The sequence below is a fragment of the Loxodonta africana genome, chromosome 19 (assembly GCF_030014295.1).
Source record: "Loxodonta africana isolate mLoxAfr1 chromosome 19, mLoxAfr1.hap2, whole genome shotgun sequence".
Taxonomy (NCBI): Eukaryota; Metazoa; Chordata; class Mammalia; order Proboscidea; family Elephantidae; genus Loxodonta; species Loxodonta africana.
In genome coordinates, this window is record NC_087360.1 from 75,850,177 (window position 1) to 75,994,355 (window position 144,179).

The window sequence follows — 144,179 nt, forward strand, 5'->3', positions numbered from 1 at the left end:
GGTTTCTTGCAGAAGTGTACTGTAGTTTTCTCTGTATAAGTCTTTTACATCTCTGGTAAGATTTATTCCTAAGTATTTTATCTTCTTGGGGGCTACTGTAAATGGCATTGATTTGGTGATTTCCTCTTAGATGTTCTTTTTGTTGGTGTAGAGGAATCCAACTGATTTTTGTGTGTTTATCTTGTATCCCGATACTCTGCTGAACTCTTCAATTAGTTTCAGTAGTTTTCTGGAGGATTCCTTAGGGATTTCTGTGTGTAAGATCATGTCATTGGCAAATTGAGATACTTTTACTTCCTCCTTGCCAATCTGGATGCACTTTATTTCTTTATCTAGCCTAATTGCTCTGGCTAGGACCTCCAACAAAATGCCGAATAAGAGCAGTGATAAAGGGCATCCTTGTCTGGTTCCCGATCTCAATGGGAATGTTTTCAGGCTCTCTCTATTTAGGGTGATGTTGGCTGTTGGCCTTGTATAAATGCCCTTTATTATGTTGAGGAGTTTTCCTTCTATTCCTATTTTGATGAGGGTTTTTATCATGAATGGGTGTTGAACTTTGTCAAATGCCTTTTCCGCATCAATTGATAAAATCATGTGATTCCTGTCTTTTGTTTTGTTTATGTGATGGATTATACTAATTGTTTTTCTAATGTTGAACCATCCCTGCATACCTAGTAGGAATCCCACTTGGTCATGGTGAATTTTTTTTTAATATGTTGTTGAATTCTATTGGCTAGAATTTTGTTGAGGATTTTTGCATCTACGTTCATGAAGGATATAGGTCTATAATTTTCTTTTCTAGTGGTGTCTTTACCTGGTTTTGGTATCAGGGATATGGTGGCTTCATAGAATGAGTTTGGTAGTATTCCATCCTTTTCTATGCTGTGAAATACCTTTAGTAGTAGTGCTGTTAACTCTTCTCTGAAAGTTTGGTAGAACTCTGCAGTGAAGCCATCCAGACCAGGGCTTTTTTTCTTGGGAGTTTTTTGATTACCTTTTCAATCTCTTCTTTTGTTATGGGTTTATTTAATTGTTCTGCCTCTGTTTGTGTTAGTTTAGGTAGGTAGTGTGTTTCTAGGAATTTATCCATTTCTTCTAGGTTTTCAAACTTGTTAGGGTACAATTTTTCATAGTAACCTGATATGATTCTTTTATTTTCAGTTGGATCTGTTGTAATATCACCCATCTCATTTCTTATTTGGGTTATTTCCTTCCACTCCTGTTTTTCTTTTGTCGGTTTGGCCAGTGGTTTATCAATTTTGTTGATTTTTTTCAAAAAAACAGCTGGTCTTATTAATTATTTCAATTGTTTTTCTGTTTTCTATTTCATTTAGTTCAACTCTAATTTTTATTACTTGTTTTCTTCTGGTGCCTGAGGGTTTCTTTTGTTGCTCTCTTTCTATTTGTTCAAGTTGTAGGGATAATTACTTGATTTTTGGCCCTTTTTTCTTTTTGTATGTGTGCAATTATTGATATAAATTGGCCTCTGAGCACCACTTTTGCTGTGTCCCAAAGATTCTGATAGGAAGTGTTTTCATTCTCATTGGATTCTCTGAATTTCTTTATTCTATCCTTAATGTCTTCTATAATCCAGCCTTTTTTGAGTAGGGTATTGTTCAGTTTCCAAGTGTTTGATTTCTTTTTCCTGCTTTTCCTGTTCTTGATTTCCACTTTTATGGCCTTATTTTACGGTCAGAGAAGATGTTTTGTAATATTTCAATGTTTTGGATTCTGCTAAGGCTTACTTTATGACCTAATATGTGGTCTATTCTAGAGAATGTTCCACGTGCACTAGAGAAGAAAGTATACTTGGTTGCTGATGTGCGGAGTGTTCTGTATATGTCTATGAGCTCAAGTTGGTTGATTGTGGCATTTGGATCTTCGTGTCTTTATTGAGCTTCTTTCTGGATGTCCTGTCCTTCACCGAAAGTGGTGTGTTGAAGTCTCCTACTATTATTGTGGAGCTGTCTATCTCACTTTTCAATGCTGATAGAGTTCGTTTTATGTATCTTGCAGCCCTGTCATTGGGTGCGTAAATATTTAATATGGTTATATCTTCTTGGTGTGTTGTCCCTTTAATCATTATATAGTGTCCTTCTTTATCCTTTCTGATGGATTTAAGTTTATAGTCTATTTTGTCAGAAATTAATATTGCCACTCCTGTTCTTTTTTGATTGTTGTTTGCTTGATATATTTTTTTCCATCCTTCGAGTTTTAGTTTGTTTTTGTCTCTAAGTCTAAGGTGTGTCTCTTGTAGGCAGCCTATAAACGGATCTGGTTTTTTAATCCATTCTGCCACTCTCTGTCTCTTTATTGGTGCATTTGGTCCATTTACCTTCAGGGTAATTATGGATAGGTATGAAGTTAGTGCTATCATTTTGATGTCTTTTTTTGTGTGTTGTTGACAGTTTCTTTTTCCCTCTTAATTTTATGTGCTGAGTAGATTATCTTTATATATTGTCCTTTCCTCATATTTGTTGTTGTTGATTTTGTTTCTGCTGAGTCTGTATTTCATTTTGATGAGTAGGATAGTTTGTCTCCTTTGTGGTTACCTTATTATTTACCCCTATTTTTCTAAATTTAAACCTAACTTTTATTTCTTTGTATCGCCATATCTTCCTCTCCATATGGAAGGTGTATGATTACATTTCTTAGTCCCTCTTTATTATTTTAATGTTGTCTTCTTTTATATAATAACTTCGCTGTTACCCTGTTTTGAGCTTTTTTTATATAATCTTGCTTTGTTTTTTGGATTTCCCTGTCTGGGTTGACTTCTGGTTCCTCTGCCCAGTGTTCTAGTCTTGGATTGATACCTGATATTATTGATTTTCTAACCAAAGAACTCCTTTTAGTATTTCTTGTAGTTTTGGTTTGGTTTTTATGAATTCCCTCAACTTGTGTTTGTCTGGAAATGTCTTAATTTCACCTTCATATTTAAGAGACAGCTTTGCTGGATATATGATTCTTGGCAGGTAATTTTTTTCCTTCAGTTTTTTAAATATGTCATCCCATTGCCTTCTTGCCTGCATGGTTTCTGCCCAGTAGTCCGAGCTTATTCTTGTTGACTCTCCTTTGTAGGTGACTTTTCTTTTATCCCTTGCTGCTCTTATAATTCTCTCTTTATCTCTGGTTTTGGCAAGTTTGATTATAATACATCTTGGTGACTTTCTTTTAACATCTACCTTATGCGGAATTTGATGAGGATCTTGGATAGATGTCTTCTCATCTTTCACGATATCAGGGAAGTTTTCTGCCAACAAATCTTCAGCAATTCTCTCTATATTTTCTGTTTTCCCTCCTTGTTCTGGTACTCCAATCACTTGAGGGTTATTTCTCTTGATAGAGTCCCACATGATTCTTAAGGTTTCTTCATTTTTTTTTAATTCTTTTATCTGATTTTTCTTCAAATATATTAGTGCCAAGTGATTTGTCTTCAAGTTCAGAAATTCTGGCTTCTACTTGCTCAATTCTGCTCCTCTGACTTTGTATCAAGCTGTCTAATTCTGTAATTTTATTGTTAATCTTCTGAATTTCTGATTGCTGTCTTTGGATTTTTCCAGCTTATTAAACTTTTCTTTATGTTTCTGAATGATCTTTCTGATTTCTCCAATTGCTTTATCTGTGTGTTCCTTAGCTTGTTCTGCATATTGCCTCATTTTCTTCCCGATGTCTTGAAGGGTTCTGTATATTAAACTTTTGTGTTCTGGTTCTGGTAATTCCAGGAATGCACTTTCCTCTAGAAGATCCCTGGATTCTTTGTTTTCAGAGTCTGTTGAGGTGATCATGGTCTATTTTTCTTTATGTGACTTGATATTGACTGTCGTGTCCAAGCCATCTACAAGTTATTGTATTAGTTTATGCTTGCTTACTGTGTCATAGCTTCTTGCTTTGTTTCGTTTTGGTATACCCCTATGGGTTGCTTGAGTGAGCTAGCTTGATTATTTTCACCTTTGGAGCTCTGACATCCTGTCCCCAGCTGGCTAAAGCTGTTATCAGGTATATCAGCCTAGGAGTCCATTCAGTTTTCTTGTATGAATTCAGCTCAGGTTTCCAGATAGCTGATATCAAGTGTGTGGTACAGGCTCTGTCCTACAGTCTTAGAGGGCCAGGGGTGATTGGTGTATATACCGGTATCTGATTGCAGCAGGGGGTCGCACTCTGAACAAGGCAGGGGGCTGAGAACCAAACCCGGAGTATCTCTGAGGAAAGTGCGTCCCTGTTCCCTAGAGCATGCAGGTGGGTAGGCTCTGCAGACAGGCCATGGGCACCCTAAGTTTTTGGTTGTAAGGACTGGGAGGTACCAGCTATCTTTGGACCCCTGTCATGGGTGGCTGGGTGACCTGAGTGGAGCTACCAGTCCTTAGGTCCCTGATGTGGGTAGGTGAGGACCTTGTTTAATAGACAAAGCAATGTCAAACATCAAACACCCACCTCTCCACCGCACAGCTGAAATGGTTGGAGTCTGCCAACAAGGGCCTATTCTCCCAAAATAGGCCTACACAGGTCCATGCAGAAGGGAAAGGTGCTCAAAGTCACGGACGGTTTATGCCTGGACAGAAGCCACTTCTGTCCTGAGCTTCCCTGGTTAGTGGAGCTAGCAAATTATCTTTTCCCCCAATTTCAAATTTTTTCCTTTCCCAGGGCCGGGAGGATGGCTCTAGGTCCTCAACAGGGCCTATCTCAGGCCCAGGGAATTCAGCTGCTAAAGCTGGCTTGGGGGTGGGGGGCACAGTAAAATATACGCAATTACTTAGCTTTTGCCAAGAGCGCCATTCTTTTCAGGTTCTGGAGGTGTGAGTAGGCTGTGTGGCTGGCTGCTTCTCCCTGAGGAAACTGCGGCCAAATGCTAGTACCAGCCCACCACCACGGCCCTGGGAATCCTACCTGAGGGCTCTCCACGATTCGGGTCCAGTAACTCCTCTCGCTTCTGAATGTTCTCTTCCCGCCCCTGCCCCTCAATTCATTTTCTAAGCTTGCCTTTGAAGCTCAGGGCTCCCAGCTTGTCACAAATATACTCGTTTCACTTGTTTTTTCGGGTCTTTGTTGTAAAGAGGGCTTGCCGGAAGCAGCTGTCTATTCTGCCATCTTGGCTCCACCCTCACTGAAATATTATTAGTTTTATTAAATCTCAACCACTGAATACAAATCTATGTTTATATCCTGTGTGATAAAATGGGAAGTACACAGAAAATAGTTGTGCTGCACGCCGATGTATGATGCCTGTCTCGAGGAAAAAGTGTTGTATAATTTTTTGGGTTGCAAGCTGAACCAACCACTTTTTCCTAGACAAATATTGTTACTTGAAAAATTTACTGACAAACAAACTATGGTGATTGCCTACACAGTGATTAAAACTGCATATTTGGCAGACCTTTTCTTGAAAACAAAGTCAGCCTGTCACTTGTATCAGTCACCTCGAGTTCAACAGCTTCCTAATCCTTAAAGACGTTTTTGGTGAGATGGTTGGTGACCCAAAAACAAATGTAACTTAAAAAATGTATAACGAAATGCATCAATATTGAGGAGATCCACAACTCAGTGAGTTGTGAACATACTTTCCAAAAGCCCAATGCATGATATTACAAAATCATTCACGGGTAAAAAGCAGAGCTTTGAACTGGTTCTTCCCAGTTCCGTCATGGCCTAGGAAGTGACACTGGAACAGACCTGAATAGTTACAATTTGGGTGAACCAGAATGATAACTGGAATGGGAAAGATTACGGATCAAAGCCCTGCTAGAAACTTAACCTCTCTTTTAGAAAACAAGGGCAGTGTATATATTGCATAGCAACCAAATCTCTTGCCCGTTGGATTTTGAGCAGAATCAGAAACTGCAGTGCCTTGCTTGAAGATGGAGTCCAACTGTGCCACTTTGAATGTGTGTCACTTTCCAGTCCTGCCAGTAATCCAATCTCATGCATCAGGCTTCTGAAAGGGCTCCCTACACCTCTTCTGCATCTTCCATTCCAGAAGACCTGTAATTTTTCCCATTCCAGTTATCACTCCGGCTCACCCAAATTGTCACAATTTAGGTCTGTTCTAGTTTCACTTCGTTGAACATGACTGAACTAGTTCAAACTGGTTCGAATCTCTGGTAAAAAGAACCATTCAAAGACAAAGCTAGACCAACGCGTGTTAGTATAACTGAATATGAGAAGATCATTAACGTGGTTTCCTATTTCACAGTGTAGGTGATGTTTATGTTAGCACCACCTGTACGGTTTTGGTGTAGTATCCAATAAGAATATCCACAGTTCTCTGAAAAGTCTATTGAAATACTGCTCCCTTTTCTTACATACCTCTGTGAAGGCCAAATTCCTTCATGTATTTCAACAAAAGCAACATTGTTTAATTTCAACAGATTAAATACAGAAGCAGATATAAACATTCAGCTAACTTCTATTAAGCAGACATTAAAGAAAATTTCAAACATGTAAAACATTGGCACTCTTCTCACTATTGTTTTCCTGGCTTGGAAATACAGTTATTTTCATAAAATATGTTATTTATGTTAACATATAATGAATCTGTTATTGTTATTTTTAAATTAATTAACAGATTTTTTTTAATTCTCAGTTTAAATAGCCAATACAGAAAATATTGGTAGATACAGGCCACATAAGCAAGTGTTCTTTTGGGTCCTCAATGATTATTGAGTGTAAACGGTCCTGAGATAAAAAGTTTGAGAGCCTCAGCCCTGACTATTCCTTGCTATCTCTCCAGTCTAATCTCCTAACACTCTTCTTCCCCATTCTTCAAACCTTTTGGTGTTCCTGGAGCTGCCAAACAGGCTATCCCTGCTGCTGTTTTTGTGCAGAGCTGCTACCCCCAGATTGCCAGGCTTATTACCTCCTCTCATGTGAGACGCTGCGTAAACATCTCCTCATCAAAAAGACTTTCCCTAACCATCTCTTTTAAAATAGGTCTTCCTACTTAATGACTCTTTTTCTTTGCCCAGTTTCATTTTTCTTCATATACTAATCACTACCAGCCATTTTACTGTATTGAGTTTCAACACTTTAGACTCCAAGCACTGCCTCTTCCCTCCGGTCCTCATTCTAGCTGTAACTCACCCACCACCTGCATGCTAGGCAGCTACCGAAGATGGCTCTCACTAGCCCTCATCTCCTGATAGTCACAGTTTCAGCTGAACATTTGCTTCTGTAGCCAAAGTGGTCGGACGCCACTTGCAAGCTTTAGTTAAGAAAGACTGTGACTTCCATTTTGTTAGCTTCCCACTTTTGCCTTCTTGGCTTGCATGATTGGATGAAACAAGCCGCCACATAGGAGAGGCCCACTGGCTAGGAACTGAGGGCAGCCCCGAACCAACAGAGAGAAAGAGACTGAGGTCTTCATCACAGTAGCCTATGAGCAACCGAGCGGTGCCTGTCCACTGAGTGAGCTTGGAAGAGGATCTTTCTCCAGTCAAACCTTCAGATAAGACACAGATCCTGGGTCAGCACCTTGGTTTCAGCCTTGTGAGAGACCATGAAGCAGTTCGGCAGTGCCCAGATTCCTGATCCACAAACTGTTAGGGATAATTTGTTGGGCAGCAGCAAAAGAAAACTAATGTATCTGGTTTCATACAACCAACGTCTTCCTCTCCACAAACTGTGCCACTTTCCTTACCCCACACAATTTTTTTAATGAAGGAGATTGTCTTCTACTGTGAATTAACTTAATCCTTAGACTTCGTAACACAGCATTTCCTGCAGCAAGGAAGACAAGAAAGTGGCTACCCTTTTTGAGATGGATGAAAGAAAAGTATCTCTAGCAGTGAAACCAAAATATCAATTTTTTCGTTGTTGTTAGTAAGTCATTTTTCTATATTTTGAAACTTATTTTTACATGTAGCACCATGCACGTGACTTCCAATTATGTGGAAGTATGTTATTGTTGTTGTTAAGTGCCTTTGAGTCGGTGCCAACTCGTACCAACCTTATGTACAACAGAACGGTCTTGCATGATCCTCACAATCGTAGCTATGTTTGAGCCCATTGTTGCAGCCACTGTGTCAACCCATCTTGTTGAGGGTCTTCCTCTTTTTCGCTGACCCTTCACTTTACCAAGCCCTTTATATATCATCTCATAGTTTAGTGGTCGAAGGAGTCATCAAGTTTCTTTTGCCTCTAAATATTCTACCTAAACTGCTTTCCCTATTCATATCCCCCATAAGAAGAATTATTGTTTTTGAGTGTCAATTATATTCAAGGGACTATTTAGATCATTTATTCATGTTTTCTTATCTAATCTTTAAATAATACTGTAATATTATTTTCCACATTCCACAGTCAAGAAAGATGAGATTCAGAATGATTAAGCCAACCTAATCAAAGTATTAGATAAAATTGAGGTTGTCTACTATCTATGTTTCTGTACTTTCCCTGGTGCCAAAGAGAATTTCCAAATCCTGCTCAGTCCCGGAGATCCAGTGGAACCAGATCAACTAGAGATAGAGCTCACAATAAGAGCGGCGCTATTTACTTCTTTGTAATCTCCAGCCTGTGTAATCAAGTTCTGGATTCATGAACTATGTTCCTTAAATATCTATGGAGTGAAGTTTGACTACACAGAAAGTTCAAGGAAACTGGGAACTAGCTTGTGAAATCAACAAGGTGCTCTTTATTTTTGTTTTGAAGATTTGGCATGAAAATCAAGACAAAAATAAAGGCTACCTTGTTGATTTCACACGTGAGTTCGCAGTTTCCTTGAACTTTCTTGGAACGGAACTCCACAGATTATATTGCAGAAACTTGCTGTTTATAGGAACTAGATCAAATAAATCATCGACAAATACTAATGGCCACTTACGACGCGTAGGGTGCTGCGATTCTGTTGTACTTCAGCATTTTGTGAACTTTAAATGATGTTTTTTGATAATAAACAATGTATTATGAAAATCTTATCACCTAGTTTTTAACAAAGGAGCCCTTTGGCACAATGGTTAAGCTCTTGGCTGCTAACCGAAAGTTTGACTGTTCAAACCCACCCAGCAACTCTGTGGGAGAAAGACGTAGAACTCTGTTCCCATAAAGATTACATCCAGGAAAAGCTTATGAAGCAGTTCTCTTCTGTCACATGGACTCACCCATGAGTCAGAATCAATTCAACAGCATCTAAGAACAACAATGCTAGTTTTTAGCACGATGGCCTTGTTTTCAAAAAAATATTTAATCTATTTTCAGTATAATTTGCTTCATTAATGTTATGACACTAGGTCCTAAAAGATAGTAATAGAGCTAGTCAGTCACTGATTTCAGCCATTGGGTAAGATCAAAATTTTCAGTTTGTTTTTAACCTTTACTTTCAATAGGCTTCAGGTCTGGATCAAATATTTTGGGTTCCAGTCTTTTTGATAAATTATGGATATTTGCCGAAAACATTAATGATTATTTTTGAGACCAAATTCTGTAAAATAACACAAATATACAAGAGCTCCAAAACACTCTTACAAAGATTTAAACTCAAGAGCATTCTAAGTGTATACCCCAAATTGCCAACTCACAGTCTCGTAAACTGGGAATTGGAATAGATTCCTAAGTTTATAGCTATTCCCAGTTGTAAAAACCTACATGATGTTTTGAGGAGTTGTCCACAGAACTAGAACTGGGTGGTTTTGGAGCTCAATATCTAAAAAGGAGTCTCTTTCCTTAAATGTTCAGCATCAAAGGGTCAATGTTAGGAAAAATAATTTACTAAAAACTTAAAATAATTTTATGGAATAAAAATACCAAATAATGTAATTTGAATGTTTCTCATTATTACCTGTTATGAGGATTTTGTTGTATTGATATGTGGTGACTTAATTCCACCTGGTAGAAACTAAGCAATATTTTGATTATATTGTTACACATTTCCATCTGCTTTTATAGTTTATTTTACTTGTTATGTTTCTCATTGAAACCAAATATCAGGTCTAAGAGTAAGTGAGAAAAAGAACTAGCTTTCCATTTTAATTATCTTTAATTAACAGTAATTTATGGTGGTGTATAAATTTTTGTCACCAAAGCAGTGTTAATATTACTAAATTTAGAAATTGTTTTGTAATCTTCTTATAAAGCAGTAACTGACTACCATTTTTTATGAGAACAATGCACACCTTCTACATTTGTTTGTCAATTACGCACACACGCCCCCCACCCTCCCACCGCAAGGTATTTTTTTAAGTGCACTACACTAATTTTTTTTTTTTTTTAACAGAGCCCTAAAAAAAATTGGCATAGCGGCAGTTATGAAAACACCTTGCAGAGGGATGGTGCAGTTTGCAAAAGAACATAGCGGGTGCACGTTATTTACGTAAAATATGGTATATGCTATCCTTTTTCCCCAAATAAAGGTGTATAACTCCTGCTGAAAATCCATCTTTAAATATTTGCCTCCATAATCAAACACTATGAGAGCAAATTTGGTTCTTTGCCAGTTTAAAGGTTCCTTCATTCACATGCCAAGCCATTCAGAGTAAGTTCTTTAAGAATTAATTTTCTTATGTTATCTAGACTCTACATGACTTTTCATATTTAAAAAAAAAAACTCTTTTTTCATTTCATTAATATAGAGTTAATGTAATAGATGGATGAGCAAGATCTTAAAGATGATAAGTTTTAAGGTGATACGGACATAAAGACTGGAAGGATTATTCTCAAAATTCACATACAATATTCAACTTCTCTACCTTCAAACTTTCCCTTTGAGAAACAAAGCCAAAGATAATAAATACTGAAGATGGTAACAGATTCTGTTTATCCTATTTCACTTAAATGCATTCTAATTTATGAAAAAAGGAAGAGAGTAGAGACTTTTCATGTCTTTCATCTTAAGTAGGGCAGCCTTTCTAGTTTTCCTAATTGCACTAAAGAACTAAAGATAAATGCTCACAAAATCAGCATGACTGATTTGCTTTTTTCGCACAGAGGGGGCTTATTTAGTGTCTAGAAGCAATTTGCCTGTTATAGAGTAGTAATGCCATTTCTTCAAATGAGTTCTTTAATGAGCCTTTGTTTGACAACTGAATAGTGCTTTTTACTTTTTCTCCAAGATCTTCCAGTATCCCTTGTGCGAACTGATAAGAACAACATGCATACCCGGAGAAATTTCAATGTGGCCCAACCTAAGTTAAAAAAAAAGGATTCATTTGGAAGGTTACTCTTGAAAGAGCTTTTCGAATATTCAGAGAACAATCAGATAATTTGTTTTGAAGAATATGACTTTGTCTATAGAGTGAGCTGTTTATTTGACTCTTGCAATTTCACTCAATGTTCCTAAAACCTATGAAAACAATAGTTTTTCTTTTTTTCCAGCTAAGTTACTATAGATTCCTTATTCATTTAACTATGCTTTACGTCTTTTTACTTTTAGGTAACTGCACATTTGTTCATACAGCTGACTTAAAGAGATATTAGTATTCAAATGTCCATAAAGAAAAGTATTCTTATATCAGGGAACATGTGTCTGATTCCATTAGGGTTTGGGGAAGGTGCAGTATGAAGTAGATGCTATCAGAGTAAAATGCTTCATTGAAGAATTGCTCCTGGCAGTTTTCAGTAAAATCAATTCAGGAAACAATGCTTCATTCCAATGTCTGAAGTGCAGAAGAAATCTGGCTTCATTTATTTATATTAAGCAGTCATTATTCAGTGTTGGACTTAATTGAGCTATTGTTTCCTTCATTAAATATGCCTCTTGAACTTTTCAGTTTTGAAAAATACTGATCTTCCCACCACAGTAAAAGTGAGAAGAAGAAATCAAGTATCATTTTTCGGAAACGCAAGATGTGCGTACTGCTATTTTACACTGAAGGGAATCAGGAGAAAATATTAAATAATTTATATCTACATAACTCTTTGGAGTCATTCCCAAGCTTCTCCTTATTACAAACATAGTACATTTATTATAGATTCTTGACTCTTGAGAGTACAAGCGTGAAATGGCTTTATTACTTTACTCGTCACTCTCACCCCCGCCCCATGTTTGGGTGGAATGTCCCTTGGCAGTGTCTTAGGCCATATATTCTTTGGATCGTGTTTATTTGTTTGTTCTTCAGCTACTAGAGCAAGTATTTTGGTTGAGGGCATAAGTTGAAGATAAAGTTATTTTTTCTTGTTTCTACTGACTCGTTAGGGTAGCATTATCCTAAAACCGAAACCAAACCCACTGCTGTCGAGTCAATTCTGGCTCATAGTGGCCCCATAGAGTTTCCAAGGCTGTAAATCTCAATGGGAGCAGGTTCTCCCAGGAGCCACTGGTGATTTTGAACTGCCGACCTTTCAGTTAGCAGTCCATTGCTTTAACCACTATATTATCCTACAACCCTTAAAACCCTTTTCATTTCTTTCTTCACTTTTTACCCCCAGCCTCCATGCCCCAGTCAACTCTTAGAAAATTCTACCATACTACCCCACCAAAAAAAATAATTTAAAGGAATATTGGACAATATACAAAATGTCAAGAAGCTAGGAAATCAAAAAATCAAAAGTTAAAAAGATAGTTGTAGAACTCATTTGTCTCTTTGTTATTGTTGTCATAACAGCACCTTCAAAATTCTCAGCTAGTATTATTATAGAAAGAGTCCTATCTTTCTTTATAGTGCATTTCAGTGCCTATATTCAAACTGTAGGCCCCTTTCCTAAGTAAATAAATAAATGATTTAAGCAACTATAAAGCCAACACAACTGTATCACTCAGGGATTCTTGATGAAATAAAGGAAACAAACCTTGGCTCATATAAGTAGGAAAGGTATTTATTGAAAAGCTATCTAACCCTGGCACCAGATCCTCCCTCTCCACATGTCATGGAATCACAGAGAAGTAACCTAGACTCAGCCAATTGGATGTGCCTGCTCAGGACTTTGAATCTTTCACAGATGTCATAGTCACAAGGACAGTTGAAGCTATCGATGGCAATCATGGTGGCCTCAAGAATCCCGTAACACTGTTGAGAAAACAGTGGTGGGAGATCTAATGGCTGCATCCTAAAGTTTCCCTTAGTTCCTGAGCCTGATTAGCTAATCTTATATTAATCTGTACATTATACTAGTAACTTTAAATAAGTTGCTTTTGTATTTAAATATCAGAATTTCATTTACGTTCCCCACAATCAAGGTCCCTGACTGATAGAACGCTGCTTGTGTCCAGTTTCAGAAGGTCGTTGGACATCTTGATTCATGTCGAAGTCAGGCACAAACAGTTTCATTTGCTTGTTGCTTTGAAATACATTTTGGCAAGGTTCTGTGGCTCTAAAACCTGCTATGAAATGCTGAGATTCTTTCAGGAACCTGTAATAATTCCAGCTGAGTCTCTTTGAGAACGCCAACATCCATTAGATCAATAGATATCGGTATGCCCATCTATAAACTACTTCATTCTTAAGAGTTTTACAAATGCATTTCCTTTTGTCAATGACAGTACAGCCATCAAATGAATAGTCTTTTGCCGGCATAAAAAGTTTTCTTCTGCTTTCATAAACCCTTAATTCTACCATGTACTAAACTAGAATTAGAGACAAATGCTTATTGTTTAGAACTTTAAAAATAAGAGTGCTTTTTGGACTATATCCAGCAGCACTCAGAGGAATTATGATTCTATTTCTCAAAAATTTAGGTGGGATGATAGAAACCCTCTAATATTCCAAATACTTAATAGCATAGGACTCAGAAACACAATCCCATACCACTGAAATTGCCTCTCCTGTAACACTGGCAAAAGTTCAGGTTAAACATCGGCATTGTAGAGTCCTGAGGGTATCCATGTTGTTTAAGAACATTACGTGTGTTTTTGTTTTTAAAGTTCAGCATATTCCAGGGACATGAGAAGCAGTCTATACAGCAGTAAGTCCATGAGATGTGAAATAGGAAGACCTGTGTTTGAGACCCAACTCTGCCACTCTGCAGCTACATCACTGTGTTATCCCTATTTCCTTCCACATCTATTTCATCCACCAACCACGCCCATCTCAGATATGGATGTGAGGTTCAATGACAATGCAGATAAAAACACTTTGCAATCTCTACTACACTATTCAAATATTTATTATTGTTGTACTCTGGAGATGGTAAGCATAGAAAGGTTGAATCTATAGCACAATATCCCATATGGTAATAGAAGAGATGTCTTACCCATATCATCCTCTTTCCGTTCCCTCAACTACTTTTTCTCTTGTATTTGTCCTTTCAATGTAAGAGACCAATAAAATAATGGTGAGGTGAAATAGGAAAAATGGGCATAAACTAGTGCCAGTTGAGAAGATTAGGCTGGAATTGAGAAAGCCATATATTATATCTTTTGGCACCAGTTCCAATATAGTTACTGAGACATAAGCAACATGAGTACGTAGTACAGTTTTTCATCTCCTAGATGTATCTCCTCATCCTTCAGCTACAGTGTCCTGATTAAACTGTCTCATTTCAATCATAATAAAAAATCAAAACCTCCACTCTTAAGTGCTTTATAGCATTCATCTTAGTGAAAATGTTTGCATCTGATTAAATTAACTCAAGAGACAAGGCATCTCAGAAGATATTTTCTTTCTTTCTTTCTTTTTCTTTTTTTTCTTAGGGGCTTATTTAACCAAACCGACTTCTCACTATGTAAGGATTGTGAGGAAAAGGCTATTTTTTCAGTGAGAAAAAAAGTGACTTCCTATCCTGTGGACTACGCACCTACATGTTTAAAAGGGTCCACCACAACTCTTTTAACAAAGACTTCCTGAAATCAGCTACATTGGACCAACTTTTCAATTCAGGATTCATTCCAGTACGCCTTCCCTCCAGGCCATCCCTCAAAATGCTGGACTTTCTTATTGGCTTGTCCACTTGTGACGGCAGAGGGAAAGGTGGAAGGGTGAGGCTTGAAGGACTTCAGTGATTAAACATTAAAAACAACCAGGCTCTTTATTACCAAAAGATATCTGAAAAATGTATAACTATATATGCATTGCCGCCGAGTCAATTCTGACTCACAACGACCCTGTAAGACAGGAAACCCTCATAGGGTTCCCAAGGCTATAAATCTTTAGGAAAGCACGCTGCCACATCTCCCATGCAGTGGCTGATGGGCTTGAACTGCCAACCTTCGGGTTAGCAGACGAGCGCTTAACCACTGCACCACGAAGACTCTTTGGGGAGATCATAAACAAGACAAATACAGGATAAAAAGCTATCCCAAATCACTCTGAGTCAGCCAAGGAAATGTCTAATGCCAGCAACGAGGTTCTCCTGAGACAATGGCCTTGAGACTGCTATAATATACCAATGAATGAACATTCGAGGTCCCCAAGTTTCTTCTGTATAACATGACCAAAGTGGCATTAGGGTGAAAACATGAGATGTGTAATGTAAAACCCAGCTTGGCAAAACTGAAATGTCAGTAAGGAAACTACTTTTGAAAACTACTACTTTCTGATGCACCCTCTAAGTTGATAAAAGGCTCACCAAAATGCACAGGTACAAGGTGTGTACTGGGATTTCAGTTTCTCTTACTATTCTACTTGGACTCCATGGGGCATCTTAGATCTGTTGCATGAAGTAGTTCATGAATTTTGATAAATATCATCAATTATTTCTTCAGACATTGTGTTTGATCTTTCTCTCCTCTTCTGCAACTCTAACCACAGCATTTAAATTTTCTCATTTATGTCATTTAAATGTGATCTCTTTTATATTTTCTTCTTTTTTTTCAGACCTACGTCCCAGTTCATTTATGTCCCAATTTTAAGTTATACATTTTTCAATTTTTAAAGCAGAATATAACTGTTTTAAAATTATCCATCATTTATTTTCTATTTTGGGGAGGAAATGAATTCTTTTAAAGTCTATGTCTTTAGTATCCAGGGCACTTGTGAGTCTGTTTCTACTGTCTGGGTTTTCTGTTGTGTCATTTATGAAGTCCTATCTTCTCTTTTGCCTGATTCTTTTTCATGTCTGACTTTGTATTTGTAAAATTACTGTAGAAATTACTCGAGGCTTAGGATGTTGCCTTCCTCCAGACAAATAGTATGCTGTTTATACCAGGTGCATGGGTGAATTCACAGTCTAAAACCATTTAAATTTAATGGCAAAGATTTTGATGATCTGAGGCTCAGCTGTAATTCCTGCAAATGTTTGGTTATTTCTGGTGAGCCATTACTTCTAAGATGGAGTTTTTCAGGTTCCAACTAAAAGACAGAGGTATCCACCAAAGCCAGGGCTTTTGGTGGGAACTGGACTCCAAAGTCTAGTTACACTAGCTCTGTGAGAGTGTTGCCAAAACTAAGCCTTTCCATGAATTGCTCCAGGATTATAAATACCCCAGGGAGAAAGCAGCCCGAATGCCAGCCTTGCCTATCTAGGTTTCTTTCTTTCCTTGGATGCTGGATTAGTATTTCTTCACAAACCTTCTGATGCCTTTTTAAGGGTTAGAAGGGTTTTTTGTTGTTATCGTTGCTTTGTTTTTATTGTTTAATTCAGCTTTTAAGGTTGTCCCCAGTGAATAATTTTCTAAATTACCTAGTCTTTGTTACTTACAGATATTATGACTTATAATTATTATCTGTAATATTGTTACTAACAAATTTTATTAATATTATGATCCACACTACTCTAATTCATGCTTTAATCATATTACCAAGCCAGCTCCCTTACTAGCTTTCAAGTTTCTTACTCTGGTATCACCTTGTATAAAATCTGTCTCTACACTGCCACCAGAGTAATATTTCTAACACAAAAACCCAAAAACATCCCTTCTGTGTTTTAAATTCTTCAGTGATTTTGCTGGAGTAAAATAAACCTCATTTTAATCCTTACTCTAACAAGAGTGGCATGAATTGGGGCAAGTTACTTAACTTCTCAGCTCCATTTGGCTAATCTCTAAAATGAGCATAATATTAATAAAGCTGTTTTGAAAATTAAATAAGTAAAATATTTAATATAGAGAATCCTAATGAGATACATAGCATTTAATATAGCATTGCAATAGTTCAGTAGATAATATTTTTTGCTTTTTATGTGTGAACTACTTCTGAAGTACAAATACTCCATAATTTCCATTGTCTGCATTGCTTTTCTTGTATTTTTCCATTCTTTAATTTGGAGAGAAACCAGAGGAAGAATAGATTAGTGGGTTTTTCAATCATCTTCCAAAGTGGTTGAAAAGCCAAACACTCTTGTAGCTCAAGCAAATTATTTACAGGCCTAGTTGTTAAGAGCTTGGCTGCTAACCAAAAGGTCAACAGTTCAAATCCACCAGCCACTGTTTGGAAACCATATGGAGCAGTTCTACTCTGTCCTATAGGGTCCCTATGAGTCAGAATCTACTCGATGGCAATGGGGTTTAACAATGATTAATTTGTATGATTACAGGTAGAAAGTGGGGTCTTATAAAACTTAGTGGAATTATGCTGGATTTTTCCTAATGGGAGGCTATATCGTTGTTAAATGGGAGTAAATAATAAAATATAAGGTATTCAACAAAGAAGTAGTGGCCGCAATAACACAGAGCAAGAATGCAAGTGCAAATCAAGAAAAAATTTCTGAGACATCTGTCATGGAAGAAACATGCACGAAAGCAAAAGACAAAAACAAAGGAGAATGCAAATTGTATACAATTAAGATTTAAACTCAGTGCTTAATTGAATTATAATTGTTTTAGAAAGGGATAAAATTGCCCTCCAAGTTTTGATAATTTTCTATCACCCTAGAGAAAAATAAAATGTGATTTCCAAAGTAGCAGGAAGGACAACTCTCCTTCCAGAATACATAAATAAAATAACAATGGAGAGAATCACCTGACTACCAATTGTATGTTATTTAATTAAATTGTATTATAGATGCATACATTTTCTATTAAACTATGATAATATTTGCAACCCAAAAAGGAAATATTAAAACTGTGTCTGAGATAATGTCATCTATTAGAAGTTCCTAAAAGGCACAACTTCCTAGCATGTCTGAATCATTAGCATCATCCTAAACCTTTTCTTCAGCCTTCAGGTGTGTGTTACTCCTTCCCCTTATGATCCTTCAAATCAGTCAGCCTTCATCATCCCTGCCAGAGAAGGTATATTTAGGATCTAAATAAGCACAAGATAAGAAAGTAGGGTAGAGGATATAAAAAACATCCTACTTAAAGGTCATCTTTAAAATAAACTTAATTCCGCCATATTGAAACTGATGAATAGTTGATTTTTAAATTTGGCATCACGGCCTAAACAGTTCTAACTTAATTTTCCAGAAAGTGACTAATTCGAATCCGTTGGCTAGCCTAGAGGGGGGGATTTAGTCACCTGGTGTGAGTGCCACACTGAGTGAGATGGTTATGCACCTTCCTTAGCTAATGAGTTTACCTTCAAATTAGGAATACTCAAATTGAACAACCACAGAAAAGAAGTATAAAATTAGTAAATTGCAGCCCAAAGAAATATTACAAACTACCGAAATACTCTGTTTCATCAAACCTAATACCCCATCAGTTATAAGATATGCAGTTGTTTTATATATCACCCACAATTTTTTTCTAAATGCTGGCAATTTATTTGTGATACACCATTGATTCCAAGATGCAATCTAATTTCCAAGATGTTAACATGTGAAAAAAAATGTGCATTTTTTTGAAAATTAAAATGGAACATTATTTTATCTATTGGCTTTTACTTTGGAGTCTTGGAGCAAGTGGAAGTTTTGGTCTTAATCCTAGAATTTTTTTATATCTTCGAAATCTATGCAAGCAGAAATTCACTTTAGAAATACAGACACGGAATCCTGAAGAAAGGCTGGATTTCACAGCAAAGTTGTATCCTGGAGACCAGAAGTCAAAAAAGGAAAAGAAAAGAAAAGAAAAAAAGCTCTGCCCTTAGGGAGTTTATGTGTATGTGTGTAACTTTACTTATTCTCAATAACCTATTTAATTCTGCCAGTGAAATTTTCTCTCCTCTGCGCTCCCATGGAAACTGTAAGGCGCGTAAATTGCGTTGATTTCTCTTAGGACTGTTTTTCCTGCTGCATTTCCTTCTACCCACCGTACACTCCATGGAGCGCAGTTTCCGGTCAGCATTTGAAAGTACTGAACCATCAATCTTCTCAAAATGAAAATAAAAGAATATTTACAATAAAAGGTTAGAAAGCGCAAAGCCACACTTTTTTTTTTTTGTAGAAATCATAACAGAGGAACCATCTTTTCTAGTTCATGAAGTTCCAGTAATGACACATGTCAGTATTTAGAAGCCATCATTCCACTGATTGCCGCCACTGAAATCTGTGCTCTAGCAAACATATATTTATTGAGTATCCACTATTTTCAGACACATCCACGACTCTTTTGGTGCTGTGAGGAAGGACAAAAATACCCTACTAAAAGGCTACAGGGAAACCCTGGTAGGGTAGTGGTTAAAGTGATACGGCTGCTAACCAAAAGGTCGGCAGTTCAAATCCACCAGGTGCTCACTGGAAACTGCATGGGGCAGTTCAACTCTGTCCTACAGGGTCGCTGTGAGTCGGAATGGACTCGACGGCAATGGGAAAACGCTACAGGGACAGCGGTCTCCTTGGGACCTCAGCAATTCCCTTACTACAGAGCAGTTTCGAAGGAAAGAAAACGGTGCCTGCCATTCTTAGAAATGAGCTAAAACAGAGCTGTTTGTTTGTTTGTTCGTTTGTTTTGTAGTGAGCTGCAGATCCAGAATTTCTAAAAGAGGGTTGTGTTTTGGACAGGATCTGGGAAGGTCTCTTGAATCTACGTCTTCGTGGTTCTTTACGCGAGACTGAAAAACTCTTAGTTGTTTTTAATCAACAAATTAGAAGACGATGATGTAACTCATGGAGCTCATGGCTTGGTGGATGACGAGGCGATCCCCTCAAACCACACCTTGGTGCTCACTGATAAAAGGACCACAGATATATCCCCAAACTCTCGTCACAGATGCATTGTTGTTGTTCGTTGTCTTCCGGTAGATTCCAACTGATGGTCACCCCATGTGTAAACTGCTCGACGAATGAGTGAAACTGCTCCGTAGAATTTTCTTGAGTGTATTCTTAACGTAAGCAGATAGCTAACTCTTTTCTTCTGTGGTACTGCTGGGTGCTTTCCGATCGCCAATCTTTTGGCTAACAGAGAGTGCAAACCATTTTGTCACCTAAGTGCCTTATGACAAATATAGCAAAGTAGGTTTGGTTTACACGGAATCCCTAGGGTACAATGTGCTTCTGTGAAGCTGTGTATATCCAAATAAATTCAGATAAAATGTAGCAGTGTAACTCCCATGCGGAAGATGCATTCTTCAAGAAAAATCTTCTCTAACAGATTTTAAAACCCAAATTATTAAATACAAGAATTTATTTCTAAATCTCCAGTTCTTCTTATTCATTTTTTACTTTAAAGTGGCTTTTTACTACCCAAGGGTCTGTATTTTCTTTCTTTACTTTCAATTTGAATTTAATCAACGTAAGTCTGTAGGGCTACACAAAAGTAATTTGAACATGAATGACAACATTACATGTACGGACACATATGTTATTACTAGTTGAAATTAATAATGATAAATTTTACATCACACTGATTTTTCACTTCTTCACATCAGGAATAGCATCATAGATCATGACCCTATTATTGCTACCAGGGATAGACCACAAAAAATGTGGAATAAAATAGAACAAACTGCATGTGGGAGGTTGTAAGGAAGAAGCTGCTCGTATATTAAATGTTTATGAAGGGCTTTTGACACTGCCCAGTTTTATCTGGCTACAAGTAAAAATGGCGGTCCTCATTCCAAGTACACCCACAGTGATACATTCACTAGCTGTAGCCCATTTCCTAATATGTTTTTACATTGCCTAGCACAGAAACTAATTCCTGGGTTTAAAAAATACAAATATAATTGTTTTCCTCAAAATTATAGAAGTTCTTGATTTCTGACTTTAGTTTTTCAAATCCATTTTTTTGAATCCTTGATAGGTAACCCAAAGAAGCTCGATTTATGCATTCCTTCGTAGGTAAGCTTCCTATACAACTGAATTCTTTTAGGATTTTTTTTAATGTGAAGGTGTATGTGTATACGTGACTCTTTCAGTGATTTTGCCTGAAATGTTGTGAATCCATCTTTCTGCATATACAGGTCTTCAGATAAAAGGCAAAATGTTCTATTCGATTTTTGATAATTACTTTTATTCACATTTTCCGATCTGCTTTAGGAATACTGTGTTGCTGCTGTTGTTGTTTTGCTGGTTCTCTGTTCTGACCTCCATATCTGGTTTCTCCCTCACTGATTCTTCACTATTTATAATTTTTTTTTTTTTTTGCCTTCCTGAAGAGCTCCTCCTGTTTGTCATTCATACCACTGTCTACTGTTATAAGTATCAGTTTTGCTTCTTATTATAGAAAATGCTCTTTTCAATCCTGTTATTGAATTTTTAAATGTAATTATTTTAACCTTTTTTAATCACACTCAACGGTAACACCTAAAAGTGCAGGTTGTTATGAAGTGAAATCTCCTCCCTTCTCTTAAATCTGATTTTCATTCGCCGGGGTAAACCCTGCTAACATGTCACTGCATATAAGGAATTCTGTGCCTATATGGCATGACTGTCTGTGCAAAATGTGTGTATGTGTCTTTAAAAATTTCTCTTCATAGACTTGGGGCTGCAGTAAAGCAGCTTTCTCTATTTTCCTATTCCCAAACTCAATTTAGTTCTAGAGCAATAAGCTAGCAGTGGCTTCTTGATCTTGTGTCTGCTTATTTTACTGCAAGACAAGTTTGTGCTGCTCTTTTAAAATCACCCTCTAATACAGAAACTAAGCATTACAACCAGCCCACAATGGTAAGAACACAAATCGTGTTAATTTAGCAGCAGTGTCCTTGAAATGGGTAAATTCCCAGTATAAAAGGAACTCTTTGTCCCAGTCAATGTACATTTTAGATTTCAATTAATGCATTATCAAAATATTCAGAATAAGGACAAAAGGAAAACATTCATGAAGTGTTAAGTGCCAATAGACAAGGAACGTCTACTAATTTTCTATTATTTTTAAATTTACCGTTCTACCATTTCCAAGACTCAAAACTAGCAGAACAGAGCAAAACAGACTTTTAAGTCCAGTCCAAATGTTCAAATGATGAAACGTTTTGTAAGGACATAGCTAAGGTGATACTGACTTAAGGATGGGTTACTTGAGCAGAAATCCAGAGAGCTGATGAGAGAGCTAAAGATTAGCCCGAGGTTAAAAGTGTATGAAGGGGGGGCAGAGCCAAGATGGCGGACTAGGCAGACGCTACCTCGGATCCCTCTTACAACAAAGACACGGAAAAACAAGTGAATCGATCACATACATAACAATCTACGAACCCTGAACAACAAACACAGATTTAGAGACGGAGAACAAACTAATACGGGGAAGCAGCGATTGTTTCCAGAGCCTGGAGCCAGCGTACCAGTCAGGTACGGCACAAGCACAGACAGCTGCTCCACCCCCCTGAACTAACCTCGGGAGGGGGACCAGTCAGTTCCACGGGCGGCGTGGGACGCAGCCGGTAGGAGAAGTCCCCGGGAGGCAGTGACTGGTCTTGGAGCAGAAAGAGCAGCGTCCGAGCCGGGGAACCGTCCCACAGGGATTTGGACTGGACGCAGGTACGGCATAAACACGGAGAGTTGCTCCACCCCCCTGAACTAACCCCGGGAAGGGGACCAGCCAGGTCGTGCAGGTGGCGTGGGACACAGCCGGTAGGAGAAGTCCCTGGGAGGCAGCGACTGGCATTGGAGAGGGGAGAACAGCGTCTCAGCCGGGACACTAGGTCACGGCACAAGCACGGGGACCTGCTCCACCCATCTGAACTAACCCCGGGAGGAGGCCCAACTGGTTCTCGGAGGCGGCACGGCCACGCGGCTGGAGGGACGAGAAGTCCCCGGGAGGCAGCGACTGATTTTGGAGTCGAGAGTGCACCGTCCCAGTAGGGGAGCCTTGACGCTGGGCGTGGGGCTGGAAGCGGAGGATCTGACCGTGACTCCAGCGGGCCAGACCCCCCGGGGGCAATCTCCACACAGCCAGCACACATAGGTGACGCGCCCGCGGGAGTCTCAGATATAATAGTCATTCCAAGCAAGACAAGCAACTCTGGCTATATTCTGAGGTGCTACTCTCCTATCTCTCTGTTCCCTCCCCCACCCTCCCCAGGCGGCTTCATTAACATCTGAATAGCCTGAGCCAGAGGGAGAACTCTGATAGGGATCTGACTGCATTTTTTTTTTTAGCGGATTTTCTGGAAAAACTAGTTTCCCAGTGATGGCTCGGAGACAACAATCCATATCAAACCACTTAAAGAAGCAGACCGTGACAGCTTCTCCAACCCCCCAAACAAAAGAATCAAAATCTTTCCCAAATGAAGATACAATCTTGGAATTATCAGATACAGAATATAAAAAACTAATTTACAGAATGCTTAAAGATATCACAAATGAAATTAGGATAACTGCAGAAAAAGCCAAGGAACACACTGATAAAACTGTTGAAGAACTCAAAAAGATTATTCAAGAACATAGTGGAAAAATTAATAAGTTGCAAGAATCCATAGAGAGACAACGTGTAGAAATCCAAAAGATTAACAATAAAATAACAGAATTAGACAACGCAATAGGAAGTCAGAGGAGCAGACTCGAGCAATTAGAATGCAGACTGGGACATCTGGAGGACCAGGGAATCAACACCAACATAGCTGAAAAAAAATCAGATAAAAGAATTTAAAAAAATGAAGAAACCCTAAGAATTATGTGGGACTCTATCAAGAAGGATAACCTGCGGGTGATTGGAGTCCCAGAACAGGGAGGGGGGACAGAAAACACAGAGAAAATAGTTGAAGAACTCCTGACAGAAAACTTCCCTGACATCATGAAAGACGAAAGAATATCTATCCAAGATGCTCATAGAACCCCATTTAAGATTGATACAAAAAGAAAAACACCAAGACATATTATCATCAAACTCACCAAAACCAAAGATAAACAGAAAATTTTAAAAGCAGCCAGGGAGAAAAGAAAGGTTTCCTCCAAGGGAGAATCAGTAAGAATATGTTCTGACTTCTCAGCAGAAACCATGCAGGCAAGAAGGGAATGGGACCACATATACAGAACACTGAAGGAGAAAAACTGCCAGCCAAGGATCATATATCCAGCAAAACTCTCTCTGAAATATGAAGGCAAAATTAAGATATTTACAGACAAACACAAGTTTAGAGAATTTGCAAAAACCAAACCAAAGCTACAAGAAATACTAAAGGATATTGTTTGGTCAGAGAACCAATAATATCAGATATCAGCACAACACAAGGTCACAAAACAGAACGTCCTGATATCAACTCAAATAGGGAAATCACAAAAACAAATTAAGATTAATTAAAAAAAAAAAATACACATAACAGGGAATCCTGGAAGTCAATAGGTCAAAGATCACAATAATCAAAAAGAGGGACTAAATACAGGAGGCATTGAACTGCCATATGGAGAGTGATACAAGGCGATATAGAACAATACAAGTTAGGTTTTTACTTAGAAAAATAGGGGTAAATAATAAGGTAACCACAAAAAGGTATAACAACTCTATAACTCAAGATAAAAACCAAGAAAAACGTAACGACTCAACTAACATAAAGTCAAGCACTATGAAAATGAGGATCTCACAATTTACTAAGAAAAACGCCTCAGCACAAAAAAGTATGTGGAAAAATGAAATGGTCAACAACACACATAAAAAGGCATCAAAATGACAGCACTAAAAACTTATTTATCTATAATTACCCTGAATGTAAATGGACTAAATGCACCAATAAAGAGACAGAGAGTCACAGACTGGATAAAGAAACACGATCCATCTATATGCTGCCTACAAGAGACACACCTTAGACTTAGAGACACAAACAAACTAAAACTCAAAGGATGGAAAAAAGTATATCAAGCAAACAATAAGCAAAAAAGAAGAGGAGTAGCAATATTAATTTCTGACAAAATAGACTTTAGACTTAAATCCACCACAAAGGATAAAGAAGGACACTATATAATGATAAAAGGGACAATTGATCAGGAAGACATAACCATATTAAATATTCATGCACCCAATGACAGGGCTGCAAGATACATAAATCAAATTTTAACAGAATTGAAAAGTGAGATAGATACCTCCACAATTATAGCAGGAGACTTCAACACACCACTTTCGGAGAAGGACAGGACATCCAGTAAGAAGCTCAACAGAGACACGGAAGATCTAATTACAACAATCAACCAACTTGACCTCATTGACTTATACAGAACTCTCCACCCAACTGCTGCAAAATATACTTTTTTTTCTAGTGCACATGGAACATTCTCTAGAATAGACCACATATTAGGTCATAAAACAAACCTTTGCAGAGTCCAAAACATCGAAATATTACAAAGCATCTTCTCAGACCACAAGGCAATAAAACTAGAGATCAATAACAGAAAAACTAGGGAAAAGAAATCAAATACTTGGAAAATGAACAACACCCTTCTGAAAAAAGACTGGGTTATAGAAGACATCAAGGAGGGAATAAGGAAATTCATAGAAAGCAACGAGAATGAAAATACTTCCTATCAAAACCTCTGGGACACAGCAAAAGCAGTGCTCAGAGGTCAAGTTATATCAATAAATGCACACATACAAAAAGAAGAAAGAGCCAAAATCAGAGAACTGTCCCTACAACTTGAACAAATAGAAAGTGAGCAACAAAAGAATCCATCAGGCACCAGAAGAAAACAAATAATAAAAATTAGAGCTGAACTAAATGAATTAGAGAACAGAAAAACAATTGAAAGAATTAACAAAGCCAAAAGCTGGTTCTTTGAAAAAATTAACAAAATTGATAAACCATTGGCTAGATGGACTAAAGAAATACAGGAAAGGAAACAAATAACCCGAATAAGAAATGAGAAGGACCACATCACAACAGAACCAAATGAAATTAAAAGAATCATTTCAGATTATTATGAAAAATTGTACTCTAACAAATTTGAAAACCTAGAAGAAATGGATGAATTTCTGGAAAAACACTACCTGCCTAAACTAACACATTCAGAAGTAGAACAACTAAATAGACCCATAACAAAAAAAGAGATTGAAACGGTAATCAAAAAACTCCCAACAAAAAAAAGCCCTGGCCCGGACGGCTTCACTGCAGAGTTCTACCAAACTTTCAGAGAAGAGTTAACACCACGACTACTAAAGGTATTCCAAAGCATAGAAAATGACGGAATACTACCCAACTCATTCTATGAAGCCACCATCTCCCTGATACCAAAACCAGGTAAAGACATTACAAAAAAAGAAAATTATAGACCTATATCCCTCATGAACATTGATGCAAAAATCCTCAACAAAATTCTACCCATTGGAATCCAACAACACATCAAAAAAATAATTCACCCTGATCAAGTGGGATTTATACCAGGTATGCAAGGCTGGTTTAATATCAGAAAAACCATTAATGTAATCCATCACATAAATAAAACAAAAGACAAAAACCACATGATCTTATCAATTGATGCAGAAAAGGCATTTGACAAAGTCCAACACCCATTCATGATAAAAACTCTTACCAAAATAGCAATTGAAGGAAAATTCCTCAACATAATAAAGGGCATCTATGCAAAGCCAACAGCCAATATCACTCTAAATGGAGAGAACCTGAAAGCATTTCCCTTGAGAACGGGAACCAGACAAGGATGACCTTTATCACCGCTCTTATTCAACATCGTGTTGGAAGTCTTAGCCAGGGCAATTAGGCTAGACAAAGAAATAAAAGGTATCCGGATTGGCAAGGAAGAAGTAAAGTTATCACTATTTGCAGATGACATAATTATATACACAGAAAACCCTAAGGAATCCTCCAGAAAACTACTGAAACTAATAGCAGAGTTTGGCAGAGTCTCAGGTTATAAAATAAACATACAAAAATCACTTGGATTCCTCTACATCAACAAAAAGAACACCGAAGAGGAAATAACCAAATCAATACCATTCACAGTAGCCCCCAAGAAGATAAGATACTTAGGAATAAATCTTACCAAGGATGGAAAAGACCTATACAAAGAAAACTACAAAGCTCTACTACAAGAAATTCAAAAGGACATACTTAAGTGGAAAAACATACCCTGCTCATGGATAGGAAGACTTAACATAGTAAAAATGTCTACTCTACCAAAAGCCATCTATACATACAATGCACTTCCGATCCAAATTCCAATGTCATATTTTAACGGGATAGAGAAACAAATCACCAATTTCATATGGAAGGGAAAGAAGCCCCGGATAAGCAAAGCACTACTGAAAAAGAAGAAGAAAGTGGGAGGCCTCACCTTACCTGACTTCAGAACCTATTATACAGCCACAGTAGTCAAAACAGCCTGGTATTGGTACAACAACAGACACATAGACCAATGGAACAGAATTGAGAACCCAGACATAGATCCATCCACGTATGAGCAGCTGATATTTGACAAAGGACCAGTGTCAATTAACTGGGGAAAAGATAGCCTTTTTAACAAATGGTGCTGGCATAACTGGATATCCATTTGCAAAACAATGAAACAGGACCCATACCTCACACCATGCACAAAAACTAACTCCAAGTGGATCAAAGACCTAAACATAAAGACTAAAACGATAAAGATCATGGAAGAAAAAATTGGGACAACCCTAGGAGCCCTAATACAAGGTATAAACAGAATACAAAACATTACCGAAAATGATGAAGAGAAACCCGATAACTGGGAGCTCCTAAAAATCAAACACCTATGCTCATCTAAAGACTTCACCAAAAGAGTAAAAAGACCACCTACAGACTGGGAAAGAATTTTCAGCTATGACATCTCCGACCAGCGCCTGATCTCTAAAATCTACATGATTCTGTGAAAACTCAACCACAAAAAGACAAACAACCCAATCAAGAAGTGGGCAAAGGATATGAACACACATTTCTCTAAAGAAGATATTCAGGCAGCCAACAGATACATGAGAAAATGCTCTCGATCATTAGCCATTAGAGAAATGCAAATTAAAACTACGACGAGATTCCATCTCACACCAGCAAGGCTGGCATTAATCCAAAAAACACAAAATAATAAATGTTGGAGAGGCTGCGGAGAGATTGGAACTCTCATACACTGCTGGTGGGAATGTAAAATGGTACAACCACTTTGGAAATCTATCTGGCGTTATCTTAAACAGTTAGAAATAGAACTACCATACAACCCAGAAATCCCACTCCTAGGAATATACCCTAGAGATACAAGAGCCTTCATACAAACAGATACATGCACACCCATGTTTCTTGCAGCTCTGTTTACAATAGCAAAAAGTTGGAAGCAACCAAGGTGTCCATCAACGGATGAATGGGTAAATAAATTGTGGTATATTCACACAATGGAATACTACGCATCGATAAAGAACAGTGACGAATCTCTGAAACATTTCATAACATGGAGGAACCTGGAAGGCATTATGCTGAGCGAAATTAGTCAGAGGCAAAAGGACAAATATTGTATAAGACCACTATTATAAGATCTTGAGAAATAGTAAACCTGAGAAGAGCACATACTTTTGTGGTTACGAGGGGGGGAGGGAGGGAGGGTGGGAGAGGGTTTTTTATTGATTAATCAGTAGACAAGAACTGCTTTAGGTGAAGGGAAAGACAACACTCAATACATGGAAGGTCAGCTCAGTTGGACTGGACCAAAAGCAGTTTCCGGGATAAAATGAATGCTTCAAAGGTCAGCGGAGCAAGTGGGGGGGTCTGGGGAACATGGTTTGCAGGGACTTCTAAGTCAATTGGCAAAATAATTCTATTATGAAATCATTCTGCATCCCACTTTGAAATGTGGCGTCTGGGGTCTTAAATGCTAACAAGCGGCCATCTAAGATGCAGCAATTGGTCGCAACCCACCTGGAGCAAAGGAAAATGAAGAACACCAAGGCCACATGACAACTAAGAGCCCAAGAGACAGAAAGGGCCACATGAACCAGAGACCTACATCATCCTGAGACCAGAAGAACTAGTTGGTGCCCGGCCACAATCGATGACTGCCCTGACAGGGAGCACAGCAGAGGACCCCTGAGGGAGCAGGAGATCAGTGGGATACAGACCCCAAATTCTCATAAAAAGACCAAGCTTAATGGTCTGACTGAGACTGGAGGAATCCTGGCGGCCATGCTCCCCAGACCTTCAGTTGACACAGGACAGGAACCATCCCCGAAGACAACTCATCAGAAATGAAAGGGACTGGTCAGCGGGTGGGAGAGAGACGCTGATGAAGAGTGAGCTAATTATATCAGGTGGACACTTGAGATTGTGTTGGCAACTCTTGTCTGGAGGGGGGATGGGAGGATAGAGAGAGAGGGAAGCCGGCAAAATTGTCAAGAAAGGAGAGACTGAAAGGGCTGACTCAAGAGGGGGAGAGCAAGTGGGAGTAGGGAGTGAGATGTATGTAAACTTATATGTGACAGACTGATTGGATTTGTAAATGTTCACTTGAAGCTTAATAAAAGTTATTAAAAAAAAAAAAAAAAAGTGTATGAAGACCAAGTCTGTCCTGGAAGAAATACAGCCAGAGTGGTCCTTGGAAGCGAGGATGGCAAGACTTCGTCTCACATACTTTGGACATGTTATCAAGAGGGACCAGTCTTTGGAGAAGAACATCATGCTTGGTAAAGTAGAGGGTGAGCAAAAAAGAGGAAGACCCTCAACAAGATGATTGACACAGTGGCTGCAACAATGGATTCAAACATAACAATTGCGAGGATGGCTCAGGACCAGGCAGTGTTTCATTCTGTTGTACACAGGGTCGCTGTGATTTGGAATCAACTGGATGGCACCTAACAACAACAACAAGAATGCTTCCCTAGGGTGTCAAACCAGGTAGAGAGAAAGTGGGAGGGTTCTAACAACAGGCAGGTATACAGCTGCAAAAAAGACAAGTTACTAACAACAGCGTTCAGGGGTTTTAACACAGGGAACTTGGTAACCGAGGGGAGGCCAGGAACTAAGAGACCAGAGCAAAAGAATTAGAAAGCCTCCATTAAAAGCAGGATTCTGGCCTCTTTTAGAGAGTAATCGATCTGGGATCAAGGTTATTTCAGACTGAGGTGTAGACTAACTTGGCATTTAGAGGAATGTATAGATGCCACCAGCCAGGAAAGCAATAAACATCCTCATCGTCCAACTTCTAACCAACTTTACTCAATTTAAAACCGAAATGATGCATTTTCAAATTCTTGCATTTAAGTACTGTTTAGTGGTTCATTCCCAGAAAGTTAATTTTTTGAGGTATTAAGTTTTATTTTGCTTTCTGAATTCTTCTCATACATGCATACTGTATGCATTTCAATCTGGTAGCCTGGCTTTTTAAATTTCTGAAGTCAGAGGTTTTGGCAGCGATAAAAGCAAAAACAACACCATGAAGGCTGTCTTTCATAAAAACCTAAATAAAGAGAGTGTGATGAAAGACTTGGGTTAAAGGGGGCAGAGAGAGTATCTTTGAAGCAGAGATGCAAGTTTCCACCAAGGGGAAAAAAAAAGAAGACCTTCAGTTTATGGATTAGGGTCTGGAATACTACTTCAAGACAGAGCCTGATAGGTATTCAGGCATCGTAAAGACGCTTCTCTGTCCACCCATGGAAGCAGGAACTTCTGTGTGATCCAGAAACACAGCCGCCAGAGTTCAAGGGGCTACTGCAGCTTGGACAGTAAAGCTCAACCTGTAGCGACCACGGCCTATCCTGGAAACTAAAGGGCTTTCCCATCTGTTAGGGACTAGATAAATTTCCCAGACTTGTGGGACTTTAAAAGAGGGGGAAAGGGCACCAATGGCAACTACAAGGACTGAAAAGTTGGGCTGAGAGTTACACACATTACACTTGTTCTTATGATAATATCTGAATACAGTGAAGATTCTTTCTCCAAATTACTTTGAAAGTCATATGAATTGAGTTCTCATTATTTTAAGTAGTTGTCTTTACCATAAATATTAGAATATTTAACATTCCAAACTGCCAGTCTTTTTCACCAGTTTTATCTTAAAACCAAAGATAATTTTAATATGAATAATATCAAGGCCATACAGAAAAAAAAAATCAAAATTTTAAATAAGAAAACAATATCTTCCTCTTATTGGGTTCTAATTTTTTATTGGAATATTCTGAAAATCCATTGATGTTATTCTTTTTATAACAGTAAATTTGTTTATTAAAATAGTGAAAAAGAAAAAGCATTTAGAATTTATATTTTCCATTTTTGCTGTTAGTTTTTGTTAGTTTTTGATTCATGAAAATCTTCCTGTGTCATGACATAGCTTTCTGTTGTGGAAAACCTTCTCCATCACTGCGTAAAGATTTTGTATTACTCATTGTTGTATCATTCTCAATAGATTTAATCTACTAAAAAGGTCCCTTGGAATGTACTCTATCAAGTATTATATCTGATTAGGAAGGATTTTGTATCCTAGGCAAGGCAATAAGCATTTTAACTTTTACTTTTAACTTAGACATTAGGAGTGTGACCAAGAAGCAATACTTTAAGGATTGTTTAGCGGTTGCTATGACATTCATTTTATCCAAGTAGGTCCGCGGGTAAAAGCAGGTATACAGTCATATTGAAGATAGGCTTTCTAGTTAGAATTGGAAAACTACTTCCATGGAAAACAACAACAGCAACAACAAAAACTTCGTCCATTAAAAATTATCTTTTTCCTATGAATAATTTAACATATATATCTATAAAGCTATGTGTTACATTCCTGAGTTACATTGAACTTGACAAAAACAGTACTTCATGTGCTGTTAAATTTTATATCATTTCTATTATAAAACAATACTTACCTTTTTCATATCTGGTGTCATTGAGAATAACTAACAATTTCAAAAAAGATATGTAGGGTATTGCCCAAATAAAACCTAAACCGTTGCCATCACTTCCGACTCACAGCAACTTCATAGACAGGGTAGGACTGCCCCATGGGGTTTCCAAAGGCTGTAATCTTCATGGAAGCAGACCACCACATCTTTCTTGGATTGAGTGGTTGGGTTCCAACCACTGATCATCTGGCTAGCAGCTGAATTCTTAGCCATTGTGCCAACAGGGTTCCTATTGCCCAAATATCACCTCTTAATTTGTCTAGTTTTATCTGTGAATATAGTATTGTATGAAAATTTAAATGTTTATAAATCGTATTTTGATTTCCTCCATTTCTTATTCATATAGCACGTGTCCTGAACTGTGTCATCTCTTTTGAACCCTTGTTATTAATAATGTCATTGAAATAGTGTATTCCCATTTTAATGAAAAATTAACCCTTGTTGCTGCTGTTGTTAGGTGCCTTCGAATTGACTCTGACTTATAGCGATCTTATTCATAATAGAACAAAACATTGGCCAGTCCTGCACCATCATCACACTTGTTGCTATGTTTGAGCCCATGGTGGTAGCCACTGTGCCAATCCATCTCGTTAAGGGTCTCCCTCTTTTAATTTGACCTTCTGCTTTACCAAGTATGATGTGCTTCTCCAGGGATTGGTCCTCCTGATGATGACTCCAAAGTAGGCAAGATGAAGTCTTACCGTCCTTGCTTCTAAGGAGCATTGTGGCTGTACTTTCCCCAAGACTGATTAGTTCCTTCTTCTGGCAGTCCATAATATATTCAATATTGTTCACCAACACCATAAGTTGAATGCCTCAATTCTTCTTCAGTCTTCCTTTTTCATTGTACAGCTTTCACATGCATACAAGTGACTGAGAATACCATGGATTGGGTCAGGTGCACCTTAGTCCTCAAAGTAATAGCTTTGCTTTTTAAGATTTTAAAGAGGTCTTTTCCAGCAGATTTGCCCAATGTAATACATCCTTTGTTTCCATGGGCATTGTTCGTTGATTCAAATAGAATGAAATCCTTGACAACTTCAATTTTCACCACTTATCATGATACTGCTTATGGGCCCAGTTGTGAGGATTTTCACTTAATACATGTTCTTGTCAGAGCCATGGTGGCAAAATGGTTAAGAGCTTGGCTGCTAACCAAAAGGTCAGTAGTTTGAATCTACCAGCCACTCTTTGGAACTCTGTGGCACAGTTTCACTTTGTCCTGTATGAGTTGGAATCGACTCAGTAGCAAGAGGTTTTGTTTTTTTAATATGTTCTTGTCATTCATTTTTTGTGCATATAGCTTTTTTTTTTCAAATTAAAACATCAGAGTCTTTTTTCCTTCAGTGTCAAATTATAATGGTTTACAATGAAAATATTTCTGTGAAATATTATTTCAATGGTAAAAAATATTAATTGTATTGTTATACAATAACTTACCTAATCACCCAGTGTTTGAGATTTAGAGTTTTCTTTACTAATATTAATGATGCTTGTGCCAATGTTTTATCATAAGATTATCTAGTGTGTCAAGATAAGACATGAGTTAATATTAAGACATTTTATGTAATCAGTAAATCAATAACAGTGAGTGCTGGTTATTCTCACATCTCTTAGCTATTGATTTTAAGAACTGTAATCAGAACTCAGCTAGTTGTTTTTCAAGAGGTTTTTAAATGATTTGCATTCCCTCATCCATCCATCCATTGCCGTCTAGTCGATTCCGACTCACAGCGACCCTACAGGACAGGGTAGAGCTGCCCCGTAGAGTTTCCAAGGAGCACTTAGTGGATTCGAACTGCCAGCCTTTGGGTTAGCAGCCATAGCACTTCACCACTACACCACCAGGGTTTCCTGATTTGCATTATTATTAAATAATTTGCATAGTAAAGTTATAATGCCCATTCAGTAGGATCAGTAGATGAGATTGAAAAGATCAAAGCCATATAACAAAGGGAAAGAAAAAGGAAGCTCAGGATCAACTGAAGAATAAAAACCCTGGCAGTTTCTTGCCTAACCAATACCTGCTTATCCTTGGATATGGTGAATGGTTTTGTTTTCCAGATTATAAGCGTACCCTTTCTTCCTTGTTGCTTTCTTGTCTCTTTCCCCTTCCTCTTGCTTGCAAAGTAGAAGTGATAACTTCAGCTGCAACAGTTGCCTTGAGGCCAGGGAGCTCACAGAGGCCTCAGTGCTTACATCCTTGAGTTGCTGAACCGGTGCCAGCAACTATCTCCAGATTTCTTGTTTCATGAGAAAAAAATAAATGCTTCATTTGTTCAAACCACCATTCAGTTGGGTTTGTGGTTACTTGCAATTCTAAACAATCTTTAATCAATACAGAATCATTTTATAATTTATAAGTATCTATAATTCATGAATAATACACAATTATTAATGAATATGCACTCAGAAAAACAAAATCTAGGTAAATAAGGTTACTAAAACCAGACATTAAAAATAGGTTATATTACCTGGAAGATAAGCCAAAAAGAGAAATACAATGGACATACTATATACCAAAGTAGTTAAGCTAAATGAGGTCATGCTACATATTTCAAGATGGATAACACTTTAAGATAACATGTTTCAATACATGCAACTTGAAGAATGCTATATTTAGTATGACCCCATCCATACAAAGTTCAGAAATTTTAAACTATTTAATATAACACAGATGCATAAATACATGGTAAATACATGGGAATAAGCACTGAATTCTCTATTGTTGTTGTCTCAATAATATTGACAGGTCTCAATGATACCCCAATAACATTGAAGAAAATGTGGCATGTAATTAAGATTTAATAAAGATAAAAACAGGATAGCAAGAAATTTACATGTTTTTCTCTATTTTTGATGTACGGCTAAAATACTTCACAATTTTAAAGGGAAAAAAGAAAACAGCACAACACGCTACACAACACAACACAGGGGCTAAGAGTGCGACTCTGTAGTCAGGGTGCCTAAATTGGAATCTACACTGTATTATCTTTAAGGACATTATTCATGCCTGAATCTCCACATCTAAGAAATAAAGTGAGGACTACATGAATTAATACATGTGGGGCTCTCAAAAGAGTTCCTGGTACATAATGTGCTTGATACAGATTAACTTTAGTTATTTATTGTGTTTATTTAAAAGCAAAATAAATATGGCTCTAAGTCTGTTCCCATTGTGTTGATGAGAAATTACATCTAAGCTATGACATTGAAGAACCCTCCCCATCACACGGTTTGAAGAGGAATCCAGTGGCTTATATGATGTGCATAAAATGGCATAGAGTTCTGCTTCCTGTCCATGATGGTCACCATAATTACTAGTATTCCTTTTGCTCTGCAAAGTGTTGGCTATACGCTCTGCCATCTGTTGGGATATAATATATGAGCTAAGGAATGCTTCTTTGTTCAATTTTCTTCAGCAACTATTTTTAACTATAGACCCAATCACAAAGAGCTCACTGCTGCTCTCAAGGTCTGAGTGATAATTCTTCCCACAGTCATTCCTCAGTCATCTTCTTCCAAGACCACCCACAAGGGAGACGTATGTCTCTGCCACCCCTTCCCCAGTCTTACAGAAAGTCGCCTTCACTCTTCTCTTAGCTCAGACCACTTATGCCTTCTCTTTCAGTCAATTCCAACTCTTAAGACAGAGCAGAACTGCCCCATAGCATTTCCAAAGCTGTTATCTTTATGGGAGCAGACCGCCACATCATTCTCCCTCAGAACCACTGGTGGTTTCCAAACACTGACCTTCTGGTTAGCAGCCAACCGTTTAACCACTGCACCACCAGGGCTCCATCATTAGCCATCAAACCAAAGAAATCCACACACATCGCCATTGAATCAATTCCGACTCAGAACGACCCTATACTAAAAAAAAAAAAAAAACCATTGCCACATTGCCATGGAGTCAATTCCAACTCATCGTAACCCCCATAGAACAGTATAGAACTGCCCCATAGGACAGCATAGAACTTCTGACATTTTGTTTAGCAGCCAAGCTCTTAACCATTGCACTTTGACGGTTCCAGGAGAAATATAGGGAGCATATCTTCTTCTCACCCTTTTTTAAACATTTATATTCCCATGAGGAAGCTGAGGCCACCTTACTACTTACGACTCATGTCAAGTGGTGGGCATAATACTAGGCAGTTCCACTAATGCTCACTGCATCTCTGGTGCCAGGCTCAGTAGATGACGTATATAAAGAAACCCATTGCTGTCAAGTCAATTCTGACGCTTAGTGACCCTGTAGGACAGAGTAGAACTGCCCCATAGGGTTTCCAAGAAGCAGCCAGTGGATTCAGGACAGCTACGTGTAGGAATTGACTCAATGGCAACGGGTTTGGTTTTTTGGTTTATATGAAGAAATTACATTAGAAAAAAAAGTGCAACCAGAATGTTCCTTAGAAGTGAAGATGGTGGGACTTCAACTAGTTTACTTGGGACACCTCATCAGGAAAGACCAGGAGCTGGAAAATGTCATTATGTTTGGCAAAATAGAAGGCCAACAAAAATGAGGGGAAACAATGACATGGATTGGCACAAAGCTGCAGCAATGAACTCAAACACACCAATGATCACGAAGATGGCACAGGACCAGGCAACATTTTGTTATATTTTACACAAGATCACCATGAGTCAGAGGTGACTGTGTGGCAGCTAACAACAGCAACAATATAAAGAATGAATGCTGAATTTTAATATTCTAAATGACCAATATTTCCTGATGAAGGTGTATGTTGTTTAACAGTTTAACTGTTCTTAAGACCCCTTTTGTTCTTTCAATATATTTTCAAATTCTTCTGCTTTTGTTTTTGCCAGAAATGTATGCTTGAACAGTTATTATCTGTACAGTCTCTCGGGCCAGAGATTTGTTTTTCCCTCAGAAACTTCTTTCCTCTCTTTGCCAACTCTTACCTTGTCAGTCCTTTGTGATGTGTACTCTTTAGGAATACCTGCCTCACCAGAAAGAGAACCTGAATGAAATTCTGTCTGAGCTTGACCACAAATCAATTCCTTTCATCCCATTCTTGCTAACTTGAATATTGATCTTGTGTCGAAATGATACTCAGGACGTGTTCATTAATATTTAATTGTTATCTTGTATGTCTTCAAGCGTAGAGACATATGTTCTAGCCTCATGCTTCACTAATTCAAGCGTTCTTTTTGGCAGTCACTTGGCCAAATGTCAAACAACCTATCCAAGGAAATATATCAGCCCTTTTTTCAGACACTTTAAAGACAGATCCAGCTCAACCAAATCATTAGTATATTGCTTGTCACTTAGGACATTATCCAAACTAAAAAGGGTACCTGGGAGCAGTACATATCCTAAGGTAGCAGTGATAGAATGCATTGTGTTATCTTAAAAATTCCACATGAATGATCATTCACTGAATAAAAACTTGAGACATGGAGCAGATTATAAATATAACCAACCGGCATGTAAGGTTCATGTTTGATAAGCTACTGACACCCAGATGCTAATGAATTTGTTTCTAAATACAATTCTCCAATATAAGGAACCAGGGATCCCTGGAGAAATTGTTGATTTGGGAGCTAGAGCAGGGAATATAGAAAAAATGTAAAATGTATCTGTAACATCTTGTGGTGTCAAAAAAGGGGGGGAGGCAATTAAAAAAGAAGAAAACAAAGGATGTGGGCTGTAAAGATGGTTGTTGTTAGGTACTGTCGAGTTGGTTCTGACTCATAGTGATCCTATGTACAACAGAACAAAACACAGCTGGTCCTGCGCCATCCTCACAATTGTTGTCATGCTTGAGCCCATCATTGCAGCCACTTTGTCAATCCATCTCCTTGAAGGTCTTCCTCTTTTTTGCTGACCCTCCACTTTTCCAAGCACAATGTCCTTCTCCAGGGACTGGTCTCTCCTGATAACATGTCCAAAGTCTGTGAGATGTATTCTCACCATCCTTGCTTCTAAGGAGCATTCTATCAGTACTTTTTCCAGAACAAATTTTTCATTCTTCTGGCAGTCCATGGTATATCCAATATTCTTCACCAACACCATAATTCAAAGGTACAGGAGCCAACCTCCCAATAGCCAAAACTGGAACAATTTGAGCAATAAAAGAAATGCAATAATACTGGATTTTAACCCAAAGAATAGAATTATCTGTGAGTTTATACTAATAAAATAAAACATTAAATAAATGGTAAAAGATTAGCCTTGCTTGTAGAATAATTCTAATAAATTAGAAAAATATGGGAAATGGAAAATTCTCCACTGCAACACACCATAATATTTTCTGTAGGCAAGAACTAATGATGAATGCCACAAGACTGCTGGACAAAATTTTAAGGAAAAATAGGATATCAGCATAACCTCAAATATGACCTACAGATTTTTTTTTAATTATTTTGGTGACTTTAATACACACATATATATAAACACACAGTTTTTGGTTATTCTCCCTCTAGGAGGAAATTAATTCCCCTATCCTTGAGTGTGGGTTGGATTTACTGGCATGCTTCTAGCAGAGTATGGAAAGGGAAAAATGATAACTTAACATTGGAGATTCGGGGCAGACATCACTTAATCAGGAGGTTAACATTACTAGGAGGAAGTTATGCTCACATAATGCATCGCCTGAAATAATGCAATGAAAACTGCACATCACCTCTGTGGTATTCTCTCCAAAATAGAGAAATAAAATTTAATGATGAGAAAACATCAGACAAACCCCAACTGGAGGACAGCCCATGAAATAACCTGACTAATACACTTCAGAATTATCAAGGTCATTATACAGCCACGCTAAGAGCAGTGCGGGTCCTATTTTCAAAGCCTACAAATGGCAGAAGTTCTTATTTAAGTATTAGAGAAACTCACGGGGGGAAGAATGATTATTCCAAATAATAAGGAAGATCCTTTATTATAGTTCATCCCAAACATTAGAGTTTTTCAGATCTTCCAAAGATCTTGTCAAAGAAGTAATCATTGGCACTAAGAGAGATCCCACTGAAACCTTGCAAAGCACAAGGGTAGTATATGAAGAGGCATGAACACCAAAACTTCTCTCAGACATGAATCAAAAACAGGATTCAGTCAACAAGAACAGGCAGGTCAACTGTGATCTACAAACCTCATACCTCAACAACAAACTTAAAAAAAAAAGGTCCTAATAAATCTCTCCTCTTTCCAAGGAAAGTGAGCGCTTACTTAAAAAAATCCAAGGGGAGGAGGCAGATTGAAGAGCAGATTTATGAAAATGCTTTATTATAAAATAAGAAAATTAAACAAACTTGACAAAGACCACACAGTAAGTGGGAGGAGTTGAACCAAAGGAGGTCTAAATCCCAGGTGTAAGTGTATACCCACCCTGCTAAAAATACCACGGGATTTCTCAAGTTTGGAAGGCAAGAATTCCTCTTAATTCACGATTAACTGTGAATTGGGGTTGCTTGATTTTGTCAAAATGGTGTTTCATATTCAATTATATTCTTACCTTAATAGTTGATTTCCCCATCATTTTGTCCCATTAGGATAATTCACAGTCTAAAGAAAAACATATTTACAAAAGAGAATAATATCTTTATAAATTTGAATACTTGTTAAAAATGACAGTATCCCAACGTGTTTTTGTAAGTGGAGGGGGTTTATGATTGTCTTATCAGTTTTCCATCATCTGAAAATTTAATGAGTCCCTGAATTCAGTCTAAACAAGATTAGGATAATTGCTCATTGCTTTTAGTATGGAAAATTTCATTTTGTGACTTTTCTCTGAAATGTTACCTGCTTTAAAAAAAAAAAGAAAAAATTTCTTTTTTTTTTTGGCATAATTAATTATTGTATGAATTTATGTGGTTTAGACTCTGTTTATCCATAGGTCACAGTTTCAGAGAGTACACAGCTAAAAGCATATGGCCTAGAAATCACTTTCAGGTCCACAAGGATTTGTTTCGATTTTTGAAGAAGGAAAAGGGGCATTTTATCTGATCCTCTCTGCAAAGTATCTTTTATTTAGAAACTCGTGGTTATTTGAAAATTTCAATAAATACTCAATTTGTAGAAAATTAGGTAACTGATTCCCTTAATTGAAGGTTGTTCTGATATGAAAAATTGATGATGTTTATCATGGGAAAACCACCCTCAGAGGGGTGAAACCAAAAATACATTCTAGTATTTTCTAGGTGAAGACAATTTCGAAAACAAGAAATCTTATCTTTCTGATTCAGAGGTATTTTCCTAAATAATTTGCTTTGAATCCTACATTGCTCATTGTTTCAGAAAATGATTTCCATCTTTGTCAAAATAGAGCTAAGAAATGAACATTCATTAAATATCTGCTTATGAACAAAGAATATCCATTTCAAAAATAAACAAAAATTTGCAGAAAGCAAAACTAAGTGAAAGAATACTAAAGCTTTTTTATGTTTTAGGTACTTTTCTAAAGACTTTTCTTATATTTATCCCCTTTATTTAGTATAACACCACTGAAAACTCAGAGCATATATAACCATTCTTGTAGATCCATGATGCAGAGGCAAATTAATTTGTCTAAAATTCATACAGACTGATGATGAAACACAATTGATCTTTCTGTCTATTCATGAATAAATTACATCTTTACTAATAGTCTCAAGGATGTCCAAACTGGTTCCTGGTTAGCTTTATTTTTGCCATACAGAATATTAAATTTCTGAAATTGTATTGATTTCAGTGAGACAAAGCAAGACTTCTTAAAAATTCTACCTAGTTTAGTTCTAAATTAATTTAATCTTCTGTTAAGAATTCCATCCCCCCTTTCAGGATGTAGATAGAATTTAACATACAATTAGCTGTTACAATATTCTGGACTTATCCCTACAGTTTTTCTCTAAATAATTGATTATTCACGTAAGAAATTTCTTCCTTCCCACCATTGTTTCCCACTGAAGAGTGTTGTCTTCACATGTCAACATGAACTCATCTCCCTCAATGACCATAAAAATGACCATAAATATGACATTATACCCCACCCCCGAAGGAAATATTCTTTTTTCTCGGTCAAATTGTACCTAAAACGCAATGCAAATTTTCAGTTATTAATAATAGTTGATATATTCTTCACATTTCTTTTGACCTTTAATTTGTGCTTCAGCCCTTTGGAAGTCTGGAACAGAAATTTGGTTGTTTTGGCTCACGCACTAAAGTTCCATTAACAGGAGGCACGCCTCAGAATGGCTTTGGAAAGAGCTCTGTGAAAGCTAACTTTTCAGCTGAGAGAACTCTCCCTGGGGACATCACAGAGACACCGAAACTTTAATAGCATTTTGTTTTCCTCAACACATCCCCAAGTTTTAACGTGCCTGAATTTAATGTGCTAGAAAAAAAAAACCATATGTTGCCTTATCTAAAATCTCTTCTTGTGTCTGGAAAATCTACTGCAAAAATGCTAGTTACTTAATATATTTATATACAAAGAGAAAAAGACTGAAATAACGAAACAAAGGATGCAAGCACGGTTTCGTATTCAAAAGCAGAAGGCCATTGTTCCCTGAGGGCAGCAAATATCTCCTGAGTATCTGGGGACATCTGTCCTATCTCCCTGTCGAGGTTTGCCTCTGCGAATAAAATCCTACCATCCTATCTAGTCTGTTCAAAGAGGAATATAATGTCACTCAAGTTTTCTTATCTTAAACACTAATGCATTGTCACAATCTTATAACCCATTTATTAAAATGAGTCACTCAAGGAAAAAGGGAATTAAATCATTCGTAATCTAAAAGTCTAGTAACAATTTTCCGAGATGATCAGTAATAACAGGGGTTTCTTCCCACGAGGGTTTTAATAGATTTTTCTCTACCAAACCAACTCATCACATTAATAAAGTAAATTATACACTCTCTGGAAGTTTCTATAATACAGGTTTAAAAAAAAAGTTAAATTTCAAAAGTGTTCTCTTCAGTGTTGCCAAACTTTAAGTCACTCTCCAAGATGGGGTGTTATCCAAACACCCATATAAATCAGCACACATAATTAACAGCTTTGCTTTGCTATGCATTAAACATTAGAGAAGTCATACTCAGACTTTGAGAAAAAAATATTATTTTTGTATTTTACCCATTTTGCTGAAAAAATTTACTTAACCTGTCTGCAGTGAGCTCTACTAATTGAATTCCAACTGTGTGACATGCACCCTGTCAGACACTTTTAAAGAACAGAAAACGTAGTAGTGCACATTCCTCCTCTCAAATAACTCACAATCCTTTGTTAGTTCAATATAAAACAGATTTGATGTACCGTATTATGAGAACCATACAACGTTTTCATGCAAAATAGCATGAGCATATATGAGCTCTTCCTTCCTCTGTTTTCAATTTAAGTAACAATAATGCCATACACATCCAATGTAGTATTATGTAGCAATAAAAATGGAAAAAAAACTATTGACTATCTGCAACAGCATGGATGAATCTCAAAGCCATTACGTTGAGTGATAAAAGCCAGTTACAAAAAGATCACATAATCTACTATTCCATTTGTACAAAGTTCAAGAAGAGACAAAACTAATCACTCGCGACAGAAAACAGAATACAGGTTACCTTGTTGGTGTGAGGCACAGTTAATGACTGGAAAGCAACACAGTGGAATACGGTATGGGGTCTACAGTTCCCAGTGTTCTATACTTGTACTCTATCCTACACTCATGCTTTGTAAACTAAGTAAAAATTGTGACTTAATTATTCTTATCCACTTGCATGGCAGTCCTGTCATCCTCTTGTGCCCTTACATGGGTGAGTTCATGCTCACCTCCCATCTCTCCTCAGAGGTACCTGTCTTTCCTCAGACTTCAGGCTAGTTAGTTGCCCTGAGACACAAGCTCTCTGATGGTTTCAAGAAAAATTATGATATCGTAGATCTTTTGCCTTTTTCTTCTTATAGGGTAAAGAGACAGTTTCCAAGTCTCTACATCTTAGACTGAAGTCAGAAGTCCTGAGAAAATGTGGTGAGCAGTCACATTACCCAATTTTACTCTTCTAAATTCACACAGATACTTCCACACAGGAAACCATACAACAGTGTTCTTTATTGTTCATTCCTTTAGGGCCCACTTGGCTGACCTTAAGGCAGAGTCTTTGGTTAGATCACGAGAGTTTCTGAATGTCTAAACAGTCCCCTAAGAGTAGAAGACTCTTCCTTCACTGATAAACAGTTTGCCCTTTTTGCAAACTTGTACTTGCCTTCCTCATTGAGGTTTTACCAAACAGTATGTGTGCCCCTTGCTCTGGGTGCTGTTTCTAAGAGTTTCTTTCAATGGACCAGGAAGCCGCTTTTGCCCTGGCTAGGAGATAATCATAAGATTAAGACCACACAGTGTGTTTGGAGGGCTCCATTTTTGGTCGTAGAGACAGTGAAGCAACTGCTAACATAAGCCGTGGATTCCTTCTGGATTCCGCCCCCCCAGCCCCGCCCCATTTCTTAGTATCCTTCTAATTTACCGTTTCCACTTTATGAGTGAGTTTTTCTGTATGGCACGCTTTCTACCTGAATGTCTCTCTGATATCAACCAAGGCATAATCAGTGTTCCTGGCCTGAGAATTCTCTGATGTCCTTGGTAATGGGAGTGGTTTCAGCCAACACTCAGTAACAATCTAGAAATTCTCTCTTAAATGATATATGACAAACAAATTTTGACCCCAGACTGCAAGAGGAAGTCACTAAGTAGCCCTATTTGGTTTCTGCAAACTCCTCCAATCTGCGTGTGCAGTGGTGGTACACACACAGGAAGCACAGCAAGAAGGCTCCTTAGAAGGGAGAATGGTGAGACTTCGTTCGTCTGGTGTACTTTGGACATGTCATCAGGAGGGATCAGTTCGTGGAAAAGGACATCATGCTTGGTAAGGTAGAAGGTCAGGGAGGGAGACCTTCAACAAGTGGACTGACACAGTGAGTGCTCCAACGGGCTCAGATACAGCAACGATGGCGCAGGACTGGGCAGTGTTTCATTCTGTTGTTCTTGGCGTCACTACAAGTTGTGACCAATTCCACAGCACTTAATGATAACGGCTCACGTTTTAAACATTGCTACCTATTTTGTTGTTTTGTTCCTTCTGCTCCTCCACATACAACTAAGTTAAATACATAGCTTTTCTAGCTTTTCTATTCCTAACCTATTTGATTTCATCGTCATTCTCTCCTAAGTATACGGTATTGTCTGTTAATAATCCATGATAATAAACGCTCTTAGCATCTGGACTCTACCTAATTCAACTAGCCATTTATTGAAAAAATTGCTTAACCTATGTAGGAAATTTTATAATAATGCCCTAGAAAACTGTGGTTTTCTGATTTGATCTATTTTTTCATTCTTTCTTTTTATTTCTTTGGTAAACGACTATTCAAATTTTAGCATCCATTGGGTTAACAGCTCTAATCAGCCTTGCATTTTCTACTTCTCTTTTTAAATTTACTTAATGGAGTTGAACTCTTTTTGGTACGTTTGATTATTTAACTAGAGGTGTTCTGCCTATAGGTGGAAAAGGTCAAATACTAAATTTGAGTACTTAAAGAGAGGAGTAATTGAGGTCATTATATCAGGAAGGGACTTAATGGTTGTTGATGACACAGTGTTTACATGACTGATGTTGACTTCTTACTTCCAGGTTTATTCACTCTGCAGTACTGCCACAGGAGAGTTCCAGAGCTGAGTGTTATGCAGGTGGAAGGAAAACTTGGAATTCTGATGAGTTTTAAGCTCTTCATTTAAATATCTATTATAAGCCCTGTGTATTTGCTCCCATAGTAGTAATTAACTTAGTTTTATGCTGAATTCAAATCTTTTTTCTTTAATCAAATCATACCCTTTTTATGGTTGTATGATGAAGATAAACTACGTATGCTGACATTGTAATTTTACAAGTAGACTGTGTTATTTTAAAACTTTTCAGTGTAGCATAAAAGGCAATAATGTATGTCTTACAGAGAAGCAGCCAATAAACCTGCCTTAAGCATAAACATGAGGAAAAGACTTGTGTGCTACTTGTTCCAGGGTATTAGCTGCTGGATGCTGGTGAAGATCATTGGAGTTTATTTTCTTCATGTGACAGTTACATTAACTGGATTTTCTCTTAGGGAAGATAGGGCACAACCAAGGTATAGAAAGATGATTTTTTAAGTTCACATAGGAGTTTTTTTAACTACCTGTATTTCCTCTGATTTTGAAATAAAGCATATAAGCATATGGTTAAGCATCTGAAATATAAAAGCAAGTTACCACCGAAAATTAAACCTAACACAAGCCCATGAATTTTATGAGTTCAACTTGTGTTTAGATCATATGATTTTATTGCTGGAAGTGAACATAGAATTTATTTAGCTAACCCCTTAATTTTAAAGACATAGAAAGAGGACCTAAAGTGCTATGTGAGCAAAATCACATTCAGAGGAAACCATTTTCTGGAGAGTAAAGAGCATGGGATCCCTGCGCGGCTGTCTTAGTCATCTGGTGCTGCTATGATAGAAATACCACAAGTGGATGGCTTTAACAAAGAGAAATTTATTTCCTCACAGCCTAGTAGGCTACAAGTCCAAATTCAGGGTGTCATCTCCAGGAGAAGCCTTTCTCTCTCTGTTGGCTCTGGAGAGGGTCCTTGTCCTCAATCTTCCCCTGGTCGAGGAGCTTCTCAGGCACAGGGATCCTGGACCCAAAGGACGCACTCTGCTCTAGGTGCTGCTTTCTTGGTGGTATGAGGTTCCCCTCTTTGCTAGCTTCCCTTTCCTTTTATCTCTTGAGAAATAAAAGGGGCTGCAGGCCACACCTCAGGGAAACTCCCTTTTCCTTGGGTCAGTGAGGTGACCTGACTAAGGGTGATATTACAATCCCACCCTAATCCTCTCAACATAAAATTATAATCACAAAATGGAAGACAATCGCACATGGCCTAACCAAGTCGATACACACATTTTGAGGGGGACATAATTCAGTCCATGATGATGTTGCAAATAGCTAACACACTTGGGTGCTAACTGAAAGGTTGGAGGTTTAAATCCACCCGGAGTGTCTTGGAAGAAAAGCTTGGAGATCTCCTTCTGAAATAGGAGCCACTGAAAACCCTATGGAGCACAGTTCTACTCTGATACACCTGGGGTTGCCATGAGTCAGAATCAACTTGATGGCACCTGGTTACAGCGCATGGGGTTTCCAGCCCAAGTTCCATCATATAACGTTGGGCCGTGCTGAGGAAGACACAATCTCTCGGAGCGAAGTTTCTGCATTTGTAAAAGAAATGTAAAAGTAAATATGATTATGAAGATAAAATGAGTGGCAGACCCTCTGTAAATACTCAAATGCAAAGACATTTCATGTATTTGTTGCTGTCATTAGCTGCCAAGGAGTCAGACCCAACTCATTGCCACCCCACGTACATCAGAAGGAAATGTTGCCCAGCCCTGTGCCATCCCCATGACCGGTGAGAGATCACACCATTGTGATCCATAGGGTCTTCGCTGGCTGATTTTTGGAAGTAGATCACCAGTCCTTCCTTCTAAGTCCATCTTAGTCTGGAAGTGCCACTGAAACCAGGTCAGCATCACGGTACCAGACAACCCTCCATGGCGAATAGGTGGCGGCTATGCGTGAGGTACACTGACCAGGAATGAAACCTGGACCTCCCATGCAGAAGGTGAAATTTCCACCGCTGAAGAACCACTGCCCTACGTATTTTAAGTATAAATTCATTTGATTTCCACACCAGTCCTATGAGGTAGGTAGTACTTTTTTTTCCCCTTTTACAAATGAGGAACTGATGTATAGAAAAAAAAAATTTGCCCACGGTAATATAGCTGGTAGAAAAGAGAGCCATGGTTCTAACCGGGTTAACTGGTTTCAAAGCCTATGCCCTTAACCACGATGTTGTTGTTGTTTGTTGTGGTGGAGTTGGCTGGAACTCACGATGACCCCATGTAACACAGAACTAACCATTGCCCGGCCCTGTGCCATCTTCCGGCTCATTGGTATGCTTGAGTCTATGGTTGTGCCGCTCTGTGTCGGAGTGCCTCCCCACCCAAGGGGCTCATCTTCCGGCACTATATCAACAACGTTCTGTTGTGATCTATATGGTTCTCACCAGCTGATTTTAAGAAGTAGATTGTCAGGCCTTTCTTCTGAGGCTGTCTGAGGCTGGAAACTCCTTTGAAACCTGTCTACCATAGGTGACACTGCTGGTGTTTGAAATACAGGTGGCAGTGGCATAGCTTCCAGCATCACAGCAACACAAAGCCTCCACAACACCACAAACCGAGAGATGGGTGGTGGCTAACCATTATACTCCATGGGGAATGGGGATGGGTGGCTAAGAGCCAGAACTTTGGAGTTCAAATGCTACCACATTCTTGCTTTTAACCTTGAACAAGTTATTTAAGGCATTTGGACTCTCAGCTTCTACTGTAAAACACCAACCTCAGAGGGCTGTTGTCCTAAGAAATGAGGCAGTGGCTAACAAAATGCTGACCAGAGAATTGGACACCAGTAGTCCCTCAACCAACGGCAGAAGTCAATTTTCCTCCTCTGCTGAGGAAAGCTGGAAGTGTCTTGGAAGAAGGGTATCGTGATCTACTTCCAAAAAAATCAGCCATCGAAAACACTATGCAATACAGTTGTACCCTGACACCCACGTGGTAGCTGTCATTCTGAATAGACTCAATGGCAACTGACGTGTGTTCCCAGATGATTTATCTGACTTAGACAGAGGATGCATTTCAGGAAAAAAAAAAAAAAAATATATATATATATATATATTGAAATGGCAGAGGCTGTGACTTCAACTTTATAATATATTTTAGAGTCTAACACATGGACTTTGCAAGAAGAAAATGAATAATTTTTTTCTGTTTCATTGTTTTAGTAACTCTAATGTTGATGTAAATCTTGCTGCTTGGTTTGTTTTAAAAGCAGGAAGAAATTGGCCCTTTAAAACCCATGTAGTAAAATAGGACTCACTCACCCAGAAGCAGTGATGAAGAATGAGTGCGATGGGAATAGCTATCAGGAAATGCAATGATAGTACATTTATCCATTTTAAAGGTAATTCAGATCTACTTGACACAATGAGGAGGGAACTGAAAATAAGTAGAGGCTTAGAAATTCCATCAGTAAGATAAATGATTTAAGCAAAGATCAATTAAGAAGCACATAGAGTGCTTACTGCTCAGAACAAGTGTCTAGGAATCGGCTAATAGAATGTTGTTGTTGTTGTCAGGTGCCGTCGAATAGGTTCCGACTCACAGTGACCCTATGCACAACAGAACGAGACACTGCCCGGTCCTGCGCCATCCTTACAATTGTTGTTATGCTTGAGCTCATTGTTGCAGCCACTGTGTCAGTCCACCTCGTTGAGGGTCTTCCTCTTTTCCACTGACCCTGTACTCTGCCAAGCATGATGTCCTTCTCCAGGGACTGATCCCTCCTGACAACATGTCCAAAGTATGTAAGATGCAGTCTCGCCTTGCTTCTAAGGAGCATTCTGGTTGTCCTTCTTCTAAGACAGATTTGTTCGTCCTTTTGGCAGTCCATGGTATATTCAATATTCTTCACCAAGCTAATAGAATAAAGCTATGAAAATCACCAGGAAAAGCCAAAAAGTTAGCAAAGATTGCAAGCCAATGTTTAAGAAAGCTGAATAGTTATGCTGATGATGAAGTATCTAATTGAATTATGGAATTTTTTTTTTAACATTTTTTCTCACTTTTTGTGTCTTTTAATATGGGTTAGAAGAGAGACATTCTCCTGGGAAAAGGATGAGTGGATCTTTGGACTGGCTGATGGAAAGGAGAGGCGTACATATGCAGTTTGAAGAAATAGTTTGAAATACTATTTAGAAATATAAAACACAGGGTGTAAAGTTATACAAAACATTGTGGATAGTTGGGAAAGCGTAAACACATCGGTGAGTGCTCTCCCTGCCATCAGTAAGGCAGGCATTGTTCTTTCATATGTCACCTGTGTGGGTACCTAATCACCTTGGAGGAATGTATACAGTGTGACAGCAAAGTGCTCTGGAAAAATTATAATGTCCTCAAACTCCAAACCACTTTTATTTTTTCCTTTATTAATTTCAGCAAGATTTGAATTACTTATACCCATTATTTCAGGGCACATTATAAGCATTGGTATGAGAAAGTCCGCTATCTTATTTTACGAAAGTATTTATTACCTTTTATCACCATACCCCAATCCCATACCCACACAACACCCATTGTACAGTGCTTAACAAATGTTTTTATTTATATGTGTTCTTCCAAAATGTGTATTCTTGTTCTGTGAATTTATACACTGTATCTTTATCAAGGAAACCCTGGTGGTGTAGTGGTTAAGTGCTACGGCTGCTAACCAAAGGGTTGGCAGTTCGAATCCACCAAGCACTCCTTGGAAACTCTATGAGGCAGTTCTACTCTGTCCTATAGGGTCGCCATGAGTCGGAATCAACTCGTGGCACTGGGTTTGGTTTTTTTCTTTTTGGTTTACCATTATCAAGACACAGAACATTTTATCACCCTAAAAAGTTAAATCATGCCGTTTGCAAGTTAACCTCTCCCCAAAATCAACTACTGTTGATTAAAATTAATTAAAATAGTTAGATAGTTGGTTTTGGTGACATTTTGTACTCCAATAGCAACACACGAGAGTTATACCACAGCCAACACTGGTATTATAGTTCTTTTAATTTTAGGTGTTCCAGGCAGTATGAAGTGGTATTTCATTGTCTCAACTTTAGAACATATGGAATGCATTTATAATAACTGTTTCAGTGTATTTGTTTGTTCGTTTTAGCATGTGCCCTGGTGGCACAGTGGTTAAGAGCTATGGCTGCTAACCAAAAGGCCCACCGTTCAAATCCGCAAGCCACTCCTTGGAAACCCTACGGGGCAGTTCTATTCTGTCCTACAGGGTCACTGTGAGTGAGAATCAACTGGACAGCAACAGGTTTGGTTTGGGGTTTGACACCAGTTCTAAGTCAACTGATTAATCTTATATGAATTTTGTTTTTCTGCTTTATTTATGTCTGATGATCTTCAAATGGATACCAATTGTTGTTGGCTATTTTTGTATTCCTATAAATGTTCTTGAGCTATTTTCTGAAATGCAGTTTAAGTTACTTGAAACCCACTTAATCCTCTTGGGTATTGCTTTTATGATCTCTTACGTGGGTCTGGAGAAGTGTTGAGTCTAGGGTAAATTATTTCTCACCATTTTTTTTTTTTTATTAGACAAGACTTTGCTGAGTACTCTGCTCAATGACCCATAAATTACGAGTTTCTCGGTCTAGCTGAGAGAACAGGCACTACTCCCCACCGTGTGTGAGCGGCAGGTGCTATTCCCTCCAGTTGTTTCAGAGGGATCTTTTGCCCAGCCATAGGCGGTTCCATGCGTGCTGTCACACTTCCAGCAGACATCTGGGGTTCTCTCCTTGGGCAACTTTCCCTTTGAATAGTGTTTGAACTTGGTATTTTTTTTTTTCTTGCCTTAAAGTAACTAAAAAATAAATAATAATTAAAGAAAACAAAAAACCTGTTGCCGTGGAGTAGATTCCAATTCATAGTGACCCTTAGAGTAGAACTGCCTCGTAGAGTTCCTAGGAATGACTGGTGAACTCGAACTGCTGATCTTTTGGTTAGCAGCCCAACATCTAACTGCTGCATCACCCGGGCTCCAAGTACAAATTAAAGTGACTACAGGGTAGCAATGAACTATCTGTTTTATAATTTTAAAAGGCACTCTAGAAAACTCTCCCTACTCTGTCTGTTCATGATCCTTAGCCCTCTTCCTCTCTGTAACACTGCTTCTTCCCCAAAACGGTGAGTCTCTATCTGCACTACTCTCTGTAGATCTAGGTTTGTCTTTTATGTTTTGTTATTTTTTGCTTTTTTCACATTAGTTTAAAAGAGCCAGTCACCTTCTTCCCTCTCACTTTCAGCACACAGAAAAGGTGGATTTCAAGGAAGGGAGGTGGTAAATAAGAACATGCTCATTCATCATTGCATCATGAGTGAAAAGTCAGGAAAACTGATTTAAATGACAAGAAATATTCACACCTGCTACTCTAATATTACCATTGGATAAAATTCTTATTGCTCAAGGACAATGAAGAACACAAAAAGACATATGGTAAAAATGAGCCCAAGAGACAGAAAGGGCCACATAAAGCACAGACTCCATCAACCTGAGACCAGAAGAACTAGATGGTGCCCGGCTACTGCGATCACTGCCCTGACAGGGAACACAACAGAGCATCCATGATGGATAGGAGAACAGTGGGATACAGATCTCAGATTCTCACAAAAAGACCAGGCTTAATGGTCTGACTGAGACTAGAGCTTCCCTGGAGGTCATGGTCCCCAGACCCTTTGTTAGCCTAAGACTGGAATCATTCCCAAAGCCAACTGTCCAGACAGGGATTGGACTGACCTGTAAGATAGATAATGATACTGGTGAGGAGTGAGCTTCTTGGCTCACGTAGACACAAGACTAGTGGGCAACTCCTGTCTGGAGGCGAGATTAGAAGGAAGAGGGGAACAGGAGCTGGTGGACTGGACCTGGAGAATACAGGATGGAGAAGAGGAATGTGCTGTCTCCTTAGGAGGAGAACAGCTAGGAGTCCATCGCAAGGTGTGTGTAACTTTTTGTATCAGAGACTGACTTGATTCATAAACTTTCACTTAAAGCACAATAAATAAGTAAATATTTTTTTTTTAATTCTTATTGCTTATGGAACAATATCCAAACCCAGCTACACATGTCAAATATTCCTTCCATTCTGATTTCTTTTAATTTGTTTTTCTAATTTTCTGTTTAACTAAAGTTCAATATCTAAAGACACCCTTATTTTTAAACAAATTATGCAGTATGCTCTAAGATGCTTTGATAATTTCAAGAATTACTGTTGTCATATTAAAAGGAAATGCTCTTTTAATGTGCTCAGAGGAAAAATTTTCTACAATGTAGGTTAACAAAGGTGCAGGAAATCTATCTTACATAGAAATGATAGCATTTGAAGTTCCTTTTATATTCATAGAAAGCTGAAATGTTATTTTCTTTATTTGAAGATCAATCCCTAATTGTAAGATTATTTCTGATTTGAATGTATATTAACTGGTGGAAAACACTATGAAATTTGGGAATCTTAAATAATATTTCTCCAAATGTCTGTTTCAAATTCCTGTAAGAAGTGATTTTTATATACCTTCCTAGTTACAGTTGTTCCATGCAAAAATAGTGTCTACTTCAAAGTTCTTACAGCCACTTGGATTTATTTAGTGCCTTTTCTCTAAAGAACTCGAGTAGCTTTCCTCTTGCAGATTTACCTCAAAAAATGCCTTACTAATAATTGGGTACAATGCGATATATTCTACGGTGTTTTTCTTTTTATATACTATTTAGAGGTTTGAACTTTTCATCCTGCAAAAAAATCTGCCTGGCTGCCTCTTTGGTTATAAATCGGGTCCCTTCAGATGGTGTTGCTGTGACGAGGCCTTGAGGCTACTCATAGTCACATTACTTACCAAATTGCACTCCAGCGTCCTGACAGAACGAAACGCTGGAAAGTGTGCCATAATTTACCATCAAAAGATAACTCCAGCAATAAACCCTATTTTGTGGTAAGAGAGGAGAGAATACCAGGGCAAACTAAATAAACATCATCACAACACAGCACTTAAGATGACATTTTTACCACAAAGTATAAAAATGACTTTGCAGAAAGTTGATAGGAACTTATAGCCAAACTTTCTACCAGGGGCATAAAACCATCTTGATGTCCTAAAAAGCTGTTGCAGCTCACATGAAAGTTGTTTTTTGAGGAAAAATGTAATTCTGTTGTAAGACGGATGTAAATACGTTGAATTCAAACACCTTTTACAGAATAAGCAAGCCATAATCTATGTAATAAAATTGATTAATCTGCAGTGAATTAAATCATTCATTCATGTACTCACAGAACAATCGTATTAAAGTCCTTGTAGCACCATGATTTAGATGATTGAATGGGCAGGTTTAATAGAATAATATTCAAATGTAATTTAGGCATATGGGAGTAAAGATAAGTAAGAAAAATAAATATCCAACACAAATTCATCAGCTAAAACAAAGGATGAAGACAATTTTTTGTAGAATAATTCCCCTGATTAAAAGAAATATATATATATATATATATATATATGCTGGGAAAAAAATTAAATACATTTCAATGTATCACTAAGCTTAAAAGATAGTGAAGAAATGGCAGAGGACTAAAATGAAATGAAAACAGGAACTGGAGACCAAAGCCAGTGTGTCAAATCCAGTTTTCACTCTGAAGATTCTTGCAAAATTTTGTGAGAATTTGAACCTCCCCTTGAGTTTGCATGGATGGAAAAAATAGAAGTCTAACATGTAATGGGGAGTCTAATATGATATATATGATAAATGTCACCCCAGAGGGCTGTGAAATCACATGGTGACACAAATGATTGAACCTTCAGCTGCTAACTGAGAGGCTGAAAGTTCGAATCCACCCAGAGGTGCAAAAAAGGTCTCGTGATCTACTTCTGAAAAACCAGTCATGGAGAACCCAGTGGAGAACAGTTCTACTCTGACACACACACGGGACACCGTTGAATCAGACTACCCCACAGCAACGGGTTTGGTGTTGCTTTTAAAGGGCTATACTTGCTGTGAAAGAAGGGGTGAGAAATAAGCCCATGCTGCAGAAGGAACAGCCAAAATACTTACCTATTATAACCTCAGAGCTGGGAAGAAACAAAGGAAAATCACCCATGAGAATTTATAACCACAAGGTGCACATCGCATGGAAGTTTTTCTAAATTTGTTCTAGCTGTGTGTTCAGGAATAAAACCTCAAGCAGCAAATGCAATTTAAGGTTTGCTTAGGTTTGTAGTACTCGCTGAGGATTGACAGAAGAAGTACAATCAACTCTGGAAAAGCGCAGCGTTAACGCAGGAGTCAAACTTTCCCATACACAGCGCTTCAAAAAAAATGAGCAGTTTATAGTGAAAATTCACGATAGAAATAAAACATCACACATGAGAACCAGAAAACAATACATGACAGAAGGCCACTGTCGTAGTCATCTAGTGCTGCTATAACAGAAATACCACAAGTACAGTAGGCTAAAAGTCCAAATTCAGGGTGTCAGCTCCAGGGAAAGGCTTTCACTCTCTGTTGGCTCTGGAGGAAGATTCCTTATCCTCAAAATTACCCTGGTCAAACAGCTTCTCAGCCACAGGGACCCTGGGTCTAAAGGACGCGCTCTGCTCCCAGTGCTGCTTTCTTGGTGGTATGAGGTCCCCAACTCTTGGCTTGCTTCCCTTTCCTTTTATCTCCGTGCTGGCCCCATGCCAGGGAAACTCCCTTTACACTGGATCAGGGAGGTGGCCTGAGTGAGGGTGTTACAATCCCACCTTAATCCTCTCAACATAAAATTACAATCACAAAATGGAGCACAACCACACAATACTGGGAATCATGGCCTAACCAAGTTGACACATATTTTTGGGGGGACACAATTCAATCTGTGACATTCCAACCTTTGACCCCCCCAAAATCACATCTTTGTAACATGCAAAACATATTCACCCCATCATATCATAGCAAAAGTCTTAACTCCAAGTTTAAAATCCAAATATTCTTCTTTATCTGTGAAATCTAGAATATAAGTTATCTCCTTCCAAGGGCACAATGGCAGACCAGGCACAAGCTAGTCATTTCCATTACAAATGGGAGAAACTGGGAGGAAAAAAAGGCATAACAGGCACCAAGCAAGTCAGCAGAACACATTACATTAGCCCTCAAAGCTTTGAAAATAATCCCCTGTTCTCTGAGACAATTTACACAATAACCATGCCCTCCAGACTTTAGGTGTTGGCCACACTCTTCAGATTCTGAGTGGAGGCCCCTTAGCCCTGGGCTTCAACTCCGCCTTCCAGGACCACTGGGACAGCAACTCTGCTCCCTCAGCTTTAGACGCACAATTCTCCTCAACCATCTGAGTGGCAATTCCACCCTTAGAAACACCAGAGGCCACGACTCCACCCTTTGAAACCCCTGAGGTCATGGCCATACCTTTTGGAGACCGAGACAGTTCAGCTTCTTGTGTTCCTTGTCTCTTCAGCTTCTGTTTCCTGGTTTCTTAGCCTCTCGGCTCCTCTGGCCTCACACCTGCATCTGCTCTGCTGGGGCAAGTGTCCCAAAGCTCAGTAGCTCCACCAATAAGTGCCCAGAGGCACCCCCACTCTGCCAGGAAGACCTCCTGCACACAGGCACTCAGCTCTCTGGCTCCGTGGGTTGGCAAGCCTAGCTCCACCGATCAGTGCCTGGAGGCACCCAACTCCGCCAGGAAGAGTGAAAATCCACAATAGAAATAAAATGCCACATGTGAGAACAAGAAAACAATACATGACAGAAGACCCCCTCAAAGAATGTATATATTAGAATTAGTGTACTATATTACATGTCTAAAGAAATGAAAGAAACTAGGAATAAGAGCTTATAAAAAACAACAAAACAGATTTGGGGAAGAACAATTGGATTTTTCTAAATAAAAAGACTTGAAATTGAATACTTAAAACACTAATTAAACAATAAATTGTTGTTGTTAGGTGATGTCATGAGTCAGTTCAGACTCATAGCGACCCTATGTACAATAGAACGAAACACTGCCTGGATCTGTGCTACCCTCACAATCATTGCTGTGTTTGAGCGCATTCTTGCAGCCACTGTGTCAATACATCTCATTAAGGGTCTTCCTCTTTTTTGCTGACCCTCTACTTTACCAAGTATGATGTCCTTTTCCAGGTACTCGTCCGTCCTGATAACATGTCAAAAGTACTTGAGACGAAGTCTTGCTATCCTCACTTTCAAGGAGCATTCTACCTGTACTTCTTCCTAGACATATTTGTCCCTTCTTCTGCCAGTCCATGGTATATTCAGTATTCTTCACCAACACCATAATTCAAAGGCATCAATCCTTCAGTCTTCCTTATTCATTGCATGGTTTTTGCATGCATATAAGGCAATACAAAATACTGTGGCTTCGGTCAGGTGCACCTTAGTCCTCAAAGTGAAACCTTTGCTTTTGAACACTTAAAAGAAGTCTTTTACAGAAGATTTGCCCAATACAATATGTCCTTTGATTTCATGGCCACTGCTTCTGTGGTCATTGATTGTGGATCCAAGTAAAATGAAATCCTTGACAACTTCAATGTTTTCTCCATTTATCATGATGCTGCTTATTGGTACAATTGTGAGGGTTTTTGTCTTAAAAAATTAGATGGAGTTTAATTATTGAACTGGAATATAGATTTAAAGAAACAATTTATGGTAATAGTTTAAAACTCCAATTAAAATTTAAGAAATGTAGAATTTATTGTCCAGTCATGATGGTGTTAGCTGGTTCTAGATACCCTCTCCTTCCACTATAGACGGCACAATTGTTACTTATGCTCTACCCCCTCCTCTGTATCTTGTAAGGGAAAGAACTCAACTGGGGTAGTGCTAGCTGTTAACGTGAGAGGGGGCATTTCTGCAGGCTCAGAAGTTTCAAAGAAATCTGAGAAACACAACTGAGGGAGGGAAAGAGATTAACATGATTCCTAGGACACAGTCCTAAGTTTTCCCAAGTATAGCCCTGACTCTGACATAAGGAGCCTGCCTCATTAGGGTATCCACATATCTTGGAAGTTTAACTACTCTGACTGTTAAACCATGAGCCATGAGTTTGGTCTTCAGTTTTTCCTATTACTCTACTGAGTGAGAGGAGAGTTTCTTTGTAAGTTGCCAAGGTGTCCTTAAAATTCAATGCATAACCATCACCAAGGGATGCTAAAGATGTAAAAAGAAGACAGATGAGAATCAACCTTGATCCCTGAAATATAGACACATATAGATGTTGAAGGGAGAGGGCATTCTAAGGAAGGAGCTGCAAAGAGTCTGACAAAGAGTGAGGATTACAATAGAAGGCAATGGTCCAAAAGATGGTAGGATTCTGGAAGCCAAGTAGAAAATGGTTTAAAGGAAGAAGAAGTGATCAACTGCATGAAATACTATTGATGGCTCTGGTAATAGGTGAACTGAGAAATGATTTTTGAATTATCAATGTACAGGTCAGTGGCAAGCTTGACAACGGATCCATAGGCATGAAAACCTGCCTGGAGAGTGTTCAATGGAGAATGGCTGAAGAAAAAATCGAGACTGGATATTCAACACTTTCAATTCTGCTTGAAAAGAAGAAGAAAGACATGGAGCAGCAACTGCAAGAGAAGGTGGGTAAGAGGGTGAGTTGTTTGTCAGTTTTTAAGAGTGGAAAAATATCAGTACATTTGTGTGATCATAGGAATGACCCATTAGAGAGGGAAAGATGATTATTCAAGAGAAAGAGACAATTACAGAAAAGGCTTGTGTAGGAGAGAAGAGATGGAATCTAGTGTACAAGTGGAGTAGTTAGTCTTGGATAAAAAAGAACCTTCTCATCCATTTTAATAGAAGGGAAGGCAGAGTATGTGCACAGAGACGCGGGTATTTCGGTCAATTTTTTCTTGGAACGTGTGAACTTTTTTTTTCTTCTGGCTGTTTCCGTTTTCAAATTGAAATAAAACACATTCATCAGCTAAGGATGAGGACAATTGGGAGTTTGATGAGAAAATAGAAGAAGAGAAATAATGACCTCAAAGAGAAATCTGAGTTGGGAAATATAGTAGGATTGCTGAGCAGAAATTTGGACATATTTGAAAATTATGTTTATCAATTTAAGAGACTGATTGGTATGATTATGTTTTTCTCTAATCACTTGCAGCTGCTTAGGAGCTGGTATAGAGCATGTGCAGTTGGAGCTAAACCAGAAGGAGTTTTCAGCAAGTACAGTGAACTGAGAAACGGGCTAGGGAGTTGAGGATATATGGAAGGCAATAATTATGATAGGGCAAGAAAATAAACTGAATAATAAGTGAAATAAGAGTTTGAGGTTTTTTTTTTTTTTTTTTTGTAGTGTGAAGTGAAGATTTGGTAGGGTTAATCTATGGGAGATATAGGTGGGGCCTTAAAAATGCTGGGGTTAAGATTGGTCAGGTCGTGAGATCAAAACTAAGAGATGATTTCAGAGAATGGAAAGTCGACATTAATACAGAGTGAAGTCCCTGACTTATGACAAGGTTTCATTCCAACGACTCACTGTAAGTTGGTTCTGACATAGGGCAAATACTTCTTGATTTTATTGTTTTCGTTATTGTTGCCTTTTATTATCAATATCTTTATAAACCTGATCTTTGAACATCTGCAAGTTAACAACTGAGAATGATAACATCAACAAATTACACACTGCAACACTGTATGTAGTACATACTACTAACGATAAGATGTAAAAATAAATTAAAAAGACGGTGATAAGTGCAGTTCATTGTAACTCAAATACTTAAGTCAGGGGCTACTTGTATTTACTGCAGTCACTAGTAATGGAAATGGTCAGTAGTGTGCTGAAAAATGTTTAGCAATTGGGTCTCTGAAAAGAGATAAGTGTGTGCATATGTACATAAGTTTATTGTAAGTTTACTACTAATCACACAATGTATAATCTTTTTTATTATAAATTCCTAAGAGCTAATTAATTCACATAGAATGTTTTTGTTGACTTTCACCAAACTCTTGTATCTGCAGCCAAACTGCAGTGGCAATTGACAGACAAGAAAATATAGTTCTGACATAAATGTTGGTTATTATTTTGTCTACATTGATGCACAAAATGGAAACAAAATAACAAAGATGTATGTTGGAACTTTGCTCATCAGTCAGTGATCTAAATAGCTTCTTTGCTGAATCAGACAAGTTTTCAAATACTGGAAGAATATTTTCCCTCTTTTTTTTTGGTGCTACTCACTCTATTAACTGTTACAGACACAACACCCTTTTAATTTAAGCTGCATTCTTAGCATTTGCTCTATCACTTAATTTATGTCTTTACAATCAGCAAAATAACAAACCAAACCTGGATTTGGGGCACTTGCCAGTTTCCATCATGTGAAATTTCAAGCTATCAGTGTGATGTCAGAGAGCTCAGGACTGGGAAGAAATGGGCAGTAGGACGTCTTTATCTAGTATTTCTACCATGTAGGCACAGTAGCTGTAAACCACCTCAAAAGCATAGATAATGGCAAAATGTAGAAAAATCATTAAGGCAATTCATTTTTTGTTACATTTGAATAGCTACTACATTTGCATGGATATATTATTTAATTGTAAGTTTAATTAATTCAAATTTTTTAAATTGCTCTTCTAACAATCAGCTTGCAAAGTTTCTGAAAATTTAACAATTGACTTTTACAAGCTGGTCCTAGCAAACTCCAGCACACCAATGGCTTGACTAGGGTATGCCTTGGAGTGAGTGGATCCCTGAGGTATGGGTGAGGGTGCTAATTGGAAGGGACATGGCCAAGAAAATGATACTTGAGAAATTCTAACCAATAGTTTGGAAATACTTGAATCAAAGAAGAGCCAAGAGTTACACAGGCTCATAGCATGAGTTTCAAAAAAGCTGATGAGGGAGGCAATTAAGAAGCAAGGAGAAACACCAGTCCGGAAGTAGCAATGAGGGGCAAGGATAATACCCACCTCCTCATACTCAATTCATTCTCAATTGTGTTTAAGGTAAGAGAGAAAAAGACCCATCACCTTTAAGATTTCAGGGGAAATGGTCATCCCAGGGGACAACCAGTTTTCAATTAGAGCAAAAAAGTGTAAGGAACATTTGAAGAAAAGGCTTAAGATACAAGGAATTTGAGTAATTATTCACCATGAGTTCCCAAGAGCCCAAGGAAGGATTTGAGAGTTCAAGGTTATGTGGGAGATTTGATCATAACCACATAGGCATGAAGCTGTGGGTCCAGTGGGATACAGGGAGTGTCTGGAGCTTTTTATAGTATTTAATTTAAATAAGCATGGATGGCAGACTAAAATTAGTCCAAGTGGTCTCTCAGGTAGATGAAAATGATGAGTTCTAATTATAGTCTCTTTCTTCAGACTTGTGAGCCCATCAAACGGGCCAAGTAGTTTTATACCTCAGGGCCTTTGCACACGCTGCCCTGTCTGCTGAGAAGGATCTTACCGTATTCTTCACATTCACAGTCCCAGATAGATTGTTCTTCATCACTCATCTAGTGTAGCTTTCTTGCCATTATTCTCTGACTAAGCCTAATGTTTGATTTCTCCAAATTGATAGCCATAAGCTATAATTACCGGTTTTTATGTTTACCTGTTTTTTGTCTCTCCCAGCAGAAAATAAGCACCAGGATTTTAGAAAACTACACCTTTGATTTGTTACCTTACTGCCAGCATTTCACATATTCCATCCATGACACATAAGAGAGGTTCAAATATATTCGTGTGGTAAATTAATAAATGAAAAGTTGGCCAAGTTTTTGGCTTTTTGACTGGGTAAGTTAGCCATGACCAGTGTTACAGGGCAAGTATGCTATGAGAGGAACCCTGGTGGTGCAAGGGTTAACGCTGTGAGAAAAAGATAGCTATGCATGGGTCCATTAAGTTTTTTGTGCCGGTCTTCAACTCGACCTCAAAAGGGTAACATCTAGATTGGGAATAAGGATCTAGAATTCAAGAGACAAATCTAAAAGTAAATCCAGATATTGGGATCATCAGCCAGTTCAATAGATGAGGAAATAACAGAATATTCAGATAAAGAAAAGAAAAAAATACCTAAGAAAGAAGTGACTGATAATAGTCCAATGGAAGTACAAGAAGACTGAAAACTACCCATTGGATTTGATAACTTAGCAGTTGTTAGTGACTCTGAAAAGTGAGTAGTTTATTGACATTGTAGGAACAGGAGCCTGATTTTAGAGAGTTGTGCAATAAATGGAAGGTCAGAAAATAAAAAGGGTAAATAGAACTACTGTTTCAAGATGATTGATTTTGTGGTGAATAAGAAAATCAAGGTAGCAAGCAGAAAGGCACTCAAGGACGAAAAAGGTGTGTATTTTCTTTGTCGGTTTGTTTATAGGTGCAATAGATTTGTACGTGTTTGTCAGCTAAGGGAAAGACTCACTGGAAAGGAAAACATTGAAGATATAAAGGAAATAGGAGACAATTGAAGGATTATTTACGTACAACCTTCAGAACAGAGTCGAATGAATATTTATGAATATATGCATGTCTGTAAGACAGTGTATTCAATATTAGGTAGGAGGCAAAGACAGCTCATGTTTATTGGTTGTTCAGAGTAGAACTGCCCCATAGGGTTTCCAAAGAGTGGCTGGTTGATTTTGAATTGCCTATCTTTTGATTAGCAGCCATAACTCTTAACCATTGTGCCACCAATATTCCAACCTAATCATGCAACCCCTTTAAAAGAGATTCCAGGTCTTTTCTGCTAGGAAATATTCAGGGAGAGATTGAAAAGGTGAAAGAGTCTGCTGCTGGTTTTGAAGAATCAAATGGCCATGTTTTGAGAGGGTCTGTGAGAGGGACACAGAGCAAGGACCTGAGGACAAGCCTAGGAGCTGAGAGTTACCCCTACTTGACAGTCAGTGAAAGAATGAGGACCTCACTCATGTATCCATAAGGAAATGAATTCTGTCCACAATGTGAACGAGCTTGGAAGAAGATTCTTCTCCAGTCAAGCCCCCAGTTGAGAATGCAGCCCAGGCAACACCTCAATTTCAGCCTTTTAGACCCTAAGCCAGATTTCTCACCTACACGAACTGTGAGATAAAAATGGGTGCTATTTTAAGCTACTAAGTTTCTGGTAATTTGTTACATGGTAATTGAAAACTAATACAAGCAGTAACTGGTAAATAGTGGAAAACTATGAGCCGGAGCTGTTCTAGAAGCCAAATGATTAAATTATACAAAAAAGAGAAGAATAATGGAGTGTGTCCAATGTTGCAGGTACATGCAGTACTATGAGACTTGAATATACTAAGGGGGAAAATTCTGGAATTTTAGTACAATCCAAGAAAAGGTTTGTGGAAGATGCATAAAGGTGACACTCATGAGAGACAAAAGTCTCAATAGTTAACAAAGATAATGTTGCTGTTAGCTGCCATTTGGCTGGCCCCCAACTCATGGTGACCCCATGCACAATGGCAAGAAGTGCTGCCCTGTCCTGCGCCATCCTCATAATTGGTTGAGGATCAGACCATTATGATTCATAGGGTTTTCACTGGCTGATTTTTGGAAGTAGATTTCTAGGCCTTTCTTCCTAGTTCATCTTAGCTTGGAAGCTCCCCTGAAACCTGTTCAGCAACATAGCAACATGCAAGCCTCCATTAACGGATGTGGTGGTGGCCACACGTGACATGCGTTGGCCAGGTATTGAACCCAGGTCTCCCCTATGGAAGGCAAGAACTCTACCACTGAACAACCAATGCCATTATCAAAGTCGGTGAATGAATAAAAGGAATGTCTTCCAAACTGAAGAGTATGGTATCTGTGTACGCACACATATTCTGTGAACATTTCTGACCAACTGTAAATTTGCTACTTTGGGCTGACTGCTTGTCTTCCAAAGGATTCTATGATCTTTGATTCCATCTACAATTATGAATAATTAAAAAGGCACTCTTGCCCTAGCAGCATTTCCTAATGCAAAAAGAGAGGCATCTGATCCAGAAAGCTTCCACAAAAAAAAAAAAATTCAATATTGTTTTTAATGCTTTGTGTTTTATAAATTCTCCCTAGCACATGTGTCCCCTAACACTCCTTTAAATTCTTCTACCCTTATCGATTCTAATTATTCTATGTAGATTGGACAAATAACATGCTATATTCAATTAACAAAACATTTAGCCAGTTTCACCAAAAAAAAAAAAACTCCACAAGCATAAGGTGAAACAGACCCATCACAATGAGAAACAATCAACTGCATCAACGTAGCGGCGGAAATGTGTCATTGTGTAGGTACTTACTTGGCTGATGCTAATACAACGTTTCTGAAACAAGAATAATTGTCACGCTTGGAGAAAAATGCCGAGTAAAGATAATAATTCCTTTACGACTCCTTCGTCGCTTTCTTTTGTAGATTGGTAAAAGTGTAGAGATATTGACTTTACCCTCTAATAATCATCCCTTAGAGAGTATTACAGAATGTCATTGCAGCTACAGAAAAAAAGCCAGAACAGGTTTAATGCTCTCTACACCCATTTGTGTAGCGCTAGTGGTGGGTGGGTTAGTGGTAACAATTTCTGATAATGTGCCTACATTTATAGAGCAGTCGTTTGAGTTTTTCAGCCTTGCTGCAATAGTTTTCTAGTTACGAGAAGGCCATGCCGATGAGTTTTGGAATGGATTTGCGTTAAAGTGAATCTATGCTGGAAGAGCACACGGCGTATCCACAGGAGTCTGGTGTTTAATCGAAAGGGGGAAGAAAATGGTCTCTCAGTGCTGAGAACTGTTTCTCACATCAAATTGCGTTCCCGAGAAAATAATGAAAGTCATTTTGGGGAATCTATTCCTGTGAATCAGTAAGGCACATGGTTTATCTTCTAATCATAAAAGACGTAAACAATGCTCTGAGATGAGCTTCCAGGCCATGAAGAGAAGACACAGCAGTCAGGCGTTTATGCTAAAGACAATATGCCCATCCTCTCACGCTCTATCGTAAAGGAAGTCTGGGCTAATAGCACAATAAATAGGTTTCAGTAGAGGTTATACAACATAAACTCTTCTTCGTCTTTTTTTTTTTTTTTTTTTGAGTGATTCTCATCTCGCCTTGGGAGAAGACAATACACTTTTTGTGTTGAGGGAAGGTGCTGGCATGTGTTAACTTGGAGTGAGTTGGGGGGAAATAGAAACCATTTACTTATTTTGCTTAAATCCTAAGACTAGTACTATAAATTTTCATAATATATAAGGTGATATAAGAATATTTTTTGGCTTTATATGCAGTAATGTAAATGACATTTAAAAGATTTAGAGAAAAAATTTTCGTTGCCATAAAAGAAACATTTATAGGCACTTGTATTAGCCAGAGTTCCACCAGAGAAATAGAAGAGCAGAATAGCTCTCTGTCTCTGTCTCTCTGTCTCTCTCATGTACAGAGAGAGACCCAAACCTGTTGCTGTCAAGCTGATTCTGACTCATAGCAACCCTATAGGACAGAGTAGAACTGCCCCATAGGGTTTTCAAGGAGCTGCTGGTGGATTCAAACTGCCGATCTTTTGGTTAGCAGCCAAGCTCTTAACCACTGCACCACCAGGGCTCTGATGCGCTAATAAATACCTAAAATCAACAATGCTAACCTTAAACAAAATAAATGTGTTTTTACTCTCACATCAAGCCCAAGAAAGTACCTAAAAGGGTGCAAACAATCTTTCTTTGTGGCGCTCTCGTCTACAAGAGATATTTTCCCCCAAAATTTTTTTTTGAGTAGGTTTTAGTGATCAAAGATAGCTGCTCTATTTTCCACTGTCACATCAACATTCCAGAAAGCAAGAAAGAGAGAAAAAAGGAAGGAAAGGCTGTATTGCTTCCTTTTAAAGCACATTTCAAAAGTTCATAGTTCAATTCCATTCATATCTGATTGGCCATAATTTGGTCACATGACTATAAAAAACTAGCTCCAAAAAAAGCTAGGAAATATAGTCCTTAGCTGTGCCATCTCAAAAAACCTATAATTTTGAATTTTGTCCCTCCAAAAGAAATGTGGGAGCCCTAACTGCTGTACCTATAAATATGACCCTGTTTGTAAGTAGGGGTTTTCTCTTATTATGTTAATGAGGTGATACCACAGTAGGGTGGGTCCTAAACCTAGTCACTCAAAAGTGTCTTAAAAAGAACAGAACAGACACATACACAAGGGGAAGACAGATGGCAAGAAATTCAAAGAAATTCCTGGGGCTACCAACAAGGAAAGACCCTCCACTAGAGCCAGTGCCCTGATTTGAACTTGTAGGCTCTAAAATGGTGAGACATTAAATCCTTGTTCTTTAAGGCCTACCACTTGTGGTATTTTTTTGTTATAGCAGCACTAGATAACTAAGACAAGAGGCAAATGGGTATTAAAACAGCAGTTTGTATCACCTATATATGGTACATTCGTAATAAAAACTTTTAACGTCCCAAAAGAAAAACGGGCAGATATAAGAAGAAAATTCTAAAAAGAAGAAAGAACAGTCATCAAAAAAACATTTAAAAATTAAATCTATCTATTAATATAAGAAATGCAAATGGAAGCAGCATTCAAGAAATCAAACAATGTATTGCATTGGGCAAATCTTCTGCAAAAAAACTTCTTTCAAGTATTCAAAAGCAAAGGTGTCACTTTGAGGACTAAGGTGCGACTGACCCAAGCCATGGTATTTTCAATCACCTCATATGCATGTGAAAGCTGGACAGTGAATGAGGAAGACCAAAGAAGAATTGACGCCTTTGAATGATGGTGTTGGTGAAGAACATTGAATATACCATGGACTGCCAGAAGAATGAACAAGTCTGTCTTGGAAGAAGTACAACCAAAATGACTTTTTTGAAGCTAGGATGATGAGACTTCATCTCACATACTTAGGATATGTTATCAGGAGGGACCAGTCCCTAGAGAAGAGCATCATACTTGATAAAGCAGAGGGTCAGTGAAAAAGAGAAAGACCTTCAACAAGATGGATTGACACAATGGCTGCAACAGCGGGCTCAAACATAACAATGATTGTGAGGATGGCACGGGACTGGGCAGTGTTTCATTCTGTTGTACACAAGATCACTATGGGTTGGGACCAACTCAATGGCACCCAACAACAAGAAACGCAAGTTGTACAGTAACCATATACATCTATCAAATTATAAATATTCTAAAAAAAATTATAACTTCTACTATCATCGTGATTTCAGTAAACATCATGATTCACCATAAACGGTTGGTGTAAGTGTAAACTGGAATGAATCATAGAAAATCTCAAGGATTTTAAAATACACAGTCCTTTTTGTGAAGCAATTCCATTTCTGAAAACCTGTCTTAAGGCAACAATGACAAATGAGATCAAAGATTTTCATAAGCAAATGCTTAGTGCAATTGCACTTATAATCTTAAAAATATGAACATCTAAATGTCCAGCAAAGGAGAAATAATAATTATAAAAGAGCCACATACTGGAATAGTAATCAGCTGTTAAAAACCATGTTTATGCAAAGGAGAATGAAGAACACCAGGGACACAAGGTGATTACGAGCCCAAGAGACAGAAAGGGCCACGTGAACCAGAGACTACATCATCCCGAGACCAGAAGAACTAGATGGTGCCCAGTTACAACCGATGGCTGCCCTGACAGGGAACACTACAGAGAACCCCTGAGGGAGCAGGACAGCAGTGGGATGCAGACCCCAAATTCTCATAAAACCAGACTTGATGGTCTGACTGAGACTAGAAGGACCCCAGACCTTCTGTTGGACCAGGACAGGAACCATTCCCGAAGCCAACTCTTCAGACATGGATTGGATTGGACAATGGGTTGGAGAGGGATTCTGGTGAGGAGTGAACTTCTTGGATCAGGTGGACACTTGAGACTATGTTGGCATCTCTTGCCTGGAGGGGAGATGAGAGGGTGGAGGGGGTTAGAAGCTGGTGAAATGGACACGAAAGAGAGAGTGGACGGAGAAAGCGGGCTGTCTCATTAGCGGGAGAGTAATTGGGAGTGTGTAGCAGGGCGTATGTGGGTTTTTGTGTGAGAGGCTGACTTGATTTGTAAACTTTCACTTAAAGCACAATAAAAACTATTAAAAAAAAACATGTTTATATCTCTAGGCACACTGCTTAAAGAAAAATAAAACTCAGATATGTTTGGGGTTTTTTCACAGTAAAATTCAAACAGTGAGTGAATATTAAATTCTGTCTGAAAATACTCCAAAATGTTAACAGTATTTATTCCAGGGTAATATAATTATAGGTTCCTAGGTGGCGAAAAACGTCCTGGTGGTACAGTAGTTAAACCTTTGGCTGGTAACTGAAAGGTCTGCAGCTTGAACCCACCAGCCACTCCACAAGAGAAAGATGTAGCAATCTGCTCCCATAAAGATCACAAGCTTGGAAATCCTATGGGGCAGTTCTCCTCTGTCCCATAGAGTTGCTATGAGTCAGAATTGATTCGATGGCAATGGGTTTTTCTTTTGGGGGGGGGGTGGTGTAAGCAGTTTACAATTAGCTGCTAGCCTAAAGATTAGTGGTTTGAACCCACCCAGTGGCACCATGGAACAAAGGCCTGGCAATCTGTTTCTGTAAAGATTAGAGCTAAGACAATCCTATGGAGCTCAGTTCTACCTTAATACTCATGGAGTCACCACGAGTCAGAATAAACTGAAAGATAATGGGTTTGGGTTTTGATTTAATTATAAAGCAAACTGTACCTTTATAATTCATTTGCATATCCATGTTTTCTATAAAATGCATGTTTTGCTTTAATAAATCAAAAAGTCAATGATTTCATATTCAAAATTACTTAGATTAAGATTACTGTTTTCCTCAAATTAAAATTTAGCATATGGTCAGGAAATAGTCTTCATTTCCTCAGTTCATAACAGAATTCCAGTAAATCATTTGTCTGTTCATCTTTTCTCTCTCTTCTCTTTTACTATCTTAGTTATCTAGTGCTCTTATAACAGAAATACCACAAGGATGGCTTTCACAAACAGAAATTTATTCTCTCACAGTTCAAAACCAAAAAACCAAACCTGTTGCCATTGAGTGGACAGAGTAGCACTACAGGAGGCCCCTCCTTCTCTGTTTGCTTGTCTCCTTGGATTTTTTTCAGGTTTTTTTGGATCTCTTATAAGATAAAAAGTGATGCAGGCCACACCCCAGGGAAACTCCCCTTACATCGGATCAGGGTTGTGACCTGAATAAGAGTGTGGCATCCCACCCTAATGCTCTTTAACATACCTTAATCTTGCCTAATTAACGTAATGGACAGCTCACCCCCAAATGGGACCATAACCACAGGCATAGTGGCAAGGATTTGTAACATATCATAAAATGGAGAATGATCACATCACAAAATGGAGGGCAACCACACAATACTGGGAATCACGGTCTAGCCAAGTCGACACATATTTTGGGGGGGACACAATTTGATCCATGATACGGACCAACCTTTTTAATTCAATGTTGTTTTAGTTATCTAGTGCTGCTATAACAGAAATACCACGAGAGGATGGTTTTAACAAAGAGAAATTATTTTCTCTCAGTCTAGTAGGTTACAAGTCCAAATTCAGGCTGTGGGCTCCAGCGGAAGGCTTTCTTCTTCTGTCGGCTCTGGAGGAAAGTCCTTGTCCTCGATCTTCCCCTGGTTGAGGAGCTTCTCAGGCTCAGGGACCCAGTGTCCAAGGGACGCACTCTGCTCCTGGTGCTGCTTTCCTGGTGGTATGAGGTCCCCAACTCTCTGCTTGCTTCCCGTTCCTTTCATCTCTTGAGAGATAAAAGGGGCTGCAGGCCACACCCCAGGGAAACTCCCTTCATCTTGGGTCAGGGAGGTGACCTGAGTGAAGGTGGTATTACAATCCCACCCTAATCCTCTCAACATAAAATTACAATCACAAAATGGAGGACGACCAACCACACAATACTGGGAATCACGGCCTAACCAAGTTGACACATATTTGGGGGGGACACATTTCAATCCGTGACAAACATCTTGATAAATATTTGAAAAAATGGGTTTCATGTTAAAGTAAATGCCCGTATTCATCCCGAGCTCTCTTTGGTGGTTGCTATTTTTACTGATTCAGTCTAAAAGCCTGCCCACGTACGTAGTGGCACACTCACCATCTTCTCTTTGAGCTCAGATCAGCAACAATTAATGTTGTACATTAATGTTGATTTTTCAGAATAAATGGAGTGATTAAATGTGTCAAGTTTAACTTCTAACAGGAAGACTGGACCAACGGAAATGGGGAACTCAAGGTCAGGAAGGGGAGAGTGTTGACATGTCATAGGGTTGGCAACCAATGTCACAAAACAATATGTGCATTAATTCTTTAATGAGAAACTAATTCGTTCTGTAAAACTTCATTTAAAGCACAATAAAAAAATATGAAAAAATCTTTTACCATTTGAAATCACAGGGAAGGAAATTAAAGGAGAAAACATTAATGGATATGAAACATGTATTTTATGTGACCACAGAATAGTAATGATTAACACTCTAAGCACTTAGCAGCTGTTAGCACATCAACCCTCTGAGATACCAACCAAGAAAACCAAACCCAGTGCCGTCGAGTCGATTCCAATTCATAGCGACCCTGGTGGCGCAGGAAACCCTGGTGGCGTAGTGGTTAAGTGCTACGGCTGCTGACCAAAGGGTGGGCAGTTTGAATCCGGCAGGCGCTCCTTGGAAACTCTATGGGGCAGTTCTACTCTGTCCTATAGGGTCGCTATGAGTCCCTCTGAGATAGGCACTATTATTAACTTCATTCAGTAGGTGAGTTATCTGAAGCACAGGGAATTCACACACTTACCTAAGGCTCCTCAGCAGTAGGGGTGGAGCTGGGACTCAGTCGTAGGCAACTCAGCTCCAGCGTCTGCAGCTTGACCCCTACACAAGACCACCCCACCACATCAAGAACAGTAATAGGGACACCCGTACGTTTTCAACCACTCAGCCTTCAGTAACAAAAGAAAGTTACATCCTCCTTTATGATAGCCAAAGAAAATAAATTGCCTACATGGTGATACCATCAGACTCTAGTTTTTACTTCTAGCAGATCTGCTGTGGCACATTTGATAACTTCAAGAGAATCTAATAAAAAAATGATGGAGAGACTCTCAGACTCAGAATTGGTATAGTCGGTCAGTGGCAAGAACAACAATAAAACATCTTATCACCTTGAGTAGCAAGCACTACATAACATCAGGATGTGGTTTCGTGTGTGTGTGTGTGTGTGTGTGTGTGTGTGTGTTCAGAAGCTGTGTATCTGTCCTCTGAAGTACCCTCTTCCATTCACCATCCAACTACACTTTCATACCCGTAAAGATGCCCTAGGCAAAGGGTGTCCTTTCCATTATCTGCTTGCTATTGTAGTAACGTTTTCCATGCATAGCCCAGTATTTTAGAACTAAAAGCAGAGTACAAAGCAGCCACTTTTATGATTCTCAAAAGTCAATATCAGATTCATTGGAGCAATAAAATAATTGTACTTCTAACTGATACTGATAAGGAGAGATAAATGTTTATTCAGACTAATAGGGAAACATATCAAAAATATCAGGTCATTGTAGAACAGTGGGTGTATGTGTGCGTGCACACACCTGCTATTGGTTGTTCTAATGATTTGAGGAGTCCTGGTGGTACAACGGCTAAAGCACTGGGCTGCTAACTGGAAGGTCAGCAGTTCAAACCCACCAGCTATTCCTCGGGAGAAAGATGTGGCAGTCTACTCCCATAAAGATTTACAGCCTTGAAAACTCTATGGGGCAGTTCTCTATCCTACAGGGTCACGATGAGTTGGAACGGACTCGATGGCGACGGGTTTTAGCGTGCTGTGTGATGCTCTGACTGAATTCAATTTTGAGTGACTCTGATCATTAATCCTATGAACATGCCTCGTGACTTACCTTTAATTGCAAGGAGCTAAAAATAAAGCTTCTCAAGTCTTTGGCATCTCAGGTCCATTTCTTCAAGTGCCGTGATATTAGGCTCTTAGAAGTCTTTTCATGCTCTTTATACTCTATCTAGGTTTTCACTGAGATCTATATATCTCACATCAGACAAAGTGAGAACTCTGAAGTGGTTAGAAAGATGACCAAAACCCAGTGCCCTCGAGTGGATTCCGACTCATAGCAACCCTAAAGGACAGATTAGAACTGCCCCATAGAGTTTCCAAGGAGCGCCTTGCAGATTTGAACTGCCAACCCTTTGGTTCACAGCCGTAGCATTTAACCACTAGACCACCAGGGTTTCCGTTAGAAAGATACCTTAGACCAAATCCCAGAGAGAGTTTTAATTCTCCCAGGATTATTTTACCACTAGGTCGCATTAGCCCAAAGTCTGTCAACTACTACTTTCACAGTAGCTAAAAAAAAAATTTGAGATTTCAAAAAAAAAAAAGACTCCAAATTATGGAAAAAAAAAAACTAAAATGTTTAAATTATAAGGTGTCTTCAGACATAGCATTGTCCATAGCATTGTATCATGCCATGAGCTCCAGCAACTTGATTTAATTCTTAGTTATACATAAACTATATTTAATTTGTGATGTGGACATATCTTAACATATGAGATACAATGTACAGATGGCCTCCAAAAACTAAAAGAGCCTGGTTGCCTAAGTCCTACTTTCACTCATGGTAGCCTTGTCACGTTCTTCACTGTCATTCTCCAGATGTTAAAATTTATGAATTAATCAGTTAAAATTAATAGCATAAATCATTAAGGCCTTTTGATGAGTTAACTAGCATTCGTTAAAAATTACCTTTTAAACCTGATTCCTCCCACCAGTTAAACAAAAGCCAAAAAAAACCTGATTCATAGGGACCCTATAGGACAGAGTAGAACTACCCCATGGGGTTGCCAAGGAGTGACTGGTAGATTCAAACTGCTGATATTTTGGTTAGCAGCTGAGCTCTTAACCACGGTGACACCAGGGCTTCAAACAAAAGCAATTAGAATTAAATGGTTATGAAAATTCTGCTATAAAACTAAAGCATTTTTAATGGATGTTGTCTTAGTTATCTAGTGCTGCCGTAACAGAAATACCACAAGTGGACGTCTTTAACAAAGAGAAATTTATTTCCTCACGGTAAAGTAGGCTTAAAGTCCAAATTCAGGGTGCCGGCTCCAGGGGAAGGCTCTCTCTCTGTCTCTCTGTCTGTCTGTCTCTCTCCCTTTCTTATCTCTTTCCTTTGAGAGCTAAAAGGTGGTACAGGCCACACTCCAGAGAAACTCCCTTTACGTTGGATTTGAGTAAGGGCGGTGTTACAATTCCACCCTAAACCTCTTAACACAAAATTACAATAACAAATTGGAGGACAACCACAAAATACTGGGAATCACGGCCTAACCAGGTTGATACACACGTTTTTTGGGGGAACATAGTTCAGTCCATGACAGATGCTGAATCTTATGCTATGCTCACAGCCAAAAGAGAAACCTCTTTTTTATACCGACAATAGTCAATACTGTTGGATCCATGATTCTCAACCTGGTGTGCACGTCAAAATCATATATAGAGCTTTTAAAACATACATAACAACCAGGCCTCACCCAAGACCTTTAAATCAGAATCTCTGGGGTAGGCCCAGGCATTTATTTATATTATTGAAAGAAAGAAAAAAAGCATTCGTAGGTGATTCTGCTGTGCTGCCTCTGTGGAAAAGAAATAGTCTAAAGTATTGAAATTGTCACGATTCACTGATGGCTTGTCATCAAAATGAACTTCAGTGTGGCTGTCTGTGTTGTTAAGTGTGCAATGTGTCAAACTAGGTCATGTTTTAAAGTGCCATTTCTGGTTATGTTGTTGCCTTGTTTTAAATGGACTATTTTTCCTCTACCTTCAACTGAAAACAGTATTTTCTATGAGTACATGAAAAATATCAGTTTCCTGCAGAGGCTTCACCAGCACCTAACGGAGTGAAAAGCCACCGTTTTACTTCTCTAATGCTGACAAGGTATCTAAAGAGAGACCATCTATCTTTCCTGATAGTCCAGGACAGGAGACACAGATGCATTGCCTTCTCACTCTACTATCACAACCAAGCAAACAAAAAGCAAATTAACTTTGCTCATTTCTAAAGCAAGACAGGGAACCCTGGTGGCGTAGTGGTTAAGGGCTACGGCTGCTAACCAAGAGGTCGGCAGTTCGAATCCGCCAGGCACTCCTTGGAAACTCTATTGGGCAGGGCAGTTCTACTCTGTCCTGTAGGGTCACTATGAGTCAGAATCGACTCAATGGCAGTGGGTTTGGTTTGCTTTTTTTTTTTAAAAAAGCAATGCAACTTCTATTGAGAAATCTTTGCTATCGTAGAATAAAAATGTTACCTGTTAAAATGTACACAGAGCACTTTGAACAGAATGGTTATACTCTTATATTGTAGAAAGGTTTATTTTTTTGTTAATCTCTACACAGTGTAAAAAAAGTGCTTATCAACATACAAACATAGACTTGCCCCAAATTCAAGAATCAGGAGTATCCTTCCTTCCCACTGATACCTCGGACCTTTCGAAGTTCATCTAATACAGTAAGTTTAAAAAATAAATAAATAAATAAACCTATGTATTCCACGGACAATGAATAAGGAAGCTGGAAGAAGAGTTGACACCTCTGAGTTACGGTTTTGGCAAAGAATATTGACTATACCATGGACTGTCAAAAGAACGAACAAATCTGTCTTGGAAGAAATACAGCCAGAATGCTCCTTAGAAGCGAGAATGACAAGACTTTGTCTCCTGTACTTTGGACATGTTATCAGGAGGGGCCAGTCCCTGGCGAAGGACATCATGCTTGGTAAAGTAGAGGGTTAGCAAAAAAGAAGAAGACCCTCAACAAGATGGACTGACCCAGTGGCTGCAACAGTGGGCTCAAGCATAACGATGGTGCAGGACCCGGCAGTGTTTCGTTCTGTGTAAACAGGGTCGCGATGAGTCAGAACCAACTTGATGGCACCTAACAAAAACAACAATTAGATTCTTAAGGCTTCTATAACAATGTACTACAAACTGGGAGGTTCAAAAACAACAGAAATTTATTCCCTCATAGTGCAAGAGGCTACAAGTCCAAAATCAAGGTGTCAGCAGAGTTGGTTCATTCTGGAGATCAGCAGGGAGAATCTGTTCCATGCCTCTCTCCTAATTTCTGACGTAGACAGCAATCCTTGGCTTTCCTTGGCTTTTAGGTATATCACCCCAATCTCTGGCCCCATCTTCATGTGGCATCCTCCCTGTTCATGTCTGTGTCTTCACAAGGTCTTCTTCTAAGGATATTAGTCATTGGATTTAAGGTCTACCTTTTTTTTTTTTTTTTTAATCCAGTATGTCTTCGTCTTAACTAATTACATCTTAGAAGACCCTATTTCCACATCAGGTCACATTCACAGGTACAGGATCTTTTGAGGGGACACAATTCAACCCACAACACTTTTCATGGATTGAATCGTGTCCCACAAAAATAAATGTATCAATTTGGTCAGGCCATGATTCCCAGTATTGTGTGATTGGTCACCATTTTGTCATCTCATGTGATTTTCCTATGTTTTGTAAATCCTACTTCTATGATGTTAATGAGGTGGGACAGGAGGAAGTCATGTTAATGAGGCAGAGCTCAATCTACAAGATTGGATTGTGTCTTGAGCCAATCTCTTGAGATATAAAAGAAAGAAGCAAACAGGGAGACAGGGTGACCTTGTACCACCAAGAAAGCGGCACCAGGAGTAGAGAGCATCCTTTGGACCTGGGGTTCCTGCTAGGAGAAGCTCTTATCCAGGGGAAGATTGATGACAAGGAACTTCCCCCAGAGCCAACAGAGAAAGCCTTTATCTGGAGCTGACGCCTTGAATTTGAACTTCCAGCCTCCTAGACTGTGAGATAATAAACTTCTGTTTTTTAAAGCCATTCACTTGTGATATTTCTGTTACAGCAGCACCAGACGACTAAGACAACACCTTTCATTAGTACAGTGTCCAAAAGACACTGGCTGACAGTTCGCACTTGAGTGAAATAACTTCACGTTCTGCCTAATTTCCTGTCATGTAGACACTGTCCTTAGCATCACTCTACTATTTTTTAATTTATGTTTTATGTATTAATTAGAATAATTATGTCAAGCATATGTAGAATCACTGGATTGTATAGCCAGAAGTTCAGTTTCCCGTGGCATTAGAATGAAATGCACACTCCCTGTGGTATCCTTCAGGATCCAGCCGCTGCACACTTCCCTAGCCTCTCTCAGGTCACTCTTTCTCTTGCTCTCTGGGCTCCTTCTGCTCTTCACACAGAACCAGGCTCTTTCTCAGCCCACAATGTCGCCTAGTCAGCAGGCCTGGAGGGCTCTTCCCTGTTTTTTTTTTTTAATGGCTGCCTCTTCCTCAGGTCCCAGGTCTGAGCTCAATATCACCTCTCCTGAGAGAACCTGTCTAAAGTATCCCTCACTCTCAATCACATCACCATGTTAATTTATTATAGAACACCACAGTTTGAAAGTACCTTTTTTGGGGGGGGGGGGAGCTGTATTTTTTTCATGGTCTAGCCCCTGTTGCTATGAGTCAGAATCAACTCGACAGCACTGGGTTCTGGGTAGCCCCTTTCACCTACCCACACTTAGCGAAAACCACCAGAGTAGAGGTTTCCAAATTGGTCTAGTTCATAGCACCCTTAAACCAAAATAAATACTGAAGAGTATTTATAACTCCCTTGAACACAGATCTTTGTCTGTCTTGTTTGCTGCTGTTTCCTCAGGCCCCAAACAGTGCTTGGCACATAGTAGCCCATCATTATTTTAAGGAACATGACTTTGAAGGAAGACAGACCTCTTTTCTAGCCTGGGCTCAGCCACATCTGAACCAAGTGACCTTGAGCAAACTACTTTGCCTTGCTCAGCCTCAGCTTACTCTTCTGTAGGAGACTCTTCTTAGCATTCTTAAGAGGATTAAATATGACAATGAATATAATTTATCATTTTTTATGTGTAGCAGTCACACAATAATATTAACCATTTACTGAGGACTTATTGTCTAGTCCAAAAATAATCTTTAAATATATGAACACATCGATGCACTGAAGATGTGAATTATATACTAATGGCACCAGAGCTAGGGATGAAAAATCTAAGATACCAGATTTCCTAAATCTAAAATATTTTCCATCACATCATTTTGTACTTTTGGAACTGTAAAAACACTGAAATTTTTCTTTCTAGTTCTCAACGTTATGAATGTTAATGAATTTTGACCAGGGGAGTGACTTACCTTAAAATTGGAAAGCAAGGGGCAAATAGATATTGTCTATGCCTCCTTCGGAAACCCTGGTGGCATAGTGGTTAAATGCTACAGCTGCTAACCAAAAGGTCAGCAATTCAAATGTACCAGGCACTACCTGGAAACTCTATGGGGCAGTTCTACTCTGTCCTATAGGGTCGCTATGAGTCGGAACTGACTCGACGGCAATGGATATGTATAATGGGTATGCCTCCTTATCTCCAGCTTCAGTCCTCCCTTCTACTGTAAATATATATATGGAAACCTTGGTGGCATAGTGGTTAAGAGCTATGGCTGCTAACCAAAGGGTCGGCAGTTGGACTCTACCAGGCACTCCTTGGAAACCCTATGGAGTGGTTCTCCTCTGTCCTATAGTGTTACTATGAGTCAGAATCGCCTTGACAGCAACAGGTTTGGTTTGATATGTGTACATATATCAAACCAAACCCACTGTCATCCAGTGAATCCCAGCTCATAGCAACCCCATAGGGTTTCCAAGTCTGTATATCTCTACAGAAGCTGACTGGCACATCTTTCTTCTGTAGGGCCCCTGGTGGTCCATATGTATATATATATATATGGAGCCCTGGTGGCACAGCACAGTGGTTACATGCTCAGCTGCTAATCCACAGGTTAGCAGTTTGAACCCACCAGCCGCTCCATGGGAGAGACACGTGGCAGTCTGCTTCCGTAAAGATTTCGAGCCTTGGAAACCCTGCAGGGCAGTTCTACTCTGTACTAGAGTCCTTATGAGTCTGAGTCAACTCGACAACAGTGAGTTTGGTTTTTGGTATATATATGTATGGTTTCCATCTATCCTTTCAACTTTATTTCTTTCTTTTAACGTAACATCCTCCTTTCTGAATGTTGTCTTCCAACACTGAATTTTCTTCAGCTGTTAAAGAAGCCTGAGGCATTACTGGCCACATGCTCAGTCAACTTTGATCGAGGCACCCAGAATTTGACAGGGGCTCATTTAACCAAAACTGTTTCACCTGAAAGGTTTTTAAATTTGGTAACTGCAAATAGGGTTTGCAAAACTCTGCCAGCTTTACTTGTGCAAGTAAGCATGTATCTTTGCATAAGTGACCTAACTCCATTAGTGGAAATTAGAGTGTAATTTAACCAGGCAGCTCTACTGAATCAGGTTTAAATGTACTATACTTAACTCTGACAGTTTTAACTTGGCTATAGTCAATGCTATCAGAAACAATATGACTTCATTACGTGTTATTAGTACAAGAAAGACCGTAGGTCAGTTTGTCAACTATGCTACTTACCGATCGACTCAGCATTTCTTAGATATTTTCAGTCTTCATTACTTAATTCTGAACAGTTATGTCTACCTACCAACTAATCTTGCCTGAAGAAATTTTATTTACAGTTTTTTTCAATAAGCATGAATTTTTTCTTAAAGTTTCCGTGTGTGTGTGTGTGTGTGTACTGTACCCATTGCCGTCGAGTCTGTTCCAACTCATAGGGACCCTATAGGACAGAGTAGACTTTCCCAGTTGGGTTTCTAAGGAGCAGCTGGTGGATTTGAACTGCCTACTTTCTGGTTAGCAGCCAAGCTCTTAACCACTGCACAATCAGTGCTCTGTGTGTGTGTATATATATACATATATATATATATACCGCTGCCATCAAGTCAATTCTGACACATAGAGACCCTGCAGGACAGAGTAGAACCACCTCATAAGGTTTACAAGGCTGTAAATCTTTACGGAAACAGACTGGCACATCTTTCTGTGTTCCAACTACAGACCTTTCAGTTAGTAGCTGAGTGCTTAACCACTGTGCCACCAGGGCTCATATATATATATGTATATATATATATATACATATATATATATATACCATCACATACTTCTACATGCAATGGGAATTGTTCTATAGGAATAATTAAAAAGATTTTTTTGCCACCAATTTTGTGTCATGAACTGAAACATACAATTGGAAATAACTGAACTTACTATGACAAAGTGATAAACTTTGTTATCTAATGCTATGAGTTATAAAGCTTTACTCAAAATACTCTGGCTCAACTCTAGAAACCTTTTAATCAGTTTTTTTGAGTAAACCTTCACTCACTTTTATTCTTCACATGAGTAGTTTGGGGCACTCAGAATTTTCCCATCGGATTCTAATTTCACCAAGGATATGTTAACAGGGAGAAAAGTCTCCTCATACGTAATTAAAAACAAAAAAACTCGTTGCTGTTGAGTTAATTCTGACTCAGCAACCCAATAGGACAGGGTAGAACTGCCCCATAGGGTTTCTAAGGAGCACCATGGTGGATTTGAACTGCCAACCTTTTGGTTAGGAGCCGGACTCTTAACCACTGCACCACCAGGGTTCCCAATTGCAATAGTGGGACACATGCATGCTCAATGAGACATTAGCTATGAATAAGCAAATCCTGCTGAGTCATTTGCAAAGAGAGATGTTGATATTCTTTATCCAAGCAGAGATTATTTCTTCTTCTTTCAAATAAACTAACAAAGAGCACGTGTGCAATTATATTAGTAAAAGACAGTTTAGTCAGATAAATATATATTTAAAAAATCAGAAATTCTCCAGGCAATATAGACTAATCGACTAATGTCATTATTAGTCTTATTAATATTAATCAGTCTGTTCTTGTTTTTAACCTATATCTAGTCATAAATGGGCTCTAAACAAATTATTAATTCTGTTTCTCCCCTTTCTGGCGTTTGGGGTAAACTCAAGTTTCCTCTTAAGAAGGTGCCAAAAGCAAAGACAACATGTCAACCACACGACATCTAAATTAGAGTAGGTATGTATCTCATTTAGAGCCCTGGTGGTGCAGTGGTTAAGAGCTCAGCTGCTAACCAAAAGGTCGGCAGTTCAAATCCACCAGCTGCTCCTTGGAAACCCTATGGGGCAGTTCTACTCTGACAGTGATCAATGTTCCAATGCACGGCCTACAAGCACAAGCTTTTTGAAGTAATGGCATGTGCTGGTCTTCTCCATAAATAATGCTGTAGGGGTGAGAAGAGGTGCGCAGTGGTGGGGCGGCAAGAGAAGGGGCAGAGGAACCTGTGTCCTGCACCTAACAATCAGACCGGGTCAGAGGTTAGTTCTTCTCAGAGCTCCAGTAGGCTGATGTGCCACCTAGTCTGAACTGACCAGTTGTTTTAATATACATGTTTGTCTTCTGGGATATATGAAATTGTACTAAGAAACCATGAATCTGGCTCCTCAAAAAGTTTACCATCTAGGGAAATTATAGGAAACAAGCAGTTACCAGGTACCCACAACAATAACAAAAGTTCAACAAAAGAAAATAAATTTGTTACATCAAGTATTTACATATTAGAAAATGACTTGTACAAATAGTAAACTCAGTCTAAATATACAAAAATTTAAAAATTTTGAGGGCATCCAACTGATGACATGTCAAAAAAAAAATCAAATACGTTGCCATCGAGTCGATTCTGACTCAGAGCGACCCTATAGGACAGCGTAGAACTGCCCCATAGGGTTTCCAAGGAGCAGCTGGTGGATTCTAACTGTTGACCTTTTGGTTAGCAGCTAAGCTCTTAACCACTGTGCCACCAGGGTTCCAATATACTATGCAGCTATTAAAAATAATATTCATGACATCTCTAGGCTGACTATGACTTGAGCAAAGAGGATCTAACCACTGTTTCCCTCAAACCCCTACTGAAATGATCAAAGACAAGAAAAATAGAGGAGAAATTCCAGCAAAACTGAACACAAAGAGAAGGTGGCATAGCCATGTCACAATCTTTAAGGGAGTGTCCAAAAGACCTGGTAAATTCTTATAACACCTTGATTTTAGAAGATGAATGCTGGAAATACAGAAAGAACATGAAACAAACAAAAAATATCTCAAAAACTTTTTTAACAACTGGGGTACTCAGAGGCATATGCAACCACAAGAAATAAAAAGAGGACCAATGGTGTAGTGGTACCAGGAAAGAAGCAGACAGCACTCACTGCACACACATGCCTAGATATATAAAACGCCTGATATGGAAAGCCGACCTCTGCCAAAGACACATCACAGTACGCAGAAAACAAACTCAACTAAAGTCTGTCTGTTTGGAATGCACTTTCCCCCAGCCGCTGGATCACAGAGCTGATAAAGCCATCTTTTATCAACAACTCCTGCAAAATACAAAAGAGAAGCTTTCTGATAACATCTTTGTGGACAGTGAGAGGATGTGAAGAGAAGCTTCTAAATATGCTTGTGATAAGTATCAGCCTGGACTAACATACACGCAAAATCCAACGTGGGGCTGGATATTTACTGTGCAAAGTAAAAGAAGGAAAAGAATACAGATCATTATTGATAAAAAAAAAAAAAAAGAGAGAGAGAGAAAACAGAAGTAAATGATGGCATACTCTTAAGTTTTCAATAAAATTCTGTGAAACAAAGTATTTAAAATGAGAGACAAAAGACTAAATGATAAACTGGACTTAAATGGTGCTGAATAAAGCAAAGAAAAAAAAAGTAGAAAATTAGAAATGCCATAGATAGAAGAAGCACTATAGCAGGAGAAACACCTCAGATTTCATCTAAGATGTGGAATTAAAAAATTTACAAGAACCATTAGAATGCAGTGACAAGGGACAAAGATGCAAACTATAAGAGAAAATATAATTGGTATGGATGACAAAAAATGGTTATTCGGCATCACTAACAAAAAGACCTTGAGAAATGGAATAGAAAAAACAATCAAATAATGAAATATATGATAAAGTAATGTATTGCTGAGAAGAAGGCTACCACCTGCATAGCTAAAGGGAATTAAAACTTTTCAGAAACAAAATGAATGAATATAAAGACTTAACAGTCCTTGGTACAAAATAATTGTAGCATCAAATCCAAAAAAAGAATCATACAAACACATATATAGAGAGAGAGAGAGAGCCCCATACTTCTTTACCTTATCATTTGTATGAACACCATAAAATAAAACCTATAGATTTGTGAGAGGTGAAAATGTTACAAGCTAGAAATTCATTAACAAAATGAGTGAACGTTCCAACTATGAAGGCAACAGGACATTCTTGGAGACTCTGATAAAGTACATGTGTGTTAAGACAGAAGGAAAGGAAGGAAGGGAGGAAGGGAGGAAGGGAGGAAAAATGAAACTACTTAGAGACGTAGGTAGCTAAATGAGGGACTGAAATAAATAACTTAGGAATTAAGAAATTGAGGTGGAGGAAAGTTGCATGGCAGTGAAATCTCCTCAATATACAGCTAAGCCTCAATTGTTGTTGTAAATGTCATTACCCATGAAAAGAATGCAATTTTAAAATTAGTTATTGAAAGGTTAAAACACATGCTGTACCACCTGGATCAAAGGAGAATGAAGAACACCAAGGTCACACGACAACTAAGAGCCCAAGAGACAGAAAGGGCCACATGAACCAGAGACTTACATCATCCTGAGACCAGAAGAACTAGTTGGTGCCTGGCCACAACCGATGACTGCCCTGACAGGGAGCACAACAGAGAACCCCTGAGGGAGCAGGAGATCAGTGGGATGCAGACCCCAAATTCTCACAAAAAGACCAGACTTAATGGTCTGACTGAGACTAGAGGAATCCCGGCGGTCATGGTCCCCAAACCTTCTGTTGGCACAGGACGGGAACCATCCCTGAAGACAACTCATCAGACATGGAAGGGACTGGACAGTGGGTAGGAGAGAGATGCTGATGAAGAGTGAGTTAATTATATCAGGTGGACACTTGAGACTGTGTTGGCATCTCCTATCTGGAGGGGGAATGGGAGGATAGAGAGAGTTGGAAGCTGGCAAAATTGTCACGAAAGGAGGGACTGGAAGGGCTGACTCATTAGGGGGAGAGCAAGTGGGAGTATGGAGTAAGGTGTATATAAACTTACATGTGACAGTCTGACTTGATTTGTAAACGTTCACTTGAAGCTCAATAAAAGTTAAAAAAAAAACACATGCTGTAAATCTATTATTGAACAAACTGGGAGTATTTTTGTACTGTTTATAAATACCTCTCTCAAAGTTTAAGTATAAACACCAAACCAGATAACCAAATCCACTGCTGTTGAGTCAATTCTGACTCACAGCCACTGTACAGAACAGAGCAGAACTGCCCCATAGGGTTTCCAAGACTGGAATCTTTACGGAAGCAGGTCGCCACATCTTTCTCCCCCAAAAGCAGCTGGTGGGTTCCAACTCCCAACCTTTCGGTTGTTAGCAACCCAGCACTTTAACCACCTCACCACCTATAGGTATAAACACTTATAGGCTTCTAAGGGCCCCTTATAAGTATAAACACTCTAGTTAAAAATCCAAAACAACACATTAAGAGGCAAATCCTAAAAGGAAAAAAGCCACATAACCCATTTGTTTTAGAGATTTCTCAGATTCTACTGGTTAACTTGGAGTTAGAGTTCCCAACTTGGGGTACAAGAGAAGGAGAACAGCGTATCAGCCTGTGTGTTGGGAATTTTCCACACAGCCTTTATATTATTTTCTCAGGGAAAGAGAGGCAACGGTCAAAATGACTATGTTCGGGTTACATATTGAGTATATCTTATTTTAAAATATGTAATGAGTTAGACATTATTGCGTACTGATCAGTAAGACCTGGCCAAAAGAATATTTGGTTTAAATAATGAAAAGCAGCCGAGCCGGTTAGATTCTCCACTCTCTATATGGCAAGTCTAAGGAAATGAATCAGTGGAGACTCCGAACTCCTGATGAAACAGACTTGGTAAAAATAGGCCAGTCAAGAATTGGTCGGAGCTGCCAGGGGCCAAGGTAAAACAAACATGAGGAAGCAGGAGATGGAGGGAGCTGTTAAATATCCATCTTCAGACACTGTCAAGAGAACCAACCTAACGATTTCCCTGTAAGAAATACCTGAGATCAAGAACCAGAATTACCAGGGCCCAAGAGAGATTCTCAGGATGGAATCCTTTGCCAGCCACACCCAGGATAAGGTCCAGACTGGAAGCAGTAGGGTCAGGGATGGGAAAGTGTGGGAATGGTAGCTAGTGGGACTAAAGGTGGCTTTCCCCCATTTTCTTCCAATGAGCATTTATGATGTTTATATTCCAGAAAAAAAAGTTACATTTTCTGAATGGTGTTTGTAGATAGTATGTAATATAGGCCGTGTTCATGATATAATATTAAGTGCCAGAGTAGGTTATAAAACTCTACAAATTCTTTTTTAGAGCTATGAAAAATAAAGTGAGTTTAGAAGGGTGAAAAAAATAACACAAAGATATGGATGGTAATATTACAATTGTTTGTTTTTCATCTACTGTCTAAATATTCCATAATATGGTTATATTTTTTAAATCTTTTAAAATTAATTGTGTCCAATCATTGTGCAATATATATACAAAACCCAAACCAAACCCACTGCCATCGAGTCGATTCCAACTCACAGCGACCATACAGGACAGAGTAGAACTGCCCCATAGAGTTTCCAGGGAGTGCCTGGTGGATTCAAACTGCCGACCTCTTGGTTAGCAGTGGTAGTACCTCACCACTACGCCACCAAGGTTTCCAAATATATATATATATATATATATACTATGAACTTTGTGATTTATGTATTATAATATTATCTTACTTTCTGGCCTTTAAACAGATCACAGAATACTCAATGAATCTTAATGCATATTTAAAAAAAAAAAAGAACCCATTGCTGTCAAGTTGATTCTGACTCATAGCCGCCCTATAGGACAGAGTAGAACTGCCCCACAGAGTTTCCAAGGAGCACCTGGTGGATTTGAACTGCCGACCTTTTAGTTAGCAGCCGTAGCACTTAACCACTATGCCACCAGAGTTTCCTAATGCATATTAAAATGATTTTAAAATATTAAGATGCATTAAAAATAGTAAAATAAACTTGGAGACTTAAAATGGAAGCAATTTCCAAATGAGCTTTCTTTTGTACCTACCTGTTCTTAGAAAGTGTAGCAGCATCCCTTGATTAGGGACAGTAGTAGCTCTGGCCTTCCATGGAGGACAACTGGGTTTGATTCCTGGCCAATACGCCTCAGGCACAGCCACCATTACCCATCTGTCCATGGAGGTTTGTGTGTCTTTATGATGTTGAACAAGTTTCAGTGGGGCCTCTAGAATAAAATGGACTAGAATGAAAGGTCTGGTGATGTACTTCGGAAACATCAACCAATGAAAACTCTATGGGTCACAGTGGTCCAATCTGCAGCTGATATGGGGATGGCACAGGACTGGGCAGCAAGCATTTCCTTCAGCTGTGCTTGGGGTCACCATAAGTCAGCAAGTCAATTCCACAGCAGCTAATAGCAACAACAACCACTGACTACCTATGGACATCATCAGAATTTCAACATGTGACAAATATTCAAATGAACCAACTTTCACAGCTAATACAGTCACCCACACTCTGACTGTATTGCACCTGAAGCCATCAAATAAACACAAGCCCTTGTGGATGTGGTTGGAGCCCTGGTAGCACCGTGGTTAAGAGCTCAGTCTGCTAGCCAAAAGGTCAGCAGTTCGAATCCACCTCTGCCGCTCCTTGGAAAATACTAAGGGGCAGTTCTACCCTGTCCTATAGGGTTGCTATAGGGTCACCGTGAGCTGGAATCAACACAACAGCAAGAGGTTTGGTGGTTTTCTTGGTGGATGTGGTAAAACCCACATAAGGGCTTTTGGGACAATTCAGCTTTCCTTGCAAGGAGGAAAATGCATAAGGCAACAAACCTTAACTCCAGTAATTATTGTTCTTCAGAGCATTTCAAGAGCCCATTGTCAGAGAAATTGAACTTGATCTGGCTTTTGATTTAGAATAAGTTCTTATCATAGAGCTGTCACTTCCAGGCATTCCAACTGCAGGCACATGATGAGCGGTGGCCTGACAGAAGCTATAACCAGAGGTAAGGCAACTGGTGATAAAGTATAAGCTGCTGTAAGTTTGACATAAATCAATAGAGAATCCCAATTCTATCCAGTTAAGTCATTTATAACATGATTGTCCTACAGGAGATACAATCTGTATCAAAAGAATGGCAAAGTCAGAATATGTTGCTGTAATTTCTATTTTCTTAACAGTGTTTCAGCAATCACTTTTGGTCCTTTTATTTGAAAAAAATATATATATATGATTCAAAACACCTTATCTTAACCTTACCCTGGGCACAAGGATAGAATCCCATGGCATTGTTGGTTAAGAGCTCACAGCTGCCAGAGATTTGCCCTTGTCTGCCAAGGGCTGCCTTTCCCTCCTTACCCGTTCTCCAGCCACAAAACCAAAACCAAACAAAACCCATTTCCGTCAAGTCGATTCCAGCTCACAGCGAGCCTATAGGACAGAGTAGAACTGCCCCATAAGGTTTCCCCAGCCACGACCCTAGTTAATTACTGGATAATTCAGGGGCACAAAGGGCTAACCTTCTTACCTGTGCAGTGCAGTTAATACCCCAGACCTTCCCACTACCCAAGCTCCCACACCTCCTGCCCCCACGGATCACACCACAGCCAGACATATGAAACCCCATCCTTGCCAGATTTTCCCCTGACCCATCCTGCTTCACTCCTGTCCGCACACTGTTTCCTGAAGAGGACTGCCTTACCAAAGCATGGGCAACAGAATCTCTGTTTTAGTCTCTGCTTCTAGGGAACCAGTCTATAAAGAGTAAGGATGAAGATAAACCTAATTTTAGACAAATTTAAATTTCAAAAGACTTAGGATGAACAAATCCTCTGATATTCCATCAGCATTGTGCTTGACCTTCTTTAGACCACTTCTGATGAGAACCCTTCGCAGTGTGTTTCATTTCCCCACTGCCTTTAAGACATGGCACAACGGACGTTGACTTCGCAGGCGTGTTTAATAATTCTTAAGTTCATCGGTAATTATGGCCTTGATGTTGGGGGTAATGCAATGTTACTAAGAGTCAACTTCGAACCTAATGAACCTCATTTCTGTATGCAACAACTCTTGTAGTGGAAGAAAGGATATGCTCTCTGCTCCCTAAGCCTTAATATCACCATCCTCCACAAAACAGAAATACAGAATGCTTTGTGGTATTCAAATGTTAGCACCAGTACACTGCCCTTCCTCACCTTCCTGTGGCCCCTGAACCATTTAACACGTGGGAGAAGTTGTTTCTAGTTGCTTTATTTAATTCCTGCTAAGGGGAATTTTAATTTCCATTTCAATCACTGAAAAACAAAAAAAAAGTTTTAGAGCAGGTACTCCATACAAGGCCCTGGGGATAGAACAGTGAACACAACAGACAAAATCCTTATGTTTATGATTCTTACATTGTAATTGTAAAACAGGGGAAACAAAAAGCAGAAAATAAATAAAAAGTATAAATTCCAGTAAAAGGGCAATTTCCAAAAATAATTTATTCTACTCCTTCTCTAAACTTTAATATAACGTTTGAAAACAAACTATCTTTTCCTGCACTCATTGCATTCTAGGCCAAGGAGCTTCGTCAATCATTGAAGTGTTCTAATATACTATAGATTGACCAAATACTTTATTATGGCACCATTTCAATTCCATCTCAAAGAATGGAAAAGTGTATATATATAAAGTACTGTCTCCCCCCAGTAAAATAAGATGAATAATTTCATCATTTAACAATGGCATTATTTGAAATAGCAAATATTTGATAAAGGCCAGAAAATATTTCTCTATTAAGTACAGATTTAAATTGTGACAATTTAATCAATCTTTTTGGATAACTAGCTATGGTTCTGCATCAATTTCACCCATAAATTTAGGTGATATCAGTAACTAAAAGGTACAGATGAAGATGTCATTCCTCAGTCGCCATAAGGTCATGAAGTTTCTTTCAAAGTAGATGCTAGATTTACCCAAAAGTTTACATTTCCCAATTACTTGCATATTGACAGTGTATAGTGTACACTGCAGTATCCAACACAGCCTTTGATCAGTTTCCACAATATACATTAAGATTTTCCTTCCAATTAAGATCCCTGAAGCAATGGACATAGTCACTCTGAAGATAAGAACCAGATCAAAACAAGAAATCACATACAACTCTGGCTACCAGAGACATTGTGAACCCTGCCAGATGGGGAAATGCTTGAGGAAGGTACTATATATCCCCAGCATGTCGTTGTTGTTAGTTATTGTCGAGTCGTCTCCCACTCAGGTCCTGCACCATCTTCATGGTCATCGGTATGCTAGAGTGCGTTGATGAGGCCATTGTGTCAATCCATCTCATTGAGGGTTTCCCTCGTTTTCACTGACATTGAACTTTATCAAACATGATGTCCTTTTCTAGTGATTAGTCTTTCCTGATGACATGTCCTCAGTAAGCAAGTTGAAGTCTTGCCATCCTCACTTCTAAGCAACATTCTTCTTGTATTTTGTCTAAGACTATTTTGTTCATTCTTCTGACAGTTCACAGTATATTCAGTATTCTCCACCAACACCACAATTCAAATGTACCAATTCTTCTTCAGACTTTCTTTTCCATTATCTAGATTTTGCATGCGTGTGAGGCGATTGAAAAGATCAAGGCTTGGATCAGGCACACAAGCATAAATCAAAAAAAAAACCCTTTGCCATGGAGTTGACTCCAACTCATAGAGAACCTATGAGACAGAATGCAACTGTCCCATACAGTTTCCAAGGAGCAGCTGGTGGATTCGAACTGCTAACTCCTTAACCACAGCGCCGCCAGGGCTCCCAACACCAGCATTAAAAAAAAAAAAAAAAAATCCCAAACCTGTTGCCTTCAAGTTGATTCCGACTCAGAGCAATCCTGTAGGACAGAGTAGAACTGCCCCATAGGGTTTCCAAGGAGCGGCTTGTGGATTCAAACTGCCAACATATTGGTTGGCAGCCAAGCTGTTCACCACTGTGCCACCAGGGTTCCCCCATAGAAGATACTAAAGAAAGGTCAGTGGAATTAATAAATACATAAACCCATATTGTGAAAGCTTGCATTTTTTTGCTCCTTATTTCTCCTGTTGACTCTGAAGACATATTTCACATGACCTAGACTATCGTTTTCCCAGAGGTAAAGAAAATTACTTTAAAACAGAAGACATATTTGGAATCATTTTGTGACTCTGTTATATCATTAATGATTATTGAGGCAAACTCCAGATCAATAGGCTATATTCTTTGTAGCTATAAAAATAAATGCCGTGTGAAATAGCTGTCTAAATATAAAAGAATATCTCTAATATAACCATTTTCAGGGGTATTTTGATAATAATATTCTCTTTCACACATTTTTCCATAAAGACATAGACAAAGAAAATTTAGACTGTCTAAATCTAGCATCTTCTTTTAATAGGTGAACCCAAATTTGACTCTGAATCGAGTGGTCCCCAGGATTCTCTAGCTGGTTTCTTTTCTTAACTCTTTAAGGAGCTCCTACAACAGTGGAGCAATGGTTAAGCATTCAGCCACTAACCAAAAGGTCAGCAGTTTCAAATCCACCAGCTGCTCCTTAGAGACCCGATGGAGCCGTTCTACCGCACCCTACAGGGTCACTGTGAGTCCGAATCAACTTGACAGCAACGAGTTTGGTTCGGTTTGGTTTGGTTTTTACAGTTTGCTTTTGAGTATTTTGCATGATATTACTCAAATTCTCTTTAACTAGTTTTCTCTGACCTTTCATACTTTCTAAATATTTCCAATATCTTTATGTGAACCAACTTTTAGTTTTAAATGTGTCTTTTTTCTTGCAGTACTTACTTTGACTTTACATATTAGCCATATTAAGTATTACTTTTGTTGGAAATTAAGTAATATATTAATATACACTTAACATACTTCTACTTAAAATTAACATAATTATTTTAACTATTATGAGAATGTAAAATTTATTCTTATCAAATACAGGTGTCACAGAGCTAGAAAACAGAGTAATATAATAAAGCCAAGTTCAAGTGTCACAATGAGAGGTTGTACTTCAAAGTTAAAAAATGAATTCAAAGTCTTTCATTTATGCTCAGAAAAGCAATTGCAGAAGTGTAGAATGGAAATATTGAAACATAGTCACAATTTACTTGAAAGAAAAAATAATCTAGGGGATTTGACTATGAACTTAACGTAATCAGTACTGCAATGAAACAGCTTGAAAAATAAACCCATTCTTAGGTGAGCTCAAAGAAGTCACATAAAATTACAGTGCTCCTGTAAGATAATGTTTCTCAAGGTCTATTAGGACTGTTTCCCATCTATATACTACTTTAACCTTAAATGCTCGATCAACTTGACTCACTGAACTGTGTACTGGAAATATTGGAGCTACTTAAGAATGAAACAAAGCACCCCACTAAGGAAACCCAAAGAGTGAGAAATCAAGACTAAGAGAGCAAGAAGGAAATGTAGAATCAGTGAGGCAAAAACAAAGACCTCAACAAGAGGCAATCAAATGCTGTGCCATCAAAAACTGATGAAGCCTTCTCCATTATCCGATACACCATACGTCCACGGCAGCAACTGGATGACAACATCAAGTCAAGTAAGTCAAGTAAGGGTATGTAACCGTAATTCACAACTAACTAAACGTGTGTTTTCATTTTTCTTCTTTCATAGTAGCACGGCTCATTCTTAAAACGCCACTGACCATTAGAATGACATTCAATGGCTGAGTAACTAGAAAAATTAAATCTCCTTCCTTCAACGTAGCACAAGGCTCACTTCTGCTCTTAAAAAGGCCCAGCAGATGGTGGGAAGTCTAACTTGAGCAGTATGACAGACATGGACAAGTCTAGAAGAACCCCCCATCCAAAAAATAAACAAAACTCATTGCCATAGAGTGAATTGCAACTCATAGCAACCCTATAGGACAGAGTAAAACTGTCCCAATGGGTTTCCAAGGAGAGGCTGGTGGACAAACTGCAGACCTTTTGGCTCTTAACCACTGTGCCACCAGGGCCCACATGACTTAATGCGTTGCATGTCCATAAAGCCGCCATTTTCCTTCTTAGAAATTTCTTGTCCTGACATGGCCATCCTTCCTTTTCCCCCAAATCACGAAAGATAAACAAAAATCCACAGAGCTGTCTTAAGTACTCACATCATCCCCTATTAATATGAATACACTGCTAGATATATTTAATTTTTAGACACGTATATAAATTGAATCAGAGACACTGAGACTATAATTCATCCATCTAATGTTATCCTTGGATAAATCCAGACAATAATAAAAATGATTCGACTCCTCACAGAATTATTTAAAGAAATTTCCCTATGACATTATGATCATAAAAGGAGAAAAATGCCGTAAAGAGAAATAGTGCAAGGAAACTTACTGCTGGATATCATAAAGGTGTTATCGATGATATGCCCTGCTAAAACATAGTCTTTTTATGACTACCCATGAGAGACATTTCTTTACGATTTTAGTACCAGAAACAATTTTTAATTTTATTGGTGATTCTTTTGACTGCTCGTGTTTCTCCCTTTGTTCTAGATACAGGGAGGTCCAAGCCAGAGTTGTGATCAACTTCTTACAAACGGTGAAGACTTTCTGTTGTGCTTTTGTCCCCAATATTTTATTTGTTACTTGTTCCCCTCTACCTCATGCATGTCTTAAAATCAACTCCTTCTCTGTTATTTTTTTTAGTTTACGAACAAAGTACAACATAAATAAATGAATATTTTGGGTTCCTAATTTTTTTTTTAACGTACCCTTTATAATCCCGGTAGCACAGTGGTTGAGTGTTCAGCTGCTAGCCAAAAGGTCAGCAGTGTGAGTCTACCAGGTGCTCCCGGGAAACCCTATGGGGCAGTTCTACTCTGTCCTTTAGGGTCACTATAAGTCAGAATCGGTTCCGAGGCAACAGGTGTCTATCTACATTCGGTGAATATTAATGAGGTCATGGCTGTGTAGGATGTGTCCTGAACCATGGTGGGCACATACTGGGGAAGACAGATGCCGTATGGGGATCACCAAGAACCTGTGAACTCCCTGGGTTACCAGCAGGGAAGGAATCAGCAGGGCTGAGACTCTGATGTGGACTACTAGCCTCCGTAACGCTGAGAAAATAAATTTCTGTTCGTCAAAGTCACGCACTTGCAGTACGGGTGTGACAGCAGCATTAGGAAATTAAGACACGTTTACATAAACATAAGCATATTTAAATCAGCTACCAATAGATAAAAATGACTTTGATGCAAGCTAAGTTCGAAAGGAAAGCATACTCTATGCGTTCGAACTTTGTTTTGTTGTTGTTGTTTATTTGATCTATTTTTGTGTATTTGGCAGAGCGGAAAGGAGACTTAAGGAAGTGAAAATCTAATTAGACCTGAGAAGCAGAGGGTTCAAGAAAGCACACTCTTCACAGAAAATATTGTCATCTGTCACCTGTCTTACTCACCTAGCGCTGTTATAACAGAAACATCAAGTGGATGGCTTTAACAAAGAGAAATTTATTTCTTCACAGAAGTAGGCTACAAGTCCAAATTCAGGAAGTCAGAGCCAGGAGAAGGCTTTCTCTCTCTGTCGGCCTTCTCATCAATCCTCCCTTGGACTAGGAGCTTCTCCATGTAGGAACCCCAGGTCTAAAGGATACGCTCTACTTCCAGCCCTGCTTTCTTGGTGGTATGAGGTTCCCGGTTCTCTGCTCATTTCTTTCTTTCATATCTCAAGAGATTGCCTCGAGACACCGTCCAATTTTATAGACTGAGTCCTGCCTCACTAACACAACTGCCACCCACCCTCCCTCATTAACATCATAGAGGCAGGATTTACAACATATGGGAAAATCACACAATACTGGGAAACGTAGCCCAGCCAAATCGAGACACACATTTTTGGGGGGAAATAATTCAACCCATCACATCATCTTTGGTCTCGTCTCTTGTTTCATTAAACCTTCCCCCATTCCTGACTTCCCAATCCCAGGCCTTGTACATAGGCAATGGTTTTCATATATTTTATGTATATTGTTTGTTGTGTTCTTATCAAGTGTATGAGATTGGTTTCTTTGCATGCATTTTATTTTACATAAGTGGGGTTGTGTTCTTTATTTCTGGTTCTTCTTTCACTCAGCTTTTGATTTTCAAGAATCCACCCACATTTCCACATGCATCTCTACTCCACTCCTGCTAACTGCTGCATAATAGTTCAAGAGAGACACACTTTCCCATATCTTCCTCTTGTAACGGCACCCATTTTGCCTCTAGTTCTGTCATCAAACAACACTACAATGGACATCCTCACCCATGTCCCCTAATGGAGCTATATATAAAAACTCTACGGGGACACACACATAAACATTTTGAATTCTTTATGATTTCTAAATTGGATTATCTGCTTCCCCTTTTATTGCAACTATTTACCTTTCTTTGATGGAAATAGGAACGTTAAGATATTTTCCTAAGGGTTCCTATTCCCAAGACATAAGTTTTTAACATATAACTTATTCGTTCAAATCCACCAGGCGCTCCTTGGAAACTACACGGGGCAGTTCTACTCTATCCTATAGGGTCGCTATGAGTCGGAATCTACTCGACAGCAGTGGGTTTCGGTGGGTATTGTATCGTACTAACTTAACCATAACATCGCCTTACCGTGAATGGCAGTAAAGATGGGGGAACCTAACCTAGAGAAGTCATTATTACATGCTTTAAACTGAGCCATAGTCTGCAGCCTTGAGGAGAACTTCACGGCCACCCAAATCCAGGTTGGTATCCTCATCCTTCTCATGTTTTTTTTTCCCCCCCCAATATGCAGTGTACACCAAACAACAGCAGGATAGCATAGATCCGTTTGTGAGACTTTCTGAACACTCTTCTCTTATCAGAGTGTGATGATATATAATAAAAAAAATAAAATCCTCTGAGATAAATGCTTATTCTTTGAAATGCCCCATGTTCTCACTTGAATCCACAGATACTTCACCTTCTGCATGAAATAAAAGCCGTAATATTATTTTTGAGTTGCTACCTGTTTTAAAGCCATGAATAAATATAGTTGATGCAGTCAGAATCCCTATAGATTGAAATATGAATTGTGGATCCAAATCGAGAACATTTCATTTTCCATATGCTGATGAAGGGGAACACCAGAATGTAAGACAGGGAATGATACAGGCGCATAAATCCATTCTGACGCACACTGTTCAGTATTAACACGTTCTTTTCCTATCTTTCGTATCTATTTTTTTCCATTCCATCTTTGCCACTACTCCCTGCCATTCAGGTTTCCAACACTTTATGCCAGTTTTGCTACAGAGCCCCTTCTCTGTTCCTGTGGATTTCCAGGTTTCATCCTCTTGAATTCATTCTTTTCTTGACAATCTCCATGAACCACATTTTTCTCTGTAAACATCTATGCTTAAGTATTTTCTCCCAGCTTTCAAAGTCCTCTAGGATCCAGCCCCAACAGACTTATTCACACTTACTTCCCATTAGCTCCTAACATGAAAAATCAACTTTAATCATGACATTTCCCTCAGTAACAACCATGTCCATGTCAACAACCATGAGAACAATGACAACCACCATACTATACCCTGGCTAGGGTTCCCCACTCCCATGAAATGTCCTCCACACCCTACCCCCACTGCATTTCTGCCATCCCAATCTGACCTTCAGGACCTAGCTTATCTCCATAGGAAATTCTTACACCCCTAAAGACCACAATCCTTTACTATGCACATAGGTCTATTAATGGTTTTTAGTTTTATTTCCTTTAGTGATATTCAATTTATGATAATTTTGTTGTTCGTTTTTGCTTTTATAAGACACAGAACCATGAAATACAAAGTGTAACATCTTTAAAGTCTTAAGTTTGTCTATTCTAGCAAAGGGCTAATGAATAGTTAGTGACAGTTTTGGGGTATAATAGAAATACATGTATGTTAAACTTGACCTCTACAGTCACTCATTCTGCCAGCTATACTGTTTTCATTTGTCTGCACATACTGATGCTGAGAACAAATTTTCCAGCTTAGACTTCTCAATGCACGAACATATAGATGACTCATGTCATCAGCATCATTGTTGTTGTTGTGTGCTGTCAAGGGGATTCTGACTCATAGCAACCCGGTGTGAAAAGAGTCTAGGAGCCCCGGTGACCCAGTGGTTAAGAGCTGTGGCTGCTAACCAAAAGGTCAGCTGTTCAAATCCACCAGCCCTTCCCTGAAAATCCTACTCGGGAAATTCTACTCTGTCTTCTAGTGTCGCTGTGAGTAGAAATCAACTCAGTGACATCAGGTTTGGTTTTTTTTGGTTTGGCCCCACAGGGTTTTCTTGGTTGTAATCGTTAGAGAAGCAGGTCACCAGGCCGTTCTCCCCTGGAGCCATTTGGTGGGTTCCAACTGCCAACCTTTTGATTCATAACCAAGCACTTAACCACTGTGCCACCAGGGCTCCTTCATCAGCGTCATAGAGTGGTACAGTGAGTTATCTGCCTGAATGTTAAGAAATTATTGCTCCTTTCAATAAGCTTACATCAAGAAAGAATGGTATGCTATAAGTATTCATTCATAATTTATTGAATAATTCCTTCTATGTAAGCATGCATGAGTAAAAAAAGAAAATAACAGAAAACATTACATGCCACAGGAATGCTGTATTTAGTGAATTTTTTAAAGATGTATGTTGATTCCCCTACAATATTGTATTTAACAAGAAAGCATACACCCATAATTCAAGTCACATCTGTATTTTTCAACACTTAAGTATTGTATACTCTGTGCCTGGTGCTAAGAATGTAGAAATGATAACGTAACTTTCTTAGTAGACCCCTGATGTAGCTAAATGTCCTCATTTCATGAATGAAAACATTGAGGCACAAAGAGGCCAAGTAAATTCCTCAAAATCTCCTAACTAGTAAGTGGCTGAGCTAGGATTTGAACCCAGAGAGTATGGCTCCAAAGGCTATGCTTTTAGTCAATACACAAAGCTACAATTCTAGATGAGCTTTTATTTCCAAAATAAAATGTGCATTTGCTAAAATACAATTTCCAATGTTTAATACAACCTTTTCACAAAGTATAATAAATGCATGTTTTTGACTAGCCGTGCCATGGTTTTGTTTGTTTAAGTTTTGTGACTCAATAAGAAAGTTTTCTAGAAGTGAAAAGTGTTTCTGAGGGCTTATTTAACAGCATGGTCCTCAAGAAGAGTTCGAAAAATCTAATTTTCCTCAACTTGAAATGGTTAATACATCAAAGAGGTAAACCAATTTCAGCTTGCATGTTGCAACAAACACTACCAAAAACTCCTCTGAGTCTCGTTTGTGTTCCTCTCATTCCACTAGTATGTATATTGAGCATCTGAAAAAAAATTTTGCCCAAAAGACAGGTTTCATCTGATAGCACTAAATAGAGATATCCTAAGATAAATGAGTGCTTACAAGGAAGGCTCAATACTTTTATCTCAAATACAGCAAAAAATAATTATTCAAACCCACCTCCATCAAAATGACACATTGATATGTTTGCTAATTAAACGTGTTTTTGGATTTGCACAGAATAGGTAAAATAGGCCAAGGTGGCCATTCTGCCTTGTCCTGCCATTCATTGCCTTCCACACTCTTCACTGGCTTGCATAGCAAACACTGTTTGTTATACCCAACGGCCCTCCCTACCTCATCCCAAACTTCTGCATTAACAGGCTCCAATTTGGTTGAGGTGACAACATGCTCAGGGAATGGAGCCAGTTCTGGGAAATGAATCATGACAGTCCCCAGCCACCACAACTCCATCCCCGACCTTTGTCAGAAAGTGGTGTATGAGTAGGCATGTAAGAGGGAGTCTGCTGGGACCTTCTGGGAAAGAATTTCTTCCCTGGGGGAAAAAAAGAGAGAGAGAGATGCAGAGACCTAATACCACCAAGCTTTAAATCAGCCCTGGAACTACCTGACTCTGAACTTCTTTTTATGTGAAATTATAAAGCCCTAGTATTAAAGCCACATTTAGTATGATAGTCTATTATTTACAGCCAAAAGTACCCCAATTCCTATACCTTTGCTGACTTGCTCTCCAGTCTCCAAGGCTGTTGTCATAAGAACGTGCATGCGTGCTATTGTATGCTAACATCTACATTATCGGAATGTTTCCTTATAAGTGTCTGATTGTCTTTGCTTTCTTTCACATGCAAATCACATTGATATAAATGAAATGCAATAGAAGATAAAATATATGTTGGAAGATTTTTGATGTCTAAATTGTGATGATGGCCACCATCATCAGTTATGATTGGTTAACATGTCCCTGATGGCAAGAAATCTAGCAAATGTTCTGCTTATGCTAATTCAAGTTACAGAAATATTCAGAAATAAGGTCATGTATTTTGTCAAGCACTTGCACAAATCCCTGAGAGCACACAAGTTTCTTTCTCTGAATTCTGAAGCATACTTACCACCTGCAGATACTGAGAAAACTGACAAACAGCTTCTGACAAATAGGCAACTATTCTACAGCAAAATGGCACTGGGAAATGAATACTGTGCCAGATAGCATTTTGTATTGAAGAAAATACACTAAATTTTCACATTGTAGGTCAAGTTTATATACTTCATGATATCCCATTTGGAGAAAAGCTTTCCTCTTCTCTTTCTGTTATAATACCCTTGTAACAACCTCAATCAGAAATCCAAGGGGAAACTCAACCATATACAGTGACAGTCTTAAATTAGAAAATTGTTCCCTGGCTAGACCTCTTACTCAGTTTGCTAGTACTATGTACTTCAATTTGAAGAGAAAACAATAGTCAAAGAAGACATGCAGGATCCTATAAAGGGTCCAAATTTTGGAAACAAGACATCAGGAGGGAAAATGCAAGGTCATTCAAACATGCGATAAATGTTGTTAAAATGCATATCAGCAAGGAAGCTACTCCTTATTAGAGTAGCAGGATAATAAAGTTTATAGAGATCAAATAAATGAAAGTACTGCCTAAAATCCACAAAGCATAATTTTATAAAGGAATATATAAAATAAGATTGGTACCTGAAGGAGAAAACCACTTTGCAATGGGCACACTCACAGTGTTGGGGAGCAGTAACCAGGCAAGAGTCAGCCGGGAATCAGAACAGAACTTAACTGGATGGAACACGTCATCGGACTAAGTTTGTCTTGTGCATCTTTATTATACAACTTCAGAAACTAAAACCACATCAACAGAGACTTAATAAGAACCAAAACGTTACAACTGAGCCCTTAGGCTTATATGACATTCATGTTACCGTCACAATAAAACCCTCAAGTAGATACAAAAGCTTTAAACGTTCATTAAAATCTGTCAACTGCCCTCTTCTTAAAGGGGGAGTCCATCCTTTTCTTGAACAGACGGCAAGCCTACCACAGTGTGTTCTTTATGACCAGACCATAAGCATGGGCTGATTAAATTGTTCTGAAACCAATTAAAGACTCAGAATTTACTTGAGTAAAATGTATCTACAATAGGAGAGTGAACATGAGCAAATACAGTCAAATTATTGCCCCATCTCCTAAGAAAAAATAAGACATAGAACATAGGATAATAAAAGGAATAATTTACCTCAGTTTAGATGTTCCTTGAGGTCTTAATTAAAAAGTCAATGGAAACCATATGACATTCTGAAAAATGCAGAACTGTAGAGACAGTAATTGACAAGAGGTCAGGGGGAGGACAGAGAGATGACTAGGTAGAACACAGGGCATTTTTAGGTCAGTAGAACCTAAAAATCGTCTGATGCTGTAATGGTGGCTACATGGCATTATGTATTTGTTAAACCCTGTAGAACTGTAAAACACAAAGAGTGAACCCAAATGTAAACTATGGACTTTATCAATTTGCCAATATTGTATCAATAGTCTTATAGCTGATTTGTTACACTTGAATCAACATTGATACAATAATAATAATGTATCAATACTCACTGATCATTTGTAACAAATGTACCAGCAGAACGCAAGATGTTAATAGTGGGGAAACTGTCCTGGGGAGGAGGTTTTGAGAGCTCTGTACTTTCTGGATAATTTTTCTGTAAATCTAAAAAATAAAATCTACAATAAAAATGAGCAATTGGACAAAGAGGTTAGAATTTCTTTCTCTAATATATATTGGAATTCTTCCATGATAGAGTCAGCAATGTATAAAATAAAAAAAAAAAATTAATTTAAAATCTTGATCCTATAATAGAAAAAAACAAGGATAAATCAGAATAGGTGATTGCTACAGCACAAATCTGAGTTCAAGTTATCTTGAACTACAGCCAAAATTGTGAAAATTTCCTATGTAGCCTACACTATACCACTAAAGTACATTATTTCATAACTCTTCATAATAACCTTTTAGAAAGGTACTATTATTATCCCATTTTACGTATAAAGAAACTGTGCTTTCAAGAGGTTAAGCAACTTGCCAAAGATCACACAGCTGGTTTGGGAAAGAGACAGGCTTTAACTCCATGACCGTTCATCCTAGAAAACATGTTCGAAATTACCCACCCTATTTCCTTCCAAAAGACAGTAAATTTGTCTAAGCCCTCTTAGAGAAAATAAAATTAGAAGAAACTCTTGAAATCCAACTATTTCTAGAACAAATTATTTTCCTGTGTCGCATACAAACAGCTGAAATACGAACCACACATCCTTCCTGTTTATTCATTAAGGCAAAATGACAAAATCTGTCTCATCCAAATTACTACCTATACTTAAAAGAAATAAAATTACCTTATAAATATTCTATAATTCACATTAGTTAAAAGGGTGGATTTAAAATATTCATATTTTTGATTTTTTATGAAGTACTATAAAATATAAATTTGAAATAATGCAAATGTTTTATTAAAATGTAAATGAGAATCTAATATAACTGAAATATATCACTCTAAGCATACGACTGCCATCATCAAAAGAGCATGTATTATTGATGGCTGTTATGGACTGAATTATGTCTCCCAAAAATGTGCATCAACTTGGCCCAGCCATGATTCCCAGTATTGTGTGGTTGTCCACCATTTCGTCATCTGATGTGATTTTCCTATGTGTTGTAAATCCTATCTCTATGATGTTAATGAGGCAGGATTAGAGGAAGTTATGTTAATGAGGCAGGAATCAATCTACAAGATTAGGTTTTATCTTGAGTCAATCTCTTTTGAGACATAAAAGAAAGAGGAGAGAGACCTCATACCACCAAGAAAGAAGCACCAGGAGTGGAGTGCATCCTTTGGACCCAAGGTTCCTGGACTGGGAAGCTCCTAGACCAGGTGAAGATTAATGGCAAGGACCTTCCCCAGAGCTGACAGAGAGAGAAAACCTTCTTCTAGAGCTGGCAACCTGAATTCAGACTTCTAGCCTCCTCGACTGTGGAGAATAAATTTCTCATTGTTAAAGCCATCCAATTGTGGTATTTCTGTTATAACAACACCAGATAACTAAGACAATGGCCTAAGTCTATACAAGTTGGACACCCCCAATTCTGGAAGACTACCAAATACAGCTACTAACCAGGAAAAATGCAAATACCTAGGAAAAGAGCCTCATGAAGTGACTTAGGGCTGGAAGAATGCCTGTGAAGCTGAATAATTTCATATGAAATTGAGCAGTTATAGGCATTTCAGAGGCATCAGACCTAAGATTCTTCTTACAATTGGAGACTAACTAAATCCATCTGGTCCAAGACACCCCTCCAAGGGTCATGTAAAATTCATTAAAATAAAAAAAAAGTTTGAGTGGTTGAATATTACAAAACTCCTCCACTCTGCTTTGCTTGACCTGTGAGATATGAAGGCATTGCCCAAAGTTACCATTTTTATATGCAGCCGTAAATGGCACATTCAATAGTTACTACTTCAACACTATTTCCTTCTAGTGAAGGAGGTGAGAACTACAAATTCACAAAATTTATGATATTTTGTTAAAATTTTCTCACTATAGTGCATCCAAGAAAATGTCCTACCATGAAAAAGCCAATTTCTGTGTTTATATTTTACTGCTGATTTCACTAATTGGTAGCTAAGATGCTTCAATTAAATTAAGGTTTTCACTACTTGATGGCCATGACAAAGGAATCTAAGCTTGGGCCCCACCTTGTCACAAATTTATCCCAGTGACGACAAACTAAACTTGGTAAATAAATCAATTCATTAAATTAAGTTAGGAATGCCATTATCAAATACAGTCATGTGGATGCCAAACGTCCACGATACATTCTGTGAAACAGGACATCAGCCGATTTGGACGCTGTACAAGCGTGCCTCAATCATGAGCATATACAAATAGCATTCACTGGTTTTCCACCTTCCTGTTGTTTAATAACCTTTTGCTTCACTTCCAAATCGATACTCCTCCTTCGCCTTTTACTGTTGCTATCGCTAGCACTGGTTTTGCTGTGTTTGGGAGCTATGATGCAGTTCACAGTAATATTTTCCAGGGAAAATTGAACAGAAACGCTATAACACTCAAAACGCACGATACGTGAGATTGGATGCTGCTGCCTACCAGTCGAAGCATACTCTGTTATTCAGTAAACTTTTTATTTGTAAGTAGGAAAAGTTCACATTAAAATAATGATGGAAAATACAGCATAATGCATACATAAGCCAGTAACATAGTCATTTATTATGACTATCAAGACATACGTGTTGTAGATTATGTATGTACAGTATCATATTACACCCGGCAGTACAATCACTTTGCATACATGAGACACAAGATACACATGTTGCGCACATGAAAGTGTTGGGTCCTGTTACCCTGCATTCTCCGACTGGGATTTCTGAACTACGTTATAAACTTATGGGGCCACAGACGTATATACTATCAGACGTTGCCTGAATGGATGTTATGCAGCACATGACTGTACATCACAACTAGAAGAAAAATAATTTAAAACACAAAGAAGTTGCACTTTAAAAATTATGGTATCAATCTTAACAATATAATATTAAATGAGATACATAAGTCTCTAAATATTACATACAGCGGAATACCTCTTTAGAAATTTAAAAATAACATACACCTTTTAAGGAGTACATACAAATGCAATAAACTGTATAAAAAGGAAAGAAAGAAACCGTGCGCAGAGCAGTCAGTTGGGAAGAGGCAGGGGTGTGAAGTGGTTGTGAGGGATCATATATTTACTTTGAGTACTTTGTTCGTGGTGCTTATTACATTATTTTAAATAAAAATAAACACATAAAGAATAAAAGTTAGCCATGCATAGACAATGAAGAAAGAGTTTTCTACAATAAGAATTACAGGTTTTCTAATTCTAAGCACCCGTGGCTCCATCCTCTCACTGCTTTCTTCAGTGGACTCTACATGCCTGCTCATTCTAGTACCTGGTCCTGGAATGTTTCCCTGTTGTATTCATTTCCTATTGCTGCTGTAAGAAACTACCACAAACCTACTGGTTTAGGATAACATAAATGTATTACTTACAGTTCTGGAGGTCAGAAGTCCAAAAGGGATCTCACTGGGCTAAAATCAAGCTGTCAGCAGGGTTGCATTCCTTCTGAAAGCTCTAGGAAAGGGTCCTTTCCTTGCCTTCTGGAGCATCCAGAGGCTGCCCACATTCCTTGGTGTCTGGCTCCACGTCACTCTGACCTCTCCATCCAGGCTCACAGCTCCTCTGACTTGCCTCCCTCCTCTTTCCTTGTAAGAATCTTTGTAACAATATTGGGCCACCAAGATAACCCAGGATAATCTCACATCTCAAGATCCTTCACTTAGTAATCTTCAAAGTCCCTTTTGGCGAGTAAGGTCACATTCACAGCTTCTGAGAATTAGGATGTGGATGTCTTTGAGGAGCTATTCTTCTACCTACTACACTTCTGGTTTAGTGTCTCTTCTTTACTGGTGAAGTCCAGCTTACCCTGTAAGGCTTACCATAAGGGTCACCATGTCTACAAAACTTCCACAAATGACTTGGCCTGAGAACTGTTTCCTCTTCTGTGGCACCAAAGCACTTTACATGTAACTCCCTTGTTGAATTTATCAACTACGTTCTATTTCCTATTGCTAACTTAGCAAAAATCATCTATTGACCATTTACTTAAGGAAATTAAGTTATCTAATGTAAGTAACTTCATGAGGCAATAAATGAGTTTGAGAGGGAAACTATAGCAAAACATGTGCCCTGCCCTCAAAGAATTTATAATCTAGAATTATTTGTCATCTTGTCTCGCTTCCTCTCCTTGTTCATAAAGCAGTCAGCATCAATAGGTTTCACCGTTGTGCATTTCCTAGTACTTGCCACACAGACAATAAGTAGCAAATATTTATTGAATAAAATTAAAACCCTGCTTTCAACTCTCACCAGTTGCTGTCGAGCCAGCTCTAACTGACGAAGAACCCGTTGTGTCAGAGTAGAACTGCACTACACAGGGTTTTCAGTGGGTGATTTTTCAGAAATAGTTCACCAGGCCTTTCTTCCAAGGTGTCTCTGGGTAGGTTAGAACCTCCAACCTTTCTGTCACCAACGTAGCATGTTAGCCATTTGCATATGAACCCAGGGACTCCCTTTCAACTCTACCCAAATTTAATTTATTTAATTTCAGGACCCACTAATCTAATCATAGGCTACATTTTGTATCTTTCCTATGATCATATCTCAGATAATATTGCAATTCCTGCCCAGTCTCTCTTCTATCTTCTCAGTAAAATAGTTGTGAAGAAAAAACTCACACCAATGAAAAGCTAACCACCTATTTGCAAAATACAGAAAAGTTTTATGCAGTAATAAGACTTGTTGTCGTGTGCCGTTGAGTCTATTCTGACTCATAGTGACCCTATAGGACAGAGTAGAACTGTTTCATAGGGTTTCCTAGACTATAAACTTTACAGGAACAGATCACCCGGTTTTTCTCCCGTGGAATAGTTAGTTGGTTCAAATCATTGACCTTCCAGTTAGGAGCCGAACGCTTAACTGAAAGACTCCTGTCTCTAAGAAAAGGAACTGAAGTCATCCAGGAAACGTCACTGGGAACCATTTTTTCAGGTGGCCAGTGTCATGGCTGCATTTGTCAATCACTTTTACATGTATTGTCAGTAATTCAAAATGGCAAAGGCCTTTAGCACAGTGGATGTTGAGCCTCCTTCCTGGTAAAAAAGAGACCGCAACAAATAACACTGCAGTCATGCACTCTAAATTCATCGTTTTTCACTCATTATTATTTTTACGACTATAACTTTGCAAAAAAAAAAAAAAAAAAAACCCAAACCCGTTGTGGTGGAGTCAATTGCGGCTCATAGCAACTCTACAGGACAAAGTAGAACTGCCCCATAGGGTTTCCAAGGAGCACCTGGTGGATTTGAATCGCCGACCTTTGAGTTGGCAGCAGAGCTCTTAACCACTGCTCCGCCAGGGCTCCATTGCATCAAATTATCCTGAAAGAAGTCACCTCTGATTATGTGAACATGAGATGTTCACCAAGGATAGATAAATGGCAAATCGACAAGCAAAACTTTCCTAGGGGCTAACCTCATCCGTTAGTCCTGTAAGTCAAGATGGAGAATTCTCACCACACAAGAGCGAAAAGAGCATCAGTTCCTGTATCATCACAATATCTATTTTCCATATGTTTCATATTAACTAACTCCAGTTTTGTGAGTACATGATGAAAAAAAATTTGTACTAACTAACAATGTACGTTCTCAAACTCCCTTGCAGCTATGGGCAGCCACGTGACAGTTTTTTGCAATATAATGGAAGCAGAAATGTACTGAGTGGAGCTTTTACAACTATATTATCTTTGTAAATTTTAAAAAAATGGATTCCTGCCTTTTCCCTCTTGTCCTCCTTCTCTTCAGGATACCCATGAGTTAGACACCATTCCTGGAGGTGAGGCAGCCACTTAGCAGCCATAAAGGGTAAAAGTCATGCTAAGGTGGACTTCCGGAAGTTGGAGAAGAATTTGGTCCTCAATGACTTCCTTGCCCAAGTGTGTCAGCTCTGGACTGCCTCGCCCTAGACTCCTGGTCGCATCAGAATTACAGCTTCTATTTGGGTAAGCCTCTGCTCTGCTTTCTCTTGACTTAGGCAAAAGCAGTTCTAACTGACACAGCATCCCTGTTTACGGTTTGCTAGCCACAACCAGTCTAGATTCACTTCCTGTTCAAAGAAAGAATAAAAAATTTTAAAGCTAGTAGGCAACATAAAAGAACATAGCTTTAAGAATGGATTTTTTTAAAGAACACTACAGGAAATAAGATTTTGGAAACATTACTCTGTGCAGAGCCACAAACCCCGGTGTCAATAGTTAATGTGCTCAGCTGCTAACCAAAAAGCTGGAGGTTTGAGTTCACCCAGAGGCACCTCGGAAGAAAGCCTGGTGATCTCCTTCAAAAAAATCAGCCATAAAAACCCTATGGAGCACAGTTTTACTCTGACACACACGGGATCACCAGGAGTTGGAATCGACGGCAACTGGTATGTGCCTCTGTTCGCAATAGAATTTAAGAAAGAATTGACCCGTGAAATAAGAGCTGAGGGATGAAGTGGTAAGACAACACACCAATATGGAAAGGAACTTGGTTAGGATACAAGTTGAAATAAAAAGAAAAATAAATTAAAAATAAAATGGTAAAACTAATGGCTTCATTAGATTGGAACCACTCAAGATTAGTTCCCCTGAAAAACAAAATCCACACTGCTGAAAATTGAATAGTAATACGTGGAACAAACTTGAACAGCTGCCTCTAATATATAAGAAATGAGCAGAGATGAAGATGACAGAGAAGAAAAAGTAGATGTGGATGAGAGAGAAATGACACGCAACGTTTTAACGAAAACTTCGTAAGCCTGAGCTGTAACAGAACAATGTGTTCCTACATACACAAAAAAGGGGGGGGAGGGGGAGAGGCTTGAGTCCACAGGTGAGAAAAATTCAGTGATTAACGGGCAACGTTAGTGAGAACGTAAACCTGAATCAATCCTGGTGAAATTCTTAGTTTCAAGGGTAAACAAAACAGCATAAGCTTAATTCTTTGCCTACAAAGGATAATAAATAAATAAATAGACTGCACCACAACAATAAGTACCAGGAAACTAGGGACCAATAGCCACAGAGTTTTAAGTGACAAAAATTGTGAACCAAGAAACCCACATTTAAATGTTTCTTGTATGTAAAGATCAAAGGACAGCATTCTCAGATACACAATGGCTCAAATGTCTATCAATTATGTCTTTGAATGTAAAAATTTTAAACATCCAGCTCTAACCATCCAAAGGATTAATCAAAAGTTAATAATTTAATTATGAAGTTACCAGAAAGTACATAACCCGAGAAAATAATCAAATATAGTCATAAAAATTTCAGTACACACAAGTTCATCATGGTATTGTTTATAACAGCTAAAAATTCGAAAACGTCCAAATGACCAGATAGACATTACTAGTTAAATGGACTGTAGGACCATATGTGAGGGACTGTTGTTATCAAGCGCCACTGAGTCAGTTCCAACTCAAGGCAACCCTGTGTACAACAGAACAAAACACTGCGTGAGGGACTAAGATGTAGCTTTTTAAAACTGTGTTTGAACAATAGTGAGAAACATAGGAGCCATCCCAGTACATGGATAAATGGAAAAAAACAAAACAAAACATAGTGACCACATATATATATGTGTTGATAGGTAAATGAAATATGTTAAAAATATACTTGTATAATTTTTTTTATTTTAATAACGTCAGCATTGGGGTAAAAAAATACTGAATAAAATAACACAGAATATTTATTCTGGTTTAAGATGTAATGATTTTTATTTTCTTCTTTATGTTTTTTGTATTTTCTCTAATACATTAAAAAGGAATTGTATTTTTAAGCACTTCTACCTTTCTTCCTTTTGGGCGAATTTATAGTAGTTTGGCTCTAGTGTCTTCTCTGTGGCTTTGAATCTTCTTTCTATATGTTTTCTGTAATGTATGGAGTTAGATAAGAATTGAGAACATCAAATCACTAATTAGGTAAAATGACTATGTTTTGATCTGCTTAATTGAAATGGCCAATCTTCATAATCAAATTAGCCATTTTGCTTATGCCAGGAAAATACTAGGAGATTTATGAGTTTGTAACTTTCTTTAAAACTATGAAATTCCAGAATCTGAACAGGTGTTTTCAACATGGAAACCTTGCCAGCGAAAACCATAGATGTTTTGGAATTATTGTTTTGCCTCCAGTCTTTCCTTTTATCAATTTTTCTTTTATCAATCTTTTGAATTCCAATTTTTTTCAGTTGTGTTTTATATGAAAGTTTACAGCACAAATTAGTTTTTCATTCAAAGATTTTTTGCACAAATTGTTTTTCATGACACTAGTTGCAATCCCTGCAATGTGTCAGCACTCCTCCCCCTTTCCTTTCCACCCTGGGTTCTCAGTGTCCATTCAGCCAGTTTTCCTGTCCCTTCCTGCCTTCTCATCTTTGCTTTTGGTCAGATGTTGCCCACTTGGCCTCGTAGTATACTTGATTGAGCTAAGAAGCACATTTCTCACATGTGTTATTGTTTGTTTTGTGTTGTTGTTAGGTGCCATCTAGTCAGTTCCAACTCATAGCAACCCCATGCACAACAGGATGAAACACTGCCTGGTCCTGCCCCATTTCCACAATCCTTGTTATGCTTGAGCCCATTGTTGCAGCCACTGGGTCAATTCATCTCGTTGAGGGTCTTCCACTTTTTCACCGATCCTCTACTTTACCAAGCATGAGGTCCCTCTCCAGGGACTGGTCCTTCCTGATAACATGTCCAAAGTATGTAAGACAAAGTCTCATCATTCTTGCTTCTAAGGAGCATTCTGGCTGTACTTCTTCCTAGACAGATTTGTTTGTTCTTTCAGCAGCCCACAGTGTGTATTCAATGTTCTTCGCCAACACCATAATTCAAAGGCAACCATTTTTTTTTTTCTGTCTTTATTATTCATTGTCCAGCTTTTGCATGTATATGAGGCTACTGAAAATACCATAGCTTGGGTCCGGTACACCTTAGTCCTTAGAGGGACATCTTTGCCTTATAACACTTGAAAGAGTTCTTTTGCAGCAGATTTGCCAAATGCAATTCATCATTTGATTTTTTGACTGCTGCTTCCACGGACTTTGATTGTGGATCCAAGTAAAATGAAATTCTTTACAACTTCAATCTTCTCTCTGTATGTCATGATTTTGATTATTTGTCCAGTTGTGAAGATTTTTGTTTTCTTTATGTTGAGACGTAATCCATACTGAAGGCCGTAGTCCTTGATCTTCATCAGTAAGTGCTTCAAGTCCTCTTCACTTTCAGCAAGCAAAGGTTATGTCATCTGCATATTGCAGGTTGTTAAGGTTTGCTTTATAGACCCGTCTAATCTTTGGCTGAAAGGTGGGCTGCAATAGTGGCTTCAGTTCTCAGTAGGTTGTCTGGGGACCACAGTCTTGGAGTTTCCTCCTGTCACCATCAGACCAGTAAGTCTGATCTTTTTTTGTGAATTCAAATTTTGTTCTACATTTTTTCTCTCACTCTGCCCAGGAACCTCTATTGCGATCCCTGTCAGAGCTGTCAGTGGTGGTAGCTGGGCACCATCTAGTTCTAGACTCAGGCTAGTGAAAGCTATGGTTCATGTGGTCCATTGGTCCTTTGGACTAATGTTTTCCTTGGTTTTTTTTTGTTTTCTTCATTCTCCTTTGCTTCAAATGTGCTAGGACCAATAGATGTATCTTAGATGGCTGCTCACAAGCTTTTAGGACCCCAGACACTACTCACCAAAGCAGAATGAGAACATTTTCTTATAAACTATGTTATGCCAACTGACCTAGATGTCCATCAAGACCCTGGTCTACAGTCCTCAGCCCCAGTAACTCAGTCCCTCAACGCATTAGGATGGTCTAGGAAGCTTCTATAACTTTGCCTTGGTCAAATTGTGCTGACTTCCCCTGTATTGTGTATTGTCCTTCCCTTCATCAAAGTTAATACTTGTCTGCTATCTGGTTAGTGATTTCCTCTCCCTATCCCTCTGCTCCCTCGTAAACAACAAAGGCTGTTTTGTTTTGTTTTGTTTTGTTTTGTTTTGTTTCCTGTATGTAAGTCTTTCCTTGGATTTTTATAATAGTGGTCTCATACAATATTTCTCCTTTTGTGATTGACTTATTTCATTCAGTATAATGCCCTCCGGATCCAGCCATGTTGTGAGATATTGCTTTCCAGTTTTGCTGAATCTCACTTAGCTGATCTATGCCTTTTGTATGCCTAATATAGGTTGATTTTCAACAAATATGTAGTAAAAAGAATAGACATTTTTTCAGTAAGCATTGCACTTTTCTATAATAAGCAGTGCTTAGGTTTAACTGAGGGGAAATGTTATTTTATTTTCCTTTAGCTGTTTTCTAGAGTGATTAAGATTTTTATGGTAGAGCTCAGCACAGTAGTAGCCTTTGGCAATGAACTTGGGAGATGAGACTGTCAGTGCAAAGAAATATATGAACTTGTAAAAATGGATTTTTTATGTTATTACCAGGAGGTTCATATATGTGATCACAGTTCTTAACTTCCCCCAGAGACACAACTCACTGTGAGAGCTCCAGCAGACCCAGATTTTACTGATTCTTGCTCATCTGCCATGAGAATCTTTTGACTAAACCCAAGACAAACCTTCCAGAGTTGACGATCTAATTCCCGCTCTGCCCCTGGCTTACCAACGATCTCTGATAAGGCATTTATTTATCTGATCTGTGCTCAAAGCCACCTACAAAGGGAGAATATTTTGATCCCAACTCTAGGGTACTGTGATTGTTAACTAATAATTTATTTTGAAACAAAGAAGACATAGATATGCTTGGAGTTATCGGTATGTTTCAAATAAAGTCTTTAAAATCCTAGATATCCTCACTTTCTCATATCTAATTAGTCACTGTAAAATGAAGAGGAAATAATTTAAGGAGGAAGGGGATTTTCAATAAGCAAAATCAGCACAAGTTAATATTCTTGATCAACAAATCCCTAGCAAAAATTAATGTAAAAATTTACTTCACCTCATCCATGGGTGGGCTTTGTTCTCTTCTTTGAGCAGATGTAACAATCAATTTATTCTTATAAAATTAACCACTGCAGTATTTGGTTATTTTTCTGGTATCAACTTTTTTGCTGGAGTTGCTTGAACCCGAATGAAACAATGAATCCATTTCATGTGTGATTTCATTTCTACAACCTTACTCCAGTATTCTTCTATCCCAGTGTAGCCACTCCATCTTATAAAGAAGACATATACTACTGAGAATATATTTTCTCTCATATGGTTTTCCTTTAGCTTCTCATAAGCTGCCACGCGTTCTATTATTGAAATAAAATGTAGCAAATACCACAAACTGACCAAAAAAGTTGAACTACATAAACGTACAAATCCAAAAAGCTGTGTTTTTATTGGCAGGCAACATAATATGGGGAGCCACAGCCTTTTCCTCTGAAATTTGAGGGAATAAGGATACTTATCACATAGAATTGTTATGAAGATTAAAAGATCTAATCCTTTAAAATTATTACAATAGGGTCTGACACATAATAAGTAATCAATAAATGTTATCAATTGATATTATCCTATTACAAGCCCACACATCATCCTAATTATATTAATATTCTGAATATCCAATAGGTGAAATCGCATACATTTGTATTTTAAAATAATTTAGAGAGCTGATGACATATTCCTAGAATGTTGTCTTGTCTTGGTCTTCTGTGCTTGACTCAACGAAATAGAAAGAGCTACTCAAAAATACTGAAAATCACTTACAAATCCAAATTCTAGACACCATTTCAACCCTGAACCTGTCTTGTCCCATTTCAACACTACCCAAGTGAAAACAAATTACACTCTTGTTTCAGACATTATCTAATATAATTTGTACCATCCCTGCCAAATATTTAATTGGATAATCTTGATTTAAATTGAAAACAGAAAACTTAAAAGTTATCTACAAAGCAGACTAATAATTTGATTATGTTCAGTGTTGTTCTAATGCAGACACCATGATATAATGAAGATACAGTGACCTCAGATACATGGCTGTTTGGCCTGCTGGTAGTTTATAACTGAGTTTGCCTGCCAGAGAACCTGGCATATAATGAGCACTCAACGCATAGCTGCCGTTGTGTGCCATCGAGTCGATTCTGACTCACAGCAATCCTACAGGACGTAGTAGAACTACCACATAGGGCTTCCTAAGCTGAAATCTTTACTGGAGCAGATCACCAGGTCTTTTCTTCTGTAGTTTGAACTGCTGACCTTTCTGTTAGTTGCCGAGAATTTAACTGTTGCACCATCGGTGCCTATTATTATTTTTATACTCCTAATATTTAAACAAATACCGTTAAGCTATCTCCTATTACTACCAAAGTCCTAAATATGCATTACAGATAAATGGGAGAGATGACTTCTAGACAGTTTCAAGGATGACTTTGTGGTAGAATTAAATTTGAGCACTAGATAAATTATTAAGTAGGAAGGATTCTACGTGTTATGTGATAACAATGTTGTTCTAGCATATGACATAATACATGCCTGACATTCACACTAAGGTGAAGTATTCTATACATACCATGGTGAAGTAACCTATACAACAATTATTTCAGGACCAACCTTCCTTTACCACTCTTCATTTTTAAAATTAAGGAAAAAATATAAAAATAAGACATAAATTCATTTAAGACAAAATTTCAGACCCAAATTCTCAGCAGTGAGAAAAGAGACAAAAGAAAAAAAGAATAAGATAAAAAAAAATAGATCTTCTGTGAATCTCACTTGGGAAAGAAAGACAAAAATTTAGTCCACTAGAAAAATGTCAATGAAGAGAGAATGACTGAACAGGCAATAGACACTCGTATGTTCTGTCACACACCCTGTGTTTCCTTGTCTGTGCTTGACTCAAGGATACAGAAAGAGTTACTCAAAAATATAGAAAGATCACTTGCAAACCCAGCCCTCAATTCTGCCATCCCTAGATACCATATCCTTCAACCCTGTGTCTATCTTGTCCCACTCTAACAGTGTCCAAGTGAAAACAAATTACAATCCGACTACTTAATACAATTTGACCATTTCTACCAAGAATATCCCAGTTTAATTTCTACCAGTAATGTAAAGGCTGGCAGTTCAAACTCACCCAGCCATTCTGTGGGAGAAAGGCCTGGCAATCTGCTCCTGTACCAAAAAAACCTACGGAGCAATTCTACTCTGTAGCACATGGCATTGACATGATTCAGAATTGACTTGACTTAGTGACGTCGGGATTTTTACCAGAATATTTACATGGATAATGTTTTTGAATAACTATTATTTAGAAAGTGTTGAAGAAGCATATAAATAAGAGAGCCATGAATGTGCTTTTATGAAAAATCTATAGAAGGAATACGCACTCTCAGAGTGAGCATCTTCAGGTCACTGATTGAATGGAGACCCAGGAGGAACCATGGGCCTATAATATAGTGCCAGGTGTGTTTCTGTGTAGGAAGATGTCATAGTTTCCTAGTGTTGTAACAGAAATACCACAAGTGGGTGGCTTTTAAGTAACAGAATTTTATTTTCTCACAGTTCTGGAGGCTAAAATTTCGATTCAAGGTTTCGGCCATGTCGACTCCTTCCTGGTAAGTAGTCCCAGGTGTGACTTGATTTCTTGGCTTGTAGACAGCCCTCCTATGGCATCTGTCTTCCCCACTTGTGTGCATGTCTTTGTGTCTAATCTGCTCTTGCAATAACTCAGAAGTAATTAGATTTAGAATCTATCCTGCTCAGGTCAGATCTAATTAACATAACAAAGAAAAGTCTAATTCCAAACAGGGCTACATTCACAGGTATGCTAAAAAAAAAAAAAAAAAAACCCAAAACCAAACCCATTGCCTTGAAGTCAATTCTGACTCATAGTGATCCAATAGGACAGAGTAGAACCGCCCTGTAGGGTTTCCAACGAGCGGCTGTTGGATTCAAACTGCCACCATTTTGGTTAGCAACCATAGCGCACCATAGCTCTTAATCACTGTGCCACCAGGACTCCTTCACAGGTAGAGGAGTTGATTTCAACACACATTTTGGAGAGACACAGTGTAATCCAGAAGGGAAACAGTTCCAAAGAAGTATATAAAATCACTTTCACCCTTAAGTACCCTTCTATTTGGGAGAAACATAAGTTTAACAGAACAAGACAGTTGATGAGTTCTACATCTCTGAATTTCTAAAATTCACGGCAGCCTCTTTCATCTCTGGATCTTCGGTGTATAGCAGTACTCAGTGCTTGGAAAGCAGCGAGTGGTGAGTATTTAATAAGCACTCGTTGAGCGAATGAGCAAAGAAAAGGAAGGGCACAGCTTAGAAAACCCAAGTATAGTTAGTAGAAGTGAGAGAGAAAAATGTTACCTTTCATCTTTTCATTTCATCAAGGCTTTATTGAATTCCTGTACTTTAAGACCAAAATCTCTGGGGATGCACAGATAGATACAAAATGAACACTACCTTCAACACTGCATATTGTTGGTAGTGATTTTAAATGAAGTGAAAAAATGCAGGGCCAAGAAATATTTATTTTACAAAGAAAAAGGGAATAAAGGCAAAGTATAGCATTCAAGATTGCCCACAGACCTGGGAGACACTCTCTGCCAGTTCTTCAAAAAATGTTATTCTGAGAGTAAGACTAACATGTCTCAGGTAGGATGTGCAAAGAGTCTAACAGAATTGAAATATATTTCAATATATATTCATAGATGTTCTATATACGGCCGCCCTTGTTAAATATGACTATAGTGAAATGAAACAAGGGGGTGCAACTGTGCAAAAATGTACAGTTAAAATTAAAGATAAATATTGCGTATAAAAAAGATGGAGAAACAAACTTTTTGTCTACATAAAAATTAGTATTTGTTATTTCAAGATGGCGGACTGTGTGTCTGTGCTTCTCTTCCTCCCTTTTGGGATCCTGTTTAAATAACAACAAAAGTATAATAAAGCTATCATCCAACAGCAACAAAGAGAAAAGCTGGGAGTCAGCAGTGACTGAAATATTTCAGCAAAGTTCTCGGAAAGGAGAGCCTGCAGTGTGGGGAGTGGAAGGAACGAGAGTGTGCTGTAAAGGCGGTGAATACGACCAGCCTGCTCGTCAGAAATCTCAGAAGCATCTGGACATGTAGACGGTTTTGAAGAGGATTGCAGTGAGAAATTGAGCACGAGGAGATGGGTTAAAGGTCTCTATGCGGAATTTTTAACTCACCCCCACTTACATCTATTGAACGAACACAGAGTGCCTAGCAGCCAGTCATTTATGCTCCAGAGAAAAAGAAAAGGTCTTCGCTAGTAATAACATAGTAATAGAGTAAATTATCTCCAGAGAACTAGGGCAGCTAATGTAAGTGTTGACACTCAGAGTAAAGTCCTCTACAGCTGGCCATTTGTGCTCTGGTGTGAAGACCAGCTCCTGGACTGTTCTTACTAGAACAAAGCCCGCCAACCCACTAGCCCTGCCCCTGTACCCAGAACTCGCAGCCAGCCTTTCTATTCACACATTCTTTGATATGGGCAGAATCGTGTCTCAGTGTTTCCAGCCCTACCAATATGTTGAAAGTCCCAAACCTATATCACAAGCCCAAATCCGTGTTTTGCATAATTTTGTGGATAATCGACAGTAATTTCAAACCTGGAAAGCAAAGAACTCCTGATCCACTCCTCCAATCTCTTCCCTGACCTATTCTATCTTAGTAAATGGCACTATCAGCCCTTCAGTTGCTCAAGCCAACTCTGTGAGTCTTTGTTCATATCTTCTTGTCCTCAGTCCATAAACAACTTGTCATGTTTGACTACAAAAGCTGTTCCAAACCATTTCACTGAGATTGCTGGGGCACAAACCAACTTCGACTTTCATCTGGATTTCCACGATAGTCCTTTAACTGCATCCTGCTCCCAACTTTTATTCTGATTTTCTATAAGGCATTCTCCATTGAGAAATCGGAGTGATCTTTTAAAAATGTAAATTGAAATTTGTATTTGTCATAATACCCCTCCTTAAATCCACCTAATAGACCCCTTTCTCATGCATTTAAATCCAAATCCTCATCAGTGCTGGAAGACCCAGGTAATATTTCCCTTGCAAGTTTAAGAACTACAGCTGCTAACCAAAAGGTCGACAGTTCAAATCCACCAGGAGTTCCTTTGAAACCCCATGGGGCAGTTGTACTCTGTGGTATAGGTTTGCTATGAGTTGGAATCAACTTGACGGCAACGGGTTTGGGTTTGGGTTTTAGTTTTCCTTACCTTTTCTCATGTCTCTCTCCTTCTTTCTTGTCTTTTGTCAACACATTGGCCTTGGGTTCGTTAGATATTTCCTAAGACTTCTCCAACCTCTGGACGTCTACAGGCATTTCCTCTCATAAAACACTCTTTCACCAGATCTTCACATACATAGCCAGCATTTTTCCTTTCAGTTCTTAGCTTCCTTAGGAAGGTCTTCCCTGATCACCCAGGCTGAACAGGCATGCTACGGCCACTCTCAAGTCTATTGCCAAGTTCTCATGGGTGTAATTTTTTCATATTAAAGCTACGTGAACTTATCATGTTTTTTTGTTTATGCATATATTATAATTCTTCCAACTCAAGAATGAAAGCTCCACGGGGCATGTTTGTCTGTTTTGTTTACTGCTCTAACCTTAATGAGAAGAATGGTGCCTGGGACACAATGAGTGCTCAAAAAACCCTTGCTGAATAATTGTTCAAAAAATGTCTAAAAATAAAAGGAAAAGCTCAATATAAGCCAAAGTAAAACTGACTCCAGAAAAAAATAATAATAGCTTTTAAAATGTAATTATTAATATCAGGGTAAATTGAGAATAAAATAGAACAATCAAAAAACAACAGTCCATGGAAATTAGAAATGTGATTACTAAAATATTAACTTAATAGAAGAATCTGAAGATAAATTTAAGGAATCTCCCAAAAGTGGTATTACAAAAAAGTGATAGGTAATAAGAAAGATAAAGACACAGAAGATGACTCTAGAAAAAGGAGTTTCAGAAAGAGAAGCAGAGAAAATGTAGAGGAGGGGAAATAAAATTTTTTTTTAACGTATGAGTTTTTCCAAATGCTAAAGGGAGATGTATTAAAATTTAAAGAACTTAGTAAATGCCAGGAATATGATTTTTTTTCTATGTCTTACACCACATACTGTAATTTAAGAACAGGGATAAAAACTATGTGTGCTAATCTTCCAGAAGGGGTTGGGTAGGAACAAGGAACTTATGTGCAAATAACAAATAAAAATGTACATGTAAATGACATGTAAATGACAAGTAACTCAATAGGAAATGGATAAAAGATATAATCAGGCAATTTATGGAAGATGAAATGTCAGTAAGCATTTGAAAAAGCTGCTGATTTTCAGGTATAGCCAGAGAAATGCAAATTAAGCCAACTATGAGATAGTTTTTTTTATTTTTATTTTTTTATGAGATAGTGTTTATCACTCATATGATTGAAACATAAAATAAAATATTGATAGGGAAGGAGGAAATAGAAATTCACATGTAATTGATGCAAATATGGACATTTATGAGCTTTCTGAAATGTAATCCAGCAGTTTCTATCAATACCTGAATGTACATACATACCCTCTGTTCCAGTAATCCTTCTTATACCTACCCCTCTCCCAGTGATACCCCTATTCCCATGAATTCAACAGAAAAAAAGCACAGTATATAAGAATATATGCACACTGATGGCTTCTGAAGCTTTGTTTACAGTGCCAAAAAAAAAAAAAAAGCCATTGCCCAAATGTCCTTGATAGTGAGATAATTAAATGAAAAGACAGCATATCCATAAAAGAGTATTAACCAACTATTTTTTAAATGAGTTAGATCTGTGATTTTAAAGAAGATTAATTACAGATTAAGGAGTAAAAAGAAAATGTTAAAAAAAAATGAATTTTAAAGCCACACATCTACTAAGATACTGGGTTTTTATTAGTTTTATTTATTTTGTTGTTGTTATTGAGAATATACATGGCAAAACATAAATCAGTTCAACAGTTTCTACATGTACAGTTCGGTGACATTGATTACATTCTTTGAGTCCTGCACCCATTCTTACCCTCTTTTTCTGAGTTATTCTTTCCCCATTAATATAAACTTACTGTCTCCTGAGGTTCCTGTCTAATCTTTTGAGCTGCTGTTATCAGTTTGATCCCATATAGATAGATCTTGAAAGAGCACAATGTTCAAGGTAGACATTTGTTGCTAGGTAAACTATTGTTTGGTTTCAAGAAAACTTCAGGGGATATTTTTGGCTTAAGATTTAAAGATTATCTCAGGGCAATAGTTTCAGGGGTTCATCCAGCCTCCATGGCTCCAGAAGGACTGGAGCCATGATATTTGAAATTCTGTCTGCATTTGCCCCGCTTTCGGTCAGGATTCTTCTATAGACTCTGATCAAAATGCTCAGTAATGGTAGCTGGGCACCATCCAGTTCTTCTGGTCTCATGGCAAAGGAGGCTGCTGTTGATTGAGGCAATTAACCACACATTCCATATACTCCTCTTATTTCTGACTCTCCTCCTTCCTCTGTAACTCCAGGTGAATAGAGATCAATTGTTGGGTGTTGGATGGTCGCTTGCAAGCTTTTAAGACCCCAGGCACTACACAAGAACGACGAGGTAGAATAGAAGCACTAAACACATTATTAGGCCAATTAACTGGGATGTTCCATGAAGCCATGACCCTAAACATCCGTACCAAGGAAACAGATCTCATGACATTTTTTGGTTGTATGTAAGCGGGCTCAGTAGCTATTCTTTTTTTTTTTTTTTTGCTCCTTATTGTAAGTATTCTATCACACAGCTTTTACCAATTATACTTTTTACAGATGTACAATGTACTGACAGCAATTGCAAAAGTCAGCTGAGCAACCCTACCCTTATATATATCAGACAGAAAAAAGTGAAAAATTACACATGGAACTGTCAGCATTGGTAACCTCAGGGGATTTGGGGGGAGATAAAAATATTCTCCTTTATACACTTCCGTAGTATTTTCTAATTGAAACATGTAATTCTTCTGTATTTTTTAATTCTGGTGAAAGAAAATAAGAAGGGAAAGGCTAGTGAAATTTAAAAGAGACACAAGAAAGGGAAAGGAAGAATTGGTTATAAAATCAAACACTAAGGAACAAAAAACGAATTCTCTACAATGACTCATTTGTACTTTAGAAGAACTCATGAAGAACATGAGATCAATTAAACAACATGTTTAAGATGAAAGGATAAGACAACAGAATAAAGTGAAAAACATGATTGCAAAATTAAAGAGACAAACGGTGAAAACAACACTATTACGGAAACAATAAATAAACTTTAAAAATCACAGAGCAGAATATATGTGGCCAGATATTGAATTAGAGACCACATAAATGCAGAGGATAAAGACAAAGAGATTACAAATGCATATGTATCAGATTGATAATGAGGACCCAGCAAAAGAGAATTGTTCTTCATTCCAGGGAAATATTCTTGTATTCTATTCTATATATGGTAGAGAGGGAAACAGTTCATTTACATATTACAAGAAAATTTCCATGAGATGCAAGAAATAAAGTGGGTCTGCCAATTAAATGGGACAACTCTGTTTGGAAAAATAAAAAATAGTCATTAAACAGAATCATAAAAACAGAGACATATTTTGTAAAATTTTCTGAACTTCAAAAAATAAAGTTCATCAGGAAGATAGCCAGGAAAAGCAAAAGGGAGAAAAGAAGAGAGAGGGAAGGAAGAAGATAAGGGATAAAAGAGAAAGAAAAGGAGGGAAAAAGGGAAGGTGAAAAGAAGGGAGAAAATGGAGAGTACAGTTGAGGGGAGTTTTCTTGTGAGAAGGAGAGTGAGAAATTCCTAATGCAGTCACCCTTGCCATCAAGTCTCCTTCAAAACCTGCCCTGAGGGCAGGGAGCTGCCAAGCTCCTTACACTTGCCTGAGAGGATTCAAAAACAAGAGAGGATTAGGTAAAAGAAATGCAGGAATTTGTATATTGACTGTGGGGAAAAAATCACTTAAGTCACTGAAGAAAAAAGTTAATGGGGGAATATCACACACAAGGAGTTAGTGGAGAACGCCTTTTGGAGTTAAGAAGTCTGAAACCATGTAGATAGGTAATACCAAGTCTTCTCAAAAGAAAAAACATATTCAATTTTTCCTTTAATATAGTTGGTTCCTTCCTACCCATCTGCCTTTTGAGGCCAGAGCCAGAAGTCTGGTCAAAACGTTGCAAAGGCATTTGCAACTGTGCTCAAGGAGAGAATTCAAAGTTTCCTACTACAAAGAAAGACATTCTACCCTCTGATCCTTAGGATTTGAGAACCAAAGACCAAAACCAAACCCATTGCTGTCAAAGTCGATTCCAACTCATAGCGATCCTGTAGGACAGAGCAGAACTGCTCCATAGGGTTTCCAAGGAGTACCTGGTGCGTTCCACCTGTCGACCTTCTGGTTAGCAGTCGTAGCACTTAACCACAACGTCACCAGGGTTTGGGATTTGAGAAGACTCTGAAAATTAAATATCTTCTCAAAAAGAATAAAACCAAGGAAACATCCTTGCCAGATCCAAATTCCCTGTTGAGTTCCTGCTTCACTTGACTCACCTGGAGTTCTCATTCCAGTGCTTATCGTTATTCAGTTCCACATGTTACATGATGGCATAAGTAAATATAAATGCTATGTATGTCACTTCCACCTGTACAGCACCGTTGCCAAGCTTACCCTAGCTAAAGATAGAGTTAGAGGTGAAACGGAAAGTTAAAGCATGGACCCAGAACTTCTCTGAAAGCCTGATGAAGCAAGGAATGATATTTGCAAGTACAAGTAAGTAGTGGAGAAGTCTGTCTAAACCTAAGTGATAAATAAGCACTGATAAGAGGATTCGGTGGGACAAGATGGAAAGGGAGTTTCCATAACAAGTACAGGCTTACATTTGCTGTCTTAATTCTCTTCTGTAATATGGTAGGAAAATGATAATAGACAGAAAGATAGATAGATAGATGATAGGTAGCAATCAGCAAAATGTTGGGAAATACTGAATTCAGTTTTTGGCTTAGACATAGTTCTCTGCTCTGAACAATAGGATTACTATAAACACCTTTCAGTAAATTCAAAGCCTTGCTGAAATAATAGTAAATGTCATCCCAAACCAAACCCACTGCTGTCAAGTAGATTACGACTCAAAGAGACCCCACAAGACAGAGTAAAGCTGCTGAGTTTCTCGAAGCTGACTTTCACATCTTTCTCTCGCTAAGCGGCTGGTAGGTTCTAACTGCCAGCCTTTGGGTTAGCAGCTGAGCACCTTAACCATTGCACCACCTGGGCTCCTATTAAATGTCATCAGCCACATACTAAAAATCAACATCTAAGAAATGAGATATTTTAAAGTTGAGTATAAACCAGTAATATCAAGCAAGAAATAATGAAAACCCGTTGATCTAAACAAAGCATAACTTTCTAGATGAGTGTGTAATGAGAGTAATTCCAGGTCATGTCTGGATCCTATAAAAGCTTGTCGTCTGTGATATTGGATTTTGCATTTGATTCTTGAAGGTCAGAAGGATAGCAGAAAAGCTACGATTCTAGTCTATCCGTAAATCATTTTGTATTCATGGAGGTGCTGCTTCATTGCTAGAACTGCCTAGAAACCAGATTGAAAATGTCTATGAATTGAGAAGGTTCCAGGTGGGCAGTGACCTGCATGGTAACCAAACATTTCAGAGCACCGAAAAAATAGATAGATGGATGGTAACCTCAAAGTTAGTTGAAATTAAGATACTTTTCAAAGTTCTGTCTTTTTATAGATTCAGAACTGCTGTCATTAGCCATGGATCTCTTTATGATATGAGTTAAATTCTTAGTAAAGCATTAGTAGTCATCAGAATCATATGTTTTAATAGAGATGGGATTAAATCATGTACTATTTTTCTTGATGTCTACCATTTAGAAATTCTGTGTAGCTCAAATACTCCCTGATATGGTGATATAATGCCATTATTTCCTTCTACAGAATATATTAAAACACATACAGAAATTCTGTATTTACAACCATCTCCATGGCCGTACCTAGACTTTGTCACTAGCAACAACAGCAGCCCCTTCATAATCTCAAGATTTTCCACTCTTTAACCTCCCTGTTCACTTCCTCTAGTACCCCAATTCTAATGATCCTTAGATTTCACCAGACCCTCCAATCCATATTTTGTTTTGAACACCTCTCCCCACAGTCTTACCCTCCTTAACCAGTTGAAATTCCACAATCAATTATTATAATAGCACTCGTGCATATACCCTCGACTATTTCACATCTCCCCTTTTCTTTGTCTTTCTTTGGCAAAACTACACACTGGTTAAATCTAACCCTCTGCCTACTCAGCACTTGTGTGGGTGAATCTAGAAGAAAAAAAAACCCATAATCAGGTTGGCTGGTCTTCCCTGCTGTATATTCATGACCATGAACCAAGCCCTAATGGTTTCTGGAAGTCATGTTCTACTTTCTCTAGTCCACTTACACTGCACTCTTGTAGATGACTATTTCTCGTTTTCTTTTCTCCATCCTTAAAACTCCAACTTTCCCTTCCTGTCTTCATTCTGGGCAGACACTCTGGCCTCCCGCTTCACTCAAGTGACCCCAACTCTTAGAGACTTCCACCATCATATCTACCCTCCAACCAGCATCTTCACTCATTCTGACTTCCTAAATTTTCCCTTCAAAAGCTATTCCCTCTTCTTTCTAAAGATACTTAATTGACTTGTGAACTATAACCCCTTATCTTTTACCTATTCAAGGATATCACTCAGGCAATTCTTTGCTCTCTTTGTATATCATCAATTTCCCTTTACTACTTAGTCATTTCTATCAACTTTGCACCAAAATTCTTCAGAAGAGTGGTTTTTATACCTTGTCCTCAATTTCTCTCATAAACCATCTTTATGAGAGATGGCATCTACTCTTCTCTATCTTCATTCCCTTCCTTGATGATGTCACCAGCTTCATGATTGTCATTTACATCTCCAGGCCAGACATCTCTCCCAAACTCCAGCTTTATTTTTCCACAGCCTACTCAACGTCCTGACTCATGTCCAAAGGGTATCTCAAGCTCAGCATGTTCAAAAACCAAACTCCTAATCTTTTCCCCAAAACCTGCTTCACTGCCTTGCCCATCTCAAATGATTTTAAAACAATCCTTACAGTCCCAAGTGAAAAACTGTATTCATTCTTAATGCCTCTCTTTCTGTCATACCCCATATATTTTCCGTAAGAATAGCTGTTAGTTTTACCACCAAAGTAAATCCAGAATCCAACTACTTGTCCCTACCTCCATCGCTTTTTTGGTGGGACATCCACCATCATCTCATTTGAATTACTGTAACACCCTCATATCTGGTCTCCCTATCTCTACCTTTGCATCCTAAAGTCAATTCTCGATAAAGCAGCTCTAGTGATTATTTCTGAAAATAAAAATCATGATGTCCTGACAGTGATGGGCACTTATTTCTAAATACCATTCTCTAGTAAAGGAAGTAGGGCTTTTTGAAGAAATGGCTGCTTCTAGACTGGGTCAAAAAAAAGTGCAAGATGAGCCTGAAATGTTTTGTAGCACCAGAAATTAATTAAGTGCTCAAAAAAAAAAAGCGGAGGGGCATATCAAGAGAACATGATAAACGAAGTTGAAGCAGCTCTCATTGGCTGAATCTGGAACGGATGGGAAATAACACAATCATAATAACCTATGGGTCCATACTTACATAAATAAATAACTGAACAACTAAATAAATGGGAGAGAAGAAGCAGCCCTTCCTCACCGTAGAATTCATCTCAACAAACATAGAAGAAATCACGGTAATGGAAAACACCATTTGCCAAACACCACATTATAAATGTTGCAGGCAAGAATAATAAGTAAATACTAAATTTAATAGGTGAAAATATGATGAGAAACAGGATATAATTAATTAAATATTATATTTAATATGTGTATATTAAATATATATGCATATAATATAAAAAACAAAATAATAATATAGTATATACTATATTTGTATAGTTGCAAATGATACTCCCACTAGATAATTATTAACTAAAAGGGAGGAAATAATAACCTTACAGTGGAGAAATCTGGCAGACATGACCTTAAACTAAGTGATCGAAGTTGGCATCACCATAATGAGACATCAACATCATGGACTCCCTGACTTGATCCACTGGGAAGGGAACATCTCTTTCATGATTCTTGCCAAAAATGAGCAACCTCAATTCAATCAGGAGAAAATACCAAACAAACCAAAATTGAGGAACATTCTACAAAATAGTGGGCCAATTTTAAAATCATGAAAGTCTGAGGAACTGTCCCGGATTGGAGGAGACTAAAGACACACAGGAGAAAAAATTAAATTGTCAAGGATTTCATTTTACTTGGATAAACAATCAACACCCATGGAAGCAACAGTCAAGAAATCAAACAATGTATTGCATCGGGCAAATTTGCTGCAAAAGACCACTTTCAATTGTTAAAAAGCAAAGATGTCACTTTAAAGACTAAGATGTGCCTGACCCAACCATGTTGTTTTCAATTGCCTATATGTGTGCAAAAGCTGGACAATGAATAAGGAAGACCTAAGAATTGATGCATTTGAATTATGGTGTTGGTGAAGAATATAGAATACACCATGGACTGCTAGAATAATGATCAAGTCTGTCTTAGAAGAAGTACAACCAGAATGTTCCCTAAAAGCGAGGATGGTGAGAGTTCATCTCACTTTGGACATGTTGTCAGGAGAGACCAATCCCTGGTGAAGGACTTCATGTTTGGTATGTAGAGGCTCGGCAAAAAAGAGTAAGGCCCTCGACAAGATGGATTGACACAGTGGATGCAAGAAAGGGCTCCAACAACAGTTGTGAGAATGGCACAGAACCATTGTCATGGATTGAATTGTATCCCCCAAAAATACCTGTATCAATCTGGCTAGACCATGATTCCCAGTATTGTGTGATTGCCCAAAATTTTGACATCTGATGTGATTTTCCTATGTGTTGTAAATCCTACCTCTATGATGTTAATGAGGTGGGGTAGAGGCAGTTATGTTAATGAGGCAGGACACAATCTATAAGGCTGGATTGTGTCTTGAGCCTATCTCTTTTGAGATATAAAAGAGAGAAGCGAGCAGAGAGACAGGGGGGACCTCACACCACCAAGAAAGCAGTGCCAGGAGCAGAACGCATCCTTTGGACCAGGTTCCAGTGCAGAGAGACTCCTAGTCCCGGGGAAGATTGATGAGAAGGACCTTCCTCTAGAGCCAGCAGAGAGAGAAAGTTTTCCCCTGGAGCTGATGCCTTGAATTTAGACTTCTAGTCCACTAAATTGTGAGAAAATAAAAATTTCTCTTTGTTAAAGCCATCCACTTGTGGTATTTCTATTATATCAGCACTAGATAATTATAACAACCATGCAGTGTTTTGTTCTGTTGTACACGGGGTCACCATCAAAGAATATTTTCTTCTCAGTTTAAACTATTTTTCGGCTTCTTACAATAGTGGCCTCATACAATATTTGTCCTTTTGCAACTGACTATAGAATTTTTTTTTCTTTTATACTGTTGCTTGGAGGCCTGGCAGTGCAGATGATAAGCGTTTGGCTGCTAACCAAAAGGTTGGCAGTTCAAATCCAGCTGCTCCTTGGAAATCCTATGGGGCAGTTCTACTCTGTCTTCCAAGGTCGCTATGAGTCGGAATCGACTAGATGGCAACAGATTTTTTTTTTTTTTTTTTAAATAGTGTTGCTTATATTCTACTTATCCTGGTATCTTCTTTTAAAATTTCTCAAATGTACAGTATGGATCTTCATTTTATGAGTGGATATATTTATCCTCATAATATTTTAAAAATCCAAATAAAATGATAAAACATCACAGCAGATATTATAGAATGAATGAATATATTAAATTATTAAATATATAAACAACTATGAAACCAATAAGCAAAAAACAAACATTACAAGCAAATATAGAAAAATACACAAAAGATTTAAATAAGCAATGCATGAAAGAATTTTAATTACCTTATAAAATACAAATAAACTAATAAAGAAATTAAAAGAAAAACAGTTTATATCAAACTGGAAAGAAAAAGTTAACAGCTTGATAGGCAGTAACTCCTTTCCTTTTGGGGGCTCCCATGAGAGAAAAAATTGATATTGACCAGACCTGGTGCTTTGCAGTGTGCTTTTTGAGCCGTCTTCTCTCATCACCTACAAAGTGTCACCTGAGCTTTCCTGGTGATACACCGGCTACCTCGTCATGTTCGTACATTTCTTCAGCACATCAATAGTTGCTCTGTTTTGGAGGGTGATGCTGCTACCCAGGCACATGGATAAGAAGGTGAGTAGGATCCTGTTCCTCCATACACCTCAAAATTGTTCTCTTTACTCTTTTCTACCCTACAAACCAAGGGAATATTTTTGTGCCCTGGATATCCCTCCCTCTTTTGGTTATTTTCCTTCAGAGGACTCCTACACCTGACATTTCTCTCAGAGGTATTTCCTCACATTAGATATTTCCCTCAGAGGCACCAGCCTAACTCAGTGGTTTTAGCCTTTGGGAACTACATTCAGAAAGACTCATTTTTATCTGGTTTCCCTCACTGCTACATACCTAATACAAGTCGTTGAATACTCAGCAGACTAACTGCTTGAATGGGGGTGGGGGAAGAGAAGAAAAAAGTACTGAAGAAAGAGAAATCTTGGAAGTATTTCCCCACAAGTATCCTGAACGTCTCACTATTGCTAATGCCAGTATGATGTTTGGTATTCTTGGAAAGGAAGTGCCATGCTACCGAAAAAAAGAAGGGTATAAACTCTAAGAAGGAAAAGGAAAACTTTCTCTCAGCAAAATACTGTCCTCCATCTTGTGATTGCCATATCACGAAAAACAAAACAAAATGAACAAGCAAACTGCAGGCTTCAAGTATTCAAGTTAGGAAAACATTACTGAAATATTCAAGAGTAAGGAGTCAGAACAGGCTGTGTGAAGTAATAAAGGGTCTAATGTAATAAGCAGATCTTCTCGTCCAGACCAGATAGCATGGTAAACAAAGGATAGAATCCAGACTGCTCTCAGTTGTACAATTCTGGCCCTCCATGCAGGAAACCCAGGTTCAATCCCTGGCCAGTAATCCTTGTGCATAGCCACCACCCATCTGTCAGTGGAGGCTTGCATGTTGCTATGATGCTGAACAGGTTCCACTGGAGCTTCCAGACTAAAACGGACTAGGAAGGAAAGCCTGGTGATCTACTTCTGAAAATCAACAATGAACACCTTATGGATCACAACCATCTGATCCACAGTCGATCGTGGGGATGGCGTGGGACTGGGCAGCATTTTATTCTGTTGTGCATGGAGTCACCATAAGCTGGGGGTTGACTTGACTGCAGCTAACAAAAACAGCTGCATATATTGTATATGGTATCTTTACACGAACGACATGTGTCTTCTGCGTTTGTTTGCTGGCTGTGCCCTCCCCCGTCGAGACTCCTTCATGAGTGCTGCCATGCCAATCCTCTTCCACATGCTTCTTAAAAAAAAAAAATCAGCATAGCAGGCTTAGGAAAATACCTCATAGGGTGAGGGTGCAGCCAGCACGCAAACACAGAAGGCACTCACTATTTGTATAAAAATATGGTGTGTATATATATATATATTTATATATGTGTATATAAAACCGTACAGTAAGTTGTATGCTGCTCTCTTTATAAAAAATGAAGGGTAGAAAAACAATACTGACCATATGCTACATGTTAGGCACTGTGTAAGTCTTGTACACATGCCATTATTTTCAAATGTTCATAGCAATCCTATGAGATAGGATCACTGGGACTTCTATCTACCCACTAGACTTAAGGCAAGGAGCCTGCCACTCCATGAACAAAATTCTGTGCAGATATGTTCATATTTACATTACTAACACTGGGGTTTTTTTAGTCTTCTTTGGATATGTTGTTAGTCCAAATCAGTGCAACAAATCTAATCCTGTATTCACCTTTTATTACTGTAAATTTTTCATTAAAGGTCAAATTTTATTTAAATGAGCAAAGGCCAACAAAAGGTAGTGGTGAGGATTAGATTAAGACTCAGTCCAGGAGTGTCCCCTCTGTTGCTCAGCCCCTGCACTTGTTCTGCTTCCAATTTAAAAGAAGTAAATCTGTAGATAATCTTGTCAATGGCTTCCAGTCACCGGAATATATTTTATAGCTTCCCTAGAAGTGTAACATGATTATAAGTACGATTTGTGAAACATTAGGCAGCATTAAATCCTTAAATTTAAAATGAAGAATCACATTCCACAAGGCTGTTTGAGATAGCTTTAGGCCAAATCAGCGGACTTGACTCAAGGCATGTCTGCCACAGGTAGAGAGCCAATGTGGGAGAAAATTCACAGTCTAGTCAGCAACTTGTCCGACTTTCTACAGCACCAAGAAAGCTGGCAGTTAGAGAATAAATTGTTCCAATATTAATAATTACAATATCGATAATAGGTCTGTTTTTACACTGCTAGATGCTCAGTACATACATGAACTAAACATTCATTTATTCAACAAATATTAACTAAGATTTGAAAATTATTGGAGTTGGATTCTGCAGATAGTTTCCATCGGTTCTTAGATCTACCATTTTTAACTAACTGATCTTGGCCATATTATTTAAATTCTAATTTGTAAAAGTGGGTAAAAATAATACCTACCCTACAGGTTTTGAGAAATGAGTGCATTAATGCATGACAAGTCCTTGGAAGAATGTCTATCACAAAGTAATCCCTCAATAATGTAGCTGTCATTGTGTATAACAACTGTATGTCACGTGATTGTTGTCCTAAGTCTTGGAGAACAAGACATCCAGGATTCCTTATCTCCATGGAGTTTATACTCATTTAGGGGGAAAACACAAACAAGGAAATAATAAATTTTAAAAAGGTAATATTATATTGTGATAAAGGAAAAAAACAAACCCAATAGCCAATATAATTTTCTTTTATAATTGAAATGGAGGAATCAAAAGAGGATCATTGGAGATGGACCTGAAGGATGAAAATGAGCCAGCCATACAAAGAACCAGGGAAAAAGCCATTCCAGGCAAAAGATACAACAAGTGTAAAAGCCCGGAGAAGAAAAGGTAGATGGGGGCCACATCACATAAGTCCCTGCAGGTCATTCAAAGGAGTTTAGATTTCATTCTAAGGGAAAAAAACTAAATAGTGAATGGTTTTGAGTGAGACAGTAACTTAGTCTGATCCAAGTTTCTGTGTCATAAAATGGCAAATGGAGAGAATCGAATGAGAAGCAGGAAGTCGAATTAGGAAATTATTGCAATGTTCCAGGAAAGACACAACAGCAGTTGGAATAGGATAATGGCAACACAGACCGAGACCTTCAACAGAATCATAATATAATATGGAGGAAAAATAAAAATAGCTAATAATAATGGTAACAACAATAAACCTGTGAAATACAGTAAAACCTGAAAAGGCCAGAACCTGTGTAAAGAGGAAACCTGTCAGAGAAGAAACATTCAAAAATTTTTCCACTAAAATGAACAATAGAGAAGTGGTGAGAGTCAAAAAAAAAAAAAAGACCAGACTCTTACTGGTCTAACAGAAAGAACAGAGGAGACTGGAAAAACCCCTAGAGTATGGCTCCTGGATACCCTTGCAGCTCAGTAATGAAATCACTCTTGAGGTTCACCCTTCAGCCAAAGATTAGACAAGCCCATTAAAACAAAATGAGACTAAGTGGGCACACCAGCCCTGGGACGAGGACAGGAAGGCGTGCGGGGACAGGGAGCTGGTAATGAGGAACCCAAAGTAGAAAGGAAGAGAGTGTTGACATGTCATGGGGTTGGTAACCAATGTCCCAAAACAGTTACGTGTATTAATAGTTTATTGAGAAACTAGTTTACTCTGTAAACCTTCATCTAAAGTACAATTAAAAAAAAAGAAAAGTGGCAAGACTGCACCCTGTCAAAGGTGGAAAACTCGCTCTGTAAACCTTCATCTAAAGTACAATTAAAAAAAAGAAAAGTGGTAAGACTGCACTCTGTCAAAGGTGGAAAACTCGCGAGACCCAGAAACACAAGCAGTTCCATCAAATTCCAGCTCTCACAGGTTTCACTGTATGTACCATAACTATCCTAATTTTATAGGTAAGGAAACTAAACGTTACAGGATTTGAAAACATAGCCAAAGCAGAGCCAGGGTTCAAGCACAATATTGTGTTATGCCAGGTAGACATTAGGATCAGAGGTATTGTTGTGTGAAAAATTAGTGTTCACTTTAACGCTTCCTAAACCCGCCTTCCAGAATCAAATCGAAGACCATGAAATGTTCTGTAAGTCTGTATCTGTTGTGTATCTGCTATACGAAGCACCTCCAGTTTTGTTTAAGTCTTGTAAGTTGTCAGTTTTGAGTTGTCTTATTTTTTTTTCTTTCTTTCTGCCTTTTCTCTCAAGACGTGCTCTGAAACAAAGCACTGCAGGATGACTTGTTACTGTTCGGGTTTTTACTTGAAGTACGACTGTTTGTTTTTGTTGCCAGATTCTCCGAAAAGTGGATTGCTTTCTGAAACGTGTGAACTTCCACTTCAGAAAATGAACTCTTACTTATCTCTAACCCTGCGTGCCCACATGAGGGACTCGGAATTACAAAATTGTTATTTTGCTGCGTGCTGATCTTCACCTGAAGCAGAATTTTTGTTGCAAGGATAAAACCTTCAAAAAAGATGCATGTCAGTGCTGCCAACATTCCTAGTCTTGCTACCAAAGCGGTCAGCTTTCAGCATTTGGCACTGTACCACTAGCCTGAACATACTCTCACCCCAAGAAATTCTTGACCTATGTGATTTTCCACTGTTGTAGAAGCTCATAATGGAAAAAAAAAAAAAAAGTATGTTAGGAAGATTCTCTGTGGTCAGTGCAGAGGAAATAACTTTCCTGAAATATGTTCAGGTAAGGCAGATAATGTCATCTAATGCTTTCTCACCAAATATTCTGGAAAACATGAGCTTTAAAGATTTATTAATTTAGGAGAAGAAGAGCTATAGTTCAACAATGTGGGAGAGTTTAGTAAAAATCACAAAGTTCAGTGTAAGGAAAGAAGGGAAAACGTGTTAAGTTCCCTTTAGTAAATGTGTTGCTATAATAACTCATTCTTGGATATCTTGAGGGCAATTTCACTTCTCTTCTACAAAAACATCTTTAGAACAAACATTATTAGAGGGCAACTCTTTAGGTCAACAACTTTTTACATATCTCATACATTGAAACTGTCTGACTTTTCTATCTTGGTAAAACATTTGTAGAAGGAAGCTGAACAAGGAGGAACTGGAACAGAGAGTGTGAGAATTTCTTAAATATTTACAAGCTATCTTCTCATCCATTAGCTTCACATGAGTTCCTCATTTTTCTCAACCTCATCCCCTTTTCATTTCCTGACTCAAAAGGAGATTGCAGTCTGTGTAAACAAGGGAAAGAACAATTGTAGAAGAACATAGTACCAGAATAGGTACTATGGCATTAGAAAATTATACCTAATTGCCAGAAAGTTCATATTATGTTATGAACTTCACCCAACTTCTAATATTGAAAAGGTGGTATGTTTGTTTCTATGTGTTGTCTGACTTCACTATAAATTCCTAACCTAACCTAACCTAGCCCATTGCCAACAAGTCGATTTCTACTCATAGCGGAACTACAGAACAGAGTACAACTGCCCCAAAGGATCTCCAAGGAGTAGCTGGTTGATTCCAACTGCCAACCTTTTGGTTAGCAGCTGAGTTCTTAAACACTGTGCCTCCAGGGTGCCTACAAACTCCTAAAAGGTTTGATTGAAATGGGTCTGGTACAAAGACATGTTTAAGTTACTCATCTCAATGGTCTCCACGGACATGAAAGGATTTGACAACCATTGTAATTACTGAAAAAAACAAAAACCAAACCCATTGCCTTGGAGTCCATTCCAACTCATAGTGAACTTATAGGAGAGGGTAGAACTGCCCTATAGGGTTTCCAAGGGGTGGCTGGTGGATTCCAACTGCTGACCTTTTGGTTAGCAGCCATAACTCTTAACCACTGGGCCGCCAGGGTTTCTGTTTTAATTGCTGGAGGATGTTAAATAAGATGGTCACTGGCAGGGCTTGGCCCAGCTTTGGGATACTCAAACTTCTCTAATACATTTTGTTCAACTCTTCACACTGGAGGCTCTATTTATAAGAAAAGCTCATACGTAATTATCCAAAGTTTACCCTAAAGGCTGTACAGATGTGTATGGTACTTTTTGACGTGTGTATTATTTTCCCGATTGATGTATAGAAAATCCTTAGTGAAAATAAGGAGACAGGATTGGAAAAGGAAAAAAGTCCCCTGATATCCTGTCTCCATGAGTTCTATCCCCGTCATTATAGTTAGTACTGAGTTGGTCAACTCTGTATCTAGTGGTATGCTAGTAAGTGTTTAACAGCCAGCTCTCCCCAAATAAAGAAGCCTTGGTTTGTAGCATCTGCTGATTTCCTGGTGTAAATATTCCCACATGGCCAATTTCAGGCTCCCACATGATGTCACTGAACATGGAATTGAGGAAAAATGTGCACAATGAGCTTTGTTCAGCCATTACGAGTGCCCTAGCAGACCACTAGTGGTGTCTCTTTGGATGGCAACTAGGAGAAGGAGGATGACAGTGAATATACAAAGGCCAAATTGTTAGCCACCACAATGCTTCCTATTAAACTTGATTCTTAAGTAAATGCCACTTTTATGCCTCATGGAATGGACACTTTAACCACTAGATAATACTGACATACTGTGAATAGCTATAAAAGATCTGATTGCTGAATAATGCAAGAAGTTCACAGGAATAGAAGCTGATTTCAATAGCTCCTGTTTATATTTGCATCTTAGTTTGCATTTTGCTTTGGCATGATATGTTATCTAGTTTTAAAAAAAACTGGTATATTTATAAGAATAAGATAGGCAATGTTCTCTTTATTGGGGACAGTGGAGGTTCAATGGTAGAATTCTCACCTTTCATGCAGGAAACCAGGGTTTGATACCCAATACCCATAAGCAGCCACCAGCAGTCTGTGGAACAGTAGCTTGCATGTTGCTATGGTGATGAACCGCTTCCAACAGGGCTTCCAGGCTAGGACTAGGAAGAAAGGTGTGGTGACCTGCTTTCGAAAATCAGCCAGTGGAAACCCCATGCAACCCGATCATGGGGATGGAGCAACGGGTAGTATTTTGTGTCGTTGTGCATGGGGTCACCACGAGTAGGCAGCCAACTCAACAACAGCTAACAACAACAAAGTATTTTCTTTATCATTGTGAAAAAGTGAGGGCTCTGTTCTTGATTTGATGTGACTTTTTGGTTTTCCATAAAAGAGCACACACCCAAAAGTGAAAGATCACAGAGCAGAATTCATTGTAATAAAAAATAATCAGGGAGAAACATTAAAGATCTGTTGACTCTTTGTACAAATACAACCATAATGGGAAAAAATTCACACACCTGAAAGTTTCACCTAATATCCTTTACCTGACACCTTGACAGTTTTCCTGGCCTGTTGAACAAAGAAAGTCTAACCCTGAACAAAGTGGAGTTGTTGCAATTTTCATTCTGTTCATGTTCAGTTACTACTGAGTGTCAAGATGTGTCTTCCCCAGGAACAGTTACTTTTCTTTACATGATTCAGAGATTTATTTCCTATCAAAACAGAAGAAGTAAAATTCTTCATGAAAGCATAATCACTGAACTGCCTATCTTATGTGAAAATGTATATTTCTCTCTTGGTTTCAGAAGTAAAAGCAAAGTAAATTAATTCACTTTTGTGAAGTGACACACTGTGCGATGTTTTAGTAATTCTAATTCTAGCATCTAAGAATTCTAATCAGAGTAGATACACACATTTATGCTTTTAACCTATCAGATTTCTCTGTTCAATGTGGTAGCCATTGGCCACATGTGGCTATTTAAATTTAAATCAATTAAAATTAAATAAAATTTAAAATTCATTTCCCAGTCGTATTAGCCACATTTTCAGTGCTCAGTAGTCCATATGGTTTATGACTACCATATTGGATAGTGCATATATAGAACAGTTCCATTATCACAGAAAGTTCTCTTGAGCAGCATTGACACAGAGACTCTGGCCCTATTACACTAGCAAATCAGAAAATGGAAGGAAAAGAAAAAAACTTACCCTTTGCCTTAATCTATTGCTGTGCCTTGTAGAAGTGATCTTGGCTTGGCAGCACCCTTCAGATAGTCAGATGTCAGGGGCATTCTCATCTGACTCCCAATGTCCTTGAATGAATATACGGTTCTTTCTTTCATATACATTTATGGTGAAGATAAATGGAGAAAACGTTTGTCAGGTCATGCTCAGCAGAGCAACCCCCAAGCACTGTAGGTACCAGCAGAAGAAATAAGATTCTGGCTGCCGGGAATTGATTCCTCTCCCCTAGTTTGCAATTCCCCTTGACCCTAGTATAATAGAAATCTTTACAAGGAGCAGTATTTTCGTTCTGAGGAAGTCCCCAAGTCTCCCCAATCCCCTGGCAGCCCAGATATTTCTTTACTGAATTCTGACTCAATCCAGCTGGATGTGAAAGCAAGCTCAGAGAGCCTTCTCTCCAGGGCCTACTAATGAAGCCGACTTTTCCTTCTTTGACAAAAAAAAAAAAGTTGTTGTCAAGTCCATGCTGATTCATAGTGACCCTATAGGACAGAGTAGAACTGCCCCATAGGGTTTCCTAGGAGCACCTGGTGGATTTGAACTGCTGACCTCTTGGTTAGCAGCCATGGCTCTTAACCACTACACCACTAGGGTTTCCAAGGTACTTTCTTTGACAGGCAAGGGCAAATTACCGTCCTTGAATACGAAAAATTTGCTCAGAGCTCCATGGAAGAAAAATAATCAGATTTCATACCCAGCCAACAGTTTCTGGATTAAATTTAAATTTCTGTTAATTTCCAATTCATTCAGCAATAACTCTATCTTTGGGCACAATCTGTATCCTTTCAACTACAGTGAATTCTGAGTGGTTCTCGCAGTAGGAAAAATATCAACAAAACCGATACTAAGATGACTAAAACATAAAAATTTGTAATCACATACGTGTCTGCTTGTCAGAGGTCCCTTATCTGGCCAAACAACCTGTTGATGGTAGAAAATAGATTAGACCACCAAAAAAAAGAAGACGAAGAAGAAGGAAAAAATATGTGCACGCACCTGCCCGATTGTTCTAAATAAGCTCAGTAAGCAGAAAACAACACAGTAGCCTATCCTGACACATAAAATTAGAAAACAACATTTCCCCAAATACACACAGTACAAAGAACTTACTGTCTGAGTTATTTTTTGGGGTCATCCTTTCAAAAAACAAAATTTTTTTTTTTTTTCCCCACATTGTATGTCACTATGACCCCGGTCCTAATTCAATGATTCTCTTTTTTGTCAGACACCCGTTTGTCCTGATCCACATGCTATGCAGTTAAGGATCTTTTCTTGTGTTATCAAAGTGTTCTCAGATATTACCACGAATGGGTTGCCTATTATTAAGATGTTGACTAGGGAGAACTTTACAATATTTCGTAGTTTACTTTGTTTTCACTGGAGAAAAATGCAGAAGATTTGAGTCAACGCAAGATAGATTTATTTTCTCCTCATTTTTTTAATTCTTCTATTGTAGGTTTATATGTAACACATTGTTTGCCTTTTCAACATTCTTCACATGTACAAGTCAGTGACATTGGTTTTATCATGTTGTACAGCCATTATCATTACCTGCTTCCAAATTTCCCATCACGCTTTAAAAAAGCTCAGTGTTCCCTAAGCAGTGAGTCCCTCCCTTTTTTTATTCCTTTGTATTTTATTCCTTTTGTATCTGCCATTTTTTTTAAGTTCTTTTCCTCCATTTCCTTTTTCTAATCTGAAAACGTGAGCGAAACGCTTTTCAAGAGAATCCTAAACTACAGTGTTAATGTCACATCCCAAAAGTTATTTCTAGGAGTCCCCGGGTGGTGTAAATGGCTGAAGGCTCAAGTGATAGCTGAAAGTTTAGCAGTTCAAATCCACCCACAGGTGCCTCAAAGGCAGGGCTGGTGATCTGGTTTCGAAAGATCACAGCCTTGAAGACTTTGTGGAGCAGTTCTACTCTGCACACATGGGGTCATCACAAGTCGTCTCAATGGCAGCCACCCACACAAACAAAGTCATCCTACTGCAAAAATGGTGAGCACAAATCATGGAGTGAAAGAAAAAATGCGATTGCATTTCGTCCTGAATAGCATTTACCTGGGCAATCTCAGGTACTGTTCCCTTAACCGGGAGACTGGGGGCAGATTCCAGGCTGGTGGTGGGATCAGGTTCTTCCACCTTGTGGAAAGTGAATTTCTGTGGTCCATCAGTTTCCAATTATTCTAACCTCTACCAGGGTCGTGAGAAACCTGGACAGCTGTCATTGCTTCCCTCCTAGTTGTCCTGCCATCTGTAGAACTTAGCTGAGGTAAAGAGGCACCTTTTTCTCATTAATCATTGTACGTGAAGGAATCACTTCATTGCTGTGAACATTTGGGGCAGCATGCCCATCTCAAAGCGGAAGATGTTAAGCTAACACTTTTTCTCATAAGACATATGTTTCTGCATCTTCATCCTGTATCCCTGAGTCTGCTGAAACACGCTAAAAAGTAGGGAAAATAAATACACTCGCCTAGCTGTTTTGAGGTAGTAGATTGAACTATCAGGCACATGGAAGTTATAGCTTCATGCTCTCTTATAGAATAATAAATAACTTCAAAAATAGAAAAATTATTTTGTAAGATAAAATCTTGACACAAACCAGAAAGCTAGGAACGCAGAATACTGAATTATCAAACTGAAATAAAGACCTCACTTAAAGACAAAATCTGATTAAGTACGAGCAAATATGAAAGGTGTAGGATTGTTGGGTGAAAATTCCTCTAAATAAACACACGCAAATATTGGGAATCTCAGCTTCAGTAGGGCACAAAGAAAACAGTCTGACTACTGAAATTCCTGCCTTAAATTTGTCTTTTTGTAATAAAAGGAGTAATAAACCAAACCAAAACTCTTGTCAGTCTCAACTCACGGTGTCCTCACGTATTGATAATCATAATTTACCTTTGAATAGGTTTTAAATTCCGCGAAGGCAGTGTGTGTGTGTGTGTGTGTGTGTGTGGTCTTTTGTTCACTGATACATTCCAAGTGATGCCTGGCATATTAAAAGCATACAATAAAGATTTGTTAATACATTTATAAAAGAGTCTCCTGTGCCTTATCTCATACGACTTCACCCAACCCAGCAATCCTACAGAGTAGGCGTTAGCTACATCCTTCAACCTGCAGGGGGAGTTAGGAGTCTCTGCCCCGCTAGGGTGAAGGGCGCCTCAGGTGGTGGTCCACAGAGCAAGGGGTCAGCATACTGGGCGGGGGAGCGCAGCCATCAAAGGATGCCGGGGTCCAGGACTCTGTAGACACCAAATCAATACTTACTGAAGGACTGAGCCTTCCCTAGAGGTCGAACCTGCTTTAACTCATCCCCCTTCCATTCCCAGTTTCAGCGCTATGTATTATTTTCTTTACAATTGTTTATCATGATAAGAAATTATATGAAGTAGCTATTACTTGCTTATTATTTGTCTCAACCTAACCTGTAAGCTTCATGAGTGAAAGGTCCTTGTCTTAGTCCCTAGAGAAGTGCCTGATATGTGGTTGTTGCCGTCGTTAGTTGCTATCGAGTTGGCCCCAACTCATGGCGAACTTGTGCATGACAGAACGCAACGTTGCCTGATTCCACGTCATCTTCACGAGTGCTGGTATGCTCCAGCCCACTGTTGTGGCCACTGTGTACTCTGAGTGTCTTCCAACCCAGGGGGCTCATATTCTGTTGTGATCCATGCAGTTTTCATTGGATAATTTTCAGAACTAGACCACCAGGCCTTTCCTCCTAGTCTGTCTTAGTTTAGTCTGGAAGTTCCACTGAAACCAGTCCACCATGGGTGACCCTGCTGGTATTTGAAATACCATTGACATGGCTTCCAGCATCACAGCAACATGCAAGCAACCACAGTACAACACCCTGACAGACAGGTGGTGGTATATATGTGGTAGATCCATGCTCTATAAAACTTGGATGAATCAATGAATCGATCAATCGTTTACTTGGAATGACCTGTCCAGATATCTTTTTCCAATTATTTTCTCTCTTTAGCATACTTTACACGAGTAGTGTAGCTGTTTGTCTGTGTTAATTTCTGGTTGTTGCTTTTCTTTCCCTCTTTCCTCCCCTGTGACTTGGACTACCACCTTCCTGAGGGGATGAGAGCCTTAGGAGACCTAGCAGGACCATAGTAGAATCCAATGAAAAAAAGAACTATGGCTTATGCTAGCTTTTCTTTAAGATCTTAAGAAAGAAATATTCTTTTTTACCTTGCACTTATCTTTATGTTTCCTGTCTTGATACAAGAGAGCTAAGACCACAGAAGCCAAGAGTAAGGAGATAAGAAGGCCACCAGGCCTGCTTCTAATCTAGGCTGTAAACTGGATGGGACAATGACCCATCACTACTTACATTCACTCGGTTCGCCAGAATGACATGTGACATGGGGTCTTAGGGTCACTGCACCAGCAAATAATAGCATGCACATTTGCCTTGATTGTGCTCAGTATCACAGCTCTTCCTGGGCGTCCAAGGTGGCAAGAAGCAGCTGGTCGATTATACAGATCCCTGCCCCAGTCCAAACTAACAAGGTAAATGTTACAGGGAGGAAAATGAGGCTCAGAGTGGAGATGAGACAGGACTTGGATGCAGCTTTCCCAACCACAAGGCTTTGCTCTCCCTTCCTGTGTCATAAAATTCACTTCCTTGAGAATTTGAAAATTAGAAGTTTTTAATAATCATATGATACAAATGAACATTTTGATCATCTTCTATTCTTTAGCTGAGGGGCAAATTAAGTGATTTGTTCTTAAAACAACCAGGCAATATAAAATATGCCAACCAACCCTAACTTTAAAATAGTCAAAAAAAAAAATAGCAAACACATTGCCATTGAGTCAATCCCAACTCTTAGTGACCCTGTAGGGTGGAGCAGAACTGCCCCATAGAGTTTCCAAGGAGCACCTGGAGGGTTCAAGCCGCCAAAGTTTTAGTTAGTAGCCAAGCACTTAACCACTACGCCACCAGGGTTTCCTTTAAAACAATAGGAAAATGTTATTACCCCCTTGACTCATTTATTTGTCATCTTTGCTTATTGCTTCTTTCTCTCCTTCCAAGCAATTTTCTGGAAATACTGAAAAAGCTTTTGTTCTTGTTGTATTCAATATGGCAGAAATCCTAAATCCTAAAGCCATAAAACTAGTTGTTGTAAATTCAGGAAAAGACTTGGAATATTTTTTATAAAAATCTGGCTATGTTCTCTCATTCATGCCATATAAAGAGTCACTTGTACAGCCCCTGCAGCTTTTCAAAACGGTTAGGTATCGAACATGGGTAGTACCTTTTCTTCTTCAATTCCACCCACTCCCACCCTACCCCAGGGCCTCAGCACTTTATTAATAACTCCTTGTGACAGGATTTACTGGTCCTTCCCTAGCAACTATTGTTTTTCTTTTATTTCTGTGTTTCTTCTCTCCTCGTGTTACCAAAATATATTTATATACTTTTGAACTACCTTTTGACCCTTCTTGAGCATTAGTTTAAAAGCAAGAATACTGCCTTACACATCCTCTGACCTCCAATGGTGCGTTGTCCATATAAATGAGAGCCAGGGTTCACATGCAACAGTAGTGCACTGTCCATACAAATGAGAGCCAGGGTTCATATGCAACAGTAGTTCACTGTCCATATAAATGAGAGCCAGGGTTCACATGCAACAGCAGTGCACTGTCCATATAAATGAGAGCCAGGGTTCACATGCAACAGTAGTGCACTGTCCGTACAAATGAGAGCCAGGGTTCACATGCAACAGTAGTGCACTGTCCGTACAAATGAGAGCCAGGGTTCACAAGCAACGGTAGTGCACTGTCCATACAAATGAGAGCCAGGGTTCACATGCAACGGTAGTGCACTGTTCATACAAATGAGAGCCAGGGTTCATATGCAACGGTAGTGCACTGTCCATATAAATGAGAGCCAGGGTTCATATGCAATAATTATACCCTCCTGCTTGCTCCACTCATCCCCAATAGTTTAATATGTCTGTGATCATTGGATTTGCATGGAAAATGGAAATTTAGAAAAAGCTTTAGGCTAATCACAGACATTGCCCCATTATTGGACATTAGCTGTAACAAGTCTAGGCTAGAACCTATGGAATGAACCAAACGCCTTGACCACTTTCAAGTTCACTTCCATTCCATTTAAATGGCTGCCTGTGTCCTTTGAAATGTTAACTACCTCAAAGCTGCTGCTGATACCGCAGAGCCTACTGGGTGAAATTATTATCCCAGAGCATTTGTTCCTCAAATACTCAACGCTCTTGAAGCAACAGCATCACATACCTTCCTCTCCCTGTACACTTGAAAGTGGTAAAGTCTCTGAACAGATGACTCAGAGATTGGCCATGGAGCCGGGTCAGTAAATACGGTAGTATCATGAGTTTGTCAAGGTGAAAAACTGGCCCTTTATATGAAACCAATCTGCTTTTTATTCAATCCCATTATTCTAGGAGAAAAAGAAAGAATGATAGCTTTGTACAAGGTAGGTAGACAGGGCTGGTTCTGAGTTCTGACATACAGGCTTACAATTTAAGGGGAGGAATTTCGTTTTGTCAGGAAGAAGTTCTCAACTGTAAAAGTTATTTGACACTAGAATATGGTAGAAAGGCAAATCACAGTGTTGCATTCACAGGATTTGGGGTTTTTCAATGTTGTAGCAGGCCCTCTGACAGCTATCTGACCTGGAAGCAAAGAAATAACATCTCAAAGAGGAAATCTTGTGATTCTGTAATTCCATTTAAATATAATGAAGAGATTTTCAAATCATGGTACAAATCATGTGAATATATTTTAAAATACATTCAATCCAAAATGTATTTTAAAATGAACTTGGTGTTCAAAAATACAATCCCAAACAAAATCTCTATGTGGCCAACGACATCAATTAATACTTGGTAGTCACAGAATACCTAGCACTACGTGAAACGTTTCCGAATTAAAGCTCTTGCCCTTCCTGAGCACGTTCCACGCAGAGTGGTATAACCTATTACATTTTTTATAAGTCAGTGTCAATCTATTTCCATTTTAAAGTTTAAATTCTAAATCAGTGTTGAAGTTGGGATTATATGCACTTTAAGGGGAATGTTTAAGACTAAGTGGCCATCGTTTTATGATGCTATGTTATTATCCCCTTTTTTGGCTTTTAAATTGCTTTTCTTTTATGTAGAATATATACATTAACTGGAAACCCTGGCGGCATAGTGGTTAAGTGCTACGGCTGCTAACCAAGGGGTTGGCAGTTCAAATCTGCCAGGCGCTCCTTGGAGACTCTACGGGGCAGTTCTCCTCTGTCCTATAGGGTTGCTACGAGTCGGAATCGACTCAACAGCACTGGGTTTTTATACATTAACCTTCTCAAAGCTTGTCATGGTCACATTTTAAGAGACAGAGTAAAACAACCAGAATCACTTAGGGTACCGAAGTAAATTAATCCAGCTTTCCAGAGATGGTTGGAATATATTCATCCGAGCATTACCGATCAATTACACATACCTATGCTGCAGAAGAGGGACTCTCATTTAAATGCAACCAGCATGTGAAGCTCTTTTATTATTATTATTTCAAGTAAAAAATTGTTTCATTAAATTCTCACAAAGGAGGCCGGTTTCCTTTTTTTTGTACAGTGAGAAGTGCAGGAACAGACAAAACAGCAGAGCCAGAAGTAACTTACTTCATGATCTCCTCTGCTCACCTCCACAGAAGAAGCTGACTTCCCACTTGTCTCCATTCCTTCCTAATCCACCCCCGCCCCCACCACCACCATTGCTTCCCATCGAGGAGAAGGAGCCTGGAGAACGAGTTTCAGTTCGCTGTCTCTGGACACCTCCCCAGAGACCACTTTAACGTTGACCACTATGCTTTTCAAAAGCTGTTTTGAACAGCTGCTGGACACAGCTTTGGGGCAATATTTAAATGTTATACCTACCAGCTGTGTTTCTTAAAATCGTGTCCCTAAAATCAGAAGCTGTGTTTGTGACGGGCTCTACAAGGCACAGAACAGGCGCTGCAGAAACGCTTTCTCCTCTAGGGGTTTAGTAGTTCCAAAAATGACTTGACTTCAGTCAGAAACGTTTGCCTTTCTTCCACACTTCCTCCACATATAACTGAGTTAATGAGTGTTTCTTGCTTGCAGCTATCTTTCCAAAGGCAGGCACCAAATGGGGAAACACATTCATCAGTGAAACTTTAAGTAAGAGAGTAAGTCAGCCCATTCAAAACGTGGTGATGGTTCAGGATGACTGAAGTCGAACAAGAGAAGCTGTTGGAGTGTTGGAGCTTGGGGCCGTTGTGGTGACTATTCATAGAAGTAAGATTAACACTAAAAGCTCTTTGATCCTTCTCTGTCTCTAGCTCATAAACTCCTGCCATTAAAAATTCTCAGAATTACTATCCAATCAAGCATGCAATGATTTTTTTTTAGTACGCGGTTTTGTAGAGCACAGTTCCCGGCCACCCTTTCATAGTTAACTCTGGAAATTGCACTCAAAAAAGTTTAAAAAAAAAAATCTAAATTAGAAAACACCGTAAAATACTGGCTCATGTATGGCATCTTCTGACCCCAAAGCACACATAACAGTTAAATGAGGGCAAATTTATGTAGGCAGACAGACAGGCATCTCCCGGATATAAGAGGGAAGTGGCTCCTCCCCTCAGGGTGAGCTAGCGTCCAGCTGCGTTTGTCAGGTCCTGTAAAGGTTTTTTTTGTAAAGGTAACTTATTTTTAACTTACCTCTAGTCCAAACTGTCTCCAAAGGCAGCAGTTAAGGTAGCAACAGTGCAGGTGAGCAAGGGTGGACAGGTAGTGGGCAGCGGGCAAGACCAGCTCAAGTCTAGTCACCGTTTACATAAAGCTGTTCTGGCTTTGATATACTTAATTCCCGCTATGCCACAGCTCTTATGGAGCCCTGGTGGTGCAGTGGTTAAGAGCTATGGCTGCTAACCAAAAGGTCAGCAGTTCGAATCCACCAGCCGCTTCTTGGAAACCCTACGGGTTTCTGTCCTATAGAGTCACTATGAGTCGGAATCAACTGAAGGACAGCAGGGTTTTGCTGTTATGCCACAGATTTTACCTCCTAGATCTGCTGTCCTCTCTACCTTCTTGGAACCTTTACAGACTCAGCCTACCTTCACTTTCTAGACTAATTATCTAGATTCCGTCATGCATCTTCCGTCACTTTGTTCACACTCCGTCAATGTCCCCAACTCCTTTGAGCCATTGTTCTTCCTTCTCACATGCTTGTCTTAGTTTCCAGTCATTCATAAATTAAGGACATATACTAAAATCAGGCTAGGTATTACTTAAAGCATAAATGTTTTATTTTTGTCAAATCCTTCCATAGCCCCGGTATAAAGGACATTTTAACCGACCCAGAAATTTGCAATTCCTCTCCACACTAAAAATACGCATTTTGCATTTTTACTTTCCCTCCATTTTTCCTTTGGTTGGCAGCTGAGAAAAGCATATTTTCTTCTCTTCCTGATCTCTGATGATCTCGTTCATTTGTGTTGGTGGCTGTCTTAGTTATCTTGCACTGTTATAACAGAAATACCACAAGCAGATGGCTTTCACAAACAGAAATTTATTCTCTCACAGTCTAGAAAGCTAGAAGTCCAAATTCAGGGAGCTAGCTCCAGGGGAAGACTTTCTCTCTCTGTCAGCTCTAGGGGAAGGTCCTTGTCATCAATCTTTCCTTAGGTCTAGGAGCTTCTCTGTGCAGGGACCCTGGGTCCAAAGGATGCACTCTGCTCCTTGCTCTTCTTTCTTGGAGGTATGAGCTCCCACTCCTTTCTGCTTTCTTCTCTCTTTTATATCTCAAAAAAGATTGACTCAATATACACCTAATACTGTAGGCTGACTCCTGCCTCATTAACATAACTGTCTCTAATCCTGCCTCATTAACATCACAGAGGTTAGGATTTACAACACACAGGATAATCACATCAGATCACAAAATGGTGGACAACAACACAGCACTGGGAATCATGGCCTAACGAAGTTGACACATTTTTGAGGGACACAATTCAATCCATGACATCTTCAAGGTTCTGGTTAGATCCTATATCCGTGAAAATGTTTCTCCTGACCCACAACCTGGCTAGTGTTTCCCTCATTTGTGCTTCCAATACACCTAACACTTATCTCTACCCAAGTTGCACTATAATTGCCTCTTTTATTATCTTTATTGACCGAGACTTCATGTCAGTACCAGAACTATTCTACGGATAAGCTCCTTGGAGCCTTGGTGGCTCAGCTGCTAACCAACAAGTCGGCAGTTTGAATCCCCCAGCCACTCCTCGGAAACCCTGTGGGACAGCTCCGCTCTGTCCTGTAGGGTCTCTATAAGCCAGAAGCAGCTCCAGAGCAATGTTTTTTGTTGTTGTTTTGTTTTTAGGAGCAGAAAAGTGATTTGGAGGCGGGGGGTAGGGAGCTTGTTAGGGAGGCGAGTTTACATAACAAGAGTGCTGCTTTTACTTACGTTCATTGTTTACGTGGTGTGTATTTGAAGAGGGTAATAAATATTTTGAGCATTATTGTAGCTAGTTGCCATTGAGTTGGTGCTGACTCATGGCAATCTTATGTATACCAGAACGAATCATTGCCCAGTCCTGCTCCCTTTTTGTGATCGTTTATATGTTTAAGTCCATTGGTGTGGCTCTGTGTGTCAATTCATCTCCACGAGGGTTTCCCTCATTTTTTTGGCTTTCTAGTTTTCCAAATATGATGTCTTTTCTGACGGATTGGTCTTTCGTGATGACGTGTCCAAAGAAAGTAAGATGAAGTCTTGCAATCCTCATGTCTAAGGAACATTCTGGTTGTATTCCATTTAATACGGATTTGTTCGTTCTTTTGGCAGTTCACATTATATTCAATATTCTTTGTCATGTAGCAATTCTTCTGTCTTCCTTTTTCACTATCTAACTTTCACATGCATATGAGGCAATTGAAAATACTAGGGCTGGGATCAGATGCACCTTAGTCATCAAAGTGGTATCTTTGCTTTACAAAAATGTTAGATTTGCCCAATGCACTCCATTGTTTGATTTCTTGACTACTGGATCCATTTGGACCTAAAACTTCCAACAAGCCACCTGTTAGTACCACTAATACACTAAACCTAATACACTAAACAAATACACCAAAAAATGTTTGCAAAAATATCTGCCAACTGTTGTTTTTTTTTTTTTTTTTTTTTTTTTGTGCTTTAAGTGAAAGTTTACAAATCAGGTGGATCTCTCACACAAAAATCTATATATGCCTTGCTATATACTCCTAATTGCTCTCTCCTTAATAAGACAACATGCTCCTTCCCTCCACTGTCTCTTTTCGTGTCCATTCTGCCAGCTTCTCACCCCCTCTGCCCTCCAGACAGGAGATGGCAACATAGTCTCAAGTGCCTACTTGATCCAAGAAGCTCATTCTTTACCAGTGTCTTTTTCTATCCATTGTCCAGTCCAATCCCTGTCTGAAGAGTTGGCTTTGGGAATGGTTCCTGTCTTGGGCCAACAGAAGGTCTGGGGACCATGACCACCAGGGTGCTTCTAGTCTCAGTCAGACCATTAAGTCTGGTCTTTTTACGAGAATTTGGGTTCTGCACCCCACTGCTTTTCTGCTCCCTCAAGGATTCTCTGTTGTGTTCCCTGCCAGGGCAGTCATCGGTTGTAGCCGGGCACCACCTAGTTCTTCTGGTCTCAGGCTGATGTAGTCTCTGGTTTATGTGGCCCTTTCTGTTTCTTGGGCTCATAATGACCTTGTGTTTTTGGTGTTCTTCATTCTCCTTTGGTCCAGGTGGGTTGAGACCAATTGATGCATCTTAGATGGCTGCTTGCTAGCATTTAAGACCCCAGATGTCACTCTCCAAGGTGGGATGTAGAGTGTTTTCTTAACAGATTTTATTATGCCAATTGACTTAGATGTCCCCTGAAACCATGGTCCCCAAACTCCTGCCCCTGCTATGCTGGCCTTCGAAGCATTCGGTTTATTCATCTGCCAACAGTTTTGACTGAAACCTGTATCAGTGAATGGTATGAACACACTCCCCAAATATATTCATTTTATAATTTACCAATTATACACCAAATGTCCTACTGAACTAATATAGGATGCACCTCCTAAACATTCTCAGAAGTAGAAATTAAAAGGAAAAAAAAAAGATTAAAGAGCGATTCTAAATCTTTCCGTGCATCACTTGATCATCTTCTCATTT